We start from the raw sequence: 144,179 nt of genomic DNA, 5'->3' as shown, positions 1-144,179 counted from the left end.
TGTTCCTCAATGAAAACCCTAAAGGCTCCTTTCTTCTATACATTCATAGGGACATGAACAACATGTGGTTTTTTCCCAATTATCCATCAACCACTTTGTAACACACGGCAAAGAGTAATGAGATTTTGCCTTCCTAAAGACATGTCTCATCAATCTTGAAAACTTTGACAAGACTTCCTTTAATTTGTGCATGCATGTCAATTTACCATGCATCATGGTATGATCATCACCCATAATTAATATATATCATAGCCTAAGATTAATTATTAATGTAATAAGGTCATGCCAACTTGGTACAATTATTCTTTTACTTTGACCATAGCTTTATGGTTAGATTACACTGAATCTCTTTTATATTACGTATACTATTACAGTAGCTACATACTTGTCTCGTATGTAGGATATCATTTATCATCTGAAAGAAATTACTCATGAGATTAAAGCATAGGGATTTGCTTTTTTTTACTTTGAGAATTTATACACTTACCATAATTTCAGTTATAATTATTTACTTATTAAGTTCCCACACAATTATGGACTATGGTCTTTCAGTAATTGCAACCTTCTCCATTGGTCATTCAAACCATTAATTTGAACACATGAAAATCCCCTCATTCTAAAACCTCCTAAGTTTCCTCTATATTTATAATCTAAACTAGCGGAAAATTTTCAAAACAAGAATGCTTTTGGCAACTCCTTCCAAATTGAATATGAAATGAATATTTAAAAATTCTAGGTGGAAGAAATGAAAATTTAATAGTAACACAGAAAAACGTAGAAAATGAATGGTGTAAATCTGAACATGGAATAGAATTTAGGTGATTTCTTTTTATCTGCTTAAAACCTGATTATACGGACAATAAAAAAGGTAGTCATGTGCAATAAGCATTCACGCAGGGTCCAAAGAATAACCACACCCCTACATGTGTGATATAAACATTAATTATTATTTTTACGGCTCAAACTTATAACCTATAAATCATTCGAAAACAACATTACCGTTTGTCGAGACACTATTTACTGTTAATAAAAAATGAAAACAGTTAATGAAAATGTGAGATGACAATCTGGTGGTAGGGTTAAATTCAACAGAAGTTGGACTTCACAGTAAGTCTAGGAAGACCTAGAACTAGCTAAAGAAAGTGATCAGAGTTTTAGGTCACACACAACAAGTAAAGGAGGAAAGACTGATAGCTAGCAAGAAAATTGTACACTGACTTCTGTGAACTATCCAAAGAAGGAGTTAGATTTACAACCCAACAATACTACATATAGCTATAAAAGGGTTAGAAATTATTAAAGGAACTCTGGCCATACTCTTTATAAGACAGTAAAAAGCAATCAGAAATTTAAGTACCATTTTGCAGTGCTTAAAATAAAACATGATCTCATTCTCAATTTAATACACAAATGGTAATAAGTATAGGTTGGTTATTTCCCATCCCCTTACTTTTTCATGATTTGGTTAGATGTTAACAATTCATAGTCAAAAAGTTTTTGAAATTATAGGGTTGAAGGAGATATAAGATAGGTAATTTTAGTAAGAAGTTTCCTTAACCTTTTCACTCTAGGATTTAAGTTATAATATCTTTTTCAAAAAAACAAATTACATTACATATGGAGATTCTCAGGAAAGGAAAAGGAATAGCGGGAATTGAACACACACCTATCATATCGGAGATTTTCACGGATATCACTGGAATTAATCCAAATAGCCGCTCACCTAACCGCTTAAATTAAATATAGTTAGTGTAAGTATAATATATAAATAATTTAAATGTGTATAATTTATATATTATATATGTAAAATTGTGTATAATTAATGTATAATTTATTTATATGACTAAAAAAAAAGTAAACGGTGACTATGGCCGACTATTTATGTAAAGATCTCACTTTTTAATACTATTGATACAGTTTAACTTGTAATAACAGATTAGTTATTATTTTTATTAATTTATCATAAATATATATTTATAATTGCTTTTATAAATCATTTGAATAATGTCACTTCAACTTTTCTAACATCTAAATGTAGAGAAATGAGAAAACCTATAAAATACACTGTAAAGGACCTACTCTAGAACCTAGCTAGCTAACTAATCCTTAGCTAGAACCCCTGGTACATTTTTCATCAATCTATCTATCTACGGTCTGTTTGTGATATCTGACCTTAAACAGTAATCCCATTGTACTAAATAAACTGAGACACTGTTCAAGTAAAAGGGCTAAAGGGTATACTTGGAATATTTAACAAAGATAGTACAAAGAGGTGTAACTATATACTGGTGCTAGAAATAACAAGTAAACTGTGCATGGGGCTGATTTTAGGGCTATGGTGTCAGTAATGAGCAAATGTAAATGATATCTCTGCTAGTTTGTGGGGGATGCAATAAAAGAAGAAGAAGAAAAAAAGGACAGTGTTTGATTTCGTTTGAGATTTTCTTTCATTGATTGGGGCAGGAGACACTGCTTTACAAACAGAGAGGAATCGTCCGCACTTGCATTTCCTTGTTTTTTAAATAATTTTATTAGGTTCTTGTTTGTTTGCATGTAAGTTCAAAATAAAGGTTTTAACTTATATATAATGAATATATATGAAGAATTTGTATACCATTATTAAATTTTAATCTATCATATCAGATAATAGGCCTATCATATTTTACGAGTTATTCATCAAACTATTAGAGAATGTGTTTGCTGCAAATTTATAAGACTACAAAGACTTAAATTTTTACGATGCCTATATGCTTTTAGTCTCTCCGTTTTAATTTATATAACATACTTTTTTTATTAATCTGTTTAAAAAAGAATGACATATTTCTCTATTTGTAAATAATTTAACTTCAAACATTATATTTTTACCCATTTTACCTTTAATAAGAAGTTTTTGTAGTCACATAAATATTATGACTTCACAAATATTTTATTCCTTAAACTTTTAATAAAGAGTATCATTTTTTTGCCTTTGAAAATGGTGAAATTTATTACCGGAGGAAAACAAGTAGCGAGAAAGGACGCTACTATTTGTCCTATTTAGTCAAAGATCATTGAAGGCATTCTATCTATAAGTCTAGATGTTTGAACACAGATTATTTAAACAAATAGCAGCGCTCATATAAACATTTTTGCATTATCAATTTATAAATGTCATTCCCTTTGTTTTAATTTATGCGATTACTTTTCAATTTAGTCTGTATTAAGAAAATGATACTTTTATACACTTACAAATAATTTAGGTTTTAATTTTTCATTTTAGCCATAATAAAATGAGTTATAGCACATAAATAATTATAATTTAGTAGTACTATATAGTATATATTAAAAGAAAAAGAACATGAGAATCCAAAAATATTTGAAGAGATTGGGTACACGTCCACGTGCGTAAGTCTTTTCTTATCGATCAGCTGTGTCAAACAGACAGAAGCATAGTAGCAAGAACCAAACGGTTCGCAGCTGCTGCTTACATAAACATAAAACATTGGCATATATTATAACCGTACGTACTATTTATTACTCGATCGTAATCATCTACTCCTTCGTTTAAAGCTGTTTAGTTGCTTTGGCACCACTTGATTTTGAACATAGTAATAAGATTCCATGATGTTGTAACAAGTGGAATATTTGGACTCTTACTTTTTCATTTTTTATATACTGAGTACGTTTGTTGTACTTATGCATCCATCGTGTCAATAATTTTTAACATGTAAAAATGTTCGGATTAATATCTCTGGCTATGAGGATTATTTTCAACAACTTATGCTTCGCCCTCGTGGCGAAGCCACATGGTCACAAAGTTCGTTTAAAAATTGCATCGTGTACATAGGTAAACTATTACGTTTTATAGGTATATAATACATATTGAACACCATTTTATCAGAATTTTTTTTTACTTTTTTTAAATTTGAACACCCTCGAAGAAATTTCTAGTTTCGCCACTGCCCGCCTCGTCATAACTTTGAAACTTTTTAAAAAGTGATCAAAGGTTGAACGATGGGGCTTTGCCATTAGGTCTATTATATTGCATGGGCACTTTAATTTTTAGATTAACCTGGAGTACATACAACTTAATCTCAGTCTTATATTCAGAGTTGAGATGAATATACATACAATTGTAAGATTGAGAGAAAGCCTATATATGTTCTCTTAGTAATTCAGAACAACCAATGGCCACCAATTGCAGTCCTCTTAATCAGAGGCAGATTTACAAGGTAACCTATGAGTTCATTATATATATATATATATATATATATATATATATATATATATAATATGAAATATGAAATCTACTTAATATCTATAGTAATTTACTGTAAATCCAGTTATTATTGTATATTAACTTGAGGTGGCTATAGGAACTAATGAACTTCAAATTTGGATGGGCATGTGCTATTAGCGATCAATGTCCATTCTCTTTTTAGTGTGATATCTTTAGTTTTTACTCTTTATTGCCTGTAGCCAAATGAAAGACACAGAAAACCAACTGATCTAAGATTCTTTTGGCCATCTCTCCAGAATATTTCATGATAATTAACCTAGACGCATCTTACAAATTAAGCTCCTTTTTCTAGTTAAACGATTCAGACAAATCAAACACCACTTGTAGTACCATTTCATTCGTGCAAACGCTAGTAACACTGGATTTCATTGATCGAAAGGAAATTCGACGACACCTTTTTACGGTACCAAATATATCAGCAAAGGCAATTAAACCTTAATAAAAAGAGAGATGAATATGAAAGTGAGAAATGTTTGGACTCGTAGAAAGCTTGTCCAATTGTAACGACTGGACATCTATTTCTTGAAATTAAGGAACTAAAATTACTCCTGCAAGAATGAAAAGAAACAAATTTTAGCAAGAGTATCAATAGGTTAACTTGTAATAAGCGATCTTGTGTTTTAATCATGAATCTGCCACCTTAGATTATATATGTATGTATGCGGACCAGTGTTTTAGAAGAGTTCTTTAATTATGTGAGTACTGGGGCAAGCCCGAGAGCACACTTAGCAGTAATAACTTTATATTATTGTCATTTCTATTCTTTCAATAATTAAGAACTATCATTTCTACAATAAGTATGCATGTTCCACCACAACCATGCTAATACTATAGGCGCAAAAAAAAAAAAAAAAAAAAAAAAATCCTCTGATGCTCATTTCTTGCCCCGTATCAAATAAAATGCCTCGCCACACGCCCGTTCAAACCTCCTAAATATGCCTCTAATTTGATGCTCAAAATCCATGAAAGGTTGTCTCTACATCCAAAAAGAGGGAGTCCTCGAAACATATTGAATTATCTGTTCACGCAGAAAGTAGGCATTAATACGGAACCAATTCAGAATGAATATAAACCACAGGTTAGAGACTGCAAAGGGGGGTGAAAGAAGTGAAAAAATTCTACACAAAAGAAGTGAATCCAAAATAAATTCTAGTACTCTCAGAACTAACTCCAAAACAAAATAAAAAAGACCGTTTTCCAAGAATCATCAAGGAGGAGTGTAAACAATAGCAATTAATCATGCAAGCAGTGTCAGACTGGTTGGGTGAGCATTACATCAACTAGGTCAGAATATGTGAACTCAAATGGCTGTAGTAACTGATTCTAGGGAGAAATGTTGTCCTTTGTTGCCATTGCAGACAACAAATAATAATTTCAAGCTTATTTTCCCATCTTCCTTCATCTCTGCCATGCACAGAAACCTTTCTTGTCTTCTCTTCTGCCAATCTGCGCTTGGATTTTCCATATCTCTCTTTCAAGAATCACTCAGTGTGCCCAACTCTACAATAATACAAATGCTTATTTCTTACAAGGAACTTTAAGGGGTAGTTTGGTATGCCAGATACTATAGGATAAAGTGTAGGATTAAATTTATACTTGTTTGGTTGACGGTATAAATTCTCAAACTTAATCCTGAATATTCCACCTTATCCCATCAAATTTGAATTTTTTTTATCTCACCTTCCAGATAAGATAAATTAGTCCAGAGATTATAATTCCAGGACTATAATCCCAAAATAATTTAATCCGCATACCAAACGATCCCAAGTACAATGTGAGAAAAGATAGTTACATTACCGGTGTAATTTAACTTGTTACAACAATTTAGTTAACACATTAATCAAGTTATTAGTTACTAATACTTATTTTGACAATTTATCTTTATTATCTTATTAGTGATCTGATTATACAAATATCTGAGCAAGGGCCTTAAACTCTACTTAGACTACCCTCAAGTATAATTGAGGTTTCAAAAATCCAGTTCTAAATTTTCAAGCATCTGACAAAGAATAGTGATATGCCACGATTCATATAAAAGGAGGTCGACCAACTGGGAATGTTTTATCTTCTTAATTCCCTCCATCCATCTTGGATTAGCCTTCTCTACTCTAAAACATCAGTCCCAATTAATTTTGTTTTAAAATTTTTAAAAAAGTGTTTTTAAGGAAAAAGGGAGTATACCATGTGAGTTATCTTCACTTCCTTTAACTTCAACTAGATACCATGTCCAAAGGATCTATTAAGTCCAATAAAGTAAGACCGAAGAAGACCATCCAAGACTCCTTACTCTAAATAATAAGGTAAAAACTGGCTTACGCCAAGTATTTACATCAAACCAATATACTTTAAGCAATAAATGAGGTGAAAATGCGCATTAATTACCCAGAGTTAGGTGAAAAAAGAGTATGCAGAATAGAAATGTTATGTTATAGTACTTGGCTTGGTGTAAACATTGTGCGTGCGAGAAAGTGTTTACCAATAATAACAGTCAACCTATGTATTTCTACAATCTTGATTATGTGAAGAACTCACTCCCTTAAAGCATAAATCAAGAGACCATGTTATGTTAACACGTTCTAGTTATTATTACTCAGAGTCTAAGACACACAATTGTTTAGCTTACAGTACTGCTGTTCCAAGCAGAAGGCCCATATTCTTGGCCCTTAAAGCCCAATAGGCCTACAAAGTTGATCCTACTTAAAAGCAGGAGGCCCATATATCCCAGACAAGAAAGTAACAGTGTTAGTTCAAGACTTGAAGAGCAAACCTAATATTGCAGAAATACGATACCTTTTGAGGTGGTCTTTAATTTTTAACCCCGCTTGGCCCATGGAAGAACTTCAAGGTCAAAAGTTAAAAGTGTTGCCCATGAGGCAAGCGAGGCCAAATAGGGATAAAAATTCAAGACAATCCACTTTGAGGGCTATTTGTGTACTTCACCCAACAGCAAAACAGACTAAAGCTTGAACTTCATAATGCAGGAAAGTGCAGATGAATAATAAGTACTAATTAAATATATTGCAAGAAAATATAACTATATTTAAGTGAAATATCAAATACATAAAAGGAAAGTGGCTCCAATCAAGTTAAAATCAGTTTAAGCTTCTAAGATCCAAATATGCATTTCTTTAAGATTTGGTGTTTATTTGTATTAAATTTCCAATTTCACATTCTTAATTCATCAACGAAGCTTTTGTAATAACAAAAATATCACTTTTCCAGCTATTTACCGTCACCTTCTTCACAACATAGCCCATGGCTGTTGAGGCGTATTACACTAAAGCACCAACTAAGCAAGGCGATGTATGCAATCGAGTTTCACCTAGCTTCAATGCTTGAGCACACTTCTACAAACCTTTAACAACACTTGGTCAAAATATCTTACCTCTGTAAACTACTATTTCTACCAAGAATATTCCAGCAAAATGCGTCACTCCTCGAACAATCTAAAACATTGCAGTTCCTGCTGATTTCTACAGCACACAGATTTAACTTCAAAGTTAGATATAATAAGTAGAACAAGGAGAAATGTTCTCGAGAACACTCAGGCATAGTATAGAATTCTACTCATAGATTGGATTAACTGACACTAAGAACATAGCACACCACTGCAAAAAGCGTTGGTACTATAGGCATGGGAGAAAACAAGGTCAAAATTAGGAGTTGGAAAAAAATTGCAGATGGAAGAAAGCTGCGCAATAACGAGGTGTTATAGAAAGAAACAGTTAAAATATGAACATATATTGTAGCATTGTTGTATTATTGCTAACTGCCATTTGTTTCAACAGGATAAAAGAGAAGGCAAGAAAATGCTCCTGACCACATAAGAAGTTTCTAGCTCACTTTCATTGTGCAATCGTATAAGATAGGCATTCAACCAGTAAACTCTGAGATCATGACTAATTAAAACTCTAAGTGTCCTTTTGTAAGCCACTGCGTACTTACTAGGTTGCGCAATTACTCTAAGGATAGTAATTAGACAGCCTAGTAATTACAAAAACCTGTTTGTGCACAAGCGTAATTACGTAATTAGATATTTTCTAAATTTTTAATAAAAGTTAATTACCAAAAACTAAATAAACTCTTACTTAGAGGTACAATTAAATATACTTTAATGTATGACTAATATATGCGTATATAAGAAATTATTTAATGAAGGAGTAGATGATTATGTAAGACTCCATTTCATCTAATTATTTCATGAATGTTATTAGACGGAAAGTTTAACTTGTTACACTATCAACATTTACGCGAATTTGCATGCGACAAATTTCTGTTTAAGCAAAAAATAGGCATCTACTAATAATATCTTTACTAAGCTTTATATAAGTTTGTCAACTAAACGAAATAACGAGAAGAAATTAAGCTAATGAAGAAAAGGAAAAATTTAGTTAGACCTTTAGGGAATGCAGTTCTTCATCCCAAAAGGTAGGAGAAACGAATCAAGAAGCAAAAGTGCGTTAGTTTATCAAAAAACTCATAAAACATTTAATATCACAACTAAGAAAAACAAAGAAATATATCTTCATCCAACAAAATCAAAGAAATATGAAGGAAAATAATAAACAAAAGTAAACCTGGAAGCACAACACCTCTGGAATCAGAAAGTTGGAAAACAAGAAGAAAAAATGAAAGAGAAAGTGTACAAAATATAATATATTTGTAAAAATAAAAATAAAAAGAATTTGAAAAAGTCACAATTTAATTACATGGTGTAATTACCACCGATTCTCACCTCCTCTTGAGAATTGGAGAGTGTAATTACACCCCCCTCAATTACACCCAATTCTATGCTGCCCAAGTAATTACTTGGCCAGATAAACATGTCAAAATGAGTAATTACACAAAATTAAACACAAATCCAATTCCTAGGTGGCTTTCTAAACAGGCTCTAAAAGATGTTTATTGTTATAGAATACATCTGTCTTAAGAATAATTCGCCCTCTAAAAGGAAACACGATGAAGGTAAGAGACAGCATGTGTAGATTTTGAGGCTGTTATGACAGCCCAATTCTCTTCCACTCTAAGTAGATAAAATTACCATAATTGGGCAAAGGAAACAAATTTTCAACAGTGGAACCATGTAATATTCTAGAGGACATGCAAACACAATAACAGGGTACTTGATTTTAGGTTGAAGATTAGCTTTCCGATGCACAGCACACAAAGATGGTTTCAGGATAATTAAACAAATGGTCATCTAACTTTTAGCCAAGTGAGAAGAGCCTTCTACTCCTAGTGCATGAACAAATTGGTGCATGTTTGATCATTTTACGAACAGAAAAATCCACCTGAATCTTTGATAAATAACTCAAAACATCTAGCGATCACTATCCTTCAAAAGGGTGAAAATTCACTTAGATTAATGACAGTGTTATCAAAAGTGAAAAGCGCGAAAAAGCTTTAAGGTCCATTGGGGCTTTAAGCGCAAAGAGCAAATAAAGCGTGGGCTTTAATGAAAAAAGGCGCAACTGGAGAAAAAGTAAAAATATGTATATGTAGTCCAAGACTAATAATTATAAGCATGAATAACAAATATATGGACAAAGAAATTGAAACTTTTTTACGATAAAGTGAAATATCAATTGGTTAATGTCGCATTTACAGGATTACACTCATTGGCAAGGAAAAGTATAGCCTTAGAGCCTTGATGCGATACTAAAGCGCCCACAAAGCGAGGCGAAGCACTCATCATGTATTGAGCCTCGCTTCAGGGCTTAAGCGCACCTTTGACAACATTGGATTAATCCTTAAGCAAAAACAAAATAGGCCGTCATAGTAAACCTATTAAGTTGTCTAATTGCACCCCCTACCTCATCCTCCATGATTAAGAATATGCAACCAAGCCATGTTACGACAAGCTTTAGGACGACTGTAGTCAAAACCAAATTCAAAAAATAATAAAAGCAGGACCATTGAGTATAGAAGAAGCAGCAACGAGGAACAGGCTGATTTTCGAGCTACTAAGTTTACCATCAGCATTTGAGATGGCATGGCCAATTAAGGAAAAATTGGGAATTCTTTCAAATAGACCTCAACAGAATGAAGGATCCTTGATCACAGATGACCCTGCACACCACTGTTACTGAATTTTAAGTAATGGCCATCATATAATTATGTTTAATGCATCACTGTCATCCATATACAGTAAACTTAGGTGTCATCTAGTCATCAAAATACTCACCAACGGGAATGGACTAAACCTTGCAAGCACACTTAAATAGTACTCTTTTTATTCCGACTTATATGACAATCCAGAATGCTTGAAATCATTCTATTTCTATACAACTTTCACAACTTTAAGAATTTAAAAGTCATATACTATTCAAAATGTTGAACTTTTGATGTGATGTTTTTATTAAATTCTAAGCACTGGTTTAATGTTTTCTTCCACTATTATCAATATAATATAGAAGTCAAATTAACAACTTATAACTCCAACCAGTCAAATACCATCATATAGAATAAAACGGGTAGAGTATGTCGCAAGAGCCTCAGATATCTAAACAGGGCAATGCCTGGTTGTAGTAGTAGTAAAACCTCATGTCACACCAAGGAAAATTCACATTCCTCTACCATAGTCGTGGCTATTACTAAATTCGCTTGCAAGTATACAAAGTACAGATCACAAATGCAATATTTGAGAAACAGGTAGCAGATGGATATGCTCGCCAAATACTTCAAAATGCTAAATCATCAGCAGATGATGTTCTTGATAAAGAAACCATGAACATAGAATACCACATCAAGGATAAAAATCATTACTTTAACGCAAAATGCACATCGAACCACAATACATGTACCTAAACATTTAGTATTAGCAATCTAATGATTCTCCAACATATACAAATCGACCATATATCGATAGAAAGAGTTCACTTACTGCTACAATTGCTTATCGTCCAATAACCGCAATTGCATTTCAATCAATCTCGCATTGAATTCCCCATCGCTAACCTTCAACATCTCAGATAAGGATAGCGAAAACCCATGCTCTACCAAAAGCCTGTGCCGAGGCTTAATCTTCCCTTCAAGACTAAACGAAAAGTACTGCGGAAACTTCTTCAATTCCCCTAAATTCCCATTCATTTCCTTCAAAAAGTACTCAACTTTAGGCCTAAAATTTTTGTCAATGCTAAATGTCAACAACCCAGGTGACCTCAAAACCATATTCACCACGTCGTCGCGTTTAAACCCTAAACTCAACATGTAATCAATCTTAGGGTTCAAAGTAAGCTCGACACTGGAAACAAGCAACACAGTGGTTTGACAAGTGATCCGATTGGGACCCACGAACCCGAATTCCTTCAGGAATTCAAATGTGGGTTTCAATTGATCCTCAACGCTGCAAACTAGGATTCTTGGACAGCGTATAATGGATTTACGAATGTCATTAAAGGGGATAACGACGTCGTTTAATAAGAAATCAAAAATCGGGTAAAGATCCATGTATGGGTCGGATGTTAAAAGCTGAGGATGCATATCAAGTATTCGACCAATTGCCGAGCGCTCAATGCCCATAGAAGCAAGACAAGTTTCAACAGTTTTGATTGTATCGAGTGTTGCTGATCGAAGATCAGGGTTTTGTTCAAGGACTTTTGTGGGGTTGATATTGAGTGCTTGAAGATAGAGTATTTTTTCGCGGAATTTAAGGCCAGTGTCAGTTGTAGTTGGGGTGGGGTGGGTGGGGATGTGAAGGGATTTGAGAGAGGTTTTTGTGGGTTTTGGAGAAATGGAGCACATAGGGAATGGAGGGGAGGGGTTTAGGGTGAGGGAGGTAAGGGGGAGTAGGGTTTTGGGAGGGTTTTGTAGCCATGTTAGCATCTCCGGAAGTAGAAGTGAAGTTGAAGAGGAAAGGATTGTATTGGCATGCTTTGTGTTGGAACTCAATCTTGAAGGATACTTCCGGAGTTTTATGAGTTTGCCTTTTGTTATGTACTATGTATCTTTGTTTCTGCTTCTATAGCCCAATCTCCTTATCCCTATCGCTTCCCAATCCTTTTTTTTTTTACTAGTACTACTACTAGTATACGTATCCGCCTCATTCACACATTGTTTCAAAGAAAAAAATAATAATATTATAGAAATAAATTATATTGCAGACTAAATTTAGTGATCGCATTCAAAAGAATTAAATCAAAAAATAAATATATGAATTTCATAGGATTGTATATATGCCAATTGATAGGAACCATCAATATTTATGCACTCACGCAAAGGTCAAGAATAAAATTTATCTCAAATTCAAAATAAAATCAATATAGATAATCAAGAAAAGAGCAGTCTTATATTTCCCTTTGGAGTGATTGAAGTTTATTTTCTTCACAAAATAAGGACAGTAAAAGCTTTTGCGTCAACTTATTCAATACCCTTCCTATCGTCCGAAGCATACTCGATCACTGATTTCGCTTCTGCTGGAAATACCCAATATTTCCGTTAACTTTTGCAGTAAATGTTGCGTATCACGTATGGTATCATAGTTGTGCAGCTCCCCAGCCAGCAACTACTACCTTTTGCTTCAATATTTCAGCTACTTTCCCTGTTTCCACGGTAACAACTTTTGCAACTTTTTTCCCAATATTGCTTGCTTCACTCTTGCTTTGTTCTTGAACACTTTGTTTTACAATTGAATCTAACTCCTCAGGAGAAGGAGATTTTGTTTCACCAATTGTATTGATCTTCTCCTTAATCTCCCATGTTCTGGGGTAACAAAGAACGGAAGGGAAAAATAGAATGTCTGCTCTATTCAGAGGAAAAATAACTATTTGAAGTTTGAACGAAAATATACCTCTTATATAAGATTGATTACAAATATGCTTGAAGGAATAATGGTATCCTATATCAGTATCATAATTGTCCTTGAACACAAGATGCCTTGAACTTAGATTTTTGCTTGCTTCAGTTTGTCAATCCATCTTGCACCAAAGCAGCCAAACACCCAATTATAATCACACACATATTTCGAACCACTTGGTTCTCTTCGCAACACAATGTCGAATAAAATTGAGCTTCACATTGGAGTCTATAATTGTTTGTAAGCTTTTTCTACGTACAAAATTATTAATTGGATTTATCGACTACACAAGAAAATGAGTTAAAATCCCCAAGTGGCTACTAGCATTGATCCCACATACCTGAAAGCCACAAAAATTCAACTTCCTGTCAATATGTTCACACATCACAATTGGTTCGAATTTTATTTCCCGTGAATAGAAACACTTGAAAATTCATGAATCATTTATTTTGAGTGAAAAACCTAGCATCAAGAAACGTTCAATTTTTATGCTAGTAACAACACCTGAAAAAGCACACATCATTTCTTCAGCGGATTTCCACTTCCTTTTATAAAAATCGGTCCAACATACCTGATAAAAAAAATGAAAGATATACCAAAAAGTATTTCTTACAAATCCATTAGGACTTAAAGTATGCTTATACACTAGTTGATCAAGTACCTCAATTATAAGGTTTAAAATGGATAAGAACCTCTTCTTTCCATTGGTACATCCAATGGAAAGAAGATGTACCTTCTCGTCAAAATGGTGAAATGTATACAGAAAATACTCTAACATAAGTAAAGTCCATTTCTTCTCCCATTGTTCGTCGAGGTATATGATTCTAGTAAACGGCATTAGAAGATGAATCTTCACTATATAATCAAAGATTTTTAATTATCTTCCCAATCGTTGAAAGAACATTAGTTCCTATTGCTTTATTAATTTATACACCTCCATATCATTTTATTAAAAGAATCAACAAATATAAAAGAAATGTTATGGTGAGTTGTAAAATCACCGTGATTTCGTTATCTTTATGAATGACTGGGTTATTATTGAAATCCGGATCCTATAAAAAATGTATATCATAATCAAAATTTACTTCAATCACAAATAGCAAAGTTCACAATTTTTTCAGTAGAGAGACATACTTTGAATATTCCTGCTTGCACGTGGAGAAAGATTGTATTTGTTTACAATATCCCGTCATCAGTAAGTGTAATAACTTTAAAGACTTCATCTTGATTATCAAAGTTGGAGCTCTTAACTTCCACTTTAAACATATATCTTTTTTTAACAATATTTTCTATCTCCATTGGGCATGAAGATACTTCAGCAACATCAGAAGTCTAAGAAAAAGACATATTTACAGTGGTTAAAGAAGCTACAACAGAAGAAAAAAATATAATCTGAGAAACTTATAAAAGCTAAAGAGTTTTGTTGCAAAATGTGTCCGCACCCATCACCCATAGCCCACTTTAAACAATGTACCCCTCATACATGAACCACAACATAGCACGTCGTTAGCAAATAAAAATAAACTAAAAAATAAAAAAACAAACATCGATTAATTTTTAAACTCTACGTATTCCAGCTTTCATACAGAACTTCTATACTAAAACAGATTTCTTTGAGTTTACTATACTTTTTTCAGTGATTAACTGGAAGTGTTCAATACACCACATAGTGGAGATGCAGCAAAACGTTAATTTTCTTATTAAAATTAGGTGCTCACCCTTATATTGTTAAACAAACAATTTATATTATACCTCAAATACAGTATCCTTTAAATCATTTGTTGACTTTTTGATAATTTTTGTTGCCTTCCGATCCCACAGCATCAAAGAAATTGTATCGGTGTAATACATCACTTTGACTTGTAGCCTATTCATGGAAGGAGTTTGTATGCTAAATTTGTAAGATAAACAAAAAATTTAAAGAAACTATGCATTATGGTCAGATCTATGAGTGGCTGATTGAATCTGCTCGCATTTTTTACAATAGAATTTTTTCCCTCTTTGAAAACCTTCTTGTCACGACCCAAAATTCCAACCCGTCGTGATGGCGCCTAACACACTTGCCAGGCAAGCCGGACATAACAACAAAGAACCAGAACAACATAATTTATAGAAACAGCCTAAGTCCTCAATATAACAAAATACTGATAATACATGATAAATCCCCCAGAAACTGGTAAATACATGGTCATGAACTCTAATACGTAAATATAAGTCTGAAATGACCAAATATGATACTGTTTGAAATAAAGGCAACAGTACATAAGAAAACACAAGCCAAGGCTGCATGCGAGAATGCAGCTCTACCTCGTCTCTCGATACTCAGCTCAACGAGCGACTCCGATACTGATAACTGGTACCAATACCTGGATCTGCACAATTAAGTACAGAGTGGTAGCATAAGTACAACCGACCCAATATACTAAGCAAGTATCAAAACTAACCTCGGCGAGGCAAAATAAGAAAGAATTATAAATGATACTTGTTACAACCTATACAGTTTCATCAATTTAACAAGTACAAAACAATAATTTGATCAAGTATAAAACACAAAAGAAACTATCTGAGTGTGTATGTGTATAATTTTGCAAGTTCTCTGTTCAATCAATGATACAACATATAAAGATGATTTGCATATAAATCAGGTAATTAACCATTGAAATTGCAAGTAAGATGAAATGCAAATCCAAACAAATGCTAGCCAGGCTTTCCTCAACCTTTTCATATCCGTACCAAACCACTGATCAGTTTTTCTCAATATCCGAACCATCAAGAGAGAAACATAAGAGATTGACCCTAGGGTGATGGATCCATATCCACACGCAAGCACGGCCAATTCAACATGCTACCAGCCCGGCGTGGTCACAGGCTCAATATCATAATCCGCCCGGCGTGGTCACAAGTATAACAACATGTCACCACCCCAATTTTCCTCCGTAGGATATCGTGATGGCACCTAATCTCTAAGATTAGGTAAGCCTAACAATTTGCGGAATAACAGAATATAAATCCGAAATCAACATCAATATCTAATATAAATAAAGACTGCGATTCAAATAATTATAACTTTCAAAATCCGGTAGAAATCAGTCAGAAGCTTCTAAGAGAAATACTATGTGTCTCTACACATCAGAGTCTTAAGAGAATAAGGGAAAACAACATGACACGGATAGAGGGGAAGTCAGAGGTCTGCAGACGCTAGCAGATATACCTTGAAGTCTCCGCGTACAGGCTAGTTCACTGATACCTCGTCTAGTAAGCAAGACCTGGATCTGCACAAAATGATGTGCAAAAGTGTAGCATGAATATACCACAACGGTACCCAGTAAGTGCCAAGCCTAACCTTGGTAGAGTAGTGACGAGGTCAGGTCAGGGCCCTACTGATTTAAAAGAAAAGTAAGGCATGAGATAATAATAATATATGAAATGACTGAGAATTTAAATAACGAGAAGCTTCAGAAAATTTATAGCACAACAAACAGAGGTAAACAACAGGGGCGCTCCTGAGGTACCGCCTCGTAGTCCCAAATTTAAATATGCAGTACAGGAGAATCTTCCAAGGAACCGCCTCGTAGTCCCAAAGTAAATATGCAGTACATGGGGATCTCCCGAGGAACCGCCTCGTAGTCCCAAAGTAAATATGCAGTACAGGGGGATCTCCCGAGTAAACGCCTCGTAGTCCCAAAGTAAATATGCAGACAGGGGGATCTCCCGAGTAAATGCCTCGTAGTCCCAAAGTAAATATACAAGACAGGGGGATCTCCCGAGGAATCACGTCATAGTCCCAAAGTAAATATTGAGCAGATAACTGAAGGAACAATGAATTTATGACAAGAAATCTTACAGTTAAAGTTTTAATTTAAAAAAAGGGAAGCACATAATTCAACTAAGCATGTTGCACAAATTACAAGTAAGAGTTAAGGCACGTAGACATGCGATACTAGGCTAAACATGATCACTACATATGCTAAGGCAACTCAGTTAAGGAATTTAAAAGAAGGCAACTCAGTAAGAACCGAAAATTTCCACAATTGACCCGTGTACGCAGTCGTCACCTCGCGTACACGGCGCTCATGTATAACATATTGTTACAACAATACCAAATCCTAAGGGAATTTTCCCCACACAAAATTTGACAAGTCACGTACCTCAAATCTCGCTCAATCAATCGATAATGATGCCTTCTCCTCGATTTTCCGACTCTGAATGGCCCAAATCTAGCCAAAATCAATTACATCGCATGAATACAATTACAAGAAACTAATTTAATCATAAATTTACGACTTTAGCAAAGAATTAAAAAATCGCCCCAAAAAGTCGACCTGGGCCCATGTCTCGAAATCGGATAAAAGTCACAAAATACGAACACCCATTTGATATCGAGTTCACCCATACCAAAATTGCCAAACTCCGACACCAAGTCGCCACTCAAAATCCCAAATTAAACTCTCCAAATCCGTAGTTTCAAACTCCCAAATTCCACCTTAAACACACACAATCTAGGTGGAAAAATCAATAGGTAAACAAGATTATTGATAAAAAATAAGTACAAGAGACTTACCTCAAGAAATCCCTCGAAAATACTCTTAAAAATCGCCCTAGACCGAGTTTGCAAAGTCCAAAATAAGAGAAATCACAAAACCTTTCAGTTATAAACATTGCCCAGGGGTTCCGCTTCTGCGGTCCACTTAGCCGCACCTGCGGCACAGCTTTTGCGAAAAACACAACCGCTTCTGCGGTTAACCACTGGAGCTGGGTCTCCGCTTCTGCGGTCTTTACCCTCGCATCTGCGCAATCGCATGTGCGGAACTCCCTTCTCACCTGCGCACTCTTCGCATTTGTGCCCCCTCTTCTCGCTTCTGCGAGGCCATGACTGCATCTGCAGGCTCAGCTCGACAGTCCCAATTCTGCTTTTGCGGCTCGAAGGCCGCTTCTGCAGTGTCGCACCTGTGGCCCAAAATGTGCAGGTGCGATTACACCAGACACAACAAAGCTTCAGCTATGCCCCAAGTTCAAATTTTGATCTATTAACTATCTGAAACTCACCCGAGGCCCCCGGGACCTCAACCAAACATACCAACAAGTCCTAAAACATCATACAGACTTAGTCGAGCCCTTAAATCATATCAAACAATGCTAAAAATATGAATTGCGCATCAATTCAAGCCTAATGAACTTTAGAACTTCAAACTTTTACATCTGACGCCAAAACCTATCAAATCAAGTCCGATTAACCTCATTTTTGCACACAAGTCATAATTGACACCTATTCTAACTTGCGAAATCAGAATCCGACCCCGATCTCAAGCTCTTCCCGCGTGAATCAACTTTCGGATCCGAATCTAGTCAAATCAACTTAATATAATCAATAAAAGCCATAGGAATCGAATCCAAATGATAAAGCAAAGATCTTTAACCAAAATCAAAAAGTCAACCCTTGGCCCATACCTCGGAACCCGACAAAATTTATAAATTCCGAATACCCATTCAATTACGAGTCCAACAATAATAATTTCATCCAATTTTATCCACAAATTGACCCTCAAATCACCAAATATCACTCACAACCATGGTCTAAAATCCCAAAATTTCACTTTAAATTCACATAATCTAGATGTAATAATCAATGGGTTTTCAATATTTATCAATAAAAGTGCTTAATCTTTACTTACCTCCTCAATTATGGTAAAACGTTCTCCAAAAATCACCCTTTGCCGAACTCCACAACTCTAAAAATGAGAAAAACAATAAAACCCTTCGAAATATAACATTGCTAGAGATTCCGCACCTGCAGTCCAAGTACCACTTCAGTTGTCACGACCCAAAATTCATAAAGGCCGTGATGGCGCCGGACACCACTGTCAGGCAAGCTAACAATAAATACTCAATTAAATTCTCATTTTAATATTTTTGAAATCGTAAATTTACTTCAATTTAAATCGTAAAAGATGAAGTTTACAAAAAATAAATAATAATATCTTTAAAATTTATAATACAGCACAACCCATAATCCTCCAAAACCCGGTGTCACAAGTGCATGAGCATTAACTAGGAGTGTAAAATAAATACAACAACTATCCGGAATACAAATTGGACAAGAAAAGAAAATACAATACTCTAAGGGAGACTCTATTGGCTGCGAATCGTCATAAAGAATGCAGCTCACCTAAGTCCCTGCGATAATCGCGCCTCTGCGCCCGCAAGGCCGCTAAGCATATGTGTACCTGCACAAAAATATGCAGCAAGTGTAGCATGAGTACGTAAATCAACGCATAGCCAGTAAGTAACCCACCTAACCTCGAAGAAGTAGTGACGAGGGGTCGACTCAGACACTTACTATGGGCTATAATTAATGTACCAATGATATGATTAAGCATGGATCACATAGAACGGATGTAAACCCGATTTCATGAAATAAGTAAACAATTCTTTTGTTAACAAGAAATTTCCCAAATTTATTTTCATCATTTTAACAGTTTATATCTCAGGACATAATTTCCGAAGCAATTAATACAATTATGCGCAAGTCATGCCGATGTCGTACGGCCCGATCCAACAATAAAAATAAACTGTGCACTGTCGAGGGTCGAACGACGCAAACCATAGATGCATCTATAAATTTTCCCGCTCGTGAATCATACATGCGACGCGGTCCCCGCTAATACATGCGACGCGGTCAAATATAAATTTAAGGAGATACTCCGCTAGCGAATCATACCTGCGACGCGGTCAAATATAAGTTTACCATTTAAATCATATCTCTTGCTTGATTCCTTTTTTTAAAATAAGGAAAATTCAACTAGAAGCTTTTTAAGGAAATTACCCCGCTCGCGAATCATACATGCGAATCGGTTACACATAGATTCCTTAAGCTATTATAATATTCCTCAATTCTTTTCGAAATTACGAAGTTCAAATGAAACCTTTTAAATTTTTAAATCCTTCAAATCTTCCATTCTTTCAAGACAATTATTACTCAACCTCAATCTTGCTTCTTCTCAAGGCAAACAATAACATAAATCGACAGCAATGTTAACAAGGCATGATGTAAACCTAGACTACTCGGACATAGGCATAACTAGTAGCTACGTACGGACTCTCGTCACCTCGTGCATACGTAGCCCCCACAATTAGAAACATATATTAATTTATTTCAGCTATGAGGTTAATTCCCTCTTATAAGGTTAGAAAGGAGACTTACCTTGCTCCGAAATTCCATAACCGGCTCCAAGGCCGCTCCGACAATTCAAACTGATGCCCGTCGCTCCAAAACTAGTCAAATATGACGCAACCGAATCAAAATATACTGTAATACTCATACTTAATCATTTTATAACAATTTCCAACTCCGTTCGAAAAGTTGATAAAATCACCCTAGGGCCCACGTGTCCGGATTTCGAAACATTTCGAAGATAGTTATTACCCATAACCTTATGAACTCAAATATATGATTTATTCCCAATTCCATGCCCAAAATCGTGGTCAAAATCCAAAATACCAAATTCTAAGTTTTCTACCAAAACCCCCACAATTTATACTAATTTCCATGTTCAAATCCATATAAACTCATGTATTTAATTCAAAATTGTGAAGAAAGCACTTACCCCATTATGATTGATGAAGATGGCACTCCAATTTGCTCCAAAATCGGCTCTCATGGGCGAAAATGAAATGAGATAGAGCCAAACCCTCGCCTTAAAGAAGACACTGCCCATCCCCGACTTTCGCACCTGCGGCCTCTTCGTCGCATCTGCGGTCTCGCAGGTGCGGCCAAGACCTCACACCTGTGCATTCCCTCTGCCTAGCTCGACTCTGCACCTCTGCCTTTCCTTCCACATTTGCGCCTTCACAGGTGCGGACATACCCTCGCACCTGCGCTCCAAGATTTTTCTCTCACTCTCGCACCTGTGACGCACCTCCGCATCTGCGACCTCGCAGGTGCGGACAACCCTTCGCACCTGCGGTCACTGCCTAGCTTTGCCCAAACCGCACCTGCGACCACTGGCTCGCACCTGCGGCCCTTATTATGCAGGTGCAATCATACCAGATATCAGCTGCCTCATCTTTTCTTCCAAGTCCAAACTCGATCTGTTAACCATCCGGAATCCACCCGAGGCCCTCGGGACCTCAACCTATTATACCAAAACGTCCCAAAACACATTACGAGCTTAGTCGAGCCTTCAAATCACATCAGACAACGTCGAATTCATGAATCGCACCCCATTCCAAGCTTAATGAACTTTAGAATTTCAAACTTCTACATTCAATGCCGAAGCCTATCAAATCATGTCCGATTGACCTCAAATTTTACACACAAGTCACATTTGACATTATGGACCTACTACAACTTCCGGAATTAGATTCCGACCCCGATATCAAAAAGTCCACTTCTGGTCAAACTTCTCAAGAACCTTCAAATTTCTAGCTTTAGCCAAATGACTCCAAAATGACCTACGGACCTCCGAATCCACTTCCGGACGCGCTCCCAATACCAGAATCACCATACGGAGCTATTCCCAGACTCGGAATCCCAAACGGACATGGATAACATTGAAATGCACTTCAACCCAAATTTATGAAATTCTTCCAAAATGCCAACTTCCACAATAGGCGCCGACACGCTCCTGGGTCATCCAAAACCCGATCCGGACATACGCCCAAGTCCGAATTCATTATACGAACCTGTTGAAACCTTCAAATCCCGTTTCCGAGGTCATTTACTCAAAAATCACACTTTAGTCAATTTTTCTAACTTAATGCTTCCGAAATTAGAATTTTCTTTCCAAATCAACTCTGAACTTCTCGAAGTTAAATTCCGACCACGCGTACAAGTCATAATACCTGAAGTGAAGTTGTTCATGGCCTCAAACTGCCGAACAACGTGCTAGAGCTCAAAACGACCGGTCGGGTCGTTACACTCTCTCCCACTTAAACATATGTTCCTTCTCGAACGTGCTAAGAACTGCTCTGGAGTTGCCCGAAATCACTGTTTAATACCTCGTGCACCTACCCGTGCTACCACAACTCAGTTGAGCCCAGTGACTCAAGTAAATCTGAAGATTCTCCCTTTTTACTTAGCCAAAAAAGCCTTAGACTCCAATTCCAACATCCGAAATTCCTTTCCAGGCCTGTTCCCATCACACGAACACCGTGTCAATCACTACAGGATGCACTGATACATGATTGCATACCTTTGCTGAATTCACACTATGCACCGCAAAACTCACATGACCATAATAACATCCTCTGATAACAATAGCCGAAATTCTACGAACCTGATGCTCACCATGCACCTCATGACATATATAAGTCTTGTTCCAACTCTTGCAATACTGCCGCGATGGAAGAGATGCGTAGAAATTCATAACCAACTGCAGAGTCAATAAATCATTGAATCTTTCCCTTTGACTAGAATTATCACCCCATTATAAACCAAATAATGGTATTTGCTCTTTAATATACTTCCTATAATCCGATCGTACTGATCCCAGATCCAAAAATCTCGTCTCACCCAGTATAAGCTGCCCAGGAAATAAGCCACCTCAGACTCTGCCAAAAAATCTCATATGATGCCACAATGTGCCGACAAACTACAAACTTGAATATGATACATAAGGAAAACGAACTCTGGAAAGAACTACTCAACCCACGTAACTAATTAAACAACCAAAAAGGCATTATGAACCTTCCTCAGAAAATGAGAAACAAAACACACAAGAATAGATATAGGGAACCGTGCTCAACATCACACTGTTGCGGCGCGCAACCCGATCCAACACATGAAATCTATATAAGGAGATACTTACTGAGCTAGAATGCTTATTATTACAAAATACCCGAATTTCGGCCACAAGCACGCTAAGTGCATAATACCATCCATGGGGAGACAGATAGCGCCATACGCTACAAAATTCGAGCACAACTAAGGTGTGATATATGATTTGAATCTCGAGAGCCATCCCGCTCACACAACACCATCGCTACGCGGAACCTCAACACATAGGAAATTTGTCAAGCCGTTTCACAACTCACACAACACCATATAGTATTACATGAAATAGCCGACGATGAAACGACATCCAACGTACGAATACTCCTCCATAAGGAGCGCTATGCTAAAATGAACACATCCGGCCTGATATAGAGCCCACATTCATATTTAAATCCTTTCACATACCTCAAGCCGATTCTGATCGCACAACACTAGGCTAATAACCTTTCAGGGATCCATAATAACCCTTTTCCCCTTAACACACAGGAACAACCATCATAACCGGAACAAACTTCCACAGTCCACAACCAAGTGAACCGAGCGCCCTCCAGGCATAAATTCTCGAATCAGTGATATTACCACAATCTTCATACTTAGTTTAAATCTTCACGCAATCAAGTGACTACATGCCACTCTTACACAATCTTTCCGTGGGACACGCTCCCACGACCTTCCGTACTAGGTAACAAGTATGCACATCCATACCACCGGTCACACTAATGTTGTAAAGCATATCAAGAATCCGCAATCAGTACGCAAAGCCTCTTACACAGGACACTAATCTCAAGTGACGCTGGAGACAATACCAGCTTATTCTAAACATCTAAATTCTTTTTCCCGCTCCTCCGAGATTGTGACATCCTTGTCAATACCGAACTGCAACCTCAATCCCTAATCTTTCAAATTTCATGCCGCTCACCGCACCTATCTTACCAATACCCGAGGACCCAAGAATTGCATCATAGCTCCTAAACCACTAATAGGATACACACTTCACTTTGTAGAAACCTTTCATTTTAATCGTTTCAGGAGAATCATTGCAACACATGACTGAATTCTCATAACCTTAGAACACACAAATCCTCAAGTAGTGGTCTAAACCACCATAACTCTTCCGGGATCCATCTACACATAACAGGCCATAATACTCGAAAGCCTCCAAATAAGATCGGTTACGGCGACCGTCAAACCTCGCACGTACCGTCACAATTCACATGAATAACCCAACACACTGAAGGAGCTGATCATTGCCATCATTATGCCAATTCAACCATTGCTAACCAAACTCGACTTCTCCTAATTTACTCTGGATCTTCCTTAGAATTAACAACAACTCCTTTATCAATATAACGAACTCAACCCGCACTCATCCCTCCTTGTGCGCATAATCGCGTCTTCAACAGATACACCCATTCTGATAATTCTTCTATAAATCCAAAGTTACATGCTCCCATTCCTCTCATGATACCCCGTAGACCAAAGACAACACGAAACACTCCAAGATCATTTATCATTATTCGCTGCAGAAGCTCGATATTCAACCATACTATGGACTCAAAATCCTTAGGCACCACGCCTTAACTTTTGAATCCACTAGGACCATTATTGAGAGTCACCCACTCTGACTTGGTCCCGAATATAATCAACTCCAAGACTTTGCTAGTACATGAGTACCCTCTCAAGGAAGCACCTGGCCGAATCATCTTCCTTGTAACTCACCTCTACACGAAGCATAAATCTCGAATCTTCCCAAAGCCTGAGCATGAATCGATAAGGCCAAGTATAGCACACATTCCTCAAATCGCTTGCTCAAATTACCACTGATGTTCTCTTCCCTTAGTCGTAACAACCCATCAATATGCCTATAACCAAAAATCTTACAAATAGACTACCATGCAATCCAACTGTAGGCGGTGGGACTCTCCCACTTAGCTTGAAGCTACCATAACTCTAGAACCCGCCAAGATTCTTTCTTCATCGTTGACTTGATCTTGCACAATCAACCCACCAAATTCCTCGAAATCTTTCTGTTAAACTCTTCATAGCCACTCTGAATCACTAGCCACATGCACATATTCAACCTATTCCTGAATAGTCAGTAGAAATTCTTTGCAGAAGCTTCGTCAACACCACGCGACCGCAAACCTGCTCATGGGAGATAACCCACATGTGGAAATTACATGCCGACATATTCCCGCAACGCTGCATCGAGTACAATTACTACAAAATCAGTAACCCATATGCTACTCTGCCACTCTCCCACTTTGGTCAAACCCTCTCCTTTAAGCAACTACCCAATTTCTGCTTCTCACACTTGTCCTTCTAGAAACTTAACCACGACAAGACACTTCCCACACGTTCTTCCTCATCCTTCGCTGCCCAGTTGTTACCTTAAATCAAAATCTACCTATGTAGCACTTGAACCCATCGATCGCTACTGACTTTAACCTTTCCGAAAATCATCTTCCTTGAGCCATCAATACTAGAAGTACCAATTCGATTATGAAACCGCTACACTCAGTTATCTCTGACAACCGCATCTCAAGCACCATTTCACAATACCTTGCCCCAAAGGCAAATTGAAGAAGGCCATAACATCGACGAACCTTAACGTTTTTAACAAGGACGATGACACCATATCACAGTTTGAGAGCTCTACTACGCTCTAAAATACCAAGCCTCGTTACTCCATCAACCCAAATCTGGACATTCATAGGCCAATTGCTTTTCCTTCGCCGGAAATAAAATACTGGATCTCTGAATCATGCACTGAGTAAACCTCCTTCCAAGTCATTTACTGCTTCGACGCATAGACAAGAATCCTTCCATTACACAAACACGGTGCAATGGCAACGCACGAATCGTCACACCAATTGGCGCATAGACCCAAAACCATCAAAAATACAGCTACTGAGCTGAGATGACAGAACATCCTTCCACAAGGCGACGGCGTTAGCCCCAATCGAATAGGCAGGGAGAAACATCCTACTCTACATCATTAGTGCCATTAAAATTCCTCGATTGTAATTTATAATAAGCGCTTTGCGTCGCGTAAGATTGAATCAGAAGGAAATGAAGGCATAAGCCTCAAAGGAATCTAATCGCATGATGAGGAATCAAGAAGGGAAGTGCTCCTAACAACCCTGTAACCTCTTGAAGATAAGTATAGACGTCTCCGTACCGATCCGCAAGACTCTACTAGACTCGCTCATGACTCGTGAGACCTAAGTGAACCTAGTGCTCTGATACCATATTGTCATGACCCAAAATCCATAGAGGTCGTGATAGCGCCGGACACTACTGTCAGGCAAGCGAACAATAAATACTCAATTAAATTCTCATTTTCATATTTTTGAAGTCATAAATTTACTTCAATTTAAATCGTAAAAGATGAAGTTTACAAAAAATAAATAATAATATCTTTAAAATTTCTAATACAGCACAACCCATAATCCTCCCAAAATCCGGTGTCACAAGTGCATGAGCATTAACTAGGAGTGTAAAAGAAATACAAAAGTTGTCCAGAATATAAATTGGACAGGAAAAGAAAATACAATACTCTAACGGAAACTCTGTTAGCTACGAATCATCGTAAAGAATGCAGCTCACCTAAGTCCCTGCCATAATCACGCCTCTGCGCCCGCAAGGCCGCTAAGCATATGTGTACCTACATAAAAATGTGCAGCAAGTATAGCATGAGTACGTAAATCAATGCGTACCCAGTAAGTATCCCGCCTAACCTCGAAGAAGTAGTGACGAGGGGTCGACTCGGACACTTACTATGGGCTATAATTAATATACCAATGATATGATTAAGCATGGATCACGTAGAACGGTTGTAAGCCCGATATTATGTAATAAGTAAACAATTCTTTTGTTATCAAAAAATTTCCCAAATTCATTTTCATTATTTTAATAGTTTATATCTTAGGCCAATGAGGCAATATCAATTATTACAATCATGCGCAAGTCATGCCGAAGTCGTACGATCCGATCCAAAAATAAAAATAAAATATGCATTGCCGAGCATCGAACGGCGTGAACCATAGATGCATCTATAAATTTTCCCGCTCACAAATCATACATGCGACGCGGTCCCCGCTCACAAATCATACATGCGACGCGGTCAAATATAAATTTAAGGAGATACTCCGCTCGCGAATCATACCTGCGACGCGGCCAAATATAAGTTTACCATTTAAATCATATCTCTTTCTTGATTCTTTTTTTAAAAAATAAGGGAAATTCAACTTGAAGCTTTTTAAGGAAATTACCCCGCTCGCGAATCATACATGTGACGCAGTTACACATAGATTTCCTAAGCTATTATAATATTCCTCAATTCTTTTCGAAATTACGAAGTTCAAATGAAACCTTTTAAATTTTTAAATCCTTCAAATTTCCATTCTTTCAAGACAATTATTACTCAACCTTAATCTTGCTTCTTCTCAAGGCAAACAATAACATAAATCGACAGCAATGTTAACAAGGCATGATGTAAACTTAGACTACCCGGACATAGGCATAACTAGTAGCTACGTACGGACTCACGTCACCTCGTACATACGTAGCCCCTACAATTAGAAACATATATTATTTTATTTCACCTATGGGGTTAATTCCCTCTTATAAGGTTAGAAAGGAGACTTACCTTGCTCTGAAATTCCATAACCGGATCCAAGGCCGTTCCGACAATTCAAACTAATGCTCATCGCTCCAAAACTAGTCAAATATGACGGAACCGAATCAAAATATACTCTAATACTCATACTTAATCATTTTATAACAATTTCCAACTCCGTTCAAAAAGTTGATAAAATCACCCTCGGACCCACGTGCCCGGATTCTGAAAAGTTTCGAAGATAATCATTACCCAAAACCTTATGAACTCAAATATATGATTTATTTCCAATTCCATGCCCAAATACGTGGTCAAAATCCAAAATACCAAATTCTAGATTTTCAACCAAAAACCCCACAATTTATACTAATTTCCATGTTCAAATCCATATAAACTCATGTATTTAACTCAAAATTGTGAAGAAAGCACTTACCCCATTATGATTGATGAAGATGGCACTCCAATGTGCTCCAAAATCAGCTCTCATGGGCGAAAATGAAATGAGATAGAGCCAAACCCTCGTCTTAAAGGAGACACTACCCAGCCCCGACTTTCGCACCTGCGGCCTCTTCGTCGCATCTGCAGTCTCGCAGGCACGGCCATGACCTCACAACTGCGCATTCCCTCTGCCTAGCTCCACTCCGCACTTGTGCCTTTCCATCCGCATCTGCGCCTTCGCAGGTGCGGACATACCCTCGCACCTACGCTCCAAGATTCTTTTCTCACTCTCGCACCTGCGACGCACCTCCGCATCTGCGACCTCGCAGGTGCGAACAACCCTTCGCACCTACGGTCACTGCCCACCTTCGCCCAAACTGCACCTGCGACCACTGGCTCGCACTTGCGACCTCGCACCTGCGGCCCTTATTGTGTAGGTGCGATCACACCAGATATCAACTGCCTCATCTTTTCTTCCAAGTCCAAACTCGATACGTTAACCATCCGGAATCCACTCGAGACCTTCGGGACCTCAACCAATTATACCAACACGTTTCAAGACACATTACGAACTTAGTTGAGCCTTCAAATTACATCAAACAAGGTCGAATTCATGAATCGCACCCCATTCCAAGTTTAAAGAACTTTAGAATTTTAAACTTCTACATTCGATGCCGAAGCCTATCAAATCACGTCCGATTGACCTCAAATTTTGCACACAAGTTACATTTGACATTATGGACCTACTCCAACTTTCAGAATCGGATTTCGATCCTGATACCATAAAGTCCATTTCCGGTCAAACTTCTCAAGAACCTTCAAATTTCTAGCTTTAGCCAAATGACTCCAAAATGACCTACGAACCTCCGAATCCACTTCCGGACGCGCTTCCAATACCAGAATCACCATACGGAGCTATTCCCATACTCGGAATCCCAAACGGACATGGATAACATTGAAATGCACTTCAACCCAAATTTATGAAATTCTTCTAAAATGCCAACTTCCACAATGGGTGCCGGAACGCTCCAGGGTCTTCAAAAACCTGATCCGGACATACGCCCAAGTCCGAATTCATCATACAAACATGTTGGAACCTTCAAGTATCGATTCTGAGGTTGTTTACTCAAAAATCATACTTTAGTCAATTTCTCTAACTTAAGGCTTCCGAAATTAGAATTTTCTTTCCAAATCAACTCTGAACTTCTCGAAGTTAAATTCTGACCACACGTACAAGTCATAATACATGAAGTGAAGTTGCTCATAGCCTCAAACTGCCGAACGGCGCTCTAGAGATCAAAATGACCGGTCGGATCGTTACATCTTCGGTAAAAATTATGCATCTGTGCATTCCACTTAAGTCCCGCCCCATCGCTTCTGCGGTCTAAAACCAGATTTTGCGGGTCCGCAGCTACGAATCATTTGTGCACCTACGCCCGGTCGTCCGCATCTACGTTCTCCCTCAATAGCTCGTCTTTCCGCTTCTGCGATTTCTATCCACATTTGTGGGCTCGTAGATATGCTAAACCCTTCGCACCTGCGACCCTTCACCAGCACTAGCCAATCACGCACTTGCAATTAGTCAACCGCTTCTGCAGCGTCGTACCTGCGGAAATTCCCTCGCATGTGTTATTGCACCAGAACTTCTAAGCTTAAGTCACCATCCCCAAGTCTGAAATGATCTGTTAACCATCCAAAACACCCCCAGGCTCCCGGAGCTCCATCCAAGCATACCAATAAGTCTTAAAACACCATGCAAACTCGTTTGAAGCCTCAAATCACATCAAACAACACCAAAACCCCGAATCGCACATCGATTCAAGCCTAATGAACTAATGACTTTTCAATTTCTAAAACTAATGCCGAATCATATCAAACCAACTCTGAATGACCCCAAATTTTGTACACTATTCCATATGACACAACAGACATATTTCACCCAGATCCAAAACCTGAACCCGATATTAACAAAGTCAAGTCTCGGACAAACTTCTCAACCTTCCAAACCTTCAACTTTTTAACTTTTGCCTAAAAGCCTCAAACCATCTTACAGACCTCCAAATCAACATTCGGATTTACGCCTAAATCCAAAATCATCATACGAAGCTATCAAAACCATCAAAATACCATTCCGGAGTAAATCTACAAAATTTCAAACTCCGATCAACTCTTTCAACTTAAGCTTCCAACCTTGGGACTAAGTATCCCAATTCATTCTGAAATATCCCCGGAACCAAACTAGCCACCTCGGCAAGTCATATGACCACAAAAGAACATAGAATAAGCAATAAATAGAGGAACAGGGTTCTAATATACGAAACAACTGATCGGATCGTTACACTTCTTTGCGCAGATTTTGCATGCTAAATAAGACCATCCACAGTCTAATTCTAGGTGTACAGTGGTTTCCACAATCCAAAACATTTCTGGCTGCGATAAGAATTCAAAATACAACTGTTATATAGTGAAAGATAAGATAAAAGTTGTGCTTATTAAAAATTTAAAAATTAGGTACTCGCATGCTTACAGTCAATCAAATCCTCAATAATTTTTATTCCAACGCTTCCAGATGGTAATTCATCAGCAACAAAATAAGTCTTTTGAGACGAAATTCGAGTAATTCTTTGTGAGCTTTCTCCCCGCATAGAAATAATTCTATTTCATTGAGATACCTTAATAAATATCAAGAATAAAATTTAATTTAAAATAACCATTAATTTAGTATAACTTATAGAAACTTGGAGCAAAAGTCAACAACTTGAGGAAGGTATGAATTGATCCAAATCTTGGAAGCATGCCAAGTGTACCTTACCGAATATTATTCTGCAATATTAATTGGATATGTAAGAGTTTGCTAATTGTATAGAGAGATTGAATTGCAAAGTAAGTAGACGATTCAATAACCTCGATATCGATGTGCTATGATCAACTGCATGACGGAGACAACAAGATTATCATTGGGTCCATATGGCTTGATCTGATCCACAAAGTCACCCCAAAAAGTTGCAGAAATGTTATTGCTCCTACAATCATTATAAGGTTAAGCACGTGGGGATAGCTTATTCATAATCATGTATCTCAACGTTCAGGAACATAAGGTAGCTTACTTATAATCAACGTTTATTGAAACATTTATTTGACATGCTTTGTGTGGGAACTAGGGGTGTACAAACCGAACCGAAAAATCGCACCAAATCGAAAAGGCAAACCAAGCCGATTGAAAACCCCGATAAGGTTTGATTTGATTGGGTTGGTTTGGTATTGAGTAAAAGCATTTGAACTAAACCGACATATAAATATATAATTTTTATATATACTTTTAAGACTATATAGAATTTTCTTTAAAAATGTCTAGAAATACTTGGGATTCTCTTATGGTATGTAATATTTAATAGAATATGAAGTGATCCATTTTTATTAACTTGAAATAATGTGTTGTATGATCACTTTCTTATCAAATGTTATTGAAATGCGTCAATCTCTTTATTTTTTTCATATTCATATGCTAAGATCTATTAGATTCTTATATCTTTTTCGAATTTGAACGATAATCGAAAATTAAATAGTATATATCATTGTATGTGGTGTTTTCTTCTTCCTCTCGAAAATTTCAATCAAAAATTTCCTTCTTAATACAATTTTGATACATATCAACAACTTTATATAAAAAGATAATATTTATAACTTAAATACAAATTTCATATAATGATTCATACAATATATAATTATTTTTCAACTTTCATACAATATTCAAATAAGTACAACATAATATAATTTAAATACAATTTACATACAGAGCTATAATACAAATTTAATACAATTTCGTAAGTATATTGTATGCCATGTATTCTTCTTCTTCGAGTTTCAATCTGAAATTCAGCCAAAATCAAGTCTAAGCTTCACCAAACTCCCTCAAAATTGAGATATAAACTCCAAAAAATATTTTTCTTTGTTTGCAACAACAACTAATACAAACAAATAATAGTTTTTGAAAACCTAAATTCGAATTCAAAGCTTCGGAGCTTTTTAATGGCTGTCAATAGTAGAGAATCAAATACCTTCAAAATTTATTGATTGACAATTTCAATTCGTACACCAATTGTGCAACATGAAAAGGAAATTGCTAATTTAAAACTCTATATTGTAAAAAATAAAGGAAGAAAATTATAACGAACCGGCCGGTCGTTTTGAGAGTAATAACCCCGATTCCCTATTTACTATTTTCCCAGTATCTTTTTCTGCTTAAGTGACTTGCCGGGAGGTTTTGTTTTGGTTTCGGAGTGTTTTGGGACACTTAGTCCCTGAATGGAGGTTTAAGCCTTAGGATTTGGACCGTAGTCGGAACTGTATGAAGACGACTCTGGAATGAAATTTTGTTGGTTCCGTTAGCTCCGTTAGGTGATTTTGGGTTTAGGGGCATGTCTGGATTGTATTTTGAAGGTATGTAGCTCATTTAGGCTTGAAATGGCTAAAATGGGAAATTAAGTTTGGAAGTTTGACCGGGGAGTTGACGTTTTGATATCGGGGTCGGAATCTAGTTCCGAAAATTTTCATAGCTCAGTTATGTCATTTATGACTTGTGTGCAAAATTTGAGGTCAATCGAACTTGATTTGATATGTTTCGACACCGAATGTAGAAGTTGTAAATTCTTAAGTTTCATTAAGCTTGAATTGGGGTGTGAATTGTGATTTTAGCGTTGTTTGATGTGATTTGAGGTTTCAAATAAGTTTGTATGATGTTTTAGGACTTGTTGGTATTTTTGGTTGAGGTCCCGAGGGCCTCGGGTGAGTTTCGGATGGTTAACGGATCAAAAGTTGGACTTAAGCAGCTGCTGCAATTTTCTTCTGCTGGAAATGTAGAAATCGAGCCCAGGATCGAATTCCAGAAATCGAGCCTAGGGTGAAAGGCCAGGGTCGGGGCCCAAGATCGAAGCCAGGGTCGAGGCTCAGGATCGAGGGCCATGATCGAAGGCTCAGGATCTAGGGCCATGATCGAAGGCCAGAATCGAGGGCCATGATCGAAGGCCGGGATCGAGGCCATGATCGATGCCCGGGATCGAAGGTCAGGATCGAGGCCTGGGATCGAGGGCCATGATCAAAGCCATGATCGAGGGCCATGTTCGAAGTCTTGATCGAGGCAGGACCGAGGGCTGTTTGGACATAATTATAAAACAGGGGACTTCCCTGTGCCTTTTTAACGAATTGGAGCTTGGGAAGAGGCAATTTTTGGGAGATTTTCAGAGAAAATATCGGGGTAAGTGTTCTTAACTCAATTATGGTTAGATTATCCTTAATCCATCATTTGTTTTCACCATTTAATTAGTGTTTTGAGATTGAAATTTGGGAAAAATTTAGAAATCTCATAGAAAAGAATTTTTGAGATTTCAGTGTCGATTCGGAGTCAGATTTGAGTGAAAATGGTATGGTTGGACTCGTAATTGAATGGGTTGTCGGATTTTGTGAGTTTTTTGGATTCCGAGACATGGGCCCCATGGGCAATTTTTGAGTTAATTTCGGATTTTTATTGAAAAATGTAGTATTTTCTTATGAAATTGATTCCTATAATTTTTGTTGACTGTATCGAATTATTTTGGCTAGATTCGAGCCATTCAGAGTCGGATATTTGTCGAAAAGGCATTCTTACCGATTGATTGAGCTTGGTTCGAGGTAAGTGGCTTGCCTAACTTTGTGGGGGGGGGGGGGAACTCTCCGTATGATTTGTACTGTTTTTGATATATGAGCGCCGTGTACGTGAGGTGACGAGTACGTATACGGGCTAATTGTGTAAAAACTTGATTTTTTCTACTAAGTAATAACATGATTTCCTTCTTATTTGAGTTCCATCGGCATGTGTGGTATCCGGCTAGGCTAGAATAGCATGCCTACTCGCCTTAACTGTTTACTTGAACTACGTGCAGTATGTTTAGTGAATTTACCTATCTTTCCTTAACTGGTACTTAGGTTGAACTATAGAATTTCGTGCCGTAACTATTGAATTCTATTGTTTGGCTGTATATTTACTTTGGGACTACAGAACGGTATTCTGAGAGATCCCCCTGTACTGCATATTTACTTTGGGACTACGGAACGGTATTCCGGGAGATCCCCCTGTACTGCATATTTACTTTGGGACTACGAAACGGTATTTCGGGAGATCCCCCTGTACTGTATATTTACTTTGGGACTGCGGAAAGGTATCCTGGGAGATACCCCTGTTCTGCACATTTATGTTGGTACTACGAGACGGTATTCCGGGAAATCCCCTGTTGTTATCTCTGTGTACTGAGTTGTTGTCTTTTATGATTTCATTCTTGTTAAATTTCAGTCTTTATTTTACTGCAGTATTTTATTTTATCTTTTGTTATTATATATATATATATATATATATACTAGTAGAGCCCTGGCCTGACCTCGTCACTACTCGACTGAGGTTAGGCTTGGAACTTACTGAGTACCGATTGTGGTGTACTTATGCTACTCTTCTACACATGTTTTTTCATGTGCAGATCCAGACACTCCTTATCAGCTGCACTATCAGTGAGTCGGGACAGCTTTGGAGACTTCAAGGTATATTTGCCGCGTCCGCAGACCTCGTAGTCCCCTTCTACTCTTCCCTATGTCCATTATCTTCTGTATTTTCTTTTGATAGACTCTAATGTATAGAAACACTAGATTTTCCTCCTGTAGTTTGAGATTCACGATATTCCGAGTTTTGGGAATGCTGTGTAGTATATTGAGGAGTTGGATATTGTACATGCCAAGTGGCATGGTACTCAGTTATAGTGTTATTGCTACAGCTAGTTGTTAAATTTATGTTTTTATTTCATTTATTCCGCAAAAATGTTAGGCTTACCTAGTCATAGAGACTAGGCGCCGTCACGACGTCATACGGAGGGGAAATTGGGTCATGACAAGTTGGTATCAGAGCTCTAGGTTCATAGGTGTCATGAGTCACAAGCCGGTTTATAAGAGTCTTGCAAATCGGTACGGAGACGTCTGTACTTATCTTCGGGAGGCTATGGAACTGTTATAAACATTTCACTACTTTGATTCCTTGTCATGTGAAAATTGTTGACTTCAAAAATTCTAAACTTTTGTATTCTATTCTCTCACAGCTGGTGAGGACACGTACAAGCGAATCTGATGACCAGGCACCCATGCCCCCTGCTAGAGTCGCGAGAGGCCGGGGGCAGGGTAGAGGCCGAGGACGTCCATGTGGTGCAGCCAGGGTACCCGCACGAGCTGCTACAGAGGAGCCCCCAGTAGCTCCAGCTGGAGGGCAGACACCTGAGGTACCTGTTTCTGCACTTGCTCCTGTCATATCTCAGGCCAGGGGAGGAGCACAGACTCCCGTCACCGATACTCTAGAGCAGCGGGTTCTGGTCGACCAAGTTCTAGAGATTGTACCAATACAGCTGGTAGCTCCAGCTCAGCCCGAGGTTAGGGCAACAACTTCTGAGGTGGAGCAGCTCAGACTTGAGAGGTACAAGAAGTACCACCCACCTACCTTCAGCAGATTGGATACAGATGATGCTTGGGGTTTTCTGGAGGAGTGTCATCATATTCTCCATACTATAGGCATAGCGGAGACGAGTGGGGTTTCCTTTACTACATTCCATCTTAGAGGAGCAGCCTATCAGTGATGGCGTGCTTATGAGTTGAGTAGTCCGGCTGAGACAGCTTCACTTACATGGACTCAGTTCTTGGACATGTTTTTGAGAGAGTATGTCCCTTAGAGCCTCAGGGACTCATGGCACGCAGAATTTGAGCAGCTGTGCTAGGGTGCTATGACTGTGTGAGAGTATGCAGTTCGCTTTAGTGATTTGGCCCGACATGCACCGGACTTGGTTGCCACAGTTTAAGAGAGGGTTCTACGGTTTATTGAGGGACTCTATCCCAGTATCCAGATTAGTATGGCTAGGGAGTTGGAGATGGATATTTTTTATCAGCAGGTTGTGAGTATTGCCAGGAGATTGGAGGGCATGCTTGCCCGGGATAGAGAGGAGAGGGAGGCCAAGAGGTCTCGAGAGACTGGTTCTTATTCTAGTGCTCGTGCCCCAGCAGCTCGCCATGGTAGAGGTTATGTGAGTCGCCCCGTTCATTTAGCTATTCCAGCTGCCAGCGGTGTTCCAGCTCCTTCTAGGCCCCATGAGCCTTATTATGTACCGCCAGTATCTAGTGTGCCTCCTACACAGGGTGTTCCTAATGGCCAGTAAAACAGACCTGGCCCGAGCCATTCACAGTAGCCACGCCCTCCCAGAGCTTGTTTTGGGTGTGGCGACACTCATCATATGGTGAGGGATTGCCCCAGGTTTAGAAGTGGTGCACCTTCACAGACTTCTCAGGCACAGCGTGCTCCACCGGGTCGTCAGGCTATGATTACAGCACCAGCTACCACCTCACCTGCTCAGCCAGCTCGAGGTGGAGGTCAGGGAGGTAGAGGTCGCCCTAGAGGGGGAGGATGTAACGACCCGGCCGGTCGTTTTGAGAGTAATAGCCCTGATCCCCTATTTACTATTTTCCCCAGTATCTTTTTCTGCTTAAGTGACTTTCCGGGAGGTTTTGTTTTGGTTTCGGAGTGTTTTGGGACACTTAGTCCCTAAATGAAGGTTTAAGCCCTAGGATTTGGACCGTAGTCGGAACTGTATGAAGACGACTCTGGAATGGAATTTTGTCGGTTCCGTTAGCTCCGTTAGGTGATTTTGGGTTTAGAGGCGTGTCTGGATTGTATTTTGAAGGTCTGTAGCTCATTTAGGCTTGAAGTGGCTAAAATAGGAAATTAAGTTTGGAAGTTTAACCGGGGAGTTGACTTTTTGATATCGGGGTCGGAATCCAGTTCCAAAAATTTTCATAGCTTCGTTATGTCATTTATGACTGGTGTGCAAAATTTGAGGTCAGTCGAACTTGATTTGATAGGTTTCGGCATCGAATGTAGAAGTTATAAATTCTTAAGTTTCATTGAGCTTGAATTGGGGTGTGAATTGTGATTTTAGCGTTGTTTGATGTGATTTGAGGTTTCAAATAAGTTCGTATGATGTTTTAGGACTTGTTATTTTTTTTTGGTTGAGATCCTGAGGGCCTCGGGTGAGTTTTGGATGGTTAACGGATCAAAAGTTAGACTTAAACAGCTGCTGCAATTGTCTTCTACTAGAAATGCAGAAATCGAGCCCAGAAAAATTGAGCCCAGGATCGAAGCCCAGAAATTGAGCCTAGGATCAAAGACCAGGGTCGAGGCTCAGGATCAAGGGCCATAATCGAAGGCTCAGGATCGAGGGCCATGATCGAAGGCCAGAATCGAGGGACATGATCGAAGGCCAGGATAGAAGGTAAGGATCGAGGCTTAGGATCGAGGGCCATGATCGAAGCCTTGATCGAGGGCCAGGATTGAGGCAGGACCGAGGGCTGCCTGGACAGAATTATAAAACAGGGGACCCCTGTGCCATTTTTGACGAATTGGAGCTTGGGGAGAGGCGAGTTTTTAGAGATTTTCAAAGAAAACGTTGGAGTAAGTGTTCTTAACTCAATTATATTTATATTACCTGAATCCATTATTTGTTTTCACCATTTAATTAGTGTTTTGAGATTGAAATTTGGGAAAATTTTAGAAATCTCATAGAAATAAATTTTTGAGATTTCGGTGTCGGATTTGAGTGAAACTGTATGGTTGGACTCGTAATTGAATGGGTTGTTGGATTTTGTGAGTTTCACCGGATTCCGAGATATGGGCCCCACTGGCAATTTTTGAGTTAATTTCGAATTTTTATTGAAAATATAGTATTTTCTTATGAAATTGATTCCTATAATTTTTGTTGACTGTATCGAATTATTTTGGCTAGATTCGAGCCATTCAGAGTCGGATATTCGTGGAAAAGGCATTCTTACCGATTGATTGAGCTTCGTTCGAGGTAAGTGGCTTGCCTAACTTTATGGGGGGAACTCCCCATATGATTTGTACTATTTTTTATATATGAGTGTCGTGTACGTGAGGTGACGAGTACGTACACAGGCTAATTGTGTAAAAACCCGATTTTGTTTCTACTAAGTAATAACCTAATTTCCTTCTTATTTGAGTTCCATCAGCATGTGTGGTATTCGGCTAAACTAGAATAGCATGCCTACTTCCCTTAATTGTTTACTTGAACTACGTGCAGCATGTTTAGTGAATTTACATGTCTTTCCTTAACTGGTATGACTGTAGTATTTCGTGTCGTATCTATTGAATTCTATTGGTTGGCTGCATATTTACTTTGGGACTACGGAACAGTATTCCGGGAGATCCCCCTGTACTGCATAATTACTTTGGAATTACGGAATGGTATTTCGGGAGATCCCCATCTACTGCATATTTACTTTGGGACTACGAAACGGTATTCCGGGAGACCCCCCTATACTGCATATTTACTTTGGAACTACGGAACGGTATCTCGGGAGATCCCCCTGTTTTATCTTTGTGTACTGAGTTGTTGTCTTCTATGATTTCATTCTTGTTAAATTTCAGTCTTTATCTTACTGCGGTATTTCATTCTATCTTGTGTTATTTATATATATATATATATATATATATATATATATATATATATATATATATATATATATATATACACACCTGACCTCGTCACTACTCGACCTAGGTTAGGCTTGGCACTTACTAGGTACCGATTGTGGCATACTCATGCTACTCTTCTGCACATGTTTTTCATGTGCAGATCCAGGTACTTCTTATCAGCCACACTATCAGTGAGCCGGGATAGCTTTGGAGACTTCAAGGTATATCTGTCGCGTCCGCAGACCTCGGAGTCCACTTCTACTCTTCCCCGTGTCCATTATCTTTTGTATTTTCTTTTGATAGACTCTGATGTATAGAAACACTAGATTCTCCTCCTGTAGTTTGTGATTCATGATGTTCCGGGTTTTGGGAATGCTGTATAGTATATTGAGGAGTTGGTTATTGTACATGCCAAGTGGCATGGTACTCAGTTATAGTATTATTGTTATAGTTAGTTCTTAAATTTATATTTTTATTTCATTTATTCAGCAAAAATGTTAGGCTTACCTAGTCATAGAGACTAGGTGCCGTCACGATGTCATACGGAGGGAAAATTGGGTCGTGACAAAAAAAGGTAAAAAATAGAGAAGGAGAGAAAGAGAGAGAGAGAGAGAGAGAGAGAGAGAGAGAGATGGGGGGAGAGAGAGAGAGAGCACGTAGGGTTGGGGATTCCCTATTCAATTCCTAATATAAAGGGATACTCATTTAAAACTATTTTGTATACTAGTATCTATGAACGTGTGTTGCACGTTAATAATAACATGTGATGGTTTCAACATTTATTTATATGAAGGAACAATAAAATTTAATTAATGAGAGTAATTTTATGTATAATAATAAAACAATCATCTAAATGCCAAATATTATTAGTACATTAGCATTATACATGAATTTAAAATAAAAGGATAGCATTAAAACTTACACAAATGATCAATTTTGTCATGTTAGTTAGATAATTATGTATTATAGTTTAAAAGTATTTAATGTGATGGTATCTTAACGAACACTTCTTTGTGGACAATATCTTTTAGTGTGTATGTTTCCTCCTAATGCTTTGGTTGCTCTTCCTTAACCAAAACTCTTGTTATCGATCTTGATATCCCTCTTGAAAGTGCAACATACAGTTGTTCGTGCAAGAAAATATATTGTGGTAAAAACAGTCTAATATTTAGGATGTTTGTTCTTGTGTTTTATTTATTATATTTGCAAAATATAAACAGGCTAAAAATTATTTTCACACATATTTAAAAGGATATTCCTTAGTTTCAGAAGATGAAAGTTGAATTTAGGGATAAGAATATATTTAGAAGCACATTGACCAGTATCATATTTTTTGCATGTTTGACGTTATTGTGAAAACTTTTATATACCATATGTGTGCTATAACATAAGTTATTCGGCGTATCTAAGTTTTTCAGTAGCATGACATGCATATTTTTCTTCAAAATCAATCTATATACAATAGAAGATCAATGTTAACTTAATATATTATATATACGGTGACACTAACATACGTAAGAAATAATAAAATTGATAACAAACATGTATGGTAGAATGCCATTTGGTATTAAAGTATTTAAGTATATTCTTCTTGGTAGTATTTATTGGTATCATTTTTGTAACGACCCGACCGGTCGTTTTGAGCTCTAGCACGTCATTCATCAGTTTGAGACCCCGAGCAGCTTCACGTCAGGTATTATGACTTGTGCGCGTAGTCGGAATTGAATTTCGGGAAGTTCGGAGTTGATTTGGAAAGAAAATTCTAATTTCAGAATCTTTAAGTTGGAGGAATTGACTAAAGTGTGATTTTTAAGTAAACGGCCTCGGAATCGGAATTTGAAGGTTCCAACAGGTTTGTATGGTGATTTTGGACTTAAACGTATGTCCGAATCGGGTTTTGGATGACTTGGGAGCGTTTCGGCGCCTAATAGTTAATGTTGGTTCTTTGAAGGTCTAGAAGTTCTTTAAATTTGGTTTGGAGCGAGTTTTGCTGATATCAAGATCCAAATGGAATTCCGAGACTGGGAATAGTTCTGTAATGTCATTTAAGACTTGCACGCAAAATTTGGTGTCAATCCGAGTAGTCTAAGTACGTTTCGGCGCATTTTGAGTGAATAGAAGAACTTGAAGTTCATAAGTTTGATTCAATTGGTTTTGGGGTGCGATTCTTAGTTTTAATGTTGTTTCGGGCATTCCGAGAGTTTGAGCGAGTTTGCTATATGATTCTAAACTTATTGGTACGTTCGTGCGGGGCCCCCACTCGGACGAGGCTCGGACCAAGTCGGGAGCTTGGAGCAACAGCTGAAGCTCCCAGATCTGTCATAATCGCACATGCACTTGGCCAGCCGCAGGTGCGGGCTCACAGGTGCGAGCCACGAGCCACAGAAGTGAGAAATGGAGGGCAGCCTAGAATACGCAGATGCGGAAGATTGGGCGCACCTGTGTGAGCGCAAGTGCGAGAGCCATGGTCACAGGTGCGGCTAGGCTCGCAGAAGCGGCCCTCCTTGTCCGCATCTGCGGAGCCCGGCCAGGTGAGGGAAAGGCGCACCTGTGAGGCATTTGCCGTAGGTGCGGCCCAAAGCAACGCAGGTGCGAAAGTCGTTGGGCAGTGAGGGTTCATTTAATACGGGACTTAGGCCATTTCTATCACATTTTCATCCACTCTTGGGCGATTTGAGAGCTTTCAAGGAGGGGATTTCGACCAAGCTTTGTGAGGTAAGTAATTTCTACTTAATGTGAGTTTAATACATAGATTATGGGTAGAATTTACATGAAAATTGGTAGAAATCATGGGTTTAGATGAAAAGCCTAGGGTTTAATAAAAAATAGGATTTTACCATGAAAATGGTTATGGACTTAGTGAAAATCATATATTTATGTTTCTAAGGTTATGGGTAACAACCTTCTTCAAAAATTTCCAAAATCCGGGCATGTGGGCCCGGGGTAAATTTTTAGAATCTTGCATATGGGGTTGGGTAACCTCTTTAATAGTTGGAATACGAACTCTTGAGCACGTATTGATTAGTTTGTATATTATTTGATTAGTTTGGATTGATTTGGCACCGACTTGAGGGTGTGAGCGCATTCTTGAATCGGAAAGTAGACTTTGAGACGAGGTAAGTCTCCTTTCTAACCTTGTAAGAGGGAATTAACCCCATACGTGAATCAAATTATTATGTGCTTCAATTTATGGAGGGCTACGTATGCACGAGGTGACGAGAGTCTGAGGGTAGCTACTATTATGCTTATGTCTGGGTAGTCTAGGACCCATATCATGTTGTACTTGTGATGTTACGCCCTACTTGTTAATTTGATTGTTTAAACTATTTAGAAATTAGATAAAGGAATTGTAAAAAGGTTAAACTTCATTTACTTGACTGTTAAATGGGAATTTGAAATTCTTGGAATATTTGCCCCTTAATAAACCTTGAATTTGGTTGCTTTAAATTGTATTTTCTCTTTTGTAGAGCGGGCCGAACATCTCAGCGGGTTAAATAGATGCATCTATGGTTCGTGCCGTTCGACCCTCGGCGGTACACTGTTTAAATATTATGTTGGATCGGGTCGTACGACTTCGGCATGACTTGCGCATGATATGTTTTTTTGGAATTGATGATAATTGACATTGCTTTCATTGGCCCGAGCTACAAAAATGTTAAATGACGAAAATAAATTTGGAAATTTCTTATGAACAAAAGAATTGTTTACTTATTTCATGATATTGAGCTTACAGTTGTTCTACGCAATCCATGCTTAATTATATCATTGATTTTCTATTTATAACTCATAGTAAGTGTCGAAGTCAACCCCTCGTCACTACTTCTTCGAGGTTAGGCGGGATACTTACTGGGTACGCGTTGATTTACGTACTCATACTACACTTGCTGCACATTTTTGTGCAGGTGTACACATATGTTTAGCGGCCTTGTTGGCGCAGATGCGCGATTATGGCGGGGACTTAGGTGAGCTGCATTCTATACAACGAACGCACCGCAGCCAGCAGAGTCTCCTTCAGAGTATTGCTTTTTCTTTCCTGTCCAAATTTGTATTCCTGACAGTTGTTGTATTTTATTTTAAATTTTTAAAAAAGGCTCATGCACTTGTGACACCGGGTTCTAGGATGATTATGGGATGTTCAGTATTGAAATTGGAAAATATTATTATTTATTCTGTAAGTTCATCTTTTACTAGATAAATTAAAGTAAATTTTACGATTTCAAAAATATTAAAATGAGAATTTAATTAACTATTTAGTGCTGGCTTGCGTGACAGTAGTATCTGGTACCATCACGACCTTTAACGGATTTTGGGTCGTGACAGTATATCCTAAAAATAATATGATTACATGACTAAAAATATGTCTCTACCCCGAAAGTAATTATATTAAAAGGAAACATAACGTATTCCTAAAGATATTAGGTATACATACTAACATGTAGTATTATATGTCTATGCTCGAAAGTAATTATACTAATAGGGTTCCTAAAGATAATCATGTAAGATTCCTAATGTATAGTATTATGTCCTAAAACTAATAGGATTATAAGGTTAATATCTAGAATTTCGGTTATTTCCTTTTATTGTGAGTTATTATGCTTAATATTATAAGGTTATTTTTGTAAACCGACATTGCATTCATGCTTTTATAATAATATAGATAATTGGTAAATTGTATATGCCCATGTAATTAAGTTAAAATTTGATTATGGAAGGTAATAAAGTTTCATATATAGTATAGAAAAATAAAAATCTCTTTAATAAAAACCGAATCAACCCGGTTCTTGCATTCCTAGCTGAAACACTATCTTGGAGGATACTTCGGAGTTATACGAGTTTGCGTTTTGTTATGTATCTTTGTATATGCTTCTATAGCCCAATCTCCTTATCCCTATTGCTCCCCAATACTTTTTTTTTATTTTTGAAAATGTACATAAATTGTCCCTTAAAAACTTATTTGAAAAGGTTAATTAATGGGTGACCCCTTACCCTTCTTGTTCGGAGGAGAACTAATATCCATCTCGAAACAATCCTAGATTTATGTAGAGTGGTGTTATATATGCTCTTGACACGTGTATAACACCACTTATATTGTTTTTACTTTTTTTTCCTCCCTCACAACAAGCATTTTACTGAAATTTACCAAATTCGGTGATTTCGTTCTAGCATTACCATCAAACCATACTTTCCCTCTCATCCACCATATTCAGATACACATAAACAGAATTACTAGATTTTCTTGGATTTCGAACACTAGTAACTAAGCTAAGATTTAAGAAATTTTTTGTTCTAAGAAAATGCTCCATCACGTTAAAAGTTTTATTATCGAGATTGATTTGGTGCAGAGTTTTATTGTCCAGATTGATTTGGTGCAGAGTTTATAAAATGGTCTTCAATTTTTTTTCCCTTACTTGCCCTATGGCCAACATTAGAAATGGCAATGGAACGAGGCGGGACAGGTTTAGCCATAACCCGATAAGAATTCAACCCGCACCGCATCGCAAAACTTTCTGTTTTCAACCCAGCCCGCCCTGCATAAATGCGCCCGGACTCGCCCCTCAAAGCAAAAGTTTCCTTGTTTCATTTTTAGTGAATAGTTTCTCTTTGAATTTGTTTTTAAAAAAATATTACCAATGGCCGATGGCATTCTTTTCTCTTTTCTTGGTCGTTCCAGCTATGCCCATAATGTATGATGTCTACTACTGATATTGTTAGAAAATATCTTTTAGGCATATTAATTCATTAGAATAGTAATTTGATTAGTGAGTTAATTATATTAATCAATTTTAAATATATCTTCTTAAAATTACTATACTACGTTCATATTAATTCTAATGATTAATAACATGACACTAAATCTCATATATATATATTTTCTTATATTAATTCTAATGATTAATAACATGACACTAAATCTCATATATATTTTTTCTTATTGAGAACTATGAACAAAGATAAAGTTGTCAAAGAGTGCTAGTCAAGATATTTGTTCTTATCGAACAGTTAAAGAAACTTAAGAAAAACAAAAAAGAAGGAAAAAAGCTTGAATTATTGATAATATCTGAATATGTTCAGATTTATAGTTAAAATATGACCCACAAGTTTAAGCTTGAAGGAACAAGAAAAGATGAGGACATTAATGAACTAATAAAATCCAGAATAAAAATAAATATATAGATGAGCAAGGGAAATTTATAATACCAAATACCAATTCAGAAAGCAAATTAGAACAGAAGATGGAAAGCATTTGGCTCTTCATTAACGAACAGCAGCAAATGTACGGTGCAGGTATTATACAAAAGTCTAAACCGCAACCGCCCCGCAATCGCCTTTTAATTTTAAAAGAATTGCATAAACTTAAATTCGCCCCGCACCGTTTATCATCCCTACGTAATATTTTTAACGTTTCACCTTGAAGTTTTGCCCATACTACAAATAGGGATCAAAAGTTAAAAGTATCCCTAGGATAGATAGCAGACCCAAATATTTAAGCAGTCAGATGGACACCCAACAAGTTGAGCTTTTGACAAAGTTAGTCGCTCGACTGAAACTATAAACACCCGCCTAGCCTACAATTCTATATTACAACTTGTAGCCAAAAATAAATAAAATATGTTAACCAACATATTGTGCTGCCTAGAAAATTTTATATTACGTTGGGTCTATATGTGAGACTCCTCTTAAATTTTGACAAATGGGAAAGTGGGTCCTATGGTGTCACTTTATTAACTTTTAGCAATCTCCTACCTTCAAAATAAACCTTCTTTCTTCTTTGAAAAAAATTTAAATACCTTCTTTCTTCCTTGTACTTCAAAGTTCAAACCATTTCATCTTCCACTACAAAAATTTGTCACTACTCTGTCGTGAGCAAACTTCTTTTTTTTCTTACACAAGAAAATTATTCTCACACAAGTATTACGTATCATGTCTTACACATGATAAAATTTCTCGTGCCGCCCTGTCTTCCCTAGTCGCCAAAGTCCAAAATTTTCTTGCATTCTTTGCTCTTCTTCCAATTTATCTCGTTCACTACAGCTCTACCAATCTTCGCTTTCGTATCTTCTTCTGGAAAATAAATCATTCACCAAAGAAAAAAAGAATTTGTAGTAAAAATCAACAATACAAACTCTCAGCACTTCTTTTCAGGCCAATTTTTTTTTTATTCTGCCACTTCCATTCTTATTTTATAAAAAAATTCATCTTACCTTATCAATTTCTTCGATACAGTATATACAAAATATACACAAAAATAGATTGTCACTATACAAACAATGCACAAAATAGACTGTCACTATACAATTTATATAAAATAGACAGTCACTATATAAAATATATACAAAATAGACTGTCGCTATACAAAAAATATACTAAATAGACTGTCACTATACAATTTATATACAATAGACTGTCACTATGCAAAATACATACAAAATAGACTGTCACTATACAAAAAATATATAAAATATACTCTCACTATACAATTTATATACAATAGACTATTGCTATACAAAATATTTACAAAATAGACTGTCACTATACAAAAAATATACAAAATAGACATTCCGGGCTATTAAATATAATATGTTTGATCCGGAGGTATATTTCGTGTCAATGTAGAAAAATATGGGCTATTAAAATTTTGAAAGGTTATAGAGGGTCATTTTCTCCGACAAGTTCGAGGCACTGCGTAGGACCAACATAGTCCACCAAACAGACAAAAGCACGAATTGATTAAAGGAATATTTACAGAAATAGTCGAGGATTTATTGTCACTTTCTTAGTTGGTGTATAGATTATGATTGATTATACATAATGATACATCATATTATATTATATATCCGTATGCTATTTTAATTTAAGTGATTGAGTGAAGGGATATTTAGATTAAGTATTCTCGATTTTAAATGGGTGACGTGACACAGCATGAAAATTGTGTATCAAATTGCATTTAGCCCATGGAAGTCCTAATATGGGCTTCAGTAGTCCAGAAGGCTTGTCCTAATCTGAGAGGAAAAGAAGACATAAAGATGAGGCCCATTCTCACGATTATTAGAAAAGTTTTTTGGGCCTCTATTGTGGGTTGTCAATCTCGACATAGAACTACACGTATAGTCATTCTCAAAGATGCTACTTAGATATTAGTCAGTACTTATTTTGTCCTGAAATTTAAATTATTATCTTAACTTCAAGAAAATTCAAAATATTTTTTTCCTGAAATATTAAAATTTAGAACGCACTGATTAATTCCTAAATAACAGTCCTTTAGAGTGGCTACTTGCTATCATTTCTACCTTGTTGCAAAAATTTTGGTTCCGCTATAGCATAGCTGATACAAATGCGTCTTACAACTATTACATTGGCTTTCTACTCCCATTACATAAGTTAATGAGTTCAGTTAAAAACTCGTGTTGTCATTATAAATGAGACTTGTTTTCCTTTTACCAATTTTTATACTTGGCTTGAGACTCGTTGTCTATCTTCTTCCTTTTATCAATGATAGGATTATAATGTCAACTATCTATATATAAGTTTAAGGAATTTACAAGTGAGACAACATATCTCCACATTTGCGTTTTTAATATAAAAATAAATAACTAAAACAAGAAAGCGGAAATTGGAAAATAAATTGATGGAATAGAATAGGAAGAAATTCAATGGTAACATTACCTTAGTTGTATATTTGTATAGGTGAAAGAAAGGTACAATATACGCAGAACCTTTCTTTTTTTTACCAAAGTTTCTTACCATATAATTCGTTCTCTCTTTTCACATCAATGTCTTCTAATTCCAAGAATATTTCTTTAATATAAGATAGAAAAAGAAGAAGAAGAAGAAGAAGAGGGAAAATAGGACAAGTAAGATGAGCGATAAATGCGGCGAAAAATCACATGTGAAGATGTCCAAAGAATATGACATCCCTGAAGATCCCGTATCTCTCTTCTTTTGTCTGCATTTACACCTTAGCATTTACATTAGCTCCCAGAAAAAATGAAAATCTTTTCTTATTCTATTACTTTCTCAGTCTCATATTATGTGTCGTGTTTCACTTTTACAAGCCGCTTAAAAAATATTAATTAGGAAAGGGATTAGATTGTTCTACCCTTATTTATATCTTAAGATATAATCTCTCTTTATTAGATATTTATTCTATTTATGTGTTATTTGTATCTTCAAGAACAATTATTACTAAGGATAAAAAAGAAAAAAACAATCAATTTTATCTTGAACTTCTAAAATGACAAATAATTTGAGACAATTATTTTTAATAACCATGACTATTAATATGAGACGGAGGGATTACCTCTATCCCTTTGGTAGTTACTAATTTACTATAGTTAGTTTAGGGCAGTGCTCTTTAAAATCTTGGAAACAATGTGTTTGACTCATAGACTAATCACATGTTTTCATACAGAAGTATATTATTTTTTTTCTTTTTCTGCATTGGGGTTCCAATTAACGACGACGCACTTTTTTTTAGAATATTTTCATTTTCAAAGTTCGAATTTAGTTTAGTATTATGGATAGTATCCTAACTAACTTAGTTCTTACTTATAAAACGACACAATGTTATACTCCTCTAATTTAAAATCAAATGATTAAAAGAATTCTGATGCTTACTGAATTGACAATTCAAAGCGTAAACACAAGTTGGAACGTATGAGATGTACATTACAAGACATAAAGCTTAAGCCTCTCATACTTTATCCACCGACAATAGATGTGAAGCTTAGGACCCGTTTGGACATAAGCTTAGAACACCGTTTTGGGGGATTAAAATATTATTTATTTATGAAATATGATCAGTTTTTGAAAAAATAAATCAAGTTCCTATAAACTGGTTTATGACAGTTTTTTTGTAAAAAAAATTTCTTCCACTCACAAAATGTCAACTTTTGTTTTAAATAAAATACATGATCAAATACAATTTCAACTTGTAAAAATTATTTTGACCATAATTTCAAAAAATTATTTTTCAAGTTTAAACCACATCTATGTTCAAACACTACCTTAAAGGATTCTATGTTATTTCTAGACGAGTCACAACTTTTACATTTTAAAAATATTTAACATTTGAATTTGAATTTGAATTTAGTCGTTAAGAAGAAAAGAGCCTTTAAAAGAAAAAAAGAAAAGAAAAAGTGAGAAATGAATAGGAAGAGCGCACTAATGAGGTTTTGAGTGACGAGGCGAGAAAAGAAGGGTTTGACTAGTCGTCGCCGTCAGGCTTTTCATTGTCCCGCCTTGGTCTCTTTGAATACACAAATCCTTCTTACTCCCTCCTATGCTCCAATTCAATTTTCATAATATTGTTCGTATGTTTGAATATAGAATTTTCAAATTAAATTTATATATTTAAAAATTAATTTAAAAAATACTATAAATCGTAGTACTTAATTATTTAAAATAGCTAAAAGACATATATATAAAAAATACGATAAAAATAATTTATTTGACTCTCAAAACCCGGACACCTTCACACTGATGGAGAGTATTTTCTACTTTCTTTTCAATTTTAATTTTTACGGCAATGAATTTTATACTCCCTCCGTTCTAGTTTGTATGAACTTATTTTCTTTTTGGTCAATTCCAAAAAGAATGACCCATTTCTAAATTTGGAAATAATATTATTTAAAACTTACAATTCTACCCTTAATGAGACGCTTTTATAACCATACAAATACTCTAGGCCCCTTTTTGACTTGTTTAGGACCAAAAATTCCAAAAGTTTTATTTTTTCTTAAACTCTGTACCCGGTGAAACAGGTTCACATAAAGTAGAACGGAGGAATACTAAATAACGTATCCCAACAACCCTAGGGTGAACAAATGTCACCTTGTAACTTAAATTTGTGTTGCTAAGAAGTCGTATGTTGCCGGAAGACTAAGGACCTTAGTATATTCAGTTAAGAATGTTAAATGTAACCTTAAGAGCAAAATAGGGAACTGTTTCCAAATTATATACTCCTTCCATCCCCTTTTTGCGCCACTTTAACTATTTGCATTGGTTTTCTAAAGCAGCACTTATTTTGGGACAAATTTTTAAGTTAAAATGGAACGGAAGTGGTAATTGAGCTATGGAATTTCCCTTTATTGTTTCCTTGTGTGATTAATACAGCATCACTTCTTTAAGCAGAATGGAAAGAATTCACAACTCAAGAGTGAAATTTCCTGGAAAGTTCCAGCAGTTCGCGAGACCAATCACAAATCCAGAAACTTTAATTCCCATCTGGGGCGGATGTAATGTTACACCTGTCGTTTCAATTGAACTCATAATTTTTAACATCGAGTAAAAAATTTATTAAAATTCCAAAAATAGTAAATATGAACCAATAACTTTAAAAATATAATAGATCTTATGCTAAAAATCTTAAAAGTTGAAACTATAGAGTTTAAATTCTGGATTCGCATTTGTTTTCCATGTCCTCTACTTAAAGGTATGATACTAGGTGAAACTGTTATATAAAACTCAAAAATACTTGACCCCAAAATGAAAAATCTGTTAAAAAATAAGAGAGGCTATAAACAGTACTCTAAATCAGGGGTAAAATAAGGTAAACAAGCGCTCAACTTATCTTTTTATTTGTGGAAAGACAATGTCCTCCACATGCATAGAATCTTCATTGCAAAACCATTGACTCAGATAAGAATCTCATCCACAAAAGTTGAAACATTTTAAACAAAAGTACCCACCTTTTCTTTGTGAAATTTTCAATGCTTTTTTTTTCCCTTTTCTTTTGCAAAACAGACCTACTGCATTAGATTCAGAGGTGTCATTAGTGGGATGATCATTTAAGTGCGAGGCAAAAACAATATTAACTACTTGTGAGAAAAGAACACTTAGCTCCCGAATTTTTTTTCAAATTTTATTTTCAAATATTTATTTGTTTATTGATTTATACCATTTTTTGGCAGATTTTAAAAATAAAATCTTTAAATCAAGTTTGCTACTCAAAAAAACTTCAAATTCTTTTCAAAATAAATGAATGTTCAAACACAGATTTAATCAAATCTTTGTCCAAACCCCACCACTTTAAAATATCAAAAAAGATAGTTTATCATAATCATTCAGAAAGTTAGGCTGATGGCAGTTTGTGGCCTGTATCAAATAAACATCAACATCTTAAAGAATATAGTTCAAAAGTTAAAGAAAATAAAAAGATAAAATACACAAAAGAAAAGAGACAAGAGAGATAAAAAGTTCAATACATAAGCATATTCTTAATTCATTACTAATAGTTAAATGGATTTTTACACTTTAGTCTCACACAAACCACCTCCATCTCCAGCTATAGGCTGAAGCAACAAAAAAAAAAAGTTGCAAACTTCTGTATCTTTACTAAAAAGATACACCTAAACCAAGTGCGGGTGATAAATTTCCACCACTGCTTTCCTCTTCTGCCCTCCACAGAAGGAAAAATTACAAAATAAACCCCAAATACAAAAGAACCCCTAAAAAGAGTGGCCTCAAAAGAATTAGGGTCCCAAAAATAGGCTACCCTTAATTCAAACAAAAATGAAAAAAAGGACAATTTTAAAATATGCCCTTCTCATTTTTTACCCTAGAGTCCACAGTAAAACCTCCCAAATAGACATAGTCCTCCTATATACTCTATTTGAGTACTCCCATTCTATACTAAAACAGTCACAATACTAATACTAGTGACCAAATTAGTATACATAATAATAATAATACTAGTATACTAAAATACTTCAAACCCCATTTAACTAAAATATTAAATGCTTGAGCAGCCAAACTTTTTTCAGTGGAATTGAGCTCCAGTATAAGTCTGTCCAAAAGACCAATGAGCTGGTGCAACATTGTAGGAAATCAAACTGCGGCCATCACCTGTAGTAACCTTAAATGAGAGTGTTTGGCCATTAAGATAATTGTTGTTTTGCCAGTTTTGTCCCCAGTTTCTTGACATTGGTTGCCAACCAGTTCTTGATCCTTTTACAGCTACAGCATGAACATCACCACCACCACCAACATTTGTTACAAGTACAAGGTTGAAGTATGCGTGCCCATTGATTGTGAACCTGATACCTCCCCTTCTTCTGCAGGGTACCCTGAATTTTTGGAGAAAAAATGTGTCATATATTAAGAGTTAAGGGGTTCGAGCCGTGAAAAAAAGTTTCTTGCAAAAAATGCAAAGTAAAGTTGTGTACGACATACGCTTATGGTCTGACGCTTATACGGAATTCACTGCATAGTGCACCGGACTATCCTTAATGTGGGTCCATATGGTGACAATGTTTTGCATAACAACATTAAATAAGCCTCAATATTAACCAGGAATCGGCTATATAAATATAGATTGTCCAGTGGTGACAATATTTGTATATTCTACTATTCCAAGTTTACTAAAACCAAGCAAGAAGGCTAAAGTATACTCATTGAAAAGAGCCAAATGGGAAACTTCCAAGTTACAATAGTAAAATTAAAACTATTGTCAAAGGGGACCACACATGTGGTTTCACCATTTTTTGCATGTAGAGTAAATTCATGTCATTTTCAAGGCACCAATGAGAAATTTCAAAGCTTAGGCGAAGCAATTTAGACAAGTATAAGTTTATAGAAAAAAATAAAAATAAACCCTTGCCTTAGCATTTTTTTTTCTTTGTTCATATTCCTTAAAAGGGAAAATTAACTCATATTGTGAAAAGAAAAAATTCTCCTTGACCCTCTTTGAGGAATTAAGTAACCATACATTACCAAACATTTAGCAAAAACCATAGTATGTAATAAAATGGGGTTCCAAGAAAACTTTGATAAAACAATAAACATACCTTCTGTAAGCAACAGGGACAATTCCAGCTTTGTATTGAGCAATGTGTTGGAAAATAGGCTGAGAGAGGTCAAAATGGTGAAGGGGAGGATTACACCAACCCCCTGCATTGTTAGGCAATGCATTATTTGGTGGGCAAAAATTGGTAGCAGTGACCACAATTGAACCAGGCAAACACCCTTTCCTATCATTCACACACCGTATCTCAAAACAAGAACCACAGCTCAACCCATTGTTGAACATAGCTGTACTTAATGCTGCAGTATTTGTACCATACCCTTGACTATACAAATTACCATATCCACATGCCCCACCTATTTTAAAAACACATGCAACAAGAAAGAAAATCAAGAATCAGCACAAATAATTAGCCTAAAATTACAAAAAAAAATATAGAGAATTTTGAAATATTTAAAGAAAATGGTGCATACCCATTGTGCCAGAGGCATCACCACCACCATAAAAAGTAGCATGAGCATTAATCCAACCTCCTCCACCATAACCATAAACTGATGAGACCATTGCTAACAAACCAACAAAGCAAATCCCAAAATAAGCCATGTTCCTGCATAAAGATTACAACTTTTTAAGCATATGTTCAAGAAATGTAAAGAATCTTGAAAATTGTGTGAGCATTTTTTAAAGAAAAGAAGAAAGGCTATTACTTTGGAGTGTGAGCCTTGACTTGAGAAACAGAGAGATGGTGAGAATGTGAATAAAAGAGTACTAAGGAGGGAGGAGTAAAAGGTAGTTGAGTTTGGTGTGGGAAAATGGGAGAGATTTGGAGTGATATAAATAGGGATTTTAAGAGTTTGGGGGCTTGGCCTTTAAGTTGTGCTACAGTTACACAACTGACTGACACTTTTTTAAGGCTGCTGAGGGGACCAAAAACTGCCCTAGTTAGGACCATTAATTAAAGATTTTTATTTTTGAGATTTTGATGGTGGGAATTTGACGGTAAAAAAAATTTTGGGCCTTGACAAATTAGGTTTTAATGTTTTATGGGTTGAAACCGCGTAAAGTTTGTAGTCTTGTGCTATTTGGTAATAAGACCAAAATTTACAAAATCCAAGTGGGGTCTTCTGGTTTTTCCTCTGTTGGTAAAAACATTAGAATTCTTTGCCATATCTTTGCCACAAATATATATTTTAACCGCTTCAAAAAATAATAATTGATAAAATACATATATTTTATATATTCTTTTTTAATTTTCAAATAAGTGCTGCATCTGCTACAAACACTGTAATTTAAATACTCTCTGCTGGTCAGCTGAAAATAGAAGAGAGTAAATTCTGTCATTAGGGTCAGTTCTTTTCAGTGGTTCGGCCGTTTATAGTACATTAAGTAGAAGTGAGTGAATTGAATAACGAAATCTTTTTCGGGTAGCAGAATTTAATAGAAATGACTCACTTAAAAATATTCAAATTAATATTAGTTTATTGTTTCTCCTCATTAAATATAGCAGTCTGTTCTGTGGCTGCAAAAGTACATCTAACCTCCCTACCTACTAAATTTATATTAGGGAAATACACAGCATGGACTAAAAACCTTTTTTATTTATCAAGCTTCTAAATATACGATTTTCTTCTTCCTTTTTTTCACTCGGTGTTTGGTAGTGTCCCAACTAATTTAGATTCGTGCACTGTAAGATTCATTAAAAAGAAAAACGTTCCTTATCAAAATTTCTTTTAATTTTAGGTCTTGAACTCGATACCTCTGATTAAGGGTGAATAGATTATATCGATCTCACTATAATTTTTTATGGTAAGATATGACTTACGACTATCAATATTGGCCTATATCGTAATAACTACTTAATTATTGCAAATTTGAAATATTATTTCGGCTACTTTTCAAATAGTTGGTACGTTTTGGGATTTTGTAACACGTGAAGATCAAGATCTTCTAAATTTTCCAACATGGCATGAGTCATGACCTCTTTAATTTACTATTCAATTTTCTATGACTTTGGTTGAAATTTGAAATATTAAAAATTGAATGAACTACTTAAAACCGAGACTTATGATCCCATTTTATTTACGTAGTTGTTTTGCAATCATTTCTTATGCAAACACTCTAATTTAAGTGTAATTATATATTGTTCTTGAAGAGTTCCAAACAAGTCCAACAATCACGCTCTTATACATTGAAATATTGAATTTACACATATTAATTCATTATTTTCATTCTTTTTAATTCCTTTTTCTTTCCTTTTGGTTGACAAGATGACACAAATTCTATAATATTGTCAACGAATTGCAATTTTCACTGAGGGAAGAGTGAGTTAATTTCACTGATTGTCATTAAACTATCTTTTAATTTCACTAAAGTCATATAACTATTTTTTGTCAATTAAAAGTAACTGAACTTTATCATTATCACTTAAAAGTCATTTTGCCTCAAACCCCTACCATAAATATGATATGGCATTAAATTTTATGATAAAAATCCAAAAATAAATGTCACATAAGCTAATATGGGTCATGCCCATTTTAGATCCGTTTATCCTTTAATGTGATTTGATCCATAATCCAAATGAGTTTCGATAAAAAAAAAAATATTAATTCCACATTAGTTTAAAATGATTATCCTATACTACAAAGTTTTGCCTTTTCAGCATATTCATAATTATTCTATACTAAAATAATCTATACTAGAAAATTCTTATCTTGTTTGTTTGCCCCATCTCAGTCATTTTATAACTCGTCAATAGCTAAAATACTATTGTATACAATAGTATTTTAAAATGACTCGGATGGGGCATACAAACAAAATAAGAATTTTCTAGCATATATTATTTTAGTATAGAATAATTATGAATGACTCGGATGGGGCATACAAACAAAATAAGTATTTTCTAGCATAGATTATTTTAGTATAGAATAATTATGAATGTGCTGTGATAGAAAAGGCAAAACTTTGTAGTATAGGATAATCATTTTAAACTAATGTGAAATTAATATTTTTTTTTTAATCGAAACTCATTTGGATTATGGATCAAATCACATTAAAGGATAAATAAATCTAAAATGGGTATGACCCATATTAGCTTATGTGGCATTTATTTTTGAATTTTTATCATAAAATTTAATGCCATGTCGTATTTATGGTAGGGGTTTGAGAAAAAATAACTTTTAAGTGACAAAATTTTAAAGTTTAGTTACTTTTAAGTGACAAAAAATAGTTATATGACTTTAGTAAAATTGAAAATAGTACAATGACCATCAGTAAAATTAACCCGGAAGAGTGTGACCCCCCAAAAAATATTAAATAAATATATAAGTAGAATTATTAGGATATGCTTGTCTGTTTGGGACTAAAACGTAATTTCAAAATTCAAATAAGGAAAGAAGGAAGGTGCCTTTCATGAAATCTGGTTCTCCTGCAAATTGTTGTAGTTGAAAATGACTAGTTTGAAAGTTGAAGCTCTGCGGCAATGGAGGAAATTGCACATGCATTCTATTTGTCTCCTTTCTCCATCTTTCCAAAATTCCATTTGCCTTTTTCTTTTTTGCTTTGTTGTTTTCTTCCACATACCATGTTAAACAATTATTATTATTTTGTTTTAAAAAAAGGTAGAGGTAGGAAGGGTGATTGCTATACATTTTAAAAGATATATATATGTCATTTTACACATCTCTCATCCATAAAAATAAAAATAAAAACCTCATTACGATGCACAAGGCATTCCAAGTTCACGCAAGGTCCGAGAAAGAGCCGCAGCTCAAGGTGTGATATAGACAGTTTACTGTAATACAAATATTAGTGATTGCTTCACAGCTCGAACCCATGACTTATAGGTCACACATAGATAACTCTCATCCATAAATTAAAAAAAAGGACAACCCGGTGAATAATGCATTCCATGTTCACACAAGATCCGGGGAAGAGTCACAACTCAAGAAGTGTGATTTAGATGGCATACCCTAATGCAAACATTAGTGGTTGTTTTACCTTTACTCTTTGTCCACCATGTCTTTCATCCATATATAGAAATTCCTTTATATACCAAACATTACACGGAGTGTGTCTAATACTAAAGGAAAGGAAAGGAGGGGTTGAATATTAGTGTAGAATTTACAATTATTTTTAGCAAAGTGTAGAATTTACTTTACCCAGGTGAAAAGGTAAAAAACAAAAGAATTTACTCTATAACAGAATGACAAATATACAAAACAGTAAAGGAGTAACTTATGTAATTGCATGTTTGTAAATTCCAAAATTTTGTGGCAAATGCAGCAGAATTATCAGTTGCAAGATTACCTTTTTTCGTTTAGGCAATTCACTACTGATAACTGCCTTTTCTACCGCATATTCTTGTCTTCATTGGGAAATTTAATTTTGGACCGTTCAATTTCAAACGTATTTTTGTTCTTTTAACCCTGATCACAGTCAAAGTATCACATATTCCTAGATCTGGATTTTCACTTTTATGTTTATTCTTACTTCTTTTCTTTTCACTTTTCCTCTGTAAAATTGGAAGATTTTCTTCCTAACATCGTGATATTCTGCAACTAAAAGTCAAATGCCTAAATCATTCTTTCTTTTGACCTGAAAATTTTATACTAATACCTTCCTTTTTGATTTTCTTGTCCTTTGCTTAACCTATTAATCATCATTTTGTTGTGGAATTTAAGTAGTTAAGTTATCATTAATTGCAGTGTTTGAATGATAATGCTTTTGTCGGTTTTAACCGAAAGAATCAGCTCAATCAAAAAATATTCATTTACGTATTTTCTAAGTATTTCAGCCGGTTTTTATTTTTATCTAAAGATTTTAGTTTTTGTTCCTTCTTGTTTGTTACTTTACATAAAAAGTCAAATTCCTTATTCTATTTATCTTTTAAATATATATTGGTACAATTTTTCTTGGCAATCATGTCATAGTTAAATTTTACTACTTCATAGCGAAAAAAATAAAAAATAAAAATAAAGTAGAAGCTCAATCCAGTCGGAAAATAAAAGCTGAAAGAATTTTTTTGAAATTAAACCATTTCAAGTCAATGATTGATTTTATTACGTTCAACTTAATCATTTATTAAAGATACACTTAAAGTGAAAATTTACACGTAAGATGTCTTATACTTTCTGTTAAGTTTTCCCCCATATAAACACTTGTTCACATAGTGCTCAAATGTTGTTTAGTTTGTACTCCCTCCGCTCCACTTTAATTGATTTTTAGCCTGTTTTTGTGGTCCATAATATTTGTTTTTACAAATATCAAGAAACAATTAACTTTTTTTTCCAAATTTACCCTTGAAGTACAGAACCTAAGAGTAGGGGTGTACAAAGGAAACCGACAAACCGCACCAAACAGATAATCTGAGTCAAACGAGGAAAAAAACCCTACAATGGTTTGGTTTGATTTTGTTTGGTATTGGAAAAAAAAAATCCGGCTATATATAATTAGTTTGGTTTGGTTTTAACTAAAAAAAGTCAACCGAAATCAAACCAACCCACATCACATGTATAGAAGTTTTAAATATATTTAATGCACAAAAGTATTTATCGTAGTGTATATAAATATTTCTTAAATTTTTTTATAGTTTTATCTTTTAACGTATTATTTTAAGTTTGGACTTATAATTTTTGAATGCTCCAATAAGTTTTAAACTCCATAAATGTTAGTAACTCAAATAAAGTCCAAACCATAATCAAATCAATATTACGGCTAACAAAGGCAAATTTAGATAAAAATGCATAACCTTGTTTTAGCATATAAATAATTCGTACTTACTACTCGTACTTATTTTAGCATCTTAGTAATTTTAGATTATGTTCATTTTTATTATCGCTTATTAATAATATTTTTTTTATGATTAGGCAAGGTAGAGATAGAGGTGGGCCAAATAAGAGGTGGAGAGAGGTGATTAGGCAAGACATGGCGCACCTTCTGCTGACCGAGGACATGACCCTTTATAAGAAGGTATGGAGGTCGAGGATTATGGCAGTAGAGTATGTGGTCTAGAGTACTCATAACAGTAGTATTTGCACGCAGTCTCGCTTTCTGTTGGTAGTAAGTTTTTTTTGACTAACTGTTATTTTTTTCCATTGTTGATCATTTTACTGTCTTGTTATTTTTATTTTGCTTTTATAAGGCTTTTTGGTACTTTCTCTTCTTGTCTATATTTTTATTAATGTGGTGCTTATAATTTCCTGAGCCGGGGGTCTATTGGAAACAACCTCTCTATCCTCACAAGGTAGGGGTAAGGTCTACGTACATACTACCCTCCTTAGATCTCACGATGTGGGATAATACTGGATATGTTGTTGTTGTAATAATATTTTTTATGAGATTTTATTATTGAATATTTTAGTACAATGCCATGACTCATATCATATTTTATGTTATTTTCTTGAATAACACCTTATATAATTCTATCTTATTTGGATTAAAGATATATTTGGAGCACAAATTCTATATTTTGTGTTATGGAGAATTTATGGGGAAAATTTCGAAAATTCGAAAAATCCGAGATTAAAAAATATATTTTTATTAGTTTGGTTTGGTCTTTGGATTTAATAACCCGTCAAAATTGATTTGGTTTGGTTTGGTAATTGAAAAACATGAGTCAACCCGACTATTACACCATGTGCGTCCAAAGGAGACGTATAATGAATATGAGATTTGTTAATCATGATTTAAATGAGTTTAAAGTCATAATATGGCTATATATGATGTTTGGATAGAAAATATGAAGTTTGAAAAAAATCGGATTAAAGTTGCGGAAAAACCGACTAAGGATTTGCCTTGTAACAGAGCTTTTTGAGAAATAAATTTTGTTTGCTATATGAGGTCTTTTGGGACATATTATATACAAAATTTAAGGTCTTGGAAAGTAGTTTCCAACGCTCATAATCGTTTGTTTATACGACACCCGAAAACAAAGTTATAAGCGTTGGAAGAAGGGCCAATCATAGTATGTCAAGCAGCACCTTTTTGACTTTTTTTTTAAAAAAAAGGGGATATTTACATCCCATCTCGTCTCTTTCTTCATTTTTTCAGAGAACACACCTATTTTTCCGGGCACGGAATCAAGAAGAGTTAACATTAAAACGATCCCTATGACGTAAGTATTGCTATATCGCCTCTCTTTTTCTTTGTAATTTGAGTTTTGGAAGGTACTTCATAGTTAAGAAAATGTGTACTTTCTGTATTTAAGTGTTTAAATATCAAGTAATATTGATAAATTCGTTTTCTAATAGTTAGAACTCACGGGGCGGTGATCGGAAGCCGTGAGTTCGAGTTATTTGACTTATAGTGGACTATTTTGTGGGTTGTTTCATGTTGCCTTTGGGCTGTATATTTTTCTACTGTGTAATGGAGTTTTGGAGGACAAATGGTGTGGAGAAACACTACATAATGACGGAATGGTGGGCTGGTCGTTCGTTGTTACATTGTTTAGGTTGTTAGACACTACTTTGGTTGTCGTTTTATGTATGAAGTGATTAGGGTGCGTGAGCTGTTTTGTGGTATATTGTGATGGAGATAAGGTTGGAAAATAATGCTTACATGTTGTTATTGTTGTGTTCTTGTTATTGTTGGTACATGGTATTGGAGGAGGGCCTAGTTACATGGGAGATGCTACCCAAATTTACGTAAAAGAACTACTAGTTTAAGTTGAGGACTTAGCCTTTACTCAGCACAGATTTTGAATCTCCTTATGTTGTGGTAGATTGAGTTGAGTTGTTTGAATAATTTCTTGGTAGGTATTAAGGACTCAACGGAGTTAAGGTATGTTAAGGCTATCCCTTCTTTTTTTTGGCATGATCCAAATGATACAAACGAAACGAGCAAAGTACTCAACTTTCATAAATGACTCTTTTCATAGAAATACTAGGGGTGTCTCTATTCTTGATTCCCCATGTGAATTATTATTATTATATCCTCTATTCATGAGTCTCAGAAAAATACGTATTTGATAAAGTTTGTCCGAAAGGCATATAAATTTTATGATATTCGAGAAATCTTATTAACGTATTTCTTATGTATTTCATGAATTTATACATGTACATTGACCCATGACCAGAAGGAGTTATATACGCGTATATTATATTTATATGGAATATGTAAAAAGGTTACGACGTTATATACGCACAACCACCTGATCAGCTGGTATACGTTGATAATTTTGCCCACAGTGGCTGAGATGATATGATGGGATGTCATCATAGGCTTGATGATGTTATGTACCCATATACCTATGCATGGTATGGTATTTGTACGCACATGCATGACATTATAAATTTTCATGATTCACAGAGCTATTTAGAATTTCAGGTTGTGTTCTTTACTCCATGTTTCTTTCATGTCTTTTATATACTACTGTCATGCCTTACATACTCGGTACTTTATTTGTACTGACGTCCCTTTTGCCTGGGGACGCTGCGTTTCATGCCCACAGGTCCCGATAGACAGGTTGAGAGTTCTCCTAGTAGGCTATCAGCTCAGCAGAAGGTGTTTGTGTACTCCACTTGCTCCGGGGTTACCTATTTGGTCAATATAATTTGAATATGTATTATTTGGTATGGCGGGGCTCTATCCCAACATTTATGGTATTTATCTACTCTTAGAGGCTTGTAGACATATATCATGTACGTAAAAGATTGTATGGCCTTGTCGGCCAACGTTTAGTGTACGAGTGATCATTTTGGTCTTATAGGCCCAAGTTGGTATTACATGTTTTATTCTAGTTATCCTACGACATCCTTTCCATCTCATTTACCCATGATAGCATGATACAAAAAGATACGTTAAGTTGTTATTCAGTTGAGTAAGGTACCGGATGCCCATCGCGGTCCATCGGTTTGGGTCGTGACAGAAGTGGTATCAGAGCCAGGTTCTGTCCTAGGGAGTCTACAAGCCGTGTCTATTAGAGTCTTGTTTATGGGTGTGTTGTGCACCACACTTATAAGCTGGAGGCTACATGGCATTTAAGACTGTCACTCTCTCTTCTTACTCTAGATAGTGTGGTAGAGCTCAGTTGTAAGAAATTCAAACTCCTAAATTCTATTTAATTCTCTGTGCAACGACATCTACATCCAGAAAGACAGTTGGTAAGAGATTGAATGTGGTTGTGGAAGAGTTGAGTCAGAAGAACTCGATTTTGCATCATGCTTATGATGAGTAAATGTAAGGCCTTCAGTAGATATGTGTTTGCTACGACGTGTGAGCCTCTTGATAAGGAGCCCTAAGTCATGAATATCTATCTACCCCTATGGTAAAAAGCAACGAGAGAATCAGAAGGTAAATACAAATTTCAACAAGTAAAAGAAGCTAGGTGAAGAAGGATACGAGGTACCCAGTTAGTGAAGATTATATGTATTTACAATTTAGGCAGAGAAATATAAGCATTTTGAGTTACTTTTAACAATAACAAAGATATATTCACTTGACAACACCCATTTCAGTTATGTCATGTGGGAGCTAACAAATATAATTTAAGAGAAGGACGGGATATCAGGATCCGGCTGGGGTTAGAGTAACCCAAAATGGTGGATGGATTGTTTGCGTTAGTTGACATTTCCGAAGGATATTGCAAATGTGCTAATAAATCTCCTTGTGAGACACCCAGATAGTGCACTCTAAAATATTACAATTAGATGTGAATATTAGCATGATCAAAAAAAAAATTCAGAAGATAGGCACTGAAAGCTTGGAAGGGATAAATATTACCTTAGTGTAGCTCGCGTCCCTAGTAGAGCGAGAACGTTAAGCAATCCGAAGAGCCAGTGAGTCAAATTAAGGGGAACTAAAAGTGAAAGAATATTTTGAAGAAGTTTTCATAATAAGGTGATAGACATAAATATTAGCAGGAGAATAAGAAGGAAGTAAATGAAGCATTATGAGTAAGATGTGATAAATGGATGATAATAGTAAATCAAAATATGACAGGACTACAGATTCTATAGTAAAGTGAAGGAAAATACAAGAAGTTACAGGCCTTGAGACAATAAAAGAGTATAAGCCATAAAGTCATGTCCCCATTTCGAGAAATACGTTGGTGATTCATACGTGATTACCAGAAGGAAAAGTTAAACCCCCGGAGTAATATAAATTAGTATGGGCTAGTGAATAAGATAAACTAAACATGAATTCGGGACCGAAGGATTTGATAATAGTTGACATCGTGAGAATTTCAGAGTTCGCGTTCTAGGAAATAATTGAATGGACAACATAAGAATAACTTTTAAAGGTCATTCAGGAAGACATTTCCCTAAAACAAGCGCAATGAGCAGAGTTAATCTTAAAGGATTAAGTGTGCCAGTTACACTGGGTGTCACCTTTGTATGCAAGAAATTAAATTATCCCTGGTACAGAAGGGTCACCGCAAGGAAAGTAAGAGTCTGTGAAGATGTGAAAAGACACAAAATATGAAGAGGTGAAACTTTTATAGGTAAATCTTCATAGCAATAAATGTTAGTACTCCCCTAAAGGGGGAAGATGGTGTGATATGGTATTAAGTCGGAGCTATGTGATTATGGTAACTATGAAATAGTATAGGAAGAATGTGGTAGAAAGGCGAAAGGAATGAGATTGCATTTATTCAAATCGTATGGATATGATACGACTCCAAAACATTATGTAAGCATGATGACGGGGAGAGGCAGTAAGGGTTCCATCACTAGATGTTATTGATAAATAAGTGCAAATGAACACTGGATACATAAGAAGCCAGTGTGCGGGATAAGTTAAGACAAAGGATATAACCCAAGAAAGTTTATGCAGAATATAGGTATGAGAATAGACTAACATGTATTTAGTAGTTGATTCAGGAAGAGCCTAGCCATGGCTAAACAAGAGGATATAGACAAATCATCAGGTTGTGCAAGATAAACATAGTGAAACCCAACGTAGGGAATTCAGTCTCGCAAATATGATGACATTGTAATCCTTGAGAAATATTCAGATAGGAGTTGGGGTTATACAGTCAAAAATTTCAGTTCAGAATCAACCTTACGAGCACAAGGGCGCGTAGGTAAGTAATTAAGGATAATTATAGGTGACTAAGAACATCAAAAATTCTTTCGGGTATACGATGTAATAAGCTCGCAGCTTTATAGGAGTCAAAGGGTCTCTCTTAAGTACTACAAAGAAAGACTAGCTGAGGGAATAAGGAAGAGGGCTTCAACTTAAGCATAGTTACATAAGGAAGAAATGGTCTTGTAACAACAGTCTCACAACAACATTGTATGCACTTCATAAAAAAGTCGTACATATCATGACTAATGAACGGGAAGAAAAAAAAATCAAAATATGATATTTGAGATCATATGAGTTACAGGAAATTCCAGTATTTGTGGGCAATGAGATAAGCCATGTATTAATGCAACAAGTGGCAAAACGACCATGAAAAGTAATCGCTTATGTTTAAAGACAACTAAGAAAGCACAAAAAGAATTATCTAACCCACGATTTAGAGTTAGCCGCGGTGATTAATGCACTAAAGATGTGGAGGCACTATTCGTATGGAATTTATGTTGATATATATATACAGATCATAAGAGCCTTCAATATATCTTCAATCAAAAGGAATTGAATGTACGCCAAAGGCAATGGTTGGAGCTACTAAAAGACTATGATGTTTATATTTTATACCATCTAGGAAAGGTAAATGTAGTAGCCGACGCCCTCAATCGTAGATCTATGGGTAGCATGTCATATTTACAATCATAGAAGTGTGGGATAGCCCATGAGATTCATCAGCTAGCTAGTCTTGGAGTTCGATTACTGGATTTAGGTGATACCTGAGTTACTATTCAGGACACGGCAACATCCTCTTTAGTAACTGAAGTGAAGGAACGCCAGTATGAGGATCCTGTGCTAGCTCATTATAGAGATACATCCCCTCAAAAGGAGAATACATCATTTGAGATTACAGGAGATGGAGTCCTCAGACATCGAGGTCGATTATGTGTTCTAATGTGACAGCGTCAGCAGGTTATGGGAGAAGCTCACTATTTTCGTTATTCTATTTATCCAGGAGCGACGAAGATGTATTATGATATCAGGGGAATATACTGGTGGGACTAAATGACGAAGGATATAGCCGAGTTGTTTACTCAGTGCCCAAATTATCAGCAAGTGAAGATTGAGCAACAGAAACTATGTGGATTATTACAGGCTATAGATATTCCGACTTGGAAATGGAAGTGATTAATATGAATTTCATCATAGGCTTACCTCATACCTAACGTAAGTTAAATGCTATATGGGTTATTGTCGATAGACTTACAAAAGCAGCCCATTTTCTGTCTGTCAGGACTACTTACTCAGCAGAGGATTATGCAAGGCTTTACATTAGGGAGATAGTACAACTTCATGGTGTCCCTATATCTATTATCTCTGATAGAGGTTCTCAGTTTACAGTTAAATTTTGTAGGTCCTTCCAAAAAGGATTGGGGACTCAGGTAAGTCTTAGTACAACATTTCATCCCCAGACAGACAGTCAGGCTGAACGTACTATTCAGACACTAGAGGATATGCTACGGGCCAGTGTGATGGACTTCAGGGGTGGCTGGGATGATCATTTTCCCCTTATTGAGTTCGCATATAATAATAGTTATCATTCCAGCATTCAGATGGCTCCATATGAAGCTCTTTACGTACGAAAGTGTAGGTCACCTATCAGATGGTTCGAGGTTAGGGAAACTAAGTTAGTAGAACCAGAGTTGCTACAACATGCAGTTGAGAAGATTAAGCTTATACGGGAAAGGCTATTAGCATCTCAGAGTCGTCAGAAGTCATATGCAGATAATCAACGGCGAGACTTGGAGTTTCAGATAGATGACTGGGTATTCCTAAAGGTATCACCGATGAAAGGCGTTATGAGATTCGGTAAGAAAGGAAAGCTTAGCCCTCGGTACATTGGACCTTATAAGATCATACGCAAAGTAGGCCAGGTAGCATATGAGTTAGACTTGTCTTCCAACTTGGAGTCAGTATATCCAGTTTTTCACGTGTCTATTCTCCGTAAGTGCATTGGAGATCCTTCTAGAGTTGTTCCAAATGACGATGTTTAGGTCACAGAGCAGATATCATATGAGGAAGCTCCCATTGCTATACTAGATAAACAGGTTCGGAGATTAAATCTCTGGTAGTTTAACATTCGAGGACGAATGTTTCTAAGGAGGGAAGATCGTTACACCCTGTGCGTCCAAAGAAGACGTATAATGAATATGAGATTTTTTAATCATGATTTAAATGAGTTTAAAGTCATAACATGGCTATATATTATGTTTGGATAGAAAATATGAAGTTTGGAAAAAATTGAATTAAAGTTGCGAAAAAACCGACTAAGGATTTGCCTTGTAATAGAGCTTTAGAGAAATACATTTCGTATGCTATATGAGGGTTTTTTGGGACATATTATATACAAAATTGAAGATCTTGGAATGTAATTTCCAACGCTCTTAACCGTTTATTTATACGACACTGTGACAAAAAGTTATAAGCTTTGGAAGAAGGGCCAATCATAAGGTGCCAAGTAGCACCTTTTTGACTTTTTTTAAAACAAAAGGGATATTTACATCCCATCTCGTCTCTTTCTCCATTTTTCTAGAGAACAACGCGTCCATCACTAGGGCGAATAAGAACGGACTGAGTGCAGAACCTTAGTGTAACCCCATTACAACCGTAAAATGCTCAAAGTCGCCTCCTACTGTCCTAACCCGAGTCTTAGCCCCATCATACATGTCCTTAATCGCCATAATGTAGGGAACCGACACACCTTTTGCCTTCAGGCATCTCCAGAGAACTTCTCTAGGAACCTTGTCATATGTTTTCTCTAGGTCAATAAACACCATGTGCAGATCCTTCTTCCTCTCTCTGTACAGTTCCACCAACCTTCTAACAAGGTGTATAGCTTCTGTAGTCGAACGACCCGGCATGAACCCGAACTGGTTTTCGGAGACAAACATTGCCATCCTCACCCTCGCTTTAACCACCCTTTCCCACACTTTTATAGTATGACTCAATAATTGGATACCCCTATAATTGTTACAATTCTAGATATCACCTTTGTTCTTATACAATGGAACCACCGTACTCCACCTCCACTCATCTGGCATCCTCTTCGCCTTAAAAATAACATTAAACAACCTAGTCAACCACTCTAAATCTGCTCTCCCCACACACTTCCAAAATTCCACCGGAATCTCGTCTGGCCCGATCGCTCTGCCCCTACTCATCTTATACATAGCTCCCACGACCTCCTCAACTTCGATACGCCTGCAGTACCCAAAGTCACGGTGACTCTCGTAATTCTCCAATTCGCCTAGCATAATATCCCGATCCCTTTCTTCATTCAGAAGTTTATGAAAGCAAGTCTGCCATCTCCTCTTAATCTAGGCATCTTTCATCAACACTCTGCCATCTTCGTCCGTGATGCATCTCACTTGGTCCAAATCCCGAGCCTTCATCTCTCTCAACTTGGCCAGCCGGAATTACTTCTTCTCTCCACCTTTTTCCCCTATTCCTCGTACATACGACCATAAGACGCAGTCTTAGCCTCCGTGACCGCCAGCCTAGCCTCCTTCCTAGCTGCCTTATACCTCTCCATGCACGCTCTCCTCTTCTCCTCACCTATGCTCAAAACTTCCAGATGACAAAATGGATGAGGGAACGTGAAGATGAAGAGAATGGATGAGAGAATTTATTGATGAAGAACTAGTCAACCCCTACTACTTGAATTGAAGATGAAAAGTTTTAGTGAACTTTTTATATTTTTTTATATTTAATCATAGTACTCAGTTAGAAAAATTAAAGTCACATGTTTTGATATTGTTAAACTTGCTATAAATATTACCTTATAAAAAACATTGCTATAAATATCTGAACCATATAGCTAGGAACTCATTACAAATTATTGAAAAATTATTTCAGTAATGTTCTTCTGTTGCAAGTGGCCGCAAATTTATAGTAGAGCTTGAGGCTAATGTGAGTCCATGGATGGATAATATAGTTACTCATTTTATCTGTCGGTTAACTCGTTTATTATCCGTATTAAATATGGGTCGAGTTAGATAATTTACTCATTTTTTCATTACCCGTTTTCGACCCGTCCCATAACCGACCCGACCCGCCCGTTTGTCACATCTAATATAATCATTATGTATCATTCTAGTAAGGCTAATGTGGTGGCCGATGCCTTGAGTAGAAAGGCGGTGAGTATGGGTAACCTTGCATTTATTCTTGTTGGTGAGAGACTGCTTGCAGTTGATGTTCAGGCCTTGGCCAACCTTTTCGTGAGATTAGATTTTTAGGAGCCCAACTGGGTTCTAGGTTGTGTGGTTTCTCGGTCTTCCTTATATGATCATATCAGAGAGTGCCAGTATGATGACCCTCATTTGTTTGTCCTTAAAGACACAATTCAGTACAGTGACGCCAATGATGTTACTATTGGGGATGATGGGGTATTGAGGATGCATGGTCGGATTTGTGTGCCTAATGTAGATGGGTTACGAGAGTTGATTCTTGAGGAAGCCCACAGTTCGTGGTATTCTATTTAACCGGGTGCCGCGAAGATGTATCAGGACTTGAGGCAGCACTACTGGTAGAGGAGGATGAAGAATGATATAGTAGGGTTTGTAGCCCGGTACCTTAACTGTCAGTAGGTGAAGTATGAGCATCAGAGACCGAACGGATTACATCAAAGGCTTGAGATCCCGGAGTGGAAGTGGGAGCGTATCACCGTGGATTTTATAGTAGGACTCCCACGAACTTTGAGGAAGTTTGATGCTATTTGGGTTGATTGTGGATCGGCTGACCAAGTCCGCGCACTTTATTCCAGTTGGGATTATGTATTCTTCGAAGAAGTGGCTGAGATTTACATTTGTGAGATTGTTCGCCTTCACAGTGTGCTAGTGTCCATCATTTCAGATCAGGGCACGCAGTTTACATCGCAGTTTTGGAGAGCCATGCAGTGAGAGTTAGGTACCCAAGTTGAGTTGAATACAACATTTCACCCTTAGACGGACGGACAATCCGAGCGCACTATTTAGATGTTGGAGGATATGCTACGCACTTGTGTAATAGATTTTGGGAGTTCTTGGGATCAGTTTCTGCTGCTCGTAGAGTTTGCCTACAACAACAGCGACCAATCGAGCATTCAGATGGCTCTGTATGAGGCTTTGTATGGGAGGCGGTGTCGATCTCCAGTGGGTTAATTTGAGCCGAGTGAAGCTAGGCTATTGGGTACTGACTTGGTTCAGGATGCTTTGGACAAGGTTAAATTGATTCAGGATCTGCTTCGCATGATGCAATCTAGACAGAAGAGTTACGCCGATCAGAAGGTTCGTGATGTTGCTTAGATGGTTGGGGAGAAGGTACTGCTCAAGGTTTTATCCATGAAGGGTGTTAACACACCATATTCAAGGGGATGTGCCATGGTGCATGCTATTCGCCGATGACATAGTTCTGATTGATGAGTTGTGAGCCGATGTTAACGAGAGGCTGGATGTTTGGAGATAGGCTCTTGAGTCTAAGGGTTTCAAGCTGAGCAGGACGAAGACAGAATACCTGGAGTGTAAGTTCAGCGCTGAGCCAGGGGAAGAAGGCGTGGATGTGAGGCTTGATTAGCAGGTCATCCCGAGTAGAGGCAGCTTCAAGTACTTTGGTTCGGTTATCTAGGGGGAGGGAAGATCGACGAGGATGTCACACACCGTATTGGGGTAGGATGGATGCAGTGGAGGTTAGCATCTGGAGTCCTGAGTGACAAGAGAGTGCCACCGATACTCAAAGGTAAGTTCTATAAAGCGGTTGTTAGACCGTCCATGATGTATGGTACTGAGTATTGGCCCGTTAAGAACTCACATATCCAGAAGATGAAAGTAGCAGATATGAGGATGTTGCGATGGATGTGCGGGCACACTAGGATAGATAAGATTAGGAATGATGATATTCGGGAGAAGATGCATGTGGCTCCCATTGATAACAAGATTTCGGGAAGCGATGCTTAGATGGTTCGGACATGTTCAGAGGAGAAGCCCAGATGATCCGGTACGGAGGTATGAGCGGCTGGTTGTGGAGGGCACGAGAAGAGGTAGAGGGCTGCCTAAGAAGTATTTGGGAGAGATGATCAGGCCGGATATGGCGAGGCTCCAGATTTTCCGAGGACATGACACTTAATAGGAAGATGTGGAGGTCGAGTATTAGGGTTGTAGGTTAGGAGGTAGTTGAGTCGTGCCTTACTTCGTACCATTGTGGGACTAGCCATGTAGGGTTTTTGTCTAAGATAGCTAGTGACAATGTTGTGTCTTACTATTTCGCTTTTCAGTGCAGGTCCTATTTACTAGCTATCGCTTTTGTTTTGCATCTTTCTTCTAGATTTCATGGTGTTCTTGTTTTTCTTATGATTGTTGTGGTAATACTAATATTCTCTCCCTTTACTTTGCATCTTTCTTCTGGATTCCATGATGTTCCTATTTTTCCTATGATTGCTGTTGTGATACTAATATTATCTCATTTTTGTCCTTTTGTCTCTTTTTTTTTTTTGAGCCGAGAATCTTTCGGAAACAGCCTCTTTACTCCTTCGGGGTAGGGGTAAGGTCTGCGTACACACTACTCTACACAGACTCCATTAGTAGAATTTTACTGGGTTGTTGTTGTTGTTGTACTTAATATGTATGAAAATAACTAAAAAAATTAATTAATGTGAACCGGGCGAGTAATAACAAAGAGTAGCTTGCATTAAACATAATTAAGTCATAATTAATACGAAGAGTTCCACACACTCGCTTAATTAGAAAGACGAAAAGAAACTAAAGAGAAATAGTGTAAAATAAAACAGAGCGCCATCAGTGGGATTATTTTGCCTAGAAAAAGTGAGAGAAGGGCAGATGGCTGTAATCTTTCTTTAATGGATTTGCTTCCATTGCTTTACTACTTTTTTGCTTAGCTTTTGAAAGAAGGGCTCAACTCAACAACCTAAACACCTAGCTAACTTAACTACCATATTCAAACCGTTGGATCCTTTTTCTAAAAGCACTTCCAACTGCCAACTTTGTTTTTCATTTGGTGGGAAACCCTTTAAAATATGAAGTTGCTTTTTGCACACCCCCTCTCCCCTCCAAAAAAAAAAAATGATTGTCTCCTTTTAGTTTTGACAAATAAAATTATTTAGATAGGGATTTAAACCCATGAACAACACCTGCACACACTAGACTACTGGATTGTTACACTGAACAATTTTAAAAGTGTTCAAAATGTAATATATATATATATTCATATAAATTAATATTTTATTGATATACGCAATATAATTTTAAGTCAAGGTTATACTTGGGATAGTGTATTAGTGTAGCTACGCCACTACTTATAACCCTGACAATTGCACTATCAGTTGATTTTAACATACTATTGTATATAACTTTTCAATGTTTGAGTCTTTCCATATGTATACGCGACAGTGTAACCTGCTAACTTTTCAAGTTATCAACTTTACTTTCTGCGGATAATTACATGTATATATAGAGAGAGAATTAAATAGTTTTGACAAAAATAAATGTATACATAGGGCAAAACCAAATCATGCCTAGCTAAGATCATTTTGATTGGGGATTTAGATAATCTTTGATTAATCCTTGTAATGACTTTGTTAACTGCCGACATTCCAACTAGTTATGCATGGTTTTTATGTTACATTGGCATTTGCTTTCTATCTTGATTTCGCTGGCAAAGTTGATGCTCCATCTTTAAGTTAGCGTGAAAAGAGTTATCAGAATCTCTTTAACTTTCAATAATTTTAAGTGTTCGCTAAGTAATACTTAATTTATTTATGTTGTTTAGTCATCATTTTGCTCCTACACAAGTCATGATAGTACACAGATAGATGAAACTTGAATTAAAAGAAAAAAACAAAATTATACAATTGAATAAAGGAAATATCTAATAAATAGATTTACTATAATTATGTTCAAAATCCTATTGGTTATGTTAAAGTTTCATACACTACTAGTTACCATCTAACCAGTGTGAAAAAACAAACGTCTATTTATTATTGGTACATAAATACCTTTTATTATACATATATCATATATCCGTAGAATATTTTTCGTTTAAACAGTTGGTTAAGCGGCTATTTAGGTTAATTTTTCAACTAAAAATTGTTGGCGATGTATATATGGGTAATTCATGTGTAATATATGTAGTCGTGTATAATCAATGTATAGTCTATATGTTCGTAATCTGTATTTGTAAAATAATTCTAGAAACAGAAATAACAAAAAATAGAAATGTAGAAGAACATAAATTAATCCGAGCCCACTGAATTTACAGTATTTCCTTAAGGAACTTAATCCCCTCCTAGAACTCGAGATTTAAGATTATTTCCTCCAAGGATAGAACGGATTACACACTGGTATAGCGGTACTTCAAACCCTAGTGTTTCATCGAACACATATGGCGGTAGCAATCACGCTTACTTTGTTTCTTTGTAAGAAAACAATGCAGAAAGAAAGAAGAGATTTCAGAATTTTCGTAAGGAAAATCTAAGAGAATGGTCTCGTATTTATAGCCAATAGATTGGGTTCAAACGAAGAGGTGGAACTCTTCAAGATGAACTTTCACGTAAAACGAAATAGCTATTACGTAAATGGCTATTTACGCAAAATAAAACGGAAAAATCAAAACGGAGAAAATTCAAATTACTATTACGTAAAAGGTTGTCTTGGATTAAAAATATTAAATTAAATTTTACTATTTAATAAATAAATTTGGTCCAAAAAATTAATCAATCAATTAGATCAATTGACTAAATCCAATCCGAACGGCGATGACGTCGCGAGCCTTGCCTTCTTCTCATCTCTTTAAGAGTTAAAAGAACCTCTTAAACAAACGTGATATAGTACAACACATGCAACATGTCGGCATGATACCTCCGGAGCATAGACACGCCATCTTCAGTTATTGAGATTCAAAGTTTTCTCAGCTTAGCCGGTTATTATCGTCGCTTTGTGAAGGGATTCTCGTCAATTGCATCGCCTATGACTAAGTTGACCCAGAAAGGTGGCTTGTGGCAGCCAAGCTTTCATAGCGACGTTGCTTTTTGATCCTTCAATGTCGGTTGTTCCTATCATTGTGAAGCAGAATTCACCAAGTGTTGGATTGTTCTCCTGCTATTTGGGAGAATTTTTCAGATGCCTTCCTTGACCAGTACTTACCGCGAGAGATCCGACAGGCCCGATTCAGTCAGTTTCTATATATATACTCAACAGATGAGCTTTCCTTCTACAATATGAGACAATGTTCTTTTGTAAAGGATAGAAAAAATCAAAATTTTATTTTTTTCTCCATTTCCCATTTACCTCAATTTTGAACAAAACCCCAACAATATATATACTGGCTAAAAAACAAAATAGTGAATCCCACTATCTATTTGTATGTAGAAGTTAAACCCCTTTTTCTAATAAAAAATTATATTTATAGTGTCTTCATTAATTTATCTAGTAATACTGAAAATGACACCATTAGATAGTATCAAAACTGATACCCGATAAGTCGGTTCAAAGTGTATTTTTTGGGTCCATTGATAAGATTAGGTCAAAGATTTATCAGACATGGATTGAAGTATTATTCATGTTGATTATGAGTTATGGTTCCAAACTGATAAAGTTATTTCACTACGTAATTCTTCAAATTATGTGCTTTCTTTTTCCTTTATTGCCCTTCATTGAAAATTCGAAAAGATAAAATTAAATGAGATGTTGATGGGCTAATCTTAGTACTTTATCAATTAAAAAAAATTAAATACGAAGATAAACAGTAATTAATTACTACTGTAATCACAAAGAAAAGAGTTAAAGGGACTGGTATGTCAGTCATCCTTGAAGAAGAAAGATAAAGTATAAAATTCAAGCTTTTCACTCAGTTAAAACTTTCTTTATTCTGAACAAAATAGATTTTAAAAAAACAATTGTTTAATTATGATTTTTCTATTCTCTATTTTTTTTTCTCTTTGGCTGATGGGGCCAAATTAGTCAATTATGCATGTTGAATCGGAATTTAATGTTGAAGCATTTTTTTCTTCAAATCCCTTTCATATAATAATATCAATGATTCATACGATATTCTATCATATGACATAGATTACCTTTAATTGTGGACTAAATCTCTGATATTATTTATCGTTTAAGGTCCACTAATCTCATTTTCCTGAACATACAGTACTCTTGTCATTCCAATCTTTAGTTTTGGACAATTACCTCAAAAAAAAGTGGAAGTTCCCACCCAGTCTTCTCCCATAAAATCCAACAAGAAAAAGAACATTTTTTATCGTTGTAGATAGGTATAATCTCATGAGTTGTTGCATATATACTAATTGTTGGAATTTCATTCTTCCATCAGTTACGTGTAGCGTCTTATTTTACCAAAAATCAGTTGTTTATAAATATAAAAAAAAATATACATACTCGATGTTTACGTCAAATCATTTTAAATTACAACGATCACGTGTAAAATAAGGTATAAAATTAGAACTCCATTAATTAATTAACTACGATAAAGTGATGTAAGTATATGCACATGTCATACATATATACTTATTCGTCTGGCATAAATATCGAGTTGCAATAAGTATTTTTTTTAATCTCCAACACACTTGTCGCTCTAGTCTTTTTTGTGGAGAATTATTCTCCCACCCTGTTCAAAACCAAATTCATCCAATCCTTTATCCTCTCCCATAATTTTCCAAAAAGAAACGAATTAAGAGAGAGAACTTTGGACAAGTATAATATATCGAATAAAATAGGTGACGAATTTTCCATGTCTGCCATGACATCCAGAAAAAGAAAAGAAAAAGAGGTATAATCATTAAGTTGGAGAATGAGTGATGGATCTACACGTGAAGTGAAGAAGCAATATAATAGCGCATGCAGTTGGTTGACTTCGATTGAATCTTTAATTTTATGAGACATATATGTATAGTTATAGGTAACGAGTTCGAGTAGGTAATTGAGTGACTTGAAGGAAGTATTGAATGTACCATAAAGTTGTTTTCATATGACTTACAAGTCATGAGTTAAAGTCATGGAATCAGCCATTGATACTTGCATAAAAATGAGCTACCTACGTCACACTTTTTGGAATATTGCCATTTTCCGGACTCTATATAAATAAGGAATGTTTCATTATACCTGTTAATCGGGCCGGGCTGACCCGTTTACAGCCCGTTACTGTAGCGTGGGGGCGGGCTGGGCAGGGAACGGGTTTCAAATGAACAGTTTTTTGATACCGGTGCACCGGAACCCGCTAAGCCCGTTAACCCGTTAACGGATTGTTAACGGGCTACAACCCGGTTCAGCCCGTTAACCCGTTAACGGGTTGTTAACGGGCTACAGCCCGGTTCAGCTCGTTTATTAACATTTTTTTTTATTTATTTTTAATGGACCAACTGAAACTCCTGATATTGACACTTGTATTTTTTATCTACACAAACATTTAGAAACATTATATAATTATTATGCTAACATTGTTGATGCTTCTTCTGCTATAGATGCAAATATTCCTTCAAGTTCAGTTTCAACATCTGGGACCAGTGCTTTGGATGATAATGATGGTGTTGAAGATTATTTGATTTGGTCTACAATACGGAAGCATCAACAAACCAGTAGCAGAAATATCAATGAACTTCAATTCTACTTGCAAAAGTCAGTAGAGCCCCGCACAAAGGAATTTCTACCATTGGATTGGTGGAGGAGCAACTCAAATCAATTTTCTGTTCTTTCGGCCATGGCTCGAGACGTGCTAAATGTGCCGATTTCAACAGTCGCATCAGAGAGCGCATTTAGCCAAGCAAGGCAGCAACTAGAAGATACCTGTCATTCATTGGGTAGCAACGCTTTGAAAATTCTAGTGTGCTTAAGAGATTGGATAAGATCAAAACGACGAAATCAAGGGTGTGACGAGGTAGATGAAGCGGAGGACCAAGAAAATAGAGATATAATGGTTTATGGTTCCGATTAAATCAATGCCGGAAACCAAAAATCTCATGTTGACATAGATGAACTTACAAAAATGATGCAAAGCATATGATGTACTATTTATTTTTTTATAATTGTTGTAAACTTTTAATTTGCAAGTTCAAAAATAACAAAATCAAAAAAAAAACTTGCAACTTAATTTGAAGTATTATATATTATTCAATAAAAATATCAAATGAAAGTCTTCGGAGTTTGATCCTTACATATAGGTCTTATTAAATAATTTTTTGTAGCCACTTACTTTCAAATTTTAATTTTAACATTATAAAATTCAAATTTCAAATTTCAAATTTCAAATTTCAAATTTCAAATTTTAAACTTCAAAGTTTAATTCTAAGCCTTAAAAGTTTACAATCACTTAAGTATCAATAACATTAAATAAGAAAAATAAAATTTACTTAAAAAAATAAAAAATCCACGGCCCGCTAACAGCCCGCTAAGCCCGAACCTGAACGGACAAAAAAACTCCGAAAAAATACAACCCGCTAACAGCCCACAACGTTAAACGGATGGACTGATTTTTTTTTGTACGGCCCGTCTCAACCCGCCCGTTAAACACCCGTAAGCACTGGCTTGCCGTTTTTATGACGCAGGAGACCTGAAAAACTTTTCCCATTTGGAAAGTCTTCGAGCCACATGCACCTACACTTTTCATGCTACATTTTGTCTACCAAAAGTTATGCTATAAGCAACTTTTAATTCCTTTGCTTCGGCTTGCCAACCAAACAATTATCCAAAGCTCAACAACAAATAATAACTTCATTTCATTCAAATCGTTTATACAAAAATATATGTACGCGCAAGTGAAGCTAAAAGGTAAGTTGTGTCGGTCGAACTCAGTAGTTTTAGTCCAGAATTTATATTTATGTTATTTGAATACATTCTGCTACTAATATTATACGATTTTACAAGTTATATAATTTCTATAACTTAAATCTACTTACTCATCAAATTTGAAATTTTGATACCATATTTTTCTATCAGAATCACTTTAAAATACATTTAAATATTTTCTTCAATTATTACTTTTTATTTAATCATCAAGTCAAATTAATATTTATAACTTTATATACATTCACATTGCATCGCATAAAAATGTAATATGAAGCAAAGTCCTTTTGAAGTTTCTTTTTCTTAAAAAAATATCTTTTAAAAAAATTCTCGGTGGGTTAAAGACTTATTAAAGTTGTATGATGGTTAACAACTGGCTAGCTTTCACCTATTCTATTAATAAAGTGAGAGTGACAACAATCTATAGGCTCTCACTGAAGAAGATATATCAACAATAGTATGCACATGGGATGAGTGGCCCAAATTAGAACTATGCTTGGAAGCATCATCAATTCTCTCTAATAAATTTGATTTTGGCATTACCCCTACAAAGAGGAAATAGCAATAGATATCTAAGGGAAAAAAATGAAGAATTAACCTGAATAGCAACTCACCCGGCGCTTAAATTTAAAGTAGTCAGTGGATGTATAACATATGTATAATCTATAAAAAAAAATCTGTATATAATCATATATAATTTATATATACCAACTAGAAAAAATAAACAGTGAATCCGCTCGATTATTTTTGTAAAGATAAGAAGAAAAATCAAATTACTATTGTTAATAGGTTAATGCACGACTCACACATTCATGAAACGAATAAGCACTAACATAAGCAATAGCCCACTTGTTTGACAAAACCTGATCAGAACTTTTCAAAGAATTGCACTAAGGTTAGAAGATACATACATGTTACATGCATATGATAATTGGTCGATTCAAAATTCAAAAGTTGTGGTTACTAAGTTACGAGAGAAAGTTTTGAAATGCATATCTAATTCTATGTATATTTTTTTCCGCGCATTTATACATGGTTCGACTAGAAGTGCGTACTAAATTCTACTAGATCAACCAGCAAATTCATTGTTGGATTCGCTACTACGTCCGGATAATGTGTATCTCTATAATCTTTGACTAACTTATAAAATAGTACATTTTGAATATCCGTGATATATCATGGTGACTCGTTTATATCAAGTCAAATGAAAAATTAATGTAGCATAGATAAATATTCAAACATTGCAACAGTAGAATTTAATATGATGTAGGCAACAATTCTTGCTTGAGAACAGTTTTTCACATGTAAGGGCCAACATGTTTGAGCCCGTGAAATAGTCAATTTTGAATGGTTTTTTTCTTTGCCTTTTTTGTTTGTTCAAATAACAGCACAATGGCCCCATTGTCACATGTAGCCACATGCATTATTTACACTTGCATCAGGAAAAGAGATTTTCTCAGTGTACTTAGCTCAATGTCCATAATAAATTCTCCTATCCAATTTCCAACCAACACTAACAACCCCTTTATTTTCCTTTTTCCTAAAATTCTAGTTGTTAACCGATTTTTTTTTATGACGGTGGTGTCAAGACTAGCTTGTACGTGCATCGTGTATTTCATCGCGCACCTATTACCACGTACCAACATAGATACCATGTAAAACTGCCCACTAAAGCTTGAGAAAATGAAAAGAATCACCTAGTGTTAAGGGATTCTTATTTCATATATCAAATGAAAGACATCGACAAGTTGATTTTTTCGGAAATATAAACTTGAAAAAAAAATCACGAATTAGTTGTTCCAATAGAAGGAAACAAAGGCAAGACAGATAGTTTTTTTGTAATATTATACTACCAATTTGTGTACTCATTTCAAATTGCAATGTTTTTTGGTAAAATTGGCCTATGTAATCTTATAGTACCAATTTGTGTAGTCATTCAGTGAGGTAAAATTGCTGCTTTGTTTTGACTTATTTTTTCAATCAAGAACTTCCCAATGTATCATATACTGTACAATTCACCTTAAAGAAGGAAAACTCAATTTCAATACCTCAACCTTTTCTTTTGTCTGCAATAAAAAACCAAAAACGATTACTTGTAGTGGTTGAAGTGTGGGGCTTTATTGTGTACTGAAACTATTTGGACCACATTATGATATGGGCCATTCAAACTTCAATGGCACATTTATAACGCAGATAACAACCTTGTACAAGAATTACTTATCATATTTTTCTCTTCATTGTTTGGATTTATCTTATATTTAACCATAGTGTAAATGCTACCGAATAAGGGTACATGTTGTAGAAGATTATTTGCCTTATTTTTAGGTCAATAGTTTCATTATTTATAGGCGTTACCTTTAATTACCTTTAACTTACCTTCAATAATTGTAGTAGGATGAATAAGATTTTTTCATCCTTAATCAGATATTTGAGATTCAAGCTTTGGTATGAAAAAAATCTTAGTAAGGAGCGCTTCCCATTTAATAGGCTTTATGCTACGTGAATCCGGATTAGTTGAGACTAGGGGTGTTCATAAAAACCCGAAAAACCGAACCAAACCGACCAAAAAACCGATACTTTTTAGGTTTGGTTTGGTTTTGGTTTTGAATTTTAAAAACCGATCAAATTTGGTTTGGTTTTGGTTTTAATCAAAAAATAAACGAATCAAACAGACTATAAAAGTAGCTATTTAAATTTATTATTACACACACACACACACACACACACACACACACACGCACACACACACACACATATATATATATATATATATATATATATATATATATATATATATATATATATATATATACATATTAGTCATTTGTATTTTTAGTCTAGTTCTTTGCTATTATATTAATCTAATTCCTTGCCTTTACATTCTAGTTTGATTGGTAGTTTTCTTTTGCTAAGTACAAGAATTTATTTCATGTTAAAAATAATCGATTTTTAATTGAGTACTTAAATTATTCATCACTATTTGATTCAATTATCATCAATATATCTTGGTAAATGATAGATTTCTCAAAGAGCAATTGATTTGATAGTGTTACTTTGAAAAGGTAGTCGCCGGAATATGCGTTTGATAGTGTCTCATATTTAAGAAAACAAATGATAAATAATCGAAAAAACCGAAAAACCGACAAAAACCAAATCGATAAAAACTCGGCTTAATTGGTTTGGTTTAGTTCGAATATTTGAAAAACCGACTTACTTGGTTTAGTTGTTTTTTAGGAAAAAAACCGACCCAAACCGAACCATGAACACCCTTAGTTGAGACTACCATGCGAATACTGGACATCAGGTGAAAAACAAAATAAAAAACTTTAAATTGACCTAATAGTGTAAAGAAAATTATGTTAAGCGTGTATAGAAATTAAACCTTTAACAAAGCAATTGGGCCCCAAAGAATTGAAGAACTAAGATTTTTTTCTTGAGAAGTTTCAACATATTATCCTTTGCTTGATTATTACGTTTTTTACGTTATGTGGTAAGCAATGGAACGAATGGAGGAATCCTAAGTTATAACTGCGTCAAACGCAAGAAGCAGACTTGAAGTGGGGTTTTTTCTTTTTTTTTGGTTTCTCATCCAATGTCCGATATTTGCATTAAGATTCTAAATAATTTAGATTTGCAACCACGTAAAGCCCATTAAAAACGTAAGCGCTCCCTATCAGAATTTCTCCATTACTGAGACTCGAGCACCAGACCTTTAATTAAGGGTGAAAGAATCTTATCCGTCTCACATTATTATGTTCCATAGCTCATCATATTTATATACATATTTGGTTCAAATGTGTTGGCAATTTGTTTAGGACCATTTCACTTAGCAAATCCTTAAATTCCTTTCACACTCCGAAATTCTTCGATGAGGCATCGAACAGCTTGTCCACTAGAAAGGAATAAGCAATATCTACTGTATTTTAAATATTAAAACAAAAAAAGGAGAAAAAGACCAAGTAGTTATGGTGGCATTTCCACCGTATATTTATCATCTAGATAAAGGTTTTATCTCAATGGAGCAAATTGATGGAATATGACAAGGTATTGAACATAATAAAGAAAAGATGAAAACTATTTGGGAGCAATTTAGCAAATAGATAATGTGGAGTTGAAATTGGAGAAAAAATACACCAAAGATAAAGCACATGAAAAGATTCAGTTGGTGTCCTGTGCCTAAATACAGGTGCCCTTTTCTATATATCTTTTTTTTTTGGGCATTCGAATATTAGTATGATTAATTTGAGTTTGCGTCAGATAGGCCCATTAAGAGTAGGGGTGTCAATGGATATTTAAAAACCGACTAAATCGATCGAATCGCACCGTTCCGAACCGATTTTTAGGTTTCTCTAAATAAAATAGTAGGTTTTTATATAAATCTATAACTGTACCGATAATTAGGGTAGGTTTATTATTTTATGAAAATAAATCGAAAAAGTACCGAACCGTACCGAATAAATTTACATGTGAAAAATATATTTATATTTTAAGTTTTAATTTTTTTCTTGGGCCTTGGAATTATGAAAACAGATACAAGCCAACAAGTAATTAAACTCAAAATCCTAATTTCCAAACCTATAATGCTACTCCTATTGAAACTAAATTTTTTTCAACATATTCACTAATAAGACACAAGGTATTGTAGCGATTATGAGCAGCAAACTACAATATATTGAATACGTTTACTTTCGTATGATTTATATTTATCTTTTTGAATACTTAATCATCTATAGACTTTATTCTTAAGTCTCACCTTGGTTAATATCTTTCCACTCGTGTGATTTATATTTTTTTGTATTTGCTTAGGGTTTTTTACGTTGTTGTAGAATAGTTGATGGATCTGTATACTCTGGCGATCTTTCATATTTTCTTAATTCATCATCCTTTAAACTGTAAAAATGTATAGAGAGTTTTGCTAAGTCGTATAAATGTACGTATGTTATTGTATTCTAGTTCTACTAGTGATTTTTACATGATATTTTAAAAAAATACTGAAAATTAACCGAACCGTACCGATACCGAAGAAAAACCTACATGATTGGGACGGTTTCGAAAAGTCTAATTTTGATTGTACATAATAGAGTAACCGAAAAATTGGTATGGTACAAATTTTATAAAATAACTGGCCAAACCGAACCATTGACACCCCTAATTAAGAGGATAAAGCGCTTCCTATCAAGAAGTTCTACATTTACGGGCCTTGAACTCGATACCTCTAATTAAGGACGAAGAAATTTTCCACCAGATCCTTGGGTATGATACAGTTATGTCACACGGATATAGCACATGAGAGTGGGCTATACATTTGAATGGTCCCCTCTAAATCCCCAACCTCTCATGCAACTATTTCCAATTTGTGAAATTGAATGGCCATAGCCCATAAGAAATGGCCAACATGGACTTTATTGCAAGAGAGGAACTTTACTGCAAGAGGAGCTTTCTTTGGCCCAGATAATGATTGTTGTGTTGTTATTCTTGACAAAACTCAAACCATCATAAGAGAAGTGGAAAGGTTGAATATTGGAGTTGGACCTAGCAGCAAAAGTTGCAAAAAGGCAGCATTTTCACTGTTGAACATGATGGTCTTTTAGTAGAAAACTTCAGAGCTAATAAAAAACACAATATAACAAGAAAGTGGATCATGAGTTTCCCACAAATAATGATGATAAGTCATACAAGAAGAGCGCACATTTATTGTTGTCGTAACAGTGGTTTCAAGCCAGCTTGTACGTACCTGTACTAATGCTAAAACATACGATCTCACATTGTACCATGAGGTTCCCACAAACAATGATGATAAGTCATACAAGGACGCACATTTCTTGTTGTTTTAAGAGTGGTGTCAAGCCCAAGCCAGCTTATACGTACCTCCACTAATGAATCGCGTGAAGCTGGATCATACAATCTCACACTGTACCATGAGGTTCCCACAAATAATGATTGTAAGTCATAAAAGAAGAGCGCACATTTCTTGTTGTTTTAAGAGTGGTGTCAAGCCAGCTTGTACGTAACTCTACTAACGAATCGTGCAAAGCTGGAACATACAATCTCACACTGAGTGTTAAACTGAAATTCAAACCAAAAATCACTATGTAATCATTTCACTCCTAGCTCACACTGAATGTTAAAAGCTTTCAGTCACCTTGCATCAATGCTATGCAACCATCATTAAATGCAACTTTGTATATGGAAAAGACAATCAATCAGCCAACTGAAACTGCATAACCACAATCCAGGTGGAATTCTAACCAGAGTTTCATGGCAAAAATTGCCAACCATGAAAGACTTAAATTTTACAGCTTCAGGTAATCATGCACTTGATGCACAAAAGATAAGTCAATTGATGCCTACAACTTGCAAGTCACAATTTTCACCACATTAGGTATACAAATTCTGATACAATGATCAAGACCAGTTTTAAACTTACAACAAAACATGCAATTTGTTTGATGCCCTTTAAGTGCAAATAAAATTTCCTCTACATTACATTTTACAACATGATTAAGCCACTAAACATTCTGATTCAATAAACAGGATTAGCTTTAGGAGACCCACGGCCGAAGGCCATGGAAATCGGCCTGCAATTATATACAAAATTCCATTGTTACTTCTTCCCGGAACTTGTTGCTTTTGAAGATCCCACCACTGCATGATCAACTGACCCAATAAATAGCTGTGACGAAAATGTATTAGTTTTTCTTAATTTCCCTGAAAATTCCTTTCCCGAATTACCCTTCAAAGAAAGATTCTTCCTAAACCGGTTCTTGTTTAGTGAGAGCATAGTGCTCCGAGATGGTGCTTGCAAGGCCCCTTCAACACAATCTCCAGAATAAGCACAGCCCCAAGGCTTGGATGGTCCGTCTTCATTGAACGTTTTAAGCCTAGGAAAGAACTTGGAAAAAGGTCGCTGATCCGGAGAACTACCATCTTCGAGCTTGGCGCAGATGGGACACGGAGGATCACTTTTACATGATTTTGGTGTAGTTTGCTCCAAACATTCAGCATGAAATACATGGAGACATGAAAGAACCCCAGCAACTGGCATATCTCCACTTCTCACAATTCGTCGGGAACTCCAAGGCGACCTCTGCGAGAGAAACCTCTCGCATAACCCACATCTGAAGCCATCTGAAGGGTTACAAGGTTTACATAGGAATTCAGATTGAAAGGATTCAGAAGCCTCTGTCAGGTCAAGACTGCCACTAGCACTGCTCAAGCGGTGTTTATCTCTTTGTGGTGTTGAGGTATCAAGTTCTAAAAAACCAGGTGAGAGGCTGTCAATAGCTTCTCTTCTAGGTGTTTCAGTTGGAAATGACAGAGGATGTATGGGTTTAGACATAAAGAAACGACGACTTGGGAAGCTACGATGAGACGAATGGGACTTGGTGATTGAATCACAATCACTATTGTCAGATCGGGATGAAGTTGAACCTCCACCATCCCTAGCAGTTGATGTTCCCTATAAAGAAATTCATTGTCATAAGAAAGCTGTATTTAAACTAACAAACATCAAAAGAATGCAGATAGTGGAGAACAGCAAATGCATACCTCCATTGTGGGTGAAAATGAAAATGGCCTCAAGATTGCATCTAACAAGAAAAAAAAAAAGAAGCAAAATTAGCAGTAGAAATGAAATATCCAGAATGGTGGCATCCGTAAAAGAGCATTGGCTGACCAATAGGCCAAATGTTTCAGAAGCAGTAACAGAATTGATTCTTTAAGCACATTAACTTGCTATCTTATCTCTACAGCACTCAATGTGAAATTAGACATCGTAAAAAGGAGCATGGTCAACCATAGAGTTTCAGTCCATATTATTACATTTTAATGAAAAACTAAATCAATATCATGTTAAGATAGACTGGCTTTTCTATCCTATATGATGTTGGTAACTGTCCTTTTATAGAAATAATCAAGAACCACAGCTTCCAGCTTCAAAACTCAGTGGATAATGAGTCCTCCTCTATCTACCTTAAAAACAAAACTTAGTTACATTCCTTAGCAGGGTTCGAACTCGTGATGTCGCCTACCACACATCTTGTGTTGCAATGCATTGCCCTTGAACCAAAGCCCTGGGGGCATTGGTAAGCGTATTAAGACTTGTGAAATAGATCTAATATGTTACTTAGAGTTTTTCTTTTCTTTGAGATAAGTATATGGGTGTGTTTGGTACGAAGGAAAACATTTTCCGGAAAATGTTTTCAACTTTCCAATGTTTGGTTGGCTTAAATGTTTAAATGTTTTGGAAAACATTTTCCTCAAGAACTCATTTTCCTTCAATTGGAGGAAAATGTTTTCCCCATCAAGAGAAGGGAAAACATTTTACAAAACTCTTTTTCAACCTTCCCCAAAGCAGGTTTATTTTGAAACCACAACAGACCTATTTCTTCTAAACTACAACCTCATTTTGGGGGGGGGGGGGGGGGGGGGTCTCTTTAGATAAGTCTTTGATTTTGCACATTCGATTGTCCTTTTGTTTGCTCCAGATAGTCCACATATAACGGTGAGGAGTAACTCCTAGATTCCTTACCTGTGTATCTTGTTAACTGATGACCTTCAGTTAGCAGAAATATTAATTTCAGACAGCATAACTATAAGCCAACAGATTAAAGTTACATTGCTTCAGTATCAAGTTGACATATGTTTTCGTGAATTAGCTATCTAACACATTTTAGAGAGGCCCAACTAAGACTTATTTAACTAACTAATGTTTCAAAAATATATAAGAAATTAGCATCATAAACAAATTTTAACTTTTAATTAACATCATACACCTGGAGAATGTGCATACTGGTAGACGGGAGCCAGGAGAAAGAAATATGCCAAAATTTTCTAAAAACTCTGTGTACCATTAGGGGCATTATGTAGCGTGCCAAACCTCGAACCTGTTTACAACTAATATTTGACAAAGACACCCACCTATCTGTATTTTTATACACCAGACTACAGAATGTTAGTCAGAAAAAGAAGCGAAAGAAGCACCTAAAGGATTTGCCACCATTCACCAATTATGTGGTGGATGAGAATGGTAACTCAGTTGTTTCCGTGCAGGAAAGAATGAAGAACACGGATCTTCATTTGCCTAGAAGCCAACATCCAGCAGTCATCCTAGTACAGGAATACTATGGAGGAATTACTGGTAAGAGATTGCTCGCTCGGTCAAAGTTCCCGCAACAAATAAATGCATAAATGGTTGAATCAAAACTATTTAAAAAAATGAATCACTTGCGCCTAAAGCATATCGCCTGAAGGTTTTGTGTTTTGCAAAACTGCCACAAAATACTTGTTTGCAACAGTTGTGGCAGACGAGCAAAATCTCATTTTTACACTTCTGCCCTACACAACTAACGCAGCCTTTTCTTTCGTGACGGTGGCTATCAAAAGATCCATTACAATGAAAAAGAGAGAAAAGGGGAAAAGGAGTCTTTCGGATGGAAGTTCTCAGGCTGAATACTGAGCAAATCTACTCATTTTTCCTTCATTCATCTGAAATACTGCAAGCACGGAGAAAGATGAAGGTTGCAATATGTTTAAGGTCACCATGCAACAAGTCAAATCAAGATGAATCTTAACAATATTGGATGTACTGGAGCATGATCAGAATGAGACTAACCCAAATACAGCTCAAAATAATATAGAGGATTGATATAGCCGGCATAATCGTTTTTGCGTCTTAATGAACCCAAAAGCAATATCTTGCGCAATATTATGCATAATAAATATTTTCCAAAAACATATTGTGCATAGGAACATAGGAAGAGTCATTGTTATTGAAATTTAACTGAGTAAAAATTGCAGGTAATAAGGAACTTTAGGTAAAAATGCCCAAACTAAAGGCCATTCAATAAATCCACTAAAGAATCATAATAGGGCAAACAAACAATATTGTCATCCTACAAACAACATCCAGGAATTCTAAAGAAAACAAATTTTCAATCTTTGCTTATTCCTACAATTCTTCTAATGGCCCATATGTATGGGCCAAACTCCTGCGCGTGCCTTCAACAAAGAAGTGCACTACTAGTGCCAATTTACCTAACCAAAAGACATAATTCTCTCCTAATTTGTTAGAGCAATTTTTCCTTCCAACGGCATCCCTATTAGCACCTCGAACCCTAAACGGCAAAGCTTGTTATCCTCAAGAATTCAGAACAAATAACACAAAATCGCTACCCTATTATCATCATCAATTAGACATCATATTACCAAGGATGTTGAACTAAGAAAACTGATTCATAAACTTCACCCCCAAAAAACAACTCAAGGGTACATCAAAACTCGAAAAAGGGGCTGGAGGATACCAAAATTAGTTTTGCACAAGCAATCAAGCATTGTGCCTTCTACCTAGACCACCTTGCCCAGTGATAGCTGAACCCATCTTATGGGTTTTAGAAAATGTGTTTACAAAATTCCAGGGCGAGATACCAAAAGATTCTAGGGGTGGACACTACCACATCAATGAGATACTCTTATTCAAGAACATGTCCACATGTCAACTGTCAATGGTAATGAAAAGAAGAAAAGGTGTTCTCTCGCTTTTCTTTTTGCAACCCGAATGGGGATCCCTCATCGATACTAGCCTTTCCAACCCCTGATGCTTTGAAGTTTCATGTAATACCCTAATTGTTCATCTTTCCAAAGTTGGAAGGTTGGACAAATATCCTCTGTTCCATAGCATCTCCGGAAATACTTTCAATCCCCTTGCATTTCCCCCATCTTTCACCTATGAATCCTACAGCTAATCCCCTTCACCTGGGCGTAGCACCAGTCATGTACTGTTTGGTTTGCCGATGGACTTAACCTACCTAACTCTAATTTATTTATTTTGGGCTTTTTAGATTGACACCAGTCAGTCCAAAATTAGCTTGTGTCAGTGTCTCATAGAACACCCCAATGCACGGGCAATACAGGATAGCACAAGCAAACGAATAAGAACCTTGTATCAAACTCCAAACAAAAACCACAAACTATCAACAAAAAAATATATACATATATATGATAAAAAACATCAGCTGATTACTCAGTCAACATAAGTGTGAGAGACTAAAACCAAAATAAGCATTCTTAGAAGTTTAACTCATATACAAAAGAAAATGCAGAAGCAATATGCTTACCCCTCCTTGAAGTACCATAATCATCAACATTGATTTCTTGGATAGCTGGTGGAGTCCACTGTTGTGCAGGAGAGATGTCCGACGGACTACTATAGTATGCACCAACACCACCATCTGATACGAGATATTGGTGATTGGCCAATTGGTTTCCCCTCACCCAACCTCTACTCTCTCTGCTGTTTGACGAAGCAGAAGATCCATACAATTGAACCCCATCATTAGACCCAAAAGATAATGCTTCAGGTTGGAAACGGAAATCCCATCTGGATGGTGCTGGCGAGAAGCTTGAATTAGTCCGCCAGTAGGGCTCATGTGGGCCCATAGACCATTCTCCGCTAGCTGCAGTGGACCCATGTGGCCTTGCAGCCACACAACAAAGGGACCCCGTCTTAGCTATGTTTCACAAGACTCACAAGGTATTATATTGGTGCTTGCTTCTGTCAATTCTCAACTTTCAAAGTAAAAGGGCAGCTACAGTAACTACTCCATTCAGCCCCACAACAAAGGGACCCCCACATTTGTCAATTCTCAATTTTCAAAGTAAAAGGGGTAATTCAAGTAACTACTCCATTTTTTCTGTATCTAACACCAAGAGAGTGAGCTTTTTCCCTCGCTGCTTAGGACTACTTCACATGTCCTTATGAAATGCACCGGTAAGTGCAAAAACCAATTATATACAACAATTCCGCTAAAACAAGCACAAGCATGGCATGATTACGTCTGCAGAAAACTCAGACGATGCTTAACTATCGGGAAGCAAGAAATACCATGCACGGAGTGTTGATAACAGTATTATTCTTCGCTACTTGACAATCACCAATCTACATTCATGAGAAGGAAAACGTCAGGACGAAATATAGAAGGTTACCAACAGGAGTCATGCTTAGAAGGCTTGACTTAGAAAAAGGGAAAACATTAAGTGCAACTAACTTAGCAAAATAAATTTAAATAACACCAAGGTGCATAACATGAAGGTAATATAGGCATAAAAAACTCTTCTTTAAGGTGATGCAGAAAGCCGATGAAGCTTTGGCCCAATTGACAAGGCTGAGGAGCTAATTCGGTTCAATACTTCAATCACAGCAGGAGGAAGGTAATCATATTTGTTATATTCTTCCAAAAATGTGAATAACTTCGTAATTAATATCCCCAAAATTAAGATACATTGTATTTAGCATGACTATTCATAACTTTTTATCTCTCTTACCATAGTGGGTTGTACTCTCACTTCAATCAATAAATAACTACGCCTCAATCACAAATCAGTCGAACTTCGCGAAATCCATCATCCATCACTTCACTCAAAAACAAATTGGAAACCGAGATTCGAGAAGGCAAATACTAGTTCGTATGAATGCTGAAGTGTCTGAAGTGATACAAATTATCATAATGCATTTGAAATTTCCTTTCTTTTTTCATTTTTGTTTCTCAGGTAACATTAAACAGTAAACAACTTCATATAAAGAACACAATAATTACAAGTCAACCACAAATATATACAAAGCCATCAAAACTAAGAGTTAAACGAAAAGGAAATACCAAAACTACTGCAAACAAGAATAATGACCTTATCAAAACATATTTATTACTACCAATTATTAGAGACCCAATACAAATTTAAAACCCCACATAGTAATAACAAAACCCCAACTCCAAAAACACTTCAAAAACTGATCTGAAACCTCAAAAACCAATAAAAAGCAAAAAAGACACAATCTTTACCTAAAATGAAATTCCCAAAACCCTACTATCAAGATTATAAAAGTGTATGTATGGAAGTGAAAAATTGGATATAAAAATATAGTAGCTAAAAGGTTATTGAGTGAAACTTACAATTATTTGAATTATTGGGGTTTTGATGATTGGAATTTTTGCAGACTGAAAGTGGAATTTTGAAGGAATAAAAATGTCTGCGTGCAAATGTGAATAAAAACCCTAACTTCTCGCTGATACTGCTATTGTTTTATTATTTTATTTATGTGTATCTTTTTGCTCTCATGACCTTCATTTTTGTTGCTTTATCCATGTTGGTCCCTTTTATGTTTTGGTTTGCGTTTACGCCCTTATCACTGTTACTAACTATCACTATTTATACTGCCGCTTGTGGGTTCTATATTTCTCTGACTAGAATTGAGAAATATTTTATAATTTTATAAAACTGCTATTATTTTATAATTTTATTTATCGAACATTCTTTATCTTATTTTCTTTTTTTTAGCACCTTTGTAAGTTCTCAATCAATTAATTGTCTCAATCTCATATCATTTGTTGCTGGTAAAATATGTTGAGAAACCGCTTGGTGTGATCAAAGTAGAAGTAAGACATCCCTATTTCCCTCAATAATTAGCTATATATTAATAATGTGTGTAGTGAATCTAAGTGTGAAAATGTCTAGCTTTTCACGCGGCACGATGCCGAGAGCTAGGGGTGTTCGCCAAAAAACGAACCAAACCGAGAAAAAAAACTGACATCTTTTTGGTTTAACTTGGTTTGGTTTTTAATTTTAAAAAACCGATAAAATTTGGTTTGATTTTGGTTTTATACAAAAAAAAATGAAAAAAACGAACCAAACCGATCATATAGATACCTATTTTAAAAATTATATATATATATTATTTCTAAAAAAAATTTTATACTATATGTAATATTTTACACTCTTGGGACTAACCTTTGAAATATTTCTTTAACTGCAATGGGCCTAAGTCAATTTAGCCAGTTAAGACAAAAGGTCTTTAATTCCTTAGGGTTTATTTGATTCTCTTTCACCCCTTCACAACAAAACATACGCAGCTTCCATGCCAAACAAAATTCTCTCCTCCTTCCCTCTAAAATTCTTGATAGCGACCGATGGCAACCACAACTGTGAGAAATGAACAGGTTTTTGCCTTTCTTTTTGGTCTTAACCCCAACTAGTTATCTTTTTTTTAATGGATAATTTGAAAATAATTTACATGAAATTGTAAAGTATTTTTGTATCTCTTATGTAGTTCTTTTTGTTCTTGACCATTGTTTGCCTGTTTCGTCTCTCTTAGCAGATGGATTCATAAGCCGAGGTTCAGAAAATTCCTCAACTTGAAGGCAACAATACTCCAGTTATTGATTCAAGTGTTCCTACTCCTCCTAAAAAATATAAAAGAGCAGCACCTTCTGAAAATGATTTTGGTCTTGGGAGGGAAACATCAGACATTTGGAAATACTTTTCCAAATTTTTTGATAAAGATGGTAAGCATAAGTCAAAATGTAGTTTCTGTACTAAAACTTTTGCTTCCGATACTAAGAAAAATGGGACTACTACATTATAGAACCATTTGAATATTGTTTGTAAGAAATTCCCTTTTAGATTCATTGACAGAACGCAGACAACACTCAGGTCTTACCCAAATAAAGGAAGCGGACAAGAAGGTAGTGTTGGTACTTATAAACTGGAAAGAGTTGTGTATAATGTCAATGATATAAGAAGGGTTATTGCTGAATTTGTGATCATTGATGAACAACCATTTAAAGTCGTCGATGGGGGAGGTTTTAAAAGATTAATGTCAATTGTTGTGCCTAATTTTGAGCTGCCCTCTCGTTTGACTATTGCTAGGCAATGTTTAAAAAATTATCATGAGGAAAAAGAAAAGTTGCATATTCAAAATCAATATGTATGTCTCACTAGTGATACGTGGACATCGCTCCAAAACCTAACTTACATGGTTATAACTGCCCACTGAATTTATGATAATTAGAACTTGCAAAAAAAATTCTGAACTTTTTTCAAGTTCCAGATCATAAGGGTGAAACAATTGCAAATGGTATTGAGGTTTGTTTATTAGATTGAGGAATTGAAAATCTATTTACTGTGACCCTAGATAATGCAACTGCTAATGATGCAGCAATTAGACACTTGAAAGGGAGGATTGAGGATTGGAAAGAATCGTCTTGGGAAATGACTTTCTACATGTTAGATGTAATGCTCGCATTTTGAATTTAATTGTAAACTAAGGATTAAGTGATCATATTGAGTCTATTTCTCGGGTCAAAAATTATGTGAAGTATGTTAAGTCCTCTTCTGTAAGATTAGCTTCCTTTAAATCAACTGTTGAAAAGGTAAAGATTGATAGCCATGGTCTTTTGAGTTTAGATGTTGAAACCAGGTGGAACTCAACTTATATGATGTTAAGTACAACTATAAAATTTGAGAAGGCCTTTTCAAGAATGTATATTGATGATCACAAGTACCAAAAGTATTGTCTATATATGATTGAAAAAACAGTGCACCCAAGTGGGGATGATTGGAATGAGGTAAAAGTTTTTACAAAGTTTTTTGACATTTTCTATCATATTACTTTGAAATTTTCAGGAACTTTGTATGTTACTTCAAATTCTTTCTTCCATGAGCTTTTTTATCTTCTTAACTTTATTGCCAAAAATTCTCAAGGTGATAATCAAGTTCTGATTGATATAGTTGTTAAGATGAAACTCAGATTTGATAAGTATTGGGGTGACTTTGATAATATGAATATATTATTATTTATCGTTGTTGTGTTGGATCCTCGGTATAAGATGAGGTATGTAAAGTTTATTTTTGCTAAATCTTATGATTCTTTGGCGGGAGATTTGAGATCAGACAAAGTGATAGATACTCAATCTCGCTTGTATAATTGCTTTAAAGATTCTCCTGCTGAAAATTCTGATGAGATTTTGGGAGGTCAAGTTAGTACGATGAGTGAAGGTGATACTGGAGAGATATGAAAATCACAATGGAAAAAATATTTGCTAGTGTAAGATAATGAAGGAAGTAAGACTGATCTTGAGAGGTATTTGATAGATAATTTGGAGTTGGCCAAAGATTTTAATATCTTGTCTTGGTAGAAAGATGCAAGTAAAAGGTATCCAATTGTTTCTAGGATTGCAAGTGATGTTCTTGCAATTCATGTTTTTACTGTTGCATCTGAATCGGCTTTTAGTACTAGTGGGAGGATTCTTGATTCATATCGAAGTTCTTTATAGCTAAAGACGGTAGAAGCTCTAATTTGCACTCAACAATGGCTCAGGTTAACTCCCAAAGAATGCAACATTGAAGATATTGTAGAAGAAATCCCAAAACTTGAAATAGTTGAAAAAGGTAATTTTATACATTTAACTCATTATGAATATATTTATATTTGTGAATTACTTAATACTTAATATTTTTATTTTTTTATCTTTCAGAATATCCCGATAATGTTTTGAGCATCGATTAGATCGGATGATGAAACTGGCTTCAATCATATTCTTGTTACTTGAAATTTGGATGTATTTTTTGATGTGGATACTTTACTTTACCATATGAAAAACTATTTTACAGTATCCTATTATAATTTTATTATTGTAATATAAACTTTGTGACTTTGCAATCTTCTATTAACTTTATAAAGTTGGGGTGATAGAATAGCATTAATGTGTGTCTCTAGTGATTAGCACCATCTTCAACTACAAGTTTGCATTTCTTTTTTCACGAGGGATTGTAGATATGTATTTATTTGTGTAATGAAGTTTTAAGTGCACAGGTCTGAGTAGTGAGTGATATAGAAATTGGATATGCTTGTCTAATTTTTCTATGTGGCCAGAAAGGTCATATAACTTCTCTCTTTTAGCTGCACTCTTTGGCTAGAGTTCTAAAGGAGCTAGAAATTTGTTATGTGCTTTTTGTGAAAAGTTGGGACACCTTGTTTCTTTGTCCAGTCATTTCATTATTGAGTTTCTCATTACTAGTCATTCAACCGAAAGCAAACCCCTTTTCAAAAGGAATCATAAAGTCCACAACTCATGTATTCTTAAAAAACCTGACAAAAATCGAAAAAATCGAAAAACCAAAAAAATCCGACAAAAACCGAAATCTATAAATTTCTATTAATTTGGTTTGGTTTGGTTCAACAATTTGAATAACCGACGTATTTGGTTTGTTTTTTTTAAGGTAAAAATCGACCTAAACCTAATCATGAACACCCCTACCGAGAGCTTAGATATTTATTATGATGAAGATATCATTAATCCAAAAAGGCCTTTTGGCCGCATTGAGGAAATCAGTCAATGAACCTAGTTGCTTGACACCTAGGTATGTACTTCCTTTACAATAGATAGTTGTAATGAAATGTTAAATTTCTACGTCATGAAAAACAGATTTCGAGTCACTTAATCATATCCCATAATCATGGCTTCCTTCATGCGTAGTTAAATAGATCAGGTTCCTAAAACTATTATAGGCACGTCTTTATCGCCCAATTAGAGCCAATTAAAACTACCTCATTTAAATTTTGAACATTGGGCCCTTAATTGATTAGGCTCAAACTGTCACTTATTTAACTTTCTACTCTCAATTACCTCCCATAATCTCTTACCTCTCTATGAAATTCTCCGAATCATAAGCAAAAGCAAACAACTCCAAACCCCATTTCTCTATAATAAACCTGAAAATCTTAACAATGTCGACCTCACAAAATTTTCCCACATCTAGTTTCTTGAAGCCTGAAATCACTCCAACTGCCAACACCCATTTTGCCTCACCAACTCAGTTCGAGCCATACCAAACCCCATCCAAGAAACACATAAGTTATTACCGGACTAGTCGTTGACTTCGACGGGGAATAAAGTGAAAAATAAGAACATACAAGTCCAGCAGTGGAAAAATTTGAGATTCATGGGAGAGAAGCAGTGAAAGATAAGAATGAGAATGAGAAAAAAGTAAAAAATTGAGTGTTGATATTGGAGTTGCCACTGCTCATATGTAGGACACTGGATGCCCTAGTAAAAAACTAGAGGGAAAGGATGTTAGTATTGGCGTAGAAGAAGTCTTTGGCCAACAACCATTTTCTTCTGTTGCTGGTGAGGGCGTATAGGTTGGAGAAGAAAATTCATAAAAAGTTCTTATAAAGGAGACGATAGGAGATAATTTTGGAAAATGTGCTAAAGAGGTCCATGGACATGGTACCTTGGCCTCTAACAATGAACAATCTCCATATTTGAGGATATAATTTTCTGATATTAAGGGAGAACTTGAAGTGGACAAGGAAGGGAGTGATAGTGATGATGTAGTTTTAGCTTATATATTTACTCAATTGAAGAAGAAAAGTGTAGGTGAAAGGAAGAAACCATATAGGAGTGTTAAACACACAGCCAACAAGACAGTTAATATGGAAAGTCTGTGACTCACAAGACTAGGATCCAAACACCAAGGGGATCCCAAGTCTCTTGAGAAAGCTTTAGAGGAGAATAAGTAAAAGAGAAAGAAACGACACGAGTTTTAGTAGAGGAATGAGTCTGAGGTGGAATAAGTTAACTTGGTCAGTGAGGAAGGAGAGGAAGACGAGGAGGTTCCTCTTTAAAAAAGGGGGAAAAAGTTAGATTATCTTCAGCCACACCAAAAAAGAAGAGGACCGCCAAAAAGGGAAAATTTGTGTAGGTCAAAGGAACCAATTTCAAATATTTTAAGAAAACTAAATATTATTGTTGTAGGCAAAGTGTTCTGGTTCAGTGATATGGTGATATCGAATGGTAGAGTGATAAACCTTGCTACTTCAGAGATGTTTAGAATAGAAGAACTATTAGAGAAACTTAAGAACCAAAAGTGGACAAACTTGTTTCTGTGCCCACTCTACGTGATATATGGTATTGCAATGTTGCACTTCTATACGAATTTCAAATTTCTTGAGGAAGGTACAGTGAGCACTGAGGTGAGGGGAATAGACTTGGTTCTTACTACTTAGCTCCTAGAAAAAATCTTGAAGGTGCTTGTGAATGGATTTGATACATATGTTCGATGAGAATGGCTCAAATCAGGGGAGGTAGAGTATGATATGTATTTGACCTTGAAGTATATACATGGAAAGGGAAAGGCGAAACCAATGAAGGCAAGTAAAAATAAAATAAAATCGATTCACAAGCTCATGTTCAAATTTGTGAATAAGTGTGTTATCTCGCTCTAAAATGAGGCATGAGGCTACTTACCTAGATCTAACAATTATGAAAGCTATGGACCAAAATAATTTGCTTAACTTTCCCTCAATAGTTATGAAATATATGACAGTTGATCAAGCATGAGGCACATATGCTTTGCCATATAGATTCTTGTTGACTATGGTGTTTTAATGTTTTAAGGTCCATTTGCAAGGACCAGTAAAGGGGGCAAAAGAGCACATGCTTGATGAATAGACCTTGAGGGAATATGACTACATTAAGAGGCCACCGAGTATAGAAGGTAAAAGCATAGTCACACATTTATTGAAGGAATTGACTGCTACCAAAGAAGGGATGGAGAAACTGCATGTTGAAGGCACTTCCTTGAAGGAGAAAAATAGGCAGCTGAAAGAAAAGATGAAAAAGAGAATGGTTGTTATTGCTGCACATTTTGATAGGCTCTTGGGGCTCACTCGTGGAGAGTCTTCTTCCAGCAAAGAACCTGGTGCTTTGTCCTCTTACGCGTCCTTGTCTAGTCCATAATTTGTCCCTATTATGATCAAATTGTGGATTGTTACCTTTTTATTTTTGATTGTGTGGCAGTTTGATTGGTTTGTTCAACCATCATTGGCTTAAGTCATTTGGCTTAACGTGGTACAACTTATCAATCAATATAAATTCCTATTTTTGGGCCATATTTATCTATTCAAAGTTCAAAATTTTTAATTGGATCAAACGTTTGAGATTTTAATATTATGTATGTGTTACCATGAGTTTGATATTGCTTAATTCTCACTTTTAAGAGCGCTTTATTTTTTTGATGATGCCAAAAGGGGGATAATATTGAAATTTTGTCTTTTTAAAATAATTAAAATGTTTTATGCCTAGTCATCTATAAAGTTGCATTGAATGGAAATTCAGTTCCTTATACTTGTGCAAACATAGACACTTTGAATAAGAGTGCTCACAACAAAACTAGTTCTTAAGCCGAAGAACACGAATAAGTTGAGTAATGTTAGATGAGATACACATGGATTTGTCATCGTCAAATGGGAAAAAATTATTAAGGGGAGCATATTCTATCATGGATATGTTTTAATGATTGACAAACTTTAATCAACTATATTGAAAGAACCAGGTTTTATGGACAATGTACTATGCTACTATAATGGTGTGTATATATGATATGCAGGTGCCAGGAGAACCAGGTTCTTGTAGAATAACATTTAATATTGATCAGACGTGAGAAGATATAATACGCGTGCAAGTTGTATTTGGGAAAAAAAATAGTTGCGTCTACAAGAAAATATCTTAGCTGGAGGAATTCATGTGTTAAAAGGGTTTTAACAAATAAGGAATAACTTGCACGGTAGAAAAAGGTTGAGGAGGTAAAAATAAAGAAACTAAATCAAATTAGCAGAGGATTTCGCTAACTGAAATATTCTAAATTTTGGAGCATTAATTAGAGAAGAATTTCGGTCACCCTTATACCGATATAAAGAGACCTATTGCAGACGTATACAACCAATATTATTCATACAAGTTAAGTATTTACTCTTGGCAGTAACAATCAATGCAAGAAGGTGCTCTCAAAGGATTTAAACTGCTCAACTAAAGAACCTATTCCAGAAAATGAAGCTACCTAGTTTTTTAGTTGTTTGGTTGAGTATATTTGTGATGAACATGCCTTTTACCAATAATGCTATTGGGCTGGTATTTGGGTTAGTTGTTAAAATAAGAAAATACCAATATGTGATGTGGGATCCGAGTTGAGAAAATCTATTAAAATATTAGAGTGCTGAAGAAAATATAAATAACATGAGTATGTAGTTGTTAGGCTAAGCAAGAACATGGTCTTTCTTTTTCATTTGCTATTTCGTAATAGCAGTCTGGAACCTCCATTTTCTTATTTTTCATTTTTTTTTGTTCATGAGTCAATTGTAATTCCTCAGTTTGGTTGACTATCAGATTATCTTTTCATTTGATAAATATGGATCCATTATAATATTGATATTGAATTGTAACCTATTTGCTTTTGAGAAGTGTAATCATAAGTTAACTACAAATTATTGTAAGTTTTATTTCATTTCTAGACTAGAGTTAATTTAGAAATGGGTCGCTATGATTGAGTTAATTTTAGGGTTAGGGTGCTAGAGTTAGTCTCATTGGTTATTGAGTTATAATCTAAGACCGCTCTTTGAAGTTAGTGAAGATTAAAGGCAAACCCTACGGGAGTAGGTCATGGTTTTTACTCACTTAAGTAATGTATTTTTCATATAAAAATCGTTGTGTTCTTTGCGTTCAATATTTTACTAGCTGTTTGTATCTGTTTTGGTATATCAAATAACTTGGTTTTTAATTTGCAAGAATGGATGAGACACAGTTCACTTCTCTTTTGTGTTATGATGTAACCCTAAAATAACATGATTCATCAAACTTCTAATGATGATTCTAAACCAGCTACTTGCTTCACAACATTATTGCGTCCATTTACTTTTGAACTTAATACTATACTAAAAACATATTCGCTTTAGTAGTAAATCATAACATAATTGCAATTCCTTTAAGAAAATATTAGTCATGTATTATTGTGAAGTTTCATTGCATTAATATAACTGAATTGAAGTTAATTTGATAAAATTTTTATATCAATTCCGCTCAATTGAACTAATTTCCTCCAAATATTAATAACTCATCATTTAAGACAAAGAGAGATTCTCTAAAATTAGAAATTCAATAATAACATTTATACTCATTTATACTTAAACAATCTACTCATTATAAATTAGACAAAATCCCTTGTTCATACAAAACCTTATCTAATAATCTATTTTAATTAATTTGTATTGCGATTACATCCTTAACTAGATTTGCATGCACGTCGAGATAATCTATACTCCTTGTATACAATCGCTCGTTTCAACACATTTAATCACCACTATGTTATACATATATATCATCTCAAATGTACAACCCACACACTCAAGTTAATATCTTCACTAGAACAAATACATATATAAAGTCTCTCCCGCCTCTCTCTCTCTCTCTCTCTCTCTCTCTCTCTCTATATATATATATATATATATATATATATATATATATATATATATATATATATATATATATATATATATTGTATTTGTTAGTAATTCTCTCGTTTCTCTTTCTTCTCCATTGTCTTCTCTAAGGTATTATAGATTAGGTCATATTTTTGGAGATATTTGATAAAATTAAAAGAATACAAAAAGATTAATATGACTCTTGCACAAGGACGATACAAGTAGAAGTAGGAGTGTCAATGGATTTTTAAAAATCAACTAGATCGTATCGAATCGGTTATTAGGTTTTTTTTAATAGAATTATAGGTTTTTATTTAAATTTATAATCGCAATGAATAATTAGGGTAAATTTTTCGTTTAATACAAATAAATTAATTTTTTTTAACCGTAACTAATAAATTTATATATAGGAAAAATATATTTTATATCTTAAGTTTAAAAATAAAAACACATTAGATTTTTCCTTGGGGCTTGTGATATAGAAATGGCTATAAGCCAACATGTAATTAACACCTAAAGCCCCAGTTTCCAAATACATTCTGCTACTCATATTGAAATTAAATTAGTTCTAGCATTTTTAGTAGCAAATCACAAATTATTCCAACGATCTTTAGTAGCAAACCACAAAGTATTGATTATCGTTCCTTTGGTATGATCTAAAATTTTCTTGGTTAGAATCTTAATCTTCTAATACTATATTTTTGAATTTCAACTTGATTAATATCTTTCAATTCGCTTGATTTATATTTTCTTGTCTTTACATAATTTATTTTATGTTGCTATAGAATAATATTGGGATGAATCTCTATTTTGCTCATCCTTCATGTTTCCTCTCATCATACTAAAATAGTAAAAGATCTAGAGAGTTTTGCGTGAGTCATATGTAATGTCATGGGCGGCTTTCCAACCATGCCCCATGACCCCTTGGACGCGCCCCGTGGCGTTCTGGCCAGCCTCCCAACGCCCGTCGCCACGGTCGGCCCCGTGGTCTCGGCAGCTCCAAGTGACAAGCGCGCATGTGCCTCTGTCGCCCCACCGATAGCCATCGCCAGTGCCCAGCCACAGGCAGATGCCAACAGCGCCGCGCGCGTAGATAATGCCGCGCGCGCAGACCCTGATGCTAAAGACAAAGTTGCTGCCAACGGACTTGTTGCTGCTTTGTAGAAGACTAAGTCCTTTTCATTGTAAATATAGAGTAGTTTTGCTGCATTTTCTTTAAGTGTGATTTTCCAGCTTTCATAGATCTAGTCATGTAACTTTGGTTTATTTTTTTTAAGCATTATTAAGGGGGACCAAGCAATCATAACTTTCAAGCAAGCAAACAATTCTCTGTACTGGTGTCTCTCCCCCCGACACCCTCTTGTTTTCTGTAATAGTTTTCATTCAATGCAATCAAGCTTTCTTTCATTCTCAATTCTCTTTTCTGTTCTCTTTCAATTGCTCACGACATTGGTTTTCCCGTACGGCACTGACAATCTAGTCTAGCGTACGGAGGGAACCTCGGTTGGCGGACAGCAACCGTACTGACATCGGTTGCTTAGCCTTACGTCGCCCTTTCAAGGAACTTCAGGAAGGCGCCGCGTAACAGTAAGTATGCATGTTACCTTCTTTTAACTTATAAAAGCGACTCTTATATGATATTTTAAAAAATATCGAAAGTTAATCGAATAAAAATAAAATAATTGAAAACTTAATATGTTATAAAATAAAATAACCGGGTGAACCGAAGTATTGATAGCCACAGGTTAGGCCTAGTTAGGGTTAGTTACGTTATTTTAACAAGGCTATAGGTCTTTTATAAGGCTGGACTATATATATACTCGGTTGGATATTTCAGTAATTGACGGTTCTTACATGCAAACCCTAAAAACTTCCTCCATTTGGCAATATTTGTTCTGATATTTTCTGCAGTTTTTTGGTTCTTTATAGATCACAACGAAGTACCTCTACTGGTGTAATACTTATGTTATCCTGCTCGTGAAGTCAAAAACAACAGACCAGAAAGACTCCCTTTTCCCCCAAAACACTGTAATTTACTTGCTCCATTTTCATTACTTCTTTGTGTTTTTTTTTCTATCCATTAACAAGATCAGTTATTTTATCCAGTTCTTGGATGTTGCACCTGGTGTATTTTGATAAAAAAATGATTTCTTGTTTTTGCCTTTTTTAATCGTTGAATGTATTAATTAAATAGAAGTGCTTTTTTTTTTATGGATAAGTTTAATGAAGAGAAGAAATTTTTGGGCGAGTGAAAATTGCTTCTGGGTTTGGGTTTTCTTGTAAAGTCGGTTACTTCGAAGGAAATTATGGAGTGCTAGAGACCACCCACCCCCCCTAAAAATAAAAAAACCCAGAGTATCCAATTTCAATCATGAATGCTTTATGTGAGTTTATTTGGGGTTTCTTAAAGGGTACGTGTAAAGAAGAGAAAAATCATGCTGTGACTGAAAATTGAATGTGTGTATGTATTTTTTGTTAAAGTTGATTGCTTTAATTGGAAATTATATAGTGTTAGATATCTTATTGCTGTAAGAGGGTCTCAATTTCAAGCATGAATCTTGTATGTGAGTTTGCAACTTTTGCTTCTTCGATTAAAAGTTATATTTTTTTTTTGGGTTGGGGGGGGGGGGGTGCGATTTGCATTGGTAAGTTTACAGAAAAGTAGAAGTCTTGAGTGAGTGAAAATTGCCTATTGTATTTATGTTTGTAAGGTTGATAAAACCTGGGAATTTTCACTGAGTTTGTTTTGTAGCTTGCTTAGTCGGTTGGTAAAAGTTTTTATTTGGTCCTTAGGTCATTGAGTATAGCAATATAGCTTCATTGGGAAATTGACATTTGCATATGATGTCAATCTGCATCTCTTTGAATTGTGCTTTCATTTCCAAGTTATGCATTCTGTATGTTCCACCTTATGAAGATCGATGTGGTAACAATTCATGAGTTGTTAGTCTGTTTCCATTAGTTGCATATGGATTGTTAGATTGATCCAAGTTGATATAGAGCATTTGGTTTGTAGGGTGACATATTCAGCTCATCTTGACATGGCAGGCCAGAGGAATAACTTTGGGAAGAGAATGCAATCGGAATCTGACTATACTAGGAATGACGGAAGTAAGAGAAGGAATCCAACTGATGAAAAAGAATCAAATTCCATTGGTCCAGAGGATACTGTTTTTCGTTATTTGTGCCCCACAGGAAAAATCGGAAGTATCATTGGAGTTGGTGGGGACATTGCAAAACAATTAAGGACTGAAACTAATTCAAAGATTAGGATAAGCGAGACCATTCCTGGCTGCGAGGAGCGTGTGGTAACTATTTATAGCGCAAGTGAAGAAACTAATGTCTATGAAGATACTGGTGATCTGATTTCACCTGCTCAAGATGCTCTATTGAAGGTGCATGACCGAGTCTTTGCTGAAGAACTGCGTATGGAAGAAGACCTAGAGGATCCTCAGCAGATTACGATAAGAATGCTTGTCCCATCAGATCAAATAGGTTGTGTGATAGGGAAAGGTGGGCAAGTAATCCAGAATATGCGCAGTGAAACAGGCGCACAAATTCGGGTATTAAGCAGTGAGCACTTGCCGCCTTGTGCCTTAAGCTCCGATGAACTTATCCAGGTACCAAAGTTCTATCTCATCTATTAATTTTTCTGAGATCACTATAAGCATTACATTGTGCATGTACTGCAGAGAACTGAAATATGTAGGGCATGTATGGTTTACTTTACTTGAAGTAATTTCATCAGCATTTTGAATGTGAGCACTTTCCTTGATCATAATTGATTTGGTTATCTAATAAGAATATCAGGTGTTCTGATCTATGACAAGATAATACTCTATGCCAAAATAAAATAGTAGCTAGAAACAAAGGTTTTGATTTTCCAGCCGTGGTCTGTAGCAATGAAGAGGTTGTGAGTTCGAGTCACCCCAAGAGCAAGGTGGGGAGTTCTTGGAGGGAGGAAGCCGATGGTCTATCGGAAACAGCCTCTCTACCCTGGCCTCTCTACCCCAGGGTAGAGAGGTAAGGTCTGCGTACACACTACCCTCCCCAGACCCCACTAGTAGGATTATACTGGGTTGTTGTTGTTGTTGTTGGTGGTGGTGGTGGTGGTGGTGGTGGTGGTGGTGGTCTGTAGCAATGAAGAGGACTGCCTATACGTGATAAAAAAAATGAAGAGAATGTTTGTATGCTAGCTGATTGCCTGGTCGAGCTTGTCAACCGGCTTATACACATGCTATTCCCACTCTTCTCCCAAAGATTCTGGATTTCCTCAGTTTTTAATTTATTTTGAGCTCTTTATTTTTTGGTTTGGTTATGTGGAACATCCACGGCATTTCAGATAGGTTGGGGACAACAGTCTTCTTAATTTTTCTAAGTCCGGCGGATAGTTCAAATAACATAGGTTCATTTCTCACCGTTTCTTGAAAACAACAACAACATAGCTTTAGATGGCACACATAGAGGATTACTGAGGCCTAGCTTTTACTTTTATAGTGGGCTGAGAGTTCTGCGCTTTCTAATCAAATAAGGGATCATACCAGTCCTGGAGCCCTCTTACATATTCTAAAACTTTCCAAGGTCTGCCTCATGGCATCCACATTGAAAGAGACAGAGTGATCAAGTATGGTCGTCCTTTGCTGGAATTTGCTATTAAACCTAAATTGGGTTTATATGTGGTGGAACGTCGTCCACATTTTAGATTGTTCAGGACTTAGTTTTCTATGTTTGATAGGGAACGCAAGTTGCACATGTAGATGATAAAATGAGAGTTTCATCCAAGATAGTCTGTTCATGTCTTACATAGATGCATCGATCTATAGCTGCATCACTTTGATTTTTGATGATTGAAGGTGCTTAAAGGGAGTGACATAGACCTAAAATTACAGAGGTGTAAGTTGTTTCAAATGATTTGAAACTTGTAGACTTGGTGCAGACTTAGCTAAGAAGAAAATGTGATGTAGCAAGGATCCATACAGGTGATACAACTAGTTGGAGTTATGGCATGATTGCTGTTATATTTATGTTATGTCTGCTGCCTTATTAAAAAAGAAGAAGAAAAAAGAGTCTACTGTCTGCGAAGAGTCCTTTTTAGTCTGCTCACGGATTGCATGTTAGTTTTTAGTGTGAGTTCTGGAAAACTCCTAATTTGCCTTAAAAGATCATCCTCAAATGAGTAAAATGAGTCCATAGAGTGGAATGGTTATAAAGGATTCGTGCATCAGTTGTCTAGTTTGGGATTGAGGGGTAGTTGATTTGTGTGAAGTATAGCAGGGGAAGAGCAGAAACTTAAAACATGATCAGTTTGTTTCTCTAATAGCTGTTTTATTATCTGTTTGCTATATCCATTTTTGTGGGGTATCCATAGATGAATGGTGCTAAAAAGTAAAAACACTAAGAGGAATAATGACAGAAATCAACTTAGAACCGATTGTTGAGTGAGCAACTGCTGTATTCAAGTATTTATTTGCAAATTTCAGAATATGCTGTCAAACTTAATCTGATGCTTATTTCTGCTTATACAAATACGTAAATGATGTGCTAAGCGATGCTTCTTTTATTTTCAGATAACTGGAGAAGGTGCAGTTGTTAAGAAAGCACTTTATCAAGTAGCAGCGCGCCTCCGTGATAATCCATCACGGTCCCAACATCAATTGCTGTCGTCGCCCAGCATATATAGGTCTGGTGCTGGACTTGTTAATCCTCATGCGGGTCCCCAAGTCATGGGCATGACATCATTGATGGGTCCTTATGGGAGTTACAAAAGTGATGGTAGAAGTCGATCTGCTTCTGTAAAGGAGTTTGCAGTTCGTTTGGTTTGTCCAACTGAAAATATAGGAGCTGTAATTGGCAAAGGTGGAAGCATTATCAAACAGCTAAGACAGGAATCAGGTGCATCTATTAAAGTCGATAGTGCTGCAGCTGAAGGAGATGATTGCATTATATTTGTATCAGCGAAGGAGGTGATCCACATTTTTTAGTTATTAAATTAATTATTTGATGGCTAGGACTGAGAATGCCTGTCCGCAGCGTTTGTTGCTTATCCAATTGTGATCTCAGGCATATGAAGATCAATCCCCAACCATTGATGCAATAATGCGCTTGCAACCAAGAAGTAGTGAGAAAACTGAAAAAGATTCTGGTGATGCTATTCTGACGACTCGCCTGCTTGTACCTAGCTCACGAGTTGGATGCCTAATCGGTAAAGGTGGTTCCATTGTCAATGAGATGCGAAATACCACAAGGGCGAGCATCCGCATTCTTTCGAAGGAAAATCTTCCTAAAGTGGCATCTGAAGATGACGAGATGGTGCAGGTAAATGGTTTTTCCTTTTTGGTAATTTTTAAAAAACCCTTGCTTTGTTTACCTCAAAAGAGTTCCTAGGTCGGGGGTGATGTTTGGTTAGGGTGTGCTTTTGATGCAGAAATTGTTATGTCATGTTGTTATTTTTTCTCCTCCAGATAACTGGAGATGTTAATGTTGCTGGCAATGCGTTATTACAAGTACTTATGCGGTTGAGGGCCAATATATTTGAGATGGAGGGAAGTTTTGCTGCATTTTCTCCTCCCGTTTCTTACCTCCCCTTGTCTCCAAGCATGTCAGATGGTTCAAGATATGCAAACCGTGATAATAAATCACGTCGGCATGGTTATTCATCATATTCTGGTGGACATGATTATAATGATTCGTCTCCAAGTGATAGTTATGGCGGTTCACAGGTAAATCCCCAGTGTTCATCTTTAAGAAGTTAGTTTGGCTTTATCTCATTTTTACAGGTCAGCGTTAGATTATCTTGTTCTGTTCCTATTTTCATTGATGATTTTCTGTATTTCTATCTATTTGGTGTTATCTTTGTATAGCAAAAATATGTCGGGATTAGTAGATCTAAATTCATTTTTTCAGGTTGGTGGTGGAGGTGGTTATGCACCATATGGCGTTTATTCCTCTGGGCGATCTAGTAGTGCAGGGTAAAGCATTCTTTGATTACATGCTTTGGCATCCAGGCTATCTGTCCTGCCTATAGCTGTTACAGCATCTTTCACTTTCTATAAAAAGCTGTTGTTATTTACCTTTTTTTTTTTTTTTTTAATTTTACCAGGGTTTCCAGCCATAACTCTTCTGCCTATGGTAAATCCTACGGATACTAGGTTGAGCACATGGAGGTACAGAATTTTCTCCTTTATTTTCTGTGTCATACATAGTCAATTGGATTCTCTATTCTGTACTTCACTATAACCTCAAGCACATCTTCCTATTGCTTACGTCAACTAGCCTGAAGCCTGTGCTGTCACTAATACTCTTTCTTTACTTTGCCTTTTCCCACTTGCCATTTAAACAGCTACAATCTCCGATGCCTGATTCCAGCCTATTGCCCCTTTTGATGATGCCTCCAGCCTAAGAACAGAAGACCAGACGAACAAGATAGAGTAACTTATGGCCATCCGTTCCCTAGTATTTCTGTTTCTTAGGTGTTACCAGCACAGATATTGTATGAAACGATGCTTCTTGGCCATTGAAGGCCTTGTACCCAATAATACCTCTGCTTTAGTGGATCTGTGTAGCAGACTAAGTCATGACAGTTCTCCTTTATATTTTTTGTTTGTTTTGTGTTTTGTAAAACTTTTGTGAAGTGGTGGTATCATTTTTTCTGTTTTACTATTGACCAGTTTTCTACAGGGTTGAACATTCTATCATTTTCTCTTGCATCAAATTTTTCATGTTTTTTTGACAGCTTTTTAATTATTGAACCAAAGTTCAAGAAAGTCAGGTTTCCGCATTTCAGGAGGTAAAATGTAATCAGTCATCTCATACTTATCAATCCCTTGTCTGCTTTTGCTTGTAGTAATCTCGCTTAGTTTGGCATGATTCCCACTGTTGGGTTCAATCCTTGTGAATGAAGCCCTTCTTAGTTGCTTACACGCATCTAAGAGCTTTTAAGAGATAAATCAATAGTTAATTATGATCAAAATTCTTGTTCAACTTTGCATGTTATAATATATTCTGAGAAGGCAGATTTCTATCGAAGCCGTGTTAATTTTCTTATCTTGCTTCTCCAGGGTAAAAGGTACTTTTTATTCCTTTTCAGGTTGGTGAGTAGGCGTGAATATGCTTTCAGACATGTATGTGATAAGTGTGCGTGTCTTTATCTTGTTAATATTTTTGCTCCTTTGGCCTGAAGGAAATGATGACGTTCATCACAATTTCATGTCTGATTATTTGGTGTAATTTATTCTGCAGGATCGATAGATAATTTAGTTCTCATGCTAAATTCCTATGAGGTAAGTAATTTTCTCTTTTGCAAATGCTAATTTTTTCATTGATCTGGAAACTAGAGAGCAAGAACTCAACGTGAGACAGATTTTAAGATTTTGGTAGAAAACGTACACATACATGTCAAATATTTGAGGAGGAAAGAAGCCGGTGGTATTGTGCTTAGCCAGTAAACATCATCCTTGTACTGGCAAGAGAGGCGTCTTAGCCCATTATGACAAAGGGAGATTACTTTTGATGGAAAAACATGACATCTTGATTAGACCAGTATTAGTTATGATATGGAACCATATCACATGTGCGCCCCCCATTTTTTTTTCTGTTTTTCTTTCCCTTTTGGGGGCTTTATATGAAGCCCCATATCTGGGCTGTGGTGACTTTACAGTTGTGGGATAACTGGGATTCCATGTCTAAGTTGCTTTTTTTAATTAGCTATTATTTATTCTTTGAGCATGGATTGTGTGTGGAGAAAAATGGGGTTTGCTTTATGATATACAGTAGATTTATTTGTTGCATTCTTTTTGCTTCCCGGTGCTAATTTAGAACTCTACACCAAACTTTCTAAGCTGATCCAATTTCTTTTCTTTTCTGGAATTCATGCTCCATTAACAAGGTTATTTTTAGTCTGCTGTTTGCATGCCGTGTTAAATTCTATCTGGGACGCTCTGCCGGTAGGGCGGTGTGTGCATTTTTGCCCAAAAGATGTGATGTTTCACCCTATCTCAAAGTGGTCTAAAAGTGTGCTAGCACACAAGCATGAAGCAAGTGATTGTTATGTGTTGTTGTACTAGTGACTGCACATCTGAGGCTTAAGTTTCTTTATGACTTTCAATTGGATTGCTGGTGTTTTCATCTTCAGAAGTTTAAAAATTCCACAAGTGCGATGGATTCTGTTGGTTTAAGGTGAGAAAGGATGTTGTCGATCTGTATAAAGCATATATACAAATTGTTCTAAGAAAACTTGAATTCAAATTGGAAGGCAGGACAGGGTTTACCCATTGAATAGGCAACTTTTGTGGCCATTTAAAGCATTCTTCTATTTGACTTGCTGCAGAGTAAATACACAAACGTATTAGTTACTAGGTATTAAATCATTTAAAAGACAACAACAGGTCTCGTTCGAGTATTCCAGTGCACTGAATGGTCGTCGTGTGTGCAAATTAGTTTGGGCACCACTAACATCTTTTCTAAAAAAGACGGGAGCGGTTCAGAAGCTCAAGAGTATCATTATTCAAGACTTTGCTCGCCAAAAAAATAGAGTTGCCAAAAGTTCACTAGTGTGCAAAGAAGTGTCGATTATCTTTAACGTATGAACAAAGTAACTAAGGCTTCTTGAAAGTAATCATCATATTACATTATATTCAATTCCAGTGTTCTGACATCAACGACTGCCTCTGAGGGTCTCCTTTGATTGTTTAAAGGGGAGAAACGAATAGTCTTGAGTTTCTTGTTTAACTGCAGTTCTAGAAAGGAATTGTGTTTGCTAAAGTGGTGTTCAATTGAATTTTATACTTCTTGGGGTTCAAGTGTTATACCATTTGTTTGGAGGCAAGCAAGTTCGTGTTACATTTTTTATCATGTTACCTTGTTTAACTACAAGATAATAGGATCTTTTCCTACTACTAGTAACAAGTTCTAGGGCCACAAGCACTGGCGGAGGCAAGTTTTTTCACCAAGGGGTTTCATAAAATAAAAGAAACACGCAAAAAAATTAAAGTTAATATATATATAAAAAGAATTTTACCATACATACACAACTGCGATTTTCCAGTTGCGCTAAACATACATTTTTGGGTTAAAAACGAAAATTCGGGTATATTGGCAAAAAAAGTAGATCATAAATATGAAGTACAATATAATGTACCAAAAAGGTGAAAACATAATACTGCAAAAGAAATTATGTTTTCAAGATTCATTACCATGATGATCTAGAATTTTACCACCAAAAAGTATAATACATCACCATCACCATTCTGAGAATAGCACAGGCAGATGAGAAATGATCGTTCTAGTGAAAAGAACTTTGCACGTAGTTTTCCGAATATTTATGCAAGCAAATCAGCTTAGTATAGGACCACAACTCTAAAACTCGGTACAAAATTTTGGCATGAGAGCATTTATTCTTTCTTTTCTTCTTTTTACCTCTAGCCAGATTTACAATACCAGTTTTAGTTAATTCAACAGGAATCTATGATGAGGCTGCTCCGAATGTCTCGGCTTTGGTGCTTCTGATTCTAAGAATTATTCTCACCGTCGCCTGCTAGTGTTCCGCTCTGGTCATCTAGCTGGTCAGAGCCGTTGTTGCTACCATCTGCAGCCAAATTTTAAACGTGTATAGGTCAAGAGACAAAGGACTCGAGTTTAGCTCCAATACAGGAAATGGATTTTATGTACATACCTTCACCGGCATCTGTCAGAGAAGAAGCTGAGAGCCGAGTACGAAGTTGCTGGTGTGGCGTAGGCTGTTATCAAAGAATATATAAGTAATGCTATCTTTTTGTTTGATAGTCGAATACAAATCGAGCATACAGCAACTTGGAGCAGGGTGTGTACTTGTATTTGTTGCTATTTATTAGATAGGTTTCTGTAGCCATGTTGTGGTTGGATTTAACTTCCTTATCTATGTCTACTTCAGGATTTAGTTCGAATATATAAAGGAAGATACAACTTTTCCTACTGAAACAAATAGTCAGCACATTGTTTCTCAAGGCTAGATCCAAAAGTTTTGGAGTAAGTTGGCCATTGATCTGTTTAATTCCAGCCCAAGTTGTAATCTAACGAATCTAATATGACAAAGGCAGAAAAAACTAAAAAAGACCAAGTATGTATTCAGACCGACAATAAAATTGGAAATGTGTTTCCAGAGTAACAGGGTAATGCACCTCCAATTTTGGGCGAAGTGCCTCAGCAGGCGTTTTGGGCTTCTGTCCCCCTTGCTGAAAGATAACGTAAAACGAAAGAACATGGTATAAGACGATCAAACTTCAGCATTGAACTTTAGCTAAAGATCGAACAGCCAAAAGTTAGGCTAGAGCTGAGTACCTTTCCTAATGCCCAGTCCGCAGAATCAAAGAAAGCACGTTCATGGTCCTTGAAAATGTAAAAGAGGTTGATAGAAAATTGAATGAGGACAAGAATTGAAGTAAAACTTAAAATACAAAGATAAAAAAGAATTTGAGATACCAAAAAATTGAACTAAAACTTACCTTAGATATCAATGGAGGTTTCTTTTTCACCAAGCCACCATACTTCTTCTTCAGTTCCTCCTGGATATATTTAACAAGGAAAAGAATTATACCCCGAATCTCAAGGAAAAGTTGGCAGAGTATGGTAAATGTTTCAACTTTTTGCAGTTAAACAAATTTCGAAGTCACTTTCTCTAAACTGTTCATCGACCTACACAATCTTCCTCAAATACCCTTATAGGCTTATAGATGGATACTAGTCTTATGAACGCAATTTCATTCACACGGTTTTATGGCACAGAAAAAAGAAACAAAGTATATGGGGATTGTTCCAAAAGATCTTCGGATGCAAAAATGTATTCCTCAATCCCTATCACTTTAAAATATGCTGCATCAGTGATAGGCATTTTAAATGGTTTGAACTCCAAATGAAAGAAGTAAATAGGGATCATTCTAGAAAATCTTTTGGTGCAAAAATGTATTCCCTTATCCCTATCACTTTAACGTATGCTTCATGATTGACTAGTATTATAAAAGCTCTGAGCTGCAAATGAAAGAACAAAGTAGATAGATTTTTCTTAACAAAAAACTTTTGGTGCAAACTTGTATTCCTGAATCCCTGTCGCTTTAACATAAGCTTCAGTATTGACTAGTATCGTAAAAGCTTTGAGCAAATGGAACCAATTAAGTGTAGAAACCGCATATGCCAATGTGTACCTCCTCCTCTTGAGATGGAACTTGGTTTTCTTCTACTTCTGAACCCTTTGGATCTTCACCTTTAGGAGGATCATTAATAACGTTTGGTTCCTTCACACTTTCATCTGCGCTTGGGTTTGACATATTGCACGCTTTTTTCTGCAAAAATATAGCTGGTTTATTATCACCCATAGGCCATAGCTAAGTCAAGCAGACACAGCTGCTCGCTACTCTTCTGGATTATGAACTCTTTGCTTGAAACATTTTAATGGATGCCATGACAAGCAAAGCCAAAATATTGGTCATCTTCCAGTTAAATTTTGAAATTCAAGGTAATCTCTTAAATCTAAACTGAATGCAAAAACTTTCGATTGACCCACATATCAGAAAATGACCGTAAATAGAGGTAGGCAGAAACAAATAAATGGATGTAAAATCAATAAGTCATGAATCATTGTATATGTAATCTTAGGTACCAAACGCAAAACCAAAAGTCAACAATATAGTGCCCTTGATAACACAAAGCTCAATATAAATGCTTTTAAAGGATCAAGAACACAAGAATCTAAAAGCATATGTAGTCTGAGGTAACAAATTCAAAACCAACAGTCGTACATACCAATCCACTGCCCTGGAGTAAGCTGGATAACATAAAGCTCCGTATAAATGCTTTTGATCTTTAATCAAATTAATGGCTAACACACCCATGTTGCGTGTTCTACCAAGATACCACATTCTGTGGTAGCTCTACATAAATGCTTAAAGGATCTAGAGCAGAAGAAACTAAAAATCATAGATTACAAAAACCAATTTCAGTCTACATCTTTTTTTTTCTTTTAACTGTGGTGTTCGGGTCAGCTTGTGCGCATCTCGACTAATTCCATGGGATATCTGCTATCTCCCACCAACAATGGTAATTATGTCTACCAAGGCTTGAACAGACGGGGGAAATCGCCTAGTTTTTTGCATCCGTTGGGATTTAAACCCAAGACTTCATGGTTCTCAACCTACTTCATTGACCATTAGGCTACACCCTTGGGTGCTTCAGTCTACAAACTTCTTTTCTTTTGGGATAATTTAGTAAATCCCGAGGGCTAGTGGCACACAGTTCAAATCACGATGGATAATGGACCCCCTTACCCTTCTCCACTTACATACCATACTTTTGTCTGCAGCAAATTCGGACCCCCTAACGTGCCTAACCCACACATCACACATTGTGCTCTTACCGCTAGACCAAAGCCCTAGGGGCCACCAATGTACATACTTAAATCCAACATCAATGGATATCCAATCGACTTAATCAATACAAAATAAACTGAAGAGTTGAATCACTGCTCATGACCAAGAAAAGAAAGAGTTCCTTTAGAGAAAAAGGAAGAAAAACATATCTTAAGACAAAAATAATTTAGATATTCCTATTAGTCTATAATGTCAGTTTCTAGTTTGATATGTTGACTAGATACCATACAAAAATAACAGTTTTACACAGCTGAATGAATTATTCAATTGATTATAAATTTCATGATTTCAAGCTTTATCATTTTTTTTCTTTTTTCGAGATATCAATTTACACAGATTATTATACTATATCAAGGAGCCAAGCTAATAAACATGCAAGAGAAGCAAAAGAAGGGGAAAACTATGTTATAAATTCCCAGTTCAAGAAACATGAAATGTAATGCATAGATTCAGTAATTCACATCAATTTAAGCACCAAATCAATCATTACAATTTTTCATAGTCAAATTTGAATCATTACTAAAATCCCAACCTAACCCATAACAGAAAAGTAGATTATCAAATGATAAGTTAAAATACAGAAAAAAAATTCAATCTCGATAGAAGCCCAATAAGCAATACATATTGAATATTGCCACCTTTTAAGAAAATAAAATAGAAAGCATGGAACCGAGAAAATCAGTTTCTTGATATGGAAAAAGAATAAAGAATAAGGAGAAGAAGAAAAAGAAGCGTACCTGGAATCTGAAGTGAAGGTGGGTGGAAACCGATGAGTTATACCAGAAATATGGAACAGAAAGAAGACAGCAAATAAACTGGAATATGGAAAAAAAAAAGAAAAAAAGAGAGGTTGCGTCTTCATTCCACAGGAGAATATGGGCCTTCTCATATTGACAGGTGTTTTGGGCTTGGGTTGTCTCTCGGTATATGGTTGGGCTTTATTGTTTAACTTCATTTGGATTTTCCGCACATACTTTTTAATTACCACTTATAAATTCAATTATTTTTGAATTTCGCCCCAGCTCATAGCCCAATTATTGAGATCCGCTAAAATGGTGAAAATGACACCAACTGCTACTTTTAAGCATGATATTTAAAATATATTGACAGTTCATAATATATTTAAGATTAGCCAATTCGCTCAATCTTTGGTACCCAACATCCTGAAGTTTAAATCTCAAAGTTCAAATTTCAGGACATTGTGTCATAACGTTCGAAAATTGTATCCAGAAATTCAAATCTTATGTCATCAATTTTATATTATCAGTTCAAAAATTCAGGATACTTAGTCCTGAATTTTAAATTAGCACCTAAAAAATTCAAGACACTAAGTCCTGATTTCCAAATTAGCAGCTCAAAAATTCAGGATAGTTCCTGCAGTTTAGGTGAATTGGCTAATCTTTAAATACATTATAAATTGTGGATATATTTTAAATCTCAGGTTTAAAAGTGGCTACTGGTGCACTTCGCACGCTAAAATGGGATGATTTACACGAATAGGATCGTTTAAGGCCACTATTTAAATTTTATCTCCGTTTAAGAAAATTATAAAAAATAGCCTCATGGATCATAACTTTCATAAGCGGGTGAAGAATGTAAAGTTAAGCTTTCACAAGTTATGTTGTGCAGGTCATAACTTTGGTACAAATTGTTCACAAGTTCGGTTGGATAGACAAAACTTACCTTGTACATGAAGAGATCACAATACTTCTTTATCTTTTAAGTTGTTCTACCATGTTTTTGAAATTAAATTATTGGTGTATTCATTTGTTTCTTACAATCTTTAGGCAGGGAGAAGTGTTATTATTTGTTACGAAATTTTGGCACATTCCGATAAGATTATCTTTTTGTATCCTTGAATACAACATTAATTATGTGTGAATGAGCAGTAAAATATTGTTTTGTATCAACATTAAACAGACAAACATAAAGTAATATACAAAAATAGAAGTTGAAAAAACGAAGTGCTTCCTAATAATTTCTGAAAATAAGATGATTCAGTGTCCATCGCTATCTCTGATATACAGAGGCGGACCCAGGATTTAAGCATAACGGGGACACCATTATCTTTAGTATCCCAATCACCAGCGATAAAGTTCGGGTGCAACTCTTTGAAATGACTATGATAATTTATGATCAAAATAAAAACATCAATATTATCAAATACCATTAACTTGATACTAATATAACAAAAGTACATTGTCCACTCATAGTTGAACTCGACGCGCTTTTATATTTTGAAAACGGTCAATAATAGTATCATTGCTTATATTTACAAATACTTCCTTCTCAAAGTAACAAACTAACAATCATTTAAAAATGCATCACTAATACTACTACGCAATTCATCTTTGACGTACTTCATGGATGAGAATGCTCTTTCTACCGTTGCAGTTGCGACAGGTAAAATTAAAGTCAACTTCACAAGCAAATAAATAAGTGAATAAGTCTCCACAAGATTTGCCTCAACCAATGCTTTTGCCAAATCACCAATTTCTTTCAAATCAGAGAACCTAGGGTCACCATGTTGCATGTGCCATATGAAAGTGTCAAGTTGGCGACTAAGATCTCGAAGCTTCAATTCACCAAATTCATCGGGATAATGCTTGGCCAATGTCATTATTCTTTCCTTATCAAAATTAGCAAATGAGTTAGCCGGATTCAAGCTAGCCATACCAAGAAGCAAGTTACTACTCACAACATCAAAACGAAGTTGTAAATCAATCACTGCATAAAAAAGCTCAACACGTAAGTGATGTGAATAAGTAACACTAGAAGGCCTACGCTTCGACTTTCCAGGAATATAGAATTCTTCCATCTTGGGTACCAAAATATCATGTTTTGCACAAAATGAAGATACTTCATCCATCAATGGTTCCCTTCCTTCATGTTTTGCACACTAGAAGGCCTATGCTTAGAAAATTTGTGATAAACTGGTTGGCAAGGCCCTCTTTGGATGTATTGTTCTCTTACTTCATCCCGTATTCTGGAGCTATACCTATCAATGGGTATTCTCTCTCTGGGGTCAGAATTAAGTGATTTCACATCAAACTCCTCTACAAGATGGGAGGAATTGTCTCTAAAACTAGAACTTGATTGAGAAGAATTAAACCTCGTCAAAAATATGTCCATCTCAATTCACATCAACAAAACTTCCTACAAAGAAACAATGCCAAGCAAAACAACATTTTAAATATGATTAATCACACTCTTTATATTAATACTAGAATAGAAATAACATATAATAGAGGAATCACACCTCTATATTTTATTATAAGTCATAACTTATAACTATATTATTATTATCTTAAAGATAGAAGAAACACTTACCAATTTGTGAAAGGTATCCTTGAAATCCAAATACAACTTGGCTTCAAATCATCCACTTCACTGAAATAATATTTCAAATAACATTAGCACAAAATCTTCAAATACCTATGAAATTAATTTATTAAGATAAAAGAATTAGGACACCAACTAAAGATTTAACATCATGTAAATGTGCACCATAATTGTTGACTGCTCAAACAATGAATTCAAAAACTAAAAGAATAGTAGCGAATTCAAAAACTAAAAGAAGTGTAAGCACATATTTTTTGACTCGCACAACTTTTAAAAGCAGTAATTTAAAAATATTTACTTATTTTTATTTTAATAGGATTTCAGTCAACTTTTAATTTTTAAATAGTTTTATAATATTTCTTCTCTTATTATATATCTTTTTATTTTTATCCTTTTTGTTTTAAATTTATTTAAGCTTATTAGTATTTTATAATGATAATATTTTAATTTTTACCATTACTTTAACATAGTTTTCTCTACCTTTTTTATAACATTTAAACAATATCAAAAATATTTTTATTTTAATATATAGTTCACTCTAATAGTTTATTCTTATTAACTTAGATTAATTAGTATATTTTGGTAGTATTTTTTATTTTTGTTCATTGAGAAAGAATGGAATTTGGGCCAATTAGGAGATCATTTTCGGATTTTAGTGACCCAGCAAGACAAAAGCCCATTCTTCCCAACCCATTAGCCAACTCTCCACTTAAAATGTAAGATTTAATCTTAGCCATCTATTTCTCTCTAATCCAATGGCCATCATCCCTTCCCACCTCCACAGAAAATATCCAATTATGAAAACCCTACGGGAATTTCTCTAAGCTAAGAGCCGCAGTTACCATTCTTAAAGAGGCCACTCGTCATCTCCCTCACTGAGCAGCCGCAACTCACTCCATTTTCGAGGCTTCCCATAGCATGCTTACTGATCGCTGTGGCAATTTCATAAATCTCTCCTGGCTTAAGGTTATTCAAATAACTTCATCACATAACACAAACAATCACAAAAACTTATGATTTCTCCTATTAGCCATGCCAGGCAACCAATTTGTCAACACACCGACATACAGAAAGGGTGACGAGATGAAATAGAGGCGTCTGAGGGGAATTCTTAAAAACTGATCGCTGCTCCTTCTTCTGTTTCAACAAAAACTCCCTCCTCTCAAAACTCTTACCTTTGACATTACAGTGACAAAAAGCCACCTCCGATTCTATAACAAAGAAATGACCAATACTAATTTTTCGGCAATTTCAACTTTTACGGCTGCTTCCGATACTGTTGAAGAAGACGCCAGGCCGATTTCGCTGCCATTTCTGAAAATTCGGAAAAGGAAATATATAAAATATTCTAGTTTCTTCTTTCGAATTTTGGTTCTAAAAATGGAGGTCATCCGAGGTCGCATTTGATTCGAGTTTTCCGGCGAGTTTCGAGGTCGTCGAAGGTCGTAGTGTGAGCTTTCCGGTGCCGATTCGAGTTTTCGTCCGTGGTTTGTTACATTTTTGAGTTCAAAGCAGTGGAACAATCAATTTCCAGCTACATTGAGGTCCATTTCGTTTTCCTTTACACAGTTATTTGAATATTCCTGAGTGAATTTCTGGCTTAATTTGGTTTGACATGCTTTAGTTGTTTCGTTCACTAGTCTATTTTTTTAAAGTTAGTTTCTTTAGATGTTTCGTTCACTAGTTTATTTGAAATTGGTTTGATGACTTTCTGAGAATATTGAGTTGCTTGCTATATCTTTTGTGGATTATTAATTATTCAGTAAAGTTGAATTAGGTAGAACAAAGACTAACATACAGTGGAGGTTTGGTACATAATTAAAGAGAATTGGGTTTAATATGATATGTTTGATTTCTGCTTCGTTACTACTAGTTTCGTTAATGCTAGGAGCATGTTAGGCCGACAACACTGGGGTAGGTAAACCTTTAGGATGTTCGTGTTTTAATTTCGTTTGAGGTGAGAGGTCACCCCCTTAGTCAATTAATTCATCCGGGGAACGCCCCGTAGAGTTTGTATATATTTTTAATACTCTTTTATCCGGGGAATGCCCCGAAGTGAATGTAAACGGAAGTCGAGGCTAGATCGTGGAAGAAGCACAGTCTAGGATAGATTAGAACTCTTAGCATATTTCCTCTTAGCACTTTCTTTTCTTTTCTCTTATTTTTCTTTTATTAGATGGGGACGACCTCAAGCCTCTTTTGTGTTTATTTTCTTTTTATGTGTTTTGTCCTCAATTCGAATATTTTAAAAGCCGACTTGATCACGTACGCAACCGTGACCTTCACGGGACTCGGGGAATGCCTAACACCTTCTTCCCGAGTCAAATGAACCCCCTTATCTAGAATTTCTGGTGCAGTCAGTTTTAGAGTCAAACATGTTTTGAAAGAAAAATTATTTTTAAACGGTGACCTGGCACACCGAAACCAAATGCTAGGTGGCAACTCTGCTGGGGAGTTGCAAGTTCAGCTGGTACTCGATCTTGTTGGCTTTTTAGAATATTCGATTGAGGTGTTTGTTTTCATTATTTTCTTTGTTTATTTGGTTTGTTTGTTTTATTTCCTGTTTTTTGTTGTTTATTTGTTTATCACTTTTTTCTTATGTGTTTACTGCTTTATAACTGTCATCATTTGCATAACCATGGGTCTTTTTTCCGCAACAAGTCTTCTGGAGTACGTTTGAGCGTACACGGCCTTTTGTGAGTCACCCGTGTCTTTAGGGGGTGACGTGGGAGCGTGGAGTGAGCGGACAGCTAGAGTAGCCGCTATCGACCAAGTGCCGCCCCGAATTGCCTTGTCTAGTGAACCCCAAACGTAGGTTAGCTTTTCGGTCATGCTTATTCGCATCATGTTATTTAGACCTAGCAGGGCTCGGTCCCAGGCACCGTGTCCCTTTGTAGGAGGCCTATCCAAATTATGTCAATACGGGACCATGGCCCAAAAAGGCTTTTAATCATCCCTATGTGCTACATGTTGTTTTCTTTAAGGGTGAAGGGGTTATTTGGTGGACCAGTGAGAAAGAAAAGAGGGTGAAGTATAAAATGAAGCAAATTGGGCCCATCCACATTTTTCTTTCATAGTTTTTCCCAAAAATAAAAAAAAAAGAGAAAAAGAAAATCCAAAAAGATTTTACATTTTTCATTATTTTTCTAAAAGACAAAAGATATATTTTCTCCAAATCAGTTATTTTTTTACTTTTCTTCCGTATCCAATCTTCCCGAACTACGCATACATGAATCTCGTCTTTCGGGGCGGGATACGTATGCAGTCCACATAGGGTCCAGTCTTCCTAGTGAGTCTTAAGTTCTTGGCTTCGAGGGTCGTAGCCAAATCTTGCATGTCTAACCATTTTTGGCCACATCAGCTTTTTCGTAAAATATGGCTCTTTTTGCAAAGTGGCTTGTTGAATCGTGTTTGGAGAGTCTTGAATCCACAATTAGCTATATCCTCATTTTAAGGTCCGTCCTTTTTGAATTTGCATGCCTAACCACTTTTAGGCCGCATCAGCCGTTCTTGCAAAATAGGGCCATTTTCGCAAAAGTACTTTGTTAACCCATGTCTTAGAGTCCTAAGTCCACAACAAGGTGTCCTCTCTGTTTAAGGTCCATTCTATTAAATTTGCATGCTTAACCATTTTTTGGCCACATAGGCCATTTCTCCAAAATGGGTCATTTCTGCAAAGTAAATTTTCCATGTCTTAGAGGTCATCTTTGTTGAGTTTTCACTTCTAGCCATCTTTTGGCCACGTAGGCTATTTTGCACAATCATGTCTTGCATGTGTCCAATAGGAAGTGTTATTGTCTCACATAATATTCTAAGTCTTCAACTCTATTTGGTCTTATTTTTCTGTGGATCTACTAACTAGAGCTTGAGCATGACAGACACCCCAGGACCATTCTAATCTGCGTCGTTGCATACCTAAGCTGCTTGAAGATACTTTTATGTTTTGAGTCTATCATTCATGTTGTCTTTTACTTTCTAATCTTGTACAGTAGTATCGAGTCTTTTAGGGGGTGTCGGAGTCTGTCATAGTCTAGTTGAGTTCGTCGAGTCTTTTGTTATCATACTTACTATTCTGTATGTGAAAACCAAAAAATTATTAATGAAAAATCCAAAAAGATTTTTGTTTTTAGTTTATTTTGTCCATTACTTTTCCAGAACTACGCTTGGTCTGATTCATGTGGAACATGATACATAGGCAACCTACATAGGGTTCGATCAAATTATTTATAAAATTAAAAAAAAGAGATTAGGTTGTGGGATGTGAAAAATGAGAGGAAACTGCGGGATGCAAGAAAAGAGCGATGATCAGAAAGAAAAGAGAGGGAAGAAAATGAAAAACCAAGGAGTGCTAGAAAGGAAAAAAAGAGGAAAAGAGCCAGGAGTGTAAAATTGGGATGATGCTAAGATGACCTTTATACCCTCGAAGTCATTTCAGAATCGATAATTGTGACTAGGTGCATTGTATATAATATGATAATACTTGCATTTAAATGCCCTAACGCTAACATGATGACTTCATTTTGTTCCTCTGTGTTATCTTCATTATAGCAGAAGGGTGATTGGTTTGTGGTTCTTAAACCGGTAACTCATTCCTACACCATAAAGTCGAAAGGCAATGGCAGACGATAACAGAGTTGAGTTGGTTGATACTGGTACCCGAAAATAATTGTCTGAACGAGACACTAGGTTGGTTGAAGAGGAAATGATGTTAAGATAATACATCACAGACATGTATCAGGTTTGGATGATTGGTAAGGCACCACCCTCGCCACCACCTAGATTCCTAAATGCCACCCTCACCCAAGCTCCGGTCATAGTGTCAGATGATCCACCATACTCTCCAGATTTTTCCACTTATCATAGCCTTCCCAACCTCCCTAGTAGCTCCATCATTCGTCCTCCAACTATATTTCCCGAAAATAGCCCTCCTGTCACCATCACAACCTCTCAACAACCTCTCCTTAGGTCCAACAGTGAACACCAGTTCAAACCTCATGATGCCCAATACTACTCCCCAGAGTTGGCCCACCAGGTCCCGGACTCGTATAATCGTAACCCTCAGAATGAGCCTTATGTTGAAAATGAAAAGTCCACAGGAAAAGAAGGGCGAGATGAGATATCCAGAAAGCTGAAAGGTATAGAATAATCCTTAAAGAACATGCAAGGGATGGGAAATCAGATTAACATGTCTTAGAATGACTTGTGTATGTTTCCTGATATTCATCTGCCCGCGGGGTTTAAAATGCCGAAGTTTAACTTGGATGACGGGCGTAGAGATCCAGTGGCCCATCTAAGGGGTTATTATAGTGAAATGAGAAGTGTTAGCGGGAAAGATGAGCTGTTGATGGCATATTTCAGTGAGAGCTTAAGTGGGGCAGCCTTAGAATGGTATACTCGTCAAGATGTCAGTAAGTGGTATACATGGGATGACATGGCTCAAGATTTTGTTCGATACTTTCAGTACAATATAGATATTATCCTAGACCGATCCTCCATATCTAAGATAGAAAAGAAACCCGAGGAAAGTTTTGGAGAGTTTGGACTCAGATGGAGAGAACAAGCTGCTCGGGTCAATCCCCCAATTAATGAAGAAGAAATGGTTAAGATTTTCCTACAAGCTCAGGGACCCACCTAGTTCAGTCATTTGATCCCAGCTTTAGGTAAGCCTTTCGATGATGTGGTAAAAATGGGGGAGATGGTAGAAGAAGGAATCAAGTCAGGCAAAATCATGAGCTATTCTGCATTAAAAGGTACTACAGAAGACATTCAGAACATCTCACTAAGTTTTGGGGGGGGGGGGGAAGAAATAGAATTAGAAAAGATGTTGTTGAGCCCCGCCAACGACAAGATCTAGTGGGCGTTCCTACTCAATGCTTTCATCCTCAATATCGACCCCATGAATATCCTCGTACTCTAGATAATCCTCCCCAATGCTACTTCTCTCCACAAAATCCCCAAAGTCATACCTCACTTTCCCATTACTCTATCCATAATGCACCGCCATATGCTCCATATCCACAAGACCCGCAATGGCCTACACCACCTTCACAAATATCTTATCCACCTCTACAAGCATATCAACCACATACCCACAATAGGTTCCAATCGAGGTTAGAGTACAAAATGAATAGGCAACAATAAAAGAAAAAGTCTTTCACACCTATTGGAGAATCATATGCCAGTCAGTTCCAAAAGTTGAGGCAATTGGACATGTTGAAGCCGATTCAGATAAAAATGCTGAACCCCCTCCCAAAAATTTTTGATTATTCTCAAAGGTGTGCATATTACTCTAATGCCCCGGGGCACAGTATAGAAAAGTGTTGGCATCTGAAAAGAACAGTCTAGAATCTTATTGATTCAGGTGACATTACCGTACAAAATCCAGATACAGTGGATACTAGCCAAAGTCCATTGCATGTTCATAATGAGACGCATATGTTGGGCATGATTTGTGTTGAAAAGGAATGTGAGAACTCTTCTGAATCTCTTGGAGGGCCACTTACCGCAAAGTTTTCAGCACTATTAGTCTTGGTTCCAGAAGTTGATCTTAAGAACGAGGTGGTATTAGGGACCCAAAAGCAATTTGCTGAGGTCAATGTGATGGAGATTTGTGAAGGTCCTAGAAATGTTTATGTGTGACTCAGTGGCTAATATGTCGAGCTTGAAAATTGGAAAGACACTCCTTTCTTGGTTAGCCATGAAGGAGTCTTGGTAGTTTATTTTGTCGTCGTTTCTGTTGTCCGAGTTATTTCAGGGTTGTAATCCGGATATTGTCTTGTGGCTTAAACCCTTCTTCCTCTTATTTTGCCTAGTTCGTTTAGTTGTAGTAACTCGTCTAGTGTTATCTAGGATTGTTCCAGGGTTGTAACCCATGTCTATTTTGCTTGTTTTATTTTTCAAACCCTTTCACCGTCTGTCTAATGCAATCTCCTATTTTCTGTTATTTTTAGTCAGTTTTTGTTTAGTTATCTTTTCCTTTTATAGTTCTTTTCATGGTAACTCTAGTGATATGACATGCACGTATAATTATCAGCCTGGTCTTAAAAGTTAGTCTAATCATGAAATAATAAAACAAGGTTTGAATATGACAGGAACATTTGAGGGAAATAAGTAAAGATTTGGACATTTTAAAATTATTTAAAGCCCGAATTTTATGAAACTGGGTAGATAGTTTGGGAAGTTAATAGGACAACAAGAAGTTGGTACAATAGAGTGCATCCCAGACAATTTGATGCAAGCAACTTTGAGTTCAAGTGCATCTCAAGTTACAAGATAAAGCCAAGGGAGTTTGTCCCAAACTGACATAGGGTATCCATTGTGAAGAAGAAATCACCCAACGAGAGTTCTGTACTTGACAAAGCACTAAAGAAAAGTGAAAGGAATATCAGTGATATCAATGCCGAAGCTGCAAAAGAAATGTTGTGCCATGATCTTCATTTTTTATCCTCAAGTTGCATGTGATGTACTTGGCATTTTCAGAGATTGGGAGGCCCTCTTTCAGATACCCAAATACTTTATACCCTTCGGTACCCTTTTGAGCCAGTGCTAATTTCTTTGACCTCCCCTATTTTGGAATCAAGTTAGAGTCACTAAAAAAAAAAATCCTTGTCCCCATAAGATTTCTTTTAGAAGTTCATCCCGAAAGAAAATAGAGAAAAAAAGAGAAGAAAAGGAAAGAGATAAAGAAAAAAAGAAGTCAAAAAAAAAAAAAAAGAAAGAGAAAAAGAAGAAAAAGGAAAAAAAAAGGAAAAGAAAAATGGCAACAAAAAAAAAAATTCTTTTTAACTACGTTCGACCTGATTCTTGTTACCACAAGATACGTAGGCAGCCTTACGGTTCGGTAGCACCAAATAAAATATTTCATAATCCCACGTAGTCAAGAGTGGGTCAGGTTTTTAGAAATTCTATCTCAAAAAGAAAAGAAAAGAAAAAATTAAATTCTCTTGTTGCAAAAACTGTGGTAGAAGTTTCATTTTCTATAAAAGACTGTTCCAAAAGTTGTAAAGTTACCATTTATATTTGAATTTGAGCCTTCATGCCTTTCTTTCTTTCTAACCCTGTCCAAAAGCCACATTACAGTCCAAAAAAAACCTTTCAGATAATCTTTGAGAGTGCCGAGTTAGACATGCGTGGAATATATAATGTTTTTACCATGGTTAATGCCTTGTCATTTGCAGAATCAGAGAAAATAAGAAGAAAAGAACAAAATAAGAGAGTCTTATCGGTGAAAACCTTCACATGCACCATAAGGCGATGATGAGTTGAGAGAAAGAACAAAATGAGAGAGGCTTGATAGTGAAAATCCTTCAGGGCGCTACAAGTTGACTGAGGATCGTGATTTAGATAGGACAATTGGAACATTGAAGCCTAGTTTCACAGCTTAGAGGTATGACAAGAATGGAAGATTAGACTTGCTTGACAGATCATGCCACTTAATCTAAGATGCACGTCATGGTCATTAGAGTTGGTGTCACATCAGAGAAGTTTCTATTTGATAATTTTCTTGTTAGATATCATCTCTTTCCATTGTCCCCTTACTCTGTTCCTCTTGCTTTGTTTAAGTCCTCTTTTTGAATCTGTTTAGTCAGAACAAGTGAGAAATGACTTCAAAATTTGCTACCAGCTTTCCAATTGCACAAAGCGGATTCTGGCTAGCACATCAAAGCGGCATATGTCAGGAAAGAGTGTTATGCGCACTAAACTGGTGACGATTGACGTGCTTTGGGATTCCTATATGTCACGACCCAAATTAACCCTCTGTAAGGTGTCATGATGGCACCTAGTCTTTATGACTAGGTAAGCCTAATATTACAAAAAATATATAAAGAAAACACAATATTTTAAAGATAAAACAACTTATTGTGAATAGCCAAGAGTAGTACCACTCGACATATACAAAATAATTTCTCAAAACCCGGAATATCACTAAGTCACAAGCTGCTATAATCTGTGTAGCTCTATATAAAAGTCTGAAGATAATAAAGAAAGTCTCTAGGAGAGGGAGTAGAAGGGAACTACGAAAATCTGCGGATACAAGCAGTAGTACCTTGGAGTCTCCGAGAATCAGCAGCATGCACTAACCCCGAGGCTGATAGCTCGCACCTGGATCTGCACACGAAAACATGTGCAGGGAAAAACATGAGTATACCACAATGGTACCCAGTAAGTGCCAAGCCTAACCTCGGGCGAGTAGTGACGAGGTCAGGTCAAGGCCCTACCGGAGTGAATATAATAAATTAAATAATAAAATATATAAGTAAAATTTACGGTAACATAGTTAAGGAAATTCTCGAAATTTAACAGTTGAGGGAGCCCTCGGCTCAAAACAAGGTAAACACAGTGGGAACTCTCACGGGATACCGTCCCGAAGTTCAAAATGAATATGCAGTACAAGGGGATCTCCCGGAATATGTCCGTAGTCCCAAAGTAAATATGCAGTGCTGGGGGATCTCCCAGAATATATCCGTAGTCCCAAAGTAAATATGTAGTGCTGAGGGATCTCCCGAAATACGTCCGTAGTCCCAAAATAAATATGCAAGACAGGGGGATCTCCCGGAATACGTCCGTAGTCCCAATTTAAATATGCAACGCGAGAAGAAATGGCAGGTATGGCATCGAGTTATACAGTTTACACTGAACACAGATAAGGAAAGTAGGGACTTAACTAAGAATGACACACAAAATGTCAAATAGGCAGTTAAAATACGTAAGCATGCTTCTATAGTCTAAGTTTAACAATTAAACGTATTAGTGCAATTTAATAAGGAGAAACAATTTATGATTTAGAAAGGAAAAACGGAATTTTTGCAATAATAGCCAGTGTACGTACTCGTCACCTCACGTACACGATACCCACACATCAATTAATATCAAACATCCTTAAAAGTCCCCAACATAAGATTAGGCAAGCCACTTACCTCGAACCGCTCAAATCAACTCAATATCACGTTCTTGCCACGAGTATCCGACTCCAAATGGCCCGAATATATTCAAATTAATTGCATAATGTAAATATAACTACAAGTAACTAATTTAGCTAATTAATTCGAAGCTAGAGCGTGAAATTAGGAAAAAAACCCAAAAAGTCTCCCCGGGCCTACATCTCGGAATCGGGTAAAACTTACAAATTTTGAATACCCATTCACTCACGAGTTTACTCGAATAAAAGTTATCTAAATCCGACGTCAAATTCCCATTCAAATCTCAGATTTTCAATTGGGGAACCTTTTCCCCCATTTCCAAACTTTAACCCTCAAATTCCTTAATTAGACGAGGAAAACAATAATAGATTAATGTATTATGATCAAAATAGAGTTAGAATTAGTTACCCAATAGTTCTCCTTCAAAATCCCTCGATAAATCGTCCCCCACCGAGCGCTAAATCGAATTTTGTGTTATAAAATTTCAAACCCTCAGAATCCTCTTTTCTGCCCAGCGATTTCCGCACCTGCGCACTTCCTCTGCACCAGCAGCTCTCGCACCTGCGTCTTCCCTTCCGCTGGTGCGAAAGCACCAGAACCAGCAAAGGTACCAGATTTTTGCTAAGTCCAATTTCATTCCGTTAAGCATTCGAAACACACCCGAGGCCCCCGGGACCTCAACCAAACATACCAACCAATCCTAAAATACCATACGAACTTAGTCGAGCCTTTAAACCACATCGAACAATACCAAAATCATGAATTATGTACGGATTCAAGCCTAAGAATTTAAAAATTTCCAAATTCTACAAACGACGCCGAACCACATCAAATCTAGTCCGAATGATCTCAAATTTTACACACAGGTCACAATTGACACTACGAACCTACAGCCACTTTCGTAATTCCATTCCGAGCTCGATATCAAAATTTTTACTATCGGCCGAAATCGTCGAAAAATTAACTTTCGCCAATTCAAGCCTAAATCTACTACAGACCTCCAAAACATATTCCGAACACACTCCTAACCCCAAAATCACTCAACGGAGCTAACAGAGTCGACAAAATTCTATTTCGGATTCGTCTTCACATAGTTTTGACTACGGTCCAAACTCTAAGGCTTAAATTCACAACTAGGGACTAAGTGTCCCAAAACTCTCTGAATTCCATAACCAATCACTCTGGCAAGTCTAAATAGCGGAACCCCACATGGGGAAACAATTATTAGGGGATCAGGGCTCTAATTCTCAAAACGACCGGCCTGGTCGTTACACTATAAAAGGCAAAGGTTTGGTAAAATGACACACAATGCAACAAATATAGGGTATTGGGCTTGAACGGATCAGAGGTATTTTTTGTGATGAGGGTGACAGATAAAGTGGTTAGCCAATACAATCAAGGTCTTCTAAGTTGAAATCAAAGTTATCATGGCAAATATAGGAGCAATCGCCCTCAAGATCAAGGCCACAAACCAACCACCATGTTTTAAACTCACAAGTTTTCTTTGTTTGAAATAGGGACAAAGGCTATGTCCAAATCAAAGCTTGGAAGCTTGAAACTTTCGGGTGTCATGCCCAGATTTTGTCAGCACAAAGGCTGTTTGAGAAAGTTTTTACCTCTTATACATTCCCTAGTTGAGAAGACCATTACCTCCTAGGCATCTTCCCTAGTTGAAAAGAACCGTACCTCCTAGGCAGTCTCCCTAGTCGGAAGAGTCTTTAGCTTTCTTTAAGTTCAGGATCCCTCCTGGAAAATAAGGTCAATTTCTACTTTCCTAAGTTGTTAATCTTTAGCATTCCTTTAGTTCAGGGGTCCCGCCTGGAGAATAGGGTCATGTCTTAGTTTTCTTAAGTTGCTAATCTTTAGTTTTTCTTAAGTTCAGGGGTCCCGCCTGGAGAATAGGGTCAGTTTTTAGTTTCCTTAAGATGTTAGTCTTTAGTTTTCCTTAAGTTCAGGGTTCCCGCCTGGAGAATAGGGTCAGATTTTAGTTTCCTTAAGTTGTTAATCTTTGACATTCCTTAAGTTCAGGGGTCCCGCCTAGAGAATAGGGTCAGTTTTTAGTTTCCTCAGGTTATTAGTTTTTAGTTTTCTTAAGTTCAGGGCCCCCGCCTGGATAATAGGGTCAATTGTTAGTTTCCTTAAGTTTTAATCTCTAGTTTTTCTTGAGTTCAGGGGTCCCGCCTGGAGAATATGGTCAATGTTTAGTTTAGTCAAGCTTAGTTTATAGTTTTACTCAAGCTCAATCTCAAATCTAGGAGATGTACTTCCTAGTTTGGGTTTTTCAGATTCTATTTCTTTAGGAGGCGCACTTCCTAATTTTAGGTTAAAGGTTTCACCCCAGGAGACGCACTTCCTAGTTTGAGACTTTCGGGTTATACTTTTTAGGAGACGCACTTTCTAAATTGAGATTTCACCCCTAGGAGACGCACTTCCTAGTTTGGGTTATTTAAGTTCATACCTAGGAGACACATTTCCTAGTTTGAGTCATTTAAGTTCACCCCTAGGAGACACACTTCCTAGTCTGGGTCTTTTAGGATATACTTTTAGGAGACGCACTTCCTAAATTGAGATTTCACCCCTAGGAGACGCACTTCCTGGTTTGGTTCATTCAAGTTTCACCTGTAGGAGACGCACTTCCTAATCTAGGTCTTTCAGGTTATTCTTTTAGGAGACGCACTTCCTAGTTTGGGTCGTTTGATTTCATCCCTAGGAGACACACTTTCTAGTTTGGGTCATTCAGGTTTTATTTTTAGCAGACACATTTGCTAGTCAAAGTTTCTTGGTTTTATTCACAGGAGACGCACATCCTAGTCGAGTCTTTAGTTTTACTCTCATTATTGCATCAATAGCATAGGTGATTTACAGTTTTGCTAACAACTCACAAATCTTCCTAGTGCAAACTTGGGCAGAAAAATTTGTTTGTTATGGTATTTTGATTGCAGGCACCCACCTGGAGAACGAGGGTCAATATTTCAGAAATCAGTTTTATGTTCAAATTAGAGAAGTACCAGGAGACCACCTGAAGAACATGGTCAACTTTCAGTTTCTTTCAAGATCAAGCAGGGGGAGCCCGCCTGAAGAACATGGTCAACTTTCATTTTTCTAGTTCGAGTCAAAGGCACCAGGAGCCCGCCTGAAGAACAAGGTCAACTTTCAGTTTTCAAGTTCAAGTTAGAGAAGCATCAGGAGCCCGCCTGAAGAATAGGGTCAACTTTCAGTTTTCAAGTTCGAGTGAGAAGTACCAGGAGCCCGCCTGAAGAACAGGGTCAACTTTTAGTTTTCAGGATTCAAGTAGAGATAACCGGATCCCGCCTGAAGAATAGGGGAAAATACCAGATTTTTTTTAAAGTTCAAATCAGAAGTAGCACGAGCCCGCCTGAAGAACAAGGTTTGCAAGCTCAAGTCTACTCCAAGTTCAAGTTTATTTCAAGTGCAAACAGCAGGATGTCCGCCTGAAGAATAGGGTCAACTTTTAGTTTTCTTTAAGTTCAAGTCAGCAGGAGCCCACCTGAAGAATAGGGTGAATTTTCAGTTTCATGTTGAATGATCAAGTGGAGATTCAAGGAAGTTTTGAGACAAGAAGTAGATAGGATCTTGTATTTTTCTTTTATTTTCGCTGTAATATTTCTTTTTATTTTTTATGTAATGGCCGAAACCGCGGACCGGAACCTCGACGACACCTCAATCGGCTCTCCACATCGGTATACTCCATCGCTCTTCTCACTTCTGAACTACACGTGGCCTGATTCCTTTATGGCCAAAGATATGTAGGCAGCTCAATACCAAGGCTCAGTCACAATCTTTTTAGCTATCTTTATTTTCTTTTGAATAAGCGTCGGGTCATAAATCAATTACGTTGCTTATTGTTCTTTGCTCCGAAAACTATTCGTGTTTCCAAGCAAAGAGGTGCAGTTGTAAGCACGTAATTTTTGACCCGCGCAACTTTTAAAAGCAGTATTTTAAAAATATTTACTTATTTTCATTTTAATAGGATTTCAGTCAACTTTTAATTTTTATTTTAAAACATAAGTTTAAAAACACAAAAAATAGTTTTATAATATTTCTTCTCTTATTATATATTTTTTATTTTTATCCTTTTTAAAAAAATTTATTTAAGCTTATTAGTATTTTATAATGATAATATTTTAATTTTTACCATTACTTTAACATAGTTTTCTCTACCTTTTTTATAACATTTAAAAAATAACAAAAATATTTTTATTTTAATATATAGTTCACTTTAATAGTTTATTCTTATTAACTAAGATTAATTAGTATATTTTGGTAGTATTTTTATTTTTGTTCATTGAGAAAGAATTGAATTTGGGCCAATTAGGAGTTCATTTTCGGGTTTTAGTGGCCCAGCAAGACAAAGACCCATTCTTCCCAACCTATTAGCCCACTCTCCACTTAAAATATAAGATTTAATCTTAGCCATCTATTTTTCTCTAATCCAATGGCCATCATCCCTTCCCACCTCCATAGAAAATATCTAATTATGAAAACCCTACGGTAATTTCTCTAAGCTAAGAGCCGCAGTTACCATTCTTAAGGAGGCCACTCGTCATCTCCCTCACCGGGCAACCACAACTCACTCCATTTTCGAGGCTTCCCATAGCATGCTTACTGATCGCTCTGTCAATTTCATAAATCTCTCCTGGCTTAAGGTTATTCAAATAACTTCATCACATAACACAAGCAATCACAAAAACTTATGATTTCTCCTGTTAGCCATGTCAGGCAACCAATTCTCAACACACCGACATACAGAAAGGGTGACGAGATGAAACAGATGCGTCTGAGGGGAATTCTTAAAAACTGATTGTTGCTCTTTCTTCTGTTTCAACAAAAACTCCCTCCTCTCAAAACTCTCACACTTGACATTACAGTGACAAAAGCCACATATGATTCTATAACAAAGAAGTGACCAACACTAATTTTTCGGCAATTTCAACTTTTACGTCTGCTTCCGATACTGTTAAAGAAGACGCCCAGGCCGATTTCGCTGCCATTTCTGAAAATTCGAAAAAGAAAATATATAAAATATTCCAGTTTCTTGTTTCGAATTTTGGTTTTAAAAATGGAGGTCATCCAAGGTCGCATTTGATTCGAGTTTTCCGGCAAATTTCGAGGTCGTCGAAGGTCGTAGTCTGAGCTTTCCGGTGCCGATTCGAGTTTTCATCCGCGGTTTGTTGCATTTTTGAGTTCAAAGCAGTGGAACAATCAATTTCTAGCTACATTGAGGTCCATTTCGTTTCCCTTTACACAGTTATTTGAATATTCCTGAGTGAATTTCTGGCTTAATTTGGTTTGACATGCTTTAGTTGTTTCATTCACTAGTCTATTTTTTTTTAAATTAGTTTGTTGATTTTTTTGAAGTTAGTTGCTTTAGATGTTTTGTTCACTAGTTTGTTTGAAATTGGTTTGATGACTTTCTGAGAATATTGAGTTGCTTGCTGTATCTTTTGTGGATTATTAATTGTTCAGTAAAGTTGAATTAGGTAGAACAAAGACTAACGGGAAGTGGAGGTTTGGTACATAATTAAAGAGAATTGGTTTTAATATGATATGTTTGATTTCTACTTCGTTACTACTAGTTTCGTTAATGCTAGGAGCATGTTAGGCCGACAACACCGGGGTAGGTAAACCTTTAGGATGTTTGTGTTTTAGTTTCGTTTGAGGTGAGAGGTCGCTCCCTTAGTCAATTAATTCATCCGGGGAACGCTCTGTAGAGTTTGTATATATTTTTATACTCTTTTATCCGGGGAATGCCCCGAAGTGAATGTAAATAGAAGCCGGTGCTAGATCGTGGAAGAAGCATAGTCTAGGATAGATTAGAACTCTTAGCATATTTCCTCTTAGCACTTTCTTTTCTTTTCTCTTATTTTTCTTTTAATAGATGGGGACGACCTCAAGCCTCTTTTGTGTTTATTTTCTTTTTTCTGTGTTTTGACCTCAATTCGAATATTTTCTCTTAGCACTTTCTTTTATTTTCTCTTATTTTTCATTTATTAGATGGGGACGACCTCGATCCTCTTTCGTGTTTATTTTCTTTTTTTTGTGTTTTGACCTCAATTCGAATATTTCCTCTTAGCACTTTCTTTTCTTTTCTCTTATTTTTATTTTATTAGATGGGGACGTCCTCGAGCCTCTTTTGTGTTTATTTTCTTTTTTCTATGTTTTGACCTCAATTCGAATATTTTAAAAGCCTCTTTTGTGTTTATTTTATTAGACGGGACTCGGGGAATGCCTAACATCTTCTTCCCGAGTCAAATGAACCTCCTTATCTAGAATTTCTGGCGCAGTCAGTTTTAGAGTCAAACATGTTTTGAAAGAAAAATTATTTTTAAACGGTAACCTGGCACACCGAAACCAAATGCCAGGTGGCGACTCTGAACGATCTTTTAAAACACAATATTTTTGTCACTTTCGATTTTGAAAACCTTTTTGAGCTATAAAACCAGTTTATTCTTTTAAAATGGGTTAGTGAGGTGAAAAAGGAGTGTGACAGCTTTGGCGACTCTGCTGGGGAGTTGCAGGTTCAGCTGGTACTCGATCTTGTTGGCTTTTCAGAATATTCGATTGAGGTGTTTGTTTTCATTATTTTCTTTGTTTATTTGGTTTGTTTGTTTTATTTCCTGTTTTTTGTTGTGTATTTGTTTATCGCTTTTTCTTATGTGTTTACTGCTTTATAACTGTCATCATTTGCATAACCATGGGTCTTTTTTCCGCAACAAGTCTTCTGGAGTACGTTTGAGCGTACACGACCTTTTGTGAGTCACCCGTGTCTTTAGGGGGTGGCGTGGGAGCGTGGAGTGAGCGGACAACTGGAGTAGCCGCTATCGACCACGTGCTGCCCCGAATTGCCTTGTCTAGTGAACCCCATACGTAGGTTAGCTTTTCGGTCATGCTTATTCGCATCATGTTATTTAGACCTAGCAGGGCTCGGTCCGAGGCACCGTGTCCCTTTGTAGGAGGCCTATCCAAATTATGTCAAAACGGGCCCATGGCCCCAAAAGATATTTAATTATCCCTATGTGCTACATGTTGTATTCTTTAAGGGTGAAGGGGTCATTTAGCGGACCAGTGAGAAAGAAAAGAGGGTGAAGTATAAAATAAAGCAAGTTGGGCCCATCCACATTTTTCTTTCATAGTTTTTCCCAAAAATCAAAAAAAAAAAGAAGAGAAAAAGAAAATCCAAAAAGATTTTACATTTTCCATCATTTTTCTAAAAGAAAAAAATATGTTTTCTCCAAATCAGTTATTTTTTTAATTTTCTTCCGTATCCAATCTTCCCGAACTACGCATATCTGATTCTCGTCTTTCGGGGCGGGATACGTAGGCAGTCCACATAGGGTCCGGTCTTTCTAGTGAGTCTTAAGTTCTTGGCTTCGAGGGTCGTAGCCAAATCTTGCATGTCTAACCATTTTTGGCCACATCGGCCTTTTTCGTAAAATATGGCTATTTTTGCAAAGTGGCTTGTTGAACCGTGTTTGGAGAGTCTTGAATCCACAATTAGTTGTCTCCTCATTTTAAGGTCCGTCCTTTTTGAATTTGCATGCCCAACCACCTTTAGGCCGTATCGATCGTTCTTGCAAAATAGGGCCATTTTCACAAAATTGCTTTGTTAACCCATGTCTTAGAGTCCTAAGTTCACAACAAGGTGTCCTCTCTATTTAAGGTCCAGTATATTGAATTTGCATGCTTAGCTATTTTTTTGGCTACATAGGCCATTTCTCCAAAATGAGTCATTTCTGCAAAGTAATTTTTCTCTGTCTTAGAGGTCATCTTTGTTGAGTTTTTACTTCTAGCCACCTTTTGGCCACGTAGGCATATTGCACGATCGTGTCTTGCATGTGTCCAATAGGAAGTGTTATTGTCTCACACAATATTCTAAGTCTTCAACTCTATTTGGTCTTATTTTTCTCATACAGGTGTGGATCTACTAACCAGAGCTTGAGCATGACAGATGCCCCAGGACCATTCCAATTAGCGTCGTTGCATACCTAAGCTGCTTGAAGATACTTTTATGTTTTGAGTCTATCATTCATGTTGTCTTTTACTTTCTAATCTTGTACAGTAGTATCGAGTCTTTTAGGGGGTGTCGGAGTCTGTCATAGTCTAGTTGAGTTCGTCGAGTCTTTTGTTATCGTACTTCCTATTCTGTATGTGAAAACCAGAAAATTATTAATGAAAAATCCAAAAAGATTTTTGTTTTTAGTTTATTTTGTCCATTACTTTTCCAGAACTACGCTTAGTCTGATTCATGTGGAACATGATACGTAGGCAACCTACATAGGGTTCGATCAAATCATTTTTAAAATTTTTTAAAAAAGATGAGGTTGTGGGATGTGAAAAATGAGAGGAAACTGCGGGATGCAAGAAAAGAGCGATGATCAGAAAGAAAAGAGAGGGAAGAAAATGAAAAACCAAGGAGTGCTAGAAAGCAAAAAAAGAGGAAAAGAGCCAGGAGAGTAAAATTGGGATGATGCCAAGATGACCTTCGTACCCTCAAAGTCATTTTAGAACCGATAATTGTGACTAGGTGCATTGCATATAATATGATACTACTTGCTGTTAAATGCCCTAACGCTAACATGATGACTTCATTTTGTTCCTCTGTGTTATCTTCATTATAGCAGAAGGGTGGTTGGTTTGTGGTTTTTAAACTGGTAACTCTTTCCTACACCATAAAGTCGAAAGGCAATGGCAGACGATAACAGAGTTAAGTTTGTTGATACTGGTGCCCGAAAGCAATTTTCTGAACGAGACACTAGGTTGGTTGAAGAGGTAATGATGTTAAGATAATACATGATAGACATGTATCAGGTTTGGATGATTGGTAAGGCACCACCCTCGCCACCACCTAGATTCCTAAATGCCACCCTCACCCAAGCTCTGGTCATAGTGTCAGATGATCCACCATACTCTCCAGATTTTTTCGCTTATTATAGCCTTCCCAACCTCCCTAGTAGCTCCATTATTCTCCCTCCAACTACATTTCTCAAAAATATCCCTCCTGTCATATCCACTACCTCCACCATCATAACCTCTCAATAACCTCTCCTTAGGTCCAACAGTGAACATCAGTTCAAACCTCATGATGCCCAATACTACTCCCCAGAGTTGGCCCACCAGGCTCGGACTTGTATAATCGTAACCCTCGGAATGAGCCTTATGTTAAAAATGAAAAGTCCACAGGAAAAGAAGGACGAGATGAGATATCCAGAAAGCTGAAAGGTATAGAACAATCCTTAAAGAACATGCAAGGGATGGAAAATCAGATTAACATGTCTTAGAATGACTTGTGTATGTTTCCTAATATTCATCTGCCCGCAGGGTTTAAAATGCCAAAGTTTAACTTTTATGACGGGCGTAAAGATCCAGTGGCCCATCTAAGGGGTTATTGCAATGAAATGAGAGGTGTTAGTGGGAAAGATGAGCTGTTGATGGCATATTTCAGTGAGAGTTTAAGTGGGGCAACCTTGAAATAGTATACTCGTCAAGATGTCAGTAAGTGGTATACATGGGATGACATAGCTCAAGATTTTGTTCGACACTTTCAGTATAATATAGACATTATCCTAGACCGCTCCTCTATATATAAGATAGAAAAGAAACCCGAGGAAAGTTTTAGGGAGTTTGGACTCAGATGGAGAGAACAAGCTGCTCGGGTCAATCCCCCGATTAATGAAGAAGAAATAATTAAGCTTTTCCTACAAGCTCAGGAACCCACCTACTTCAGTTATTTGATCCCAGCTTTAGGTAAGCCTTTCAATGATGTGGTAAAAATGGGGGAGATGGTAGAAGAAGGAATCAAGTCAGGCAAAATCATGAGCTATTCTGCATTAAAAGGTACTACAGAAGATATTCAGAACATCTCACTAAGTTTGGGGGGGGGGGGGAGAAAGAGAAATAGAAAATATGTTGTTGAGCCCCGCCAACGACAAGATTTAGTGGGCATTCCTGCTCAATGCTTTCAGCCTAAATATCGACCCCATGAATATCCTCGTACTCCAGATAATCCTCCCCAATGCTACTTCTCTCCACAAAATCCCCAAAGTCATACCTCACTTTCCCAGTACTCTATCCATAATGCACCGCCATATGCTCCATATCCACAAGACCCACAATGGCCTACACCACCTCCACAAATGTCTTATCCACCTCTACAAGCATATCAACCACATACCCGCAATAGGTTCCAACCGAGGTCAGAGTACAAAATGAAAAGGCAACAATAAAAGAAAAAGTCTTTCACTCCTATTGGAGAATCATATGCCAGTCTGTTCCAAAAGTTGAGGCAATTGGACATGTTGAAGCCGATTCAGATAAAAATGCTGAACCCCCTCCCAAAGAATTTTGATTATTCTCAAAGATGTGCCTATTGCTCTAATGCCCCGGGGCACAGTATAGAAAAGTGTTGGCATCTGAAAAGAGCAGTCTAGAAGCTTATTGATTCAGGTGACATTATCGTGCAAAATCCAGATACAGTGGATACTAGCCAAAGTCCATTGCATGTTCATAATGAGACGCATATGTTGGGCATGATTTGTGTTGAAAAGGAATGTGAGAACTCTTCTGAATCCCTTGGGGCGCCACTTACTGCAAAGTTTTCAGCACTGTCAGTCTCGATTCCAGAAGTTGATCTTAAGAACGAGGTGGCATTAGGGACCCAAAAGCAATTTGCTGAGGTCAATATGATGGAGATTTGTGAAGGTCCTAGAAATGTTTATGTGTGACTCAGTAGCTAAGATGTCGAGCTTGGAAATTGGAAAGACACTCCTTTCTTGGTTAGCCATGAAGGAATCTTGGTAGTTTATTTTGTCGTCGTTTCTGTTGTCCGGGTTATTTCAGGGTTGTAATCCGGATATTGTCTTGTGGCTCAAACCCTTTTTCCTCTTATTTTGCCTAGTTCGTTTAGTTGTAGTAACTCGTCTAGTGTTATCTAGGATTGTTCCAGGGTTTTAACCCATGTCTATTTTTCTTGTTTTATTTTTCAAACCCTTTCATCATCTGTCTAATGCAATCTCCTGTTTTCTATTATTTTTAGTTAGTTTTTGTTTAGTTCTCTTTTCCTTTTATAGTTATTTTCATGATGACTCTAGTGACATGACATGCACGCATAATTATCAACATGGTCTTAAAAGTTAGTCTAATCATGAAACAATAAAACAAGGTTTGAATATGACAGGGACATTTGAGGAAAATAAGTAAAGATTTGGACATTTTGAAATCATTTAAAGCCCGAATTGTGTGAAACTGGGCATATAGTTTGGGAAGTTAATAGGACGTCAAGAAGCTGGTACAAGAGGGTGCGTCCCAGACAATTTGAAGCAAGCAACTTTGAGTTCAAGTGCATCTCAAGTTACAAGATAAAACCAAGGGAGTTTGTCCCAAACTGACATAGGGTATCCATTGTGAAGAAGAAATCACCCAACGAGAGTTCTGTACTTGACAAGGCACTAAAGAAAAGTGGAAGGCATATCAGTGATATCAATGCCGAAGCTGCAAAAGAAATGTTGTGCCATGATCTTCATTTTTTATCCTCAAGTTGCATGTGATGTACTTGGCATTTTCAGAGATTGGGAGGCCCTTTTTCAGCTACCCAAATACTTTATACCCTTCGGTACCCTTTTGAGCCAGTGCTGATTTCTTTGACCTCCCCTATTTTGGAATCAAGTTAGAGTTACTAAAGTAAAAATCCATGTCCCCATAAGGTTTGTTTTAGAAGTTCATCCCGAAAGAAAATAGAGAAAAAAAGAGAAGAAAAGGAAAGATATAAAGAAAAAAAGAAGTCAAAAAAAAAAAAAGAAAGAGAAAAAGGAAAAAAAAAAGAAAAAGAAAAATGGCAACAACAAAAAAATATTCTTTTGAACTACGTTCGACCTGATTCTTGTTACCACAAGATGCGTAGGCAGCCTTACGGTTCGGTAGCACCAAATAAAATATTTCATAATCCCACGTAGTCAAGAGTGGGTCAGGTTTTTAGAAATTCTATCTCAAAAAGAAAAGAAAAGAAAAATTAAATTCTCTTGTTGCAAAAACTGTGGTAGAAGTTTCATTTTCTATAAAAGACTGTTCCAAAAGTTGTAAAGTTACCATTTATGTTTGAATTTGAGCCTTCATGCCTTTCTTTCTTTCTAACCCTATCCAAAAGCCACATTACAGTCCAAAAAAAACCTTCCAGATAATCTTTGAGAGTGCCGAGTTAGACATGCGTGGAATATATGATGTTTTTACCATGGTTAATGCCTTGTCATTTGCAGAATCAGAGGAAATAAGAAGAAAAGAACAAAATAAGAGAGTCTTATCGGTGAAAACCTTCACATGCACCATAAGGCGATGATGAGTTGAGAGAAAGAACAAAATGAGAGAGGCTTGATAGTGAAAACCCTTCAGGGCGCTACAAGTTGACTGAGGATCGTGAATTAGATAGGACAATTGGAACATTGAAGCCTAGTTTCACAACTTAGAGGTATGACAAGAATGGAAGATTAGACTTGCTTGACAGATCATGCCACTTAATCCAAGATGCACGTCATGGTCATTAGAGTTGGTGTCACATCAGAGAAGTTTCTATTTGATAATTTTCTTGTTAGATATCATCTCTTTCCATTGTCCCCTTACTCTGTTCCTCTTGCTTTGTTTAAGTCCTCCTTTTGAATCTGTTTAGTTAGAACAAGTGAGAAATGACTTCAAAATTTGCTACCAGCTTTCCAATTGCACAAAGCGGATTCTGGCTAGCACATCAAAGCGGCATATGTCAGGAAAGAGTGTTATGCGCACTAAACTGGTGACGATTGACGTGCTTTCGGATTCCTATATGCCACGACTCAAATTAACCCTCTATAAGGTATCGTGATGGCACCTAGTCTTTACGACTAGGTAAGCCTAATATTACGAAAAATATATAAAGAAAACATAATATTTTAAAGATAAACAACATATTGTGAATAGCCAAGAGTAGTACCATTCGACATATACAAAATAATTTTCCAAGACCCGGAATATCACTAAGTCACATGTTGTTATAATCTATGTAGCTCTATACAAAAGTCTCAAGGTAATAAAGAAAGTCTCTAGGCGAGGGAGTAGAAGGGGACTCCGAAGATCTGCGGACGCAAGCAGTAGTACCTTGGAGTCTCCAAGAATCAGCAACACGCACTAACCCCGAGGTTGATAGCTCGCACCTGGATCTGCACACGAAAACATATGCAGGGAAGGGCATGAGTACACCACAATGGTACCCAGTAAGTGCCAAGCCTAACCTCGGTCGAGTAGTGACGATGTCAGGTCAAAGCCCTACCTGAGTGAATATAATAAATTAAACAGTAAAAGATATAAGTGAAATTTACGGTAACATAGTTAACAAAATTCTCGAAATTTAATAGTTGAGGGAGGCCTCGGCTCAGAACAAGGTAAACATAGTGGAAACTCTCCCGGGATACCGTCCCGAAGTTCCAAATGAATATACAGTACAAAGGGATCTCCCGGAATATGTCCGTAGTTCCAAAGTAAATATGCAGTGCTGGGGGATCTCCGGAATACGTTCATAGTCCCAAAGTAAATATGCAGTGCTGGAGGATCTCCCAAAATACATCCGTAGTCCCAAAATAAATATGCAAGACATGGGAATCTCCCGGAATACGTCCGTAGTCCCAATTTAAATATGCAACGCGAGAAGAAATGGCAGGTATGACATCGAGTTATACAGTTTATACCGAACACATATAAGGAAAGTAGGGACTTAACTAAGCATGACGCACAGAATGTCAAATAGGCAGTTAAAACACGTAAGCATGCTTCTCTAGTCTAAGTTTAATAATTAAACGTATTAGTGCAATTTAATAAGGAAAAATAGTTTATGATTTAGAAAGGAAAAACGAGATTTTTGCAATAATAGCCCGCGTACGTACTCGTCACCTCACGTACACGACGCCCACACATCAATTAATATCAAACATCCTAAGGGAAAGTCCCCAACACAATATTAGGCAAGCCACTTACCTCGAACTGCTCAAATCAACTCGATATCACGTTCTTGCCACGAGTATCCGACTCCAAATGGCCCGAATCTATTCAAATTAATTGCATAATGTAAATATAACTACAAGTAACTAATTTAGCTAATTAATTCGAAGCTAGAGCGTGAAATTAGGAAAAATACCCAAAAAGTCTCCCCGGGCCCACATCTCGGAATCGGGTAAAACTTACAAATTTTGAACACCCATTCACTCACGAGTTTACTCGAACAAAAATCATCTAAATCCGACGTCAAATTCCCATTCAAATCTCAGATTTTCAATTGGGGAACCTTTTCCCCTATTTCCAAACTTCTACCCTCAAATTCCTTAATTAGACGAGAAAAACAATAATAGATTAATGTATTATGATCAAATTAGAGTTAGAATTAGTTACCCAATAGTTCTCCTTCAAAATCCCTCGAGAAATCGTCCCCCACCGAGCGCTAATTCGAATTTTGTGTTATGAAATTTTAAACCCTCAGAATCCTCTTTTCTGCCCAGCGATTTCCGCACCTGCGCACTTCCTCCGCACCAGCGGCTCTCGCACCTGCGTCTTCCCTTCCGCTGGTGCGAAAGCACCAGAACCAGCAAAGGTACCAGATTTTTGCTAAGTCCAATTTCATTCCGTTAAGCATTCGAAACACACCCGAGGCCCCTGGGACCTCAACCAAACATACCAACCAATCCTAAAATACCATACGAACTTAGTCGAGCCTTCAAACCACATCGAACAACACCTAAATCATGAATTATGTACGGATTCAAGCCTAAGAATTTAAAAGTTTCCAAATTCTACAAACGACGCCGAACCACATCAAATCTAGTCCGAATAATCTCAAATTTTACACACAGGTCATAATTGACACTACGAACCTACAGCCACTTTCGTAATTCCATTACGAGCTCGATATCAAAATTTTCACTATCGTCCGAAATCGCCGAAAAACTAACTTTCGTCAATTCAAGCCTAAATCTACTATAGACTTCCAAAACACATTCCGGACGCACTCCTAACCCCAAAATCACTCAACGGAGCTAACGGAGTCGACAGAATTCCATTTCAGATCCGTCTTCATACAGTTCCGACTACAGTCCAAACTCTAAGGCTTAAACTCACAACTAGGGACTAAGTGTCCCAAAACTCTCTGAATTCCATAACCAATCACTCTGGAAAGTCTCAATAGCGGAAATAAACATGGGGAAACAATTATTAGGGGATCGGTGCTCTAATTCTCAAAACGACCGGCCAGGTCGTTACACTATAAAAGGAAAACAGGGACAAAGACTATGTCCAAATCAAAGCTTGAAAGCTTGAAACTTTCGGGTGTCGTGCCCAGATTTTGTCAGCACAAAGGCTGTTTGAGAAAGTTTTTACCTCTTATACATTCCCTTAGTTGAGAAGACCATTACCTCCTAGGCATCTTCCCTAGTTGAAAAGAACCGTACCTCCTAGGCAGTCTCCCTAGTCGGAAGAGTCTTTAGCTTTCTTTAAGTTAAGGATCCCTCATGGAAAATAAGGTCAATTTCTAATTTCCTAAGTTGTTAATCTTTAGCATTCCTTTAGTTCAGGGGTCGCTCCTGGAGAATAGGGTCATATCTTAGTTTTCTTAAGTTGCTAATCTTTAGTTTTTCTTGAGTTCAGGGGTCCCGCCTGGAGAATAAGTTCAGTTTTTTAACTTTTCTTAAGTTGTTAATCTTTAGTTTTTCTTAAGATCAGGGGTCCCGCCTGGAGAATAGGGTCAATTTTTCGTTTCCTTAAGATGTTAGTTTTTAGTTTTCCTTAAGTTCAGGGTTCCCGCCTGGAGAATAGTGTCAGATTTTAGTTTCCTTAAGTGGTTAATCTTTGAGATTCCTTTTGTTCAGGGGTCCCGCCTTGAGAATAGGATCAATTTTTAGTTTTCTACGGTTATTAGTCTTTAGTTTTCTTAAGTTCAGGGGCCCCGCCTGGATAATAGGGTCAATTGTTAGTTTTCTTAAGTTTTAATCTCTAGTTTTTCTTGAGTTCAGGGGTCCCGCCTGGAGAATATGGTCAATTTTTAGTTTAGTCAAGCTCAGTTTATAGTTTTACTCAAGCTCAATCTCAAATCTAGGAGATGCACTTCCTAGTTTGGGTTTTTCTGATTCTATTTCTTTAGGAGGTGCACTTTCTAATTTTAGGTTAAAGGTTTCACCTCTAGGAGACGCACTTCCTAGTTTGAGACTTTCGGGTTATACTTTTTAGGAGACGCACTTCCTAAATTGAGATTTCACCCATAGGAGACGCACTTCCTAGTTTGGGTTATTTAAGTTCATCCCTACGAGACACATTTCCTAGTTTGAGTCATTTAAGTTTACCCTTAGGAGACACACTTCCTAGTCTGGGTCTTTTAGGATATACTTTTAGGAGTCACACTTCCTAAATTGAGATTTCACCCCTAGGAGACGCACTTCCTGGTTTGGTTCATTCAAGTTTCACCCGTAGGAGACGCACTACCTAATCTGGGTCTTTCAGGTTATTCTTTAGGAGACGCACTTCCTAGTTTGGGTCGTTTGATTTCATCCCTAGGAGACATACTTTCTAGTTTGGGTCATTCAGGTTTTATTTTTAGCAGACGTATTTGCTGGTCAAAGTTTCTTGGTTTTACTTACAGGAGACGCACATCCTAGTCGAGTCTTTAGTTTTACTCTCATTATTGCATCAATAGCATAGGTGATTTACAGTTTTGCTAACAACTCACAAATCTTTCTAGTGCAAACTGGGGCAGAAAATTTTGTTTGTTATGGTGTTTTGATTGCAGGCACCCACCTAGAGAACGAGGGTCAATATTTTAGAAATCAGTTTTATGTTAAAATCAGAGAAGTACCAGGAGACCGCCTGAAAAACAAGGTCAACTTTCAGTTTCTTTCAAGATCAAGTAGGAGGAGCCCGCCTGAAGAACATGGTCAACTTTCATTTTTCTAGTTCGAGTCAGAGGCACCAGGAGCTCGCCTGAAGAACAAGGTCAACTTTCAGTTTTCAAGTTCAAGTTAAAGAGGCATCAGAAACCCGCCTGAAGAACAGGGTCAACTTTCAGTTTTCAAGTTCGAGTGAGAAGTACCAGGAGCCCGCCTGAAGAACAGGGTCAATTTTTAGTTTTCAGGATTCAAGTCAGAGACAACCGGATCCCGCTTGAAGAATAGGGGAAAACACCAGTTTTTTTTTAAGTTCAAATCAGAAGTAGCACGAGCCCACCTGAAGAACAAGGTTTGCAAGCTCAAGTCTACTCCAAGTTCAAGTTTATTTCAAGTGCAAGTAGTAGGATGCCCGCCTGAAGAATAGGGTCAACTTTTAGTTTTCTTTAAGTTCAAGTTAGTAGACAATAGGGTGAATTTTCAGTTTCATGTTGAATGATCAAGTGGAGATTCAAGGAAGATTTGAGACAAGAAGTAGATAGGATCTTGTATTTTTCTTTTATTTTCGCTGTAATTTTTCCTTTTATTTTTTATGTAATGGTCGGAACCTCGACGGCACCTCAATCGGCTCTCCACAACGGTATACTCCATCTCTCTTCTCACTTCTGAACTACACGTGGCCTGATTCCTTTATGGCCAAAGATATGTAGGCAGCTCAATACCAAGGCTCAGTCACAATCTTTTTAGCCATAATTACTACGGTTATCCGAGTAGTAGATACCATCAAACAAACTATAACTGATTTAATGAGCCATTCGCAGTTTCACAGTCTGAATTTGTTCATACTTACTGTTACGCGGCGCCTTCCTGAAGTTCCTTGGAAGGGCGACGTAAGGCTAGGCAACCGATGTCAGTACGGTTGCTGTCCGCCAACTGAGGTCCCCTCCGTACGCTAGACTAGATTGTCAGTGCCGTACGGGAAAACCAATGTCATGAGCAATTGAAAGAGAGCAGAAAAGAGAATTGAGAATGAAAGAAAGCTTGATTGCATTGAATGAAAGCTATTACAGAAAACAAGACGGTGTCGAGGGGGAGAGACACCAGTATAGAGAATTGTTTGCTTGTTTGAAAGTTTTGATTGCTTGGTCCCCCTTAATAATGCTTAAAAAAAATAAACCAAAGTTACATGACTAGACCTATGAAAGCTGGAAAATCACACTTAAAGAAAATGCAGCAAAACTACTCTATATTTACAACGAAAAGGACTTAGTCTTCTACAAAGCAGCAACAAGTCCGTTGGCAGCACTTTGTCTTTAGCATCAGGGTCTGCGCGCGCGGCATTGTCTGCGCGCGCGGCGCTGTTGGCTTTTGCCTGTGGCTGGGCGTTGGCGATGGCTATCGGTGGGGCGACAGAGGCACATGCGCGCTTGTCACTTGGAGCTGCCGAGACCACGGGGCCGACCGGCGTTGGGAGGCTGGCCAGGACGCCACGGGGCGCGTCCAAGGGTCATGGGGCATGGTTGGAAAGCCGCCCATGACATTCTCCCCCACCTGAGTTGGCGACGTCCTCGGCGCCTTCCTTGCAAGGTAATCATCAATCAGGCTCTTGTAGGCTTTGAGGTTTGTTCCCCTCTCCCAAATGTTCTCCTCTGCATCACATCCCTGCCATTTCACCAAGAACTCCTGGTGATCTTTTCTTGAGGCGTGAATCACTCGATCATCAAGAATAGCTTCAGCACGCCTTTTCCCTATTGAATTGGGGCCTCGAATACTTGGTATTGTGAGGTTGCTTCGTGAAGGATCCTCCATATCTTCCCAAAAAAGTTTCAGGAGACTGACATGGAAAACAAGATCGATTTTCCACCAAGCTGGGGTATCCACCCGGTATGCAACTTTCCCAATGTGCCTTTCAATGGACAAGGGTCCAATATATTTTTGCAATAGGCGAGGGTCATGGACCCCTGCAAATAAGTACCGCTTTGGGATTTTGACCATCACTTCATCTCCCACCTGGTATTCCACAAAGCGGCGATTCTGATTAGCATGCCTCTTCATCCGCTTTTGGGCTTTGACAAGATAGCTCCGCACTATCTCCAAATTTTTCTTCCATTCTTTTGAGAAGCTAGCAGCCCGAGGAGATTTTGACATGTTTGGTGCGTTCACTGTGTGTGGGAGTAGCGGTTGCTGTCCGGTAACAATTTCAAAAGCGCTTTTGTTGGTACTTGAGCTCTTTTGTGAATTGAAACACAGTTGAGCAGCATCCAGAAGCTTCACCCAATTCTTCTGCGATCCGGTCACAAAGTGCCGGAGATATTCCTCTAGCATGCCATTGAATCGCTCCGTCTGGCCATCAGATTGCGGATGAAAACTTGAGCTATGACTCAATTTTGACCCGAGGCACTTAAAGAGTTGGGTCCAAAAATTGCTAGTGAAGCGTGAGTCGCGATCACTAACAATGTCTTTAGGTAAGCCCCAATATTTGACGACATGAGAGA

At 36.5% G+C, this 144,179-nt stretch overlaps 7 protein-coding genes, 1 long non-coding RNA gene and 1 other non-coding gene across 24 annotated transcripts; 4 read left to right on the top strand and 5 right to left on the bottom strand.

Annotated features, from left to right (window-relative positions):
- Window positions 1-5,004: 5,004 nt before the first annotated feature.
- Window positions 5,005-12,226, bottom strand: LOC104106102 (transcription termination factor MTEF1, chloroplastic). 3 transcript variants are annotated; one of them, XR_688495.4, is made up of 3 exons: window positions 11,163-12,226; window positions 7,665-7,752; window positions 5,005-5,297 (listed from the first exon to the last, which is right to left on the bottom strand). XR_688495.4 is itself a non-coding variant. In XM_009614579.4 (2 exons), the coding sequence occupies exon 1, from the start codon at window positions 12,101-12,103 to the stop codon at window positions 11,165-11,167; it is 939 nt and encodes a 312-aa protein (XP_009612874.1). In that variant the 5' UTR covers window positions 12,104-12,226; the 3' UTR covers window positions 5,005-5,297; window positions 11,163-11,164. The 3 variants fall into 3 exon arrangements, 2 of the variants coding, with proteins under 2 accessions (XP_009612874.1, XP_018629653.1); XM_009614579.4 differs by lacking the exon at window positions 7,665-7,752; XM_018774137.3 differs by lacking the exons at window positions 5,005-5,297; window positions 7,665-7,752 and adding an exon at window positions 5,305-5,779.
- Window positions 12,227-50,645: 38,419 nt separating this feature from the next.
- On the bottom strand, window positions 50,646-53,146 carry LOC104090416 (expansin-A1-like). Its single transcript, XM_009595507.4, has 4 exons — window positions 52,899-53,146; window positions 52,665-52,798; window positions 52,235-52,547; window positions 50,646-51,514 (listed from the first exon to the last, which is right to left on the bottom strand). Exons 1-4 carry the CDS (start codon window positions 53,141-53,143, stop codon window positions 51,208-51,210), a joined length of 999 nt encoding a protein of 332 aa, XP_009593802.4. The 5' UTR covers window positions 53,144-53,146; the 3' UTR covers window positions 50,646-51,207.
- A 29,211-nt stretch (window positions 53,147-82,357) lies between these two features.
- Window positions 82,358-89,139, bottom strand: LOC104088590 (uncharacterized). The gene is made up of 4 exons (XM_009593291.4): window positions 88,988-89,139; window positions 87,155-87,975; window positions 83,589-83,629; window positions 82,358-83,499 (listed from the first exon to the last, which is right to left on the bottom strand). The coding sequence occupies exons 2-4, from the start codon at window positions 87,474-87,476 to the stop codon at window positions 82,645-82,647; spliced, it is 1,218 nt and encodes a 405-aa protein (XP_009591586.2). The 5' UTR covers window positions 87,477-87,975; window positions 88,988-89,139; the 3' UTR covers window positions 82,358-82,644.
- A 754-nt stretch (window positions 89,140-89,893) lies between these two features.
- On the top strand, window positions 89,894-95,755 carry LOC104088589 (uncharacterized). 2 transcript variants are annotated; one of them, XR_011411770.1, is made up of 4 exons: window positions 89,894-90,031; window positions 90,190-90,376; window positions 92,191-92,261; window positions 95,273-95,755. It is a non-coding gene; the product is annotated as an uncharacterized lncRNA (long non-coding RNA). The 2 variants fall into 2 exon arrangements; XR_684607.4 differs by lacking the exon at window positions 95,273-95,755 and adding an exon at window positions 92,348-92,753.
- Window positions 95,756-98,273: 2,518 nt separating this feature from the next.
- Window positions 98,274-98,379, top strand: LOC117278515 (U6 spliceosomal RNA). Its single transcript, XR_004508883.1, has one exon. It is a non-coding gene; the product is annotated as a U6 spliceosomal RNA (small nuclear RNA).
- A 1,582-nt stretch (window positions 98,380-99,961) lies between these two features.
- LOC104088407 (KH domain-containing protein At4g18375-like) lies at window positions 99,962-106,854 on the top strand. 13 transcript variants are annotated; one of them, XR_011411519.1, is made up of 10 exons: window positions 99,962-100,158; window positions 101,179-101,750; window positions 103,698-104,093; window positions 104,191-104,445; window positions 104,592-104,849; window positions 105,034-105,098; window positions 105,230-105,293; window positions 105,470-105,916; window positions 106,188-106,263; window positions 106,369-106,854. XR_011411519.1 is itself a non-coding variant. In XM_070187305.1 (9 exons), the coding sequence occupies exons 2-7, from the start codon at window positions 101,172-101,174 to the stop codon at window positions 105,276-105,278; spliced, it is 1,602 nt and encodes a 533-aa protein (XP_070043406.1). In that variant the 5' UTR covers window positions 99,962-100,158; window positions 101,147-101,171; the 3' UTR covers window positions 105,279-105,293; window positions 106,217-106,250; window positions 106,369-106,854. The 13 variants fall into 13 exon arrangements, 2 of the variants coding, with proteins under 2 accessions (XP_070043406.1, XP_070043407.1); XR_011411517.1 differs by having other exon boundaries at window positions 101,147-101,750; window positions 105,863-105,916; window positions 106,217-106,250; XR_011411515.1 differs by having other exon boundaries at window positions 101,147-101,750; window positions 105,863-105,916; window positions 106,217-106,263.
- A 1,433-nt stretch (window positions 106,855-108,287) lies between these two features.
- On the bottom strand, window positions 108,288-112,391 carry LOC104088406 (uncharacterized). Its single transcript, XM_009593064.3, has 7 exons — window positions 112,262-112,391; window positions 110,304-110,441; window positions 109,608-109,667; window positions 109,444-109,491; window positions 109,284-109,337; window positions 108,800-108,863; window positions 108,288-108,712 (listed from the first exon to the last, which is right to left on the bottom strand). The coding sequence occupies exons 2-7, from the start codon at window positions 110,424-110,426 to the stop codon at window positions 108,636-108,638; spliced, it is 426 nt and encodes a 141-aa protein (XP_009591359.1). The 5' UTR covers window positions 110,427-110,441; window positions 112,262-112,391; the 3' UTR covers window positions 108,288-108,635.
- A 1,435-nt stretch (window positions 112,392-113,826) lies between these two features.
- On the bottom strand, window positions 113,827-114,393 carry LOC138900251 (uncharacterized). Its single transcript, XM_070186970.1, has one exon. It carries the CDS (start codon window positions 114,391-114,393, stop codon window positions 113,827-113,829), a length of 567 nt encoding a protein of 188 aa, XP_070043071.1.
- A 5,715-nt stretch (window positions 114,394-120,108) lies between these two features.
- On the top strand, window positions 120,109-120,501 carry LOC138900250 (uncharacterized). The gene has a single exon (XM_070186969.1). It carries the CDS (start codon window positions 120,109-120,111, stop codon window positions 120,499-120,501), a length of 393 nt encoding a protein of 130 aa, XP_070043070.1.
- Window positions 120,502-144,179: the final 23,678 nt, after the last annotated feature.

This window comes from Nicotiana tomentosiformis, chromosome 10 (genome assembly GCF_000390325.3).
Source record: "Nicotiana tomentosiformis chromosome 10, ASM39032v3, whole genome shotgun sequence".
Lineage (NCBI taxonomy): Eukaryota > Viridiplantae > Streptophyta > Magnoliopsida > Solanales > Solanaceae > Nicotiana > Nicotiana tomentosiformis.
The sequence above is the reverse complement of the archived record's forward strand: the minus strand, read 5'-3'. Positions and strand labels throughout refer to the sequence as shown.

Excerpts from the sequence above, each read along its gene's own strand:
- LOC138900251 (XM_070186970.1), bottom strand. The coding sequence starts at position 114,393 with ATGGATGAAGTATCTTCATTTTGTGCAAAACATGATATTTTGGTACCC.
- LOC104106102 (XM_009614579.4), bottom strand. The coding sequence starts at position 12,103 with ATGCTAACATGGCTACAAAACCCTCCCAAAACCCTACTCCCCCTTACC.
- LOC104088590 (XM_009593291.4), bottom strand. The coding sequence starts at position 87,476 with ATGGGCCCACATGAGCCCTACTGGCGGACTAATTCAAGCTTCTCGCCA. Across the intron at positions 83,630-87,154 it reads TTATGGTACTTCAAGGAGGG|ATGCAATCTTGAGGCCATTT; the intron begins GTAAGCATATTG and ends TTTTCTTGTTAG. Across the intron at positions 83,500-83,588 it reads CATTTTCACCCACAATGGAG|GGAACATCAACTGCTAGGGA; the intron begins GTATGCATTTGC and ends ATTTCTTTATAG.
- LOC104090416 (XM_009595507.4), bottom strand. The coding sequence starts at position 53,143 with ATGGTCCTAACTAGGGCAGTTTTTGGTCCCCTCAGCAGCCTTAAAAAA. Across the intron at positions 52,548-52,664 it reads TGATGCCTCTGGCACAATGG|GTGGGGCATGTGGATATGGT; the intron begins GTATGCACCATT and ends TTTTTAAAATAG. Across the intron at positions 51,515-52,234 it reads GTCCCTGTTGCTTACAGAAG|GGTACCCTGCAGAAGAAGGG; the intron begins GTATGTTTATTG and ends CCAAAAATTCAG.
- LOC138900250 (XM_070186969.1), top strand. The coding sequence starts at position 120,109 with ATGCCGAAGTTTAACTTGGATGACGGGCGTAGAGATCCAGTGGCCCAT.
- LOC104088407 (XM_070187305.1), top strand. The coding sequence starts at position 101,172 with ATGGCAGGCCAGAGGAATAACTTTGGGAAGAGAATGCAATCGGAATCT. Across the intron at positions 101,751-103,697 it reads GCTCCGATGAACTTATCCAG|ATAACTGGAGAAGGTGCAGT; the intron begins GTACCAAAGTTC and ends TTTTATTTTCAG. Across the intron at positions 104,094-104,190 it reads TATTTGTATCAGCGAAGGAG|GCATATGAAGATCAATCCCC; the intron begins GTGATCCACATT and ends TTGTGATCTCAG.
- LOC104088406 (XM_009593064.3), bottom strand. The coding sequence starts at position 110,426 with ATGTCAAACCCAAGCGCAGATGAAAGTGTGAAGGAACCAAACGTTATT. Across the intron at positions 109,338-109,443 it reads CGGACTGGGCATTAGGAAAG|CAAGGGGGACAGAAGCCCAA; the intron begins GTACTCAGCTCT and ends GTTATCTTTCAG. Across the intron at positions 108,713-108,799 it reads TCTGACAGATGCCGGTGAAG|ATGGTAGCAACAACGGCTCT; the intron begins GTATGTACATAA and ends ATTTGGCTGCAG.